Source organism: Oryctolagus cuniculus, chromosome 6 (genome assembly GCF_051225735.1).
Source record: "Oryctolagus cuniculus isolate XC-2025 breed Fujian yellow rabbit chromosome 6, ASM5122573v1, whole genome shotgun sequence".
NCBI classification, from domain to species: domain Eukaryota; kingdom Metazoa; phylum Chordata; class Mammalia; order Lagomorpha; family Leporidae; genus Oryctolagus; species Oryctolagus cuniculus.
In genome coordinates, this window is record NC_142872.1 from 167,374,683 (window position 1) to 167,513,042 (window position 138,360).

Consider the following 138,360-nt stretch of genomic DNA (forward strand, 5'->3'; position numbering starts at 1 on the left):
GAAGGGCAGGAGCCCGCCCTGCACCCAAGGCAAGGCTGCTCTCTCTGCCGTGGGGGTGAGAGAGCCGGTGTGTGCGTGTGTGTGTGTGTGTGCGCGCACGTGTGCGCTACCTCTCATCCTCCTCCGTCTGATTCCAGGGCCAGGCCAAGGGGTGCTGGGGCTGCCACTCCCGGGCAGGAGCAGAGCCCGCCCTGTCACCAGTCCAGGGCGGGGGCCAGCATCAGGGGACGCTGTGTTCTGTTCCTCCCCTTCCTGGCCTGCTCCCGGCTCCTCTTCCAGCCGAAACCTGGGGCCACCGCCTCCTCCCCGGCTGCACCTCACTTTCTGCCTCCCTGTCCCATGGGTGACTCAGGGAGGGAGAGTCCAGGCAGTGCGGCTGAAGCCCAGGGCGGGGCTCAGGCTCGGACCGGGCCCCAGGTGTAGCCCGTGGTTGACCTGTGCCCCTGCCGGGCCAAGCCCTGATCCAATCCGGGTCCCGTCGGTGGGAGCCTGCAGCTACATGGGTGGCGAGGGTGTGTGTGAGACACGGGGGAAGCCACCGGCAGGTGTGATCTGGGACCACGTGCCGTGTCTCCCGCCCCAGAAGTCAGAGCTCAGAAGCACAACCCCGCACGGCACTGGGCCCTCCTGGCCGGTCAGCCCTGCTCGGGGAGACGGCCGCCCCGGGGGCTCGCAGCTGCAGCTCCCAGGTCCCGGGGACAAGAGCTGTCTGCCTCCTCAGGGGTGCCGTGGGACCCCCACCTGGGGCAGAGCCCACTTCAGGTCCTGGCTGCCGCCTCCTTCCATCCACAAGCAGGAATTCCCTTCAGGGTGGGGACTCCCTGGACCCAGGGCGGTGGGCTGGGGGGCTTGGCTGGAAGTGCAGGCCCAGGAGGCCCAGAGCAGCTGCTGGAACCCCGACAGGCCAGAGGGGTGGGGTCCCAGAGCGAGGAGGGGGCCTCCCAAGCGATCCTTTGGACAGGCCGGGGCCAGCTCGTGCCCCACCTCCGTGCGTGTGACAGTGCCGCCGGCTACACGGATGCCGGTGGGCAGATGGCCCTCGTGCACCTGGCCTGGAGGACATGGGCAGCCCAAGGCCGCCGTGAAAGGCTGACCCTTTCTTGTCCTGGGCACCTGTGCGGGGGCCCCCGCCCGCTCCAGGCCTGGCTCAGGGCTGCCCCCGGGGCCGCGGGGAGCTCCACAGAGCAATCTCAGATCCTGGGTCACGTGGCCACCATCAGGAGGCTCCTGAAGGCAGCTTGCGCGCCCCCTCCCCTGGGCAGCCCCCTTGTCCAGCCCCGAGTGCCTGAGGGACAGAGGGCTGCCCGTGGGGGAGGAGAGGCCCCACCCGTCCTGGGAGGGCAGCGCAGAGCCGAGAAAGGAGGCGCAGGCGTGTGGGCGCTGCTTCTTTAAGGCACGCGAGGCTGGGCTGCACAGGGGCTGGGGGGGGGCGGGCAGCAGGGTCAGGAGGGCGGCTAGAGGTGGAGGCCCAGCAGTGGGGCGAGGGCCAGGGCCAAGGCCAGGTGGTGGGGGCCGCCCGCGGGCACTGCGCTGTCCACGTTGCACAGCTCGGTGTTGCAGCAGGACACCGGCCGGGTCTGGCCGATGCCGTCCACGTCCGAGGGTTCACACTTGCTGGCGCAGGACTTGGTCACCGTGGAGTCTCCGAGGAAGGGGTACACTGCAGGGCATGGGAAGGGGCAGCTTCAGAGCTGGCCCTCGGCCGCCTCCAAGTCCCAGCCCAGGACCCACTCTGGGGCCGCCACCCTGCTGGTCCCAGTCCCCCACCCCGTCCCGTCCACCTGCTGTGTGCCGGGGACACAGGTGGTATCCCGAACTGGGGTGTTGCCCAGGGTAGGCAGTGAGACCATAGCCTGCAGGGGAGCTGGTGTTTCCCAGATTCCCGACAGAGGGAGGAGGGAGGAGGGAGGAGGGTGGGGAAGGCCTGGCCCCCGATGCCCACTGACCGATCTCTCGGGAGTAGAGCGTGGTCTTGCACATGGTCTCATTGGCACTGCAGTTGGCGATGGTGACACAGCTGGACACACTCATGGGCTCGGGACAGGAGTAGCATTGCAGGGCCGCCCCTGGGAGACAAGCGCCGGGGGGTGGGTCAGACAGGCCACAACTCCAGGAGCCGCAGAGAGCTGGGGCCAGGCCGGGCTCGGAGGGGCCGAGTGCCAGAGGTGTAGAGTGTTCCTGGGGAGACAGGCTTGGGGGGCAAGGGGACCTCCGCCCCAGCATCTTCACAGTGGGTCCCCACAGACAGAGGCCTCAGCCGCCTGGGCTGGGGCAGTTGCCTTGGGACCTAAGGGATAGGGCGTGGAGGGGGAGGAGGGATGCGGGTGGCCACTCTGGAAGCCCAGAGGGTGTGTGTGGCCGTGTCATGTAGGAGAGAAATCAGCCCAGGCCCGTGACAGGGGCCCGAGGATAACCAAGCCCCAGCATTCCCTGCCTGCAGCCCGATGGCTTTGCAGCCGGCCCAGGAGAACCCTCCCTGCCCCGCACCAGGTTGGCCGGCCAGACCTCGGGAGGGGAGGCTCACCCGCCTCACACCCAACAAACCCTCTATCTGGGGGAGGGGGGATGGTGATCAGGAAAACCTGGACACCCCCTGCCCTACCCCGTCTGAATGTAGACAGCGAGCTCCGCTCCCGGCCCTGTGCCCAGCCGCCACCTGGCCCGGCAGGTGCCACGTTGCTCCGGCAGTCTGGGCGGCGGACCCAGCAGAAGGCGCCCATCATTCTGACGGACGCCCTGCTGCCCCGCCTACGGCTCCTCTCTGTGCCACGTCCAAGTCTTTTCTTACAGGAAGACAGAACTCCGATGCGGCTGCCCCCGCGAACAACTCCGACTGCCCAAGCAGCCCAGGCACACCTCCAGGCCTCGGCCTCTCCCTCACCAGTCTCTGCCCACACTAGCCGGCCTCAGTTTCTCTCTCTGGGAAATGGGCAGAGTCACCAGCTTGGGCCCTCTCGGTTTTGCTCCTTTCCTGGTTGAGCGTGGGGCCTGCAGGTCATGGCGCCCACTGTTCTCAGACCCCAAGTCCAGCAGTTACAGGGATGTGCTGGCCCCCCACTGCAGTGCCACCCCTGCCCCCAGGCCCCAGCCTCCCATGGCCCTGCCCACCTGCCACCCCCTCCTCACCCACACGAAACGGTGCCTGGAGCGCCCCTTCCCACCCCACCCTCGGTCTCCCTGTTCCTTCCTCCTGCACCTGGAGGGGACCCCTCCTCCTTCCAGGACCACTGATGCCCCCACCCACTGAGGGCACCACGGGCCAAGGTCACAGGGCGGGAGTGCTGCCCCTACCCGCCCACACGCCCCTCACCGAGCTCCCCATGGGTGGCCAGCGCCAGGGCCAGGAGTGCCAGCCGTGTCCCGAGCATGGTCCCAGCCAGCTGTCTCCACTCGCCTGCGGGCTGTCCAGTGGGACTGCGGATGCGGTGTGGTGTGGTGGTGCGGTGGTCCAACCGGTCCGCTTAGCAGATTAGCAGGGTCGGGTTTCACAGGGCGGAGGTGTGGAGACCCCGCCCCAGGCCCTGGGCCCCTCCCGCCTCCACGCGGAGGCCCTGTCCCTACAGGCACTCCTCATGCCCCTGCTGGCCTGTTCCACTGCCCCGGTGGTCTGGGCACCCCCAGCCCCCACAGGGTCCCCAGGTCCCTGCCCGACACTCACACCCCTGGGCAGGGGGCTCTTCCTCCCCATCCCGCACACCAGGGCAGCTGGCTCACCTGCAGGCCCCCGGGCAGCCCTCCTGGCCACTCCTGCCCCTCCCACGTCCCCCTGGCTCCGGCCCCACACCTGTGTACAAGGCAGACCCCGGCTCCAGGGGCCTGATCTTCCGGGATGACCTGGCTGGGGTGTCCCGGGGTTGCTCGGAGACAGACAGCAGCTGGCTCAACAGGTGATGCCCTGGCCGGCCACAGGGGGCTGGGGTTGCTGTGGGGACACTAATCCCAGCGTCCTGGCTGCCGGGACATCCGAGCACTGCCCTCAGGTCGGGAAGCGGCTCAGACAGGAGAGAACTCGGAGCCCAGTGGCTCAGGGGGCTCCAGCTGCAGCCCCCCTCCCGCACCCTGGGGTGCCCCCGGTCCACACCATCCTCTGAGTCCCACACCCCCCGGGAACCCCAGCCCACCACTCTGTCTTCTGCCCAAGGGCTGAAATTCTTTGTCTCTGGGGAGCCGAGCCCCAGCAGTGGGAGAAGCCCCTGGGTCCCTGTGTGCTGGGCGGGCCTGGCGGCCAGCCTGTGTCCCACAGCCTCCGGGGCCATGACTTCCCTGCCCCAGCTCCAGAGGCACACGGTGTGGGTAGAGGACCTGCGACTCTGAGAGCTGATTGGCTCGGGCGGGGTCAGCCAGGGAGGCCAGCGCCGCCGAACCTGTCGGAGCTTGCAGGCCCCACACAGCCAGGCTGCAATCGGCCATGGTGCCGGCTAACTGGATTAGACGCCCCGCCACACACGCCCTGGGCCCCTCCTCGGGTCTAACCCAGTTCCTCTGCCGCAGCCCTGCCCAGCTCAGCCCGGGGGCCCCGGCCGGGCGCTGCATCCCAACACACACCTGGCCCCCAGGCCCGGGAGCCCCTTCCTGTGGAGGAATGTGGCCCGGGAGGCCCCACCCTGCCCGCCTCGCTTCCTCCCGGCCCATGGCCAGGGTCAGGGTCAGGGTGTGGCCACATGTGGCCTCAGCAGTGAGCAGGGGGCGCCTCCAAGGACACCCGCGAGCTGTGCTGCTGACCCCAAGAATCCACCCCTGGGCACCCGCGCAATTAATGTGCAATTAATGTGGGGTTGGCATCCCACGTGGGCCCCGGTTCAAGTCCACTTCCGATCCAGCTCCCTGCCAATGTGCCTGGGAAGGCAGCAGAGGATGGCCCAAGTACTCAGGTCCCTGTGCCCATGTGGGAGACCTGGAAGAAGCTTCTGGCTCCTGGCTTCGGACTGGTCCAGCTCCAGCTGTTACAGACACTTGGGAAGTGAACCAGTGGGTGGTAGACTTCTCTCTCTGTCTCTCTCTCAACTCTGTCTTTCAAATAAATAAGTAAATCTTAAAAAAAAAAAAAACAACCTCACCCTTGAACGTGACCTAGGGATCAGACGCTGCCCTGGCCCTGCCCCCCACTGCTCCTGGCCCTGGCCGGGGCTCTCTGTCTCCAGGGGTCCTTGTTCACACCCCTCCCTACAGGTCGGGGTCAAGAAGCAGGGAGGGCAGGGCAGGGAGAGGCCACCCCGCGGCCTGTGGCAGTTTCTGCCGGAAGCTGGGGTCGGATGGGACGGGCCAGGCAGGCGGCAGGCTGCAGGCGTGGGCTACAGAGGGGCCACACACAGCGCTGACCTGGCACCCAGCCTGCTGCAGGTTTCTTGACTTTGAGCTTGGCCTGCGGTTGCCTGGCAAGTGCTGGGGCAGACTCCCCCTCCCCTGCCCAGCCCCCTGGTCTACAGCCTGTGGCTGCCCAGGCCCTTGGCGCTGTCTCTGGGGTCCCCGTCTGGAGTGGCTCCGCTGTGCCCCAACTCAGGCCCTGGCTGCACGCAGGGATCCGCCGGGCCGTGAGGCCCTCGTGGCCCAACCAGGGAGGACTCGGTCTCCAGACCCGCGGCCAGGGGAGGGGGTTGGGGGTCCCCGCCGCCTCCTCGGTCCCTGCTCGCTCCACCAGAGCCGGCCGCTACGTTTGAACAAATCATCCCCGCTCCGTGGCTTCAGTCAGCACTGGCCGTCAGCCCGGCTCCTTCTGGTCACCTGGGCTCTGCTGCACCCTCCTCGCAGGGTCTGCTGGGCGGGGATCAAGCCTTGGGCTGGGCTGGGCTCCAGTCTGGGCAGGAATCGGTGTTCATCTCCTGCAGGCGCTGACGGAACCAGGATCCTGGGGTGTGGGACTGACGGCCCTGGTCCCCTGCCCTGGTCCCAAGTGGTGCCGTCCTCCTGGCTTGGGTCCCTGCCACCCACGCGGGAGACCCCGGCGGAGCTCCAGGCTCCTGGCTTCAGCCTGGCCCAGCCCTGGCCATGTGGGGAGCAAACCAGCGATGGAAGACCTCTGTGTCTCTCCCCCCGCCCTGTCAGTCTGCTTTTCACATAAATAAAATAAATCTTCAAAAATATTTTTTAAAGCCATGAATGCATGATGGTTTCAAAAACGTTTATGAAAATTGTATCATTGGGGCCGGCGCCGTGGCTCACTTGGTTAATCCTCTGCCTGCGGTGCCGGCATCCCATATGGGTGCTGGTTCTAGTCCCGGTTGCTCCTCTTCCAGTCCAGCTCTCTGCTGTGGCTCGGGAGTGCAGTGGAGGAATGCCCAAGTGCTTGGGCCCTGCACCCCATGGGAGACCAGGAGAAGCACCTGGCTCCTGCCTTCGGATCAGCGTGGTGCCGGCTGTGGTGGCCATTTGGGGGGTGAACCAACGGAAGGAAGACCTTTCTCTCTGTCTCTCTCTCTCTCGCTAACTCTGTCAAATAAATAAATAAATAAAATTTAAAAAAAGAAAATTATATTATTAAAAAAACTGCATGGATTTTTCCACATTTCAAAGAAAGAGGGTTAGCTTTCACTTCTGTGTTCCCACCAGGTTCCCCCCTGGGGAGGTGCAGCCCCTGCCCAGTCCCCGGAGCCGGGCCTTGGGGACGGGTCTGTGGCTGGATGCCCTCCTCCCCCTCCCCGCCCCCTTGATGGATCCCACGGGAGAGGAGAGGCTTCCGGAACAGCCCTGCGCTCCCAGCGGGCCGAGGAGGTCAGGGCGCCGCGGCAGCTCTACGCAGTCAGTGGGCGCTGGCGCTGTGCGGCCTGGACCCTGCACCAGCCCTCTGAGCCTGCGTGGGCTGTGTTCAGCCTCAACAGGAAGAGCCCCGCCCAGGCCCTGGCCCCCCCTTTTGTTTTCATTATGCGGCTTAGACTTTCTGCTGAACCAACCTGAGTTGAGGTGGGAACAGAGAACAAACGAGGTACCAAGGCGATCCACCTGTGACCCTCGGCCCGGGAGCCAGTGCCCCAGGCTGGAGACCCTGCCTTGGGGAGGCCACTGGGCCGGCTCCTGCTGAGTCCCTGGGCCCCGGGCGGAAGGCCCCTGTCTCTGCACCTGTGTGCACCTGCGCCAGGCGTGGGCGGCGCTCGGTCACACTGCGAAGCCCCCTCGCTGAGCGCACTCCGCTCCCAGCCTCATTACCACCGCCCAGACGACAGGAGGATAAAACAGGCAAACGCCAGGGGGCGCGCAGGGGCCGGTGCCGCAGCCGCCGCCAGAGCCCCTGCATCCCGCGTCCGTGGTGGTCCAGTCCTGGCTCCTTTGCTTCCGATCCAGCTTCCTGCGAAGGCTCCGGGAAGCGCTGGAGGAGGGCCCGAGTATCTGGACCCCTGCCCCCACGCAGGAGACGCGGACGGAGGTCAGGGCTCCCCGTGTCTCCCTGGCCCAGCCCTGGCTGTTGGGGCTTTTGGCAAGTTCACCAGGATAGGAAAGAAAGCGCTCTCGCTCTCCCCCTCTCTCCCCCCTTCTCTCTCTCTCTGTCCCTTTTAAATAAAATAAATCAATAAGCATTTTCTTAAAAGCTCACAGGAAATGGAATTAATATATAAGGGGGTTTTTTTGGGTGCAAAAAAAGTTACATCCACGCACGTGCAGTCCACGGAAAACGTTTACGTGGGGAGCGCAGGCTTCTCTGGGGGCACCAGATTTATGACTCTTTTGGTCCCATTGTCCGTGGAGAATTTGGGGAGCCCCCGGAACCATCACTCAGCGCAGGCTCCCCGAAGGGCCTCCTCAGAAGCCACCAAATGACGCCCCAGGTCCCCAAACCCTGGCCTCAAAATCCAGGCCGTGGCCTCAGGGCCCCCACCTAGAGCCAGGCTCTCAGGTCCCTAGGCCTGGGGACGCCTCGGGCACCAGCAGTGGGCAGAGCTCGGGGCCTCTGGGCACAGCCCTGGCGTCTGCCCTCCCTCGCCCGGGCCCCAGCCTCTGTCGCTGAGTGTGGCCCAGCTCCTGTCCGGCTCAGCCAGCGGGCAGTCCTCGCCAGACAACTGCTGCCTCCCCGCGCCTGGACCCCTGCTGGGCGGGCCTGGGGGGTGCCTGGCTCGCCCCCACCCCCTGCGGCTTTCAGTCTGGTCGCCCGCCGTGGCCGCCACCACCCGGGTCTCAGCGTTTTCATCCCCCTGGGCGGGAGCTCGGCCCCCTGCTGCCTTCCGGGGAAACTGCCCGCGTCCCGCGGTCCCCGGCAGCCCCCGCCCCAGAGCCCAGGAGGCGCTTCCGCTGACGGGGCGCCCGGTGGCCGCCAAGCGGCTTCAGGAGAAAGCGCCTCCTCTCCCCGCATCCCGCGCGGAGGCCCAGCCCAGGACCAGGGCTTTGCACACCTGCGCCCGGCGGGAAGGAAGCGCGCAGCGCGGGCTGCAGCCACGGGGCCGGCTCCCGCGACAGCGCCTTAGAGACGCGCCTGCACGCCGGCGCCGGCTCCTGCTCGCGCTCCGGGCCGCGGAGCGCGCCGTGGACGCCCCCGCCCGCCGGGCCCCCGCAGCGCGCGCCTGGCTTGGCGCTGCTGCCCCTTGCGCTCCGGCTGTTACTGAGTCGGAGCACAGGGAGCCACGCGCGTTTTAGGGACGGGGCCGAGGTACTGGGTGCAGGGAGAGCTGTGAGCAGGAAGCAGCGTCTGGATTTTCCCTGTTGGGCCGCTGAGGCACGAACCCCTGAGCCCGGCGAAAGCGCAGGCTGCCGGGAGAGCGCACGCGGCACGGCCCCGCCCCCACCGGCACCTCTTCACCCCCCCACCCCATTCCCGCCGGGAACGAAGGCCGCTCCTCGCCGCTTCCAGCCCTAAAATCCTACAGCCGCGCGCCTGTCTGCGGCATGTCCGCGTCCCCAGCCCGCCAGAGCCCCGGCCCAGAGCCGGGGGTGCGCCTCCTTGGGGCGGCTCGGCCCCCGCCCCTGCCTGGGGCTCAGCCTCGCGCGGCCTGCAGCCCCCGCGCAGCCTGCCCGGTTCATCTGGGTCGTTTGGAGAGGGGCAGCCAGGGCTGCGTGTTTTCTCTGGGGGCCCCGCGTGGGCCTCTGAGGGCTTCCCACCGAGAAGCCAGCTGTGACCCAGTCGGAAGGGCGGCAGTGGGAGCCAACTCTTCTCCAATGATTTTTCCCCTGGGGCGGCCGGCCCTGGGGACGCTGGCGTCCCCCGCTGGCCTGCAGACCCGCCTGGCGCCTCCCTCTCTCCCTCCCTGGCCCTCTCGTGCGAGCCCGGGCTCCCGTGGGCGTGGCAGCACTACCCTGTACCTTTCCAGGGCTGCTCCCTGCTGGGACAGGCGTCCGCCCCCCGTGGGAACCAAGGCGAGGGCGAGGGAGGCCCAGGCGTCGGCCCTCCCCACCCCCTCCCAGCTCGCCCCCGCCCCCGCCCGGTGTGCTTCGGCTGCGGCCTTGGCTGGGCGCCGTCCCGGAGAGGCTGAGTCTCCTCGTGTCGCCGAAGCCAGGCGCGTGGCGTTGCGTGGGGTCTCTTGCACCTGCAGCCGCCGTAACAGACGGGCGCCAGGCTGAGAGTGGGCGGCTAAAGGCGCTCGTGGGGGAAACGCACTGCCTGGCGCCCTGGGGTCTGTGAGCTTAGCAGCCCGGGGCGGGGGAGGGGGGGGTGTCATCCACCCAGGCCGCAGCGCAGCTCCGCAGCAGCGGCAGAGCCCCGCCCCTTGGGGGGATGGGCAACGCCAGCCCTGCGCGCTCACGGCGGGAGGGGCCAGCTGGGATGAGACCCCCAGGCCAGGGAGGCCGGCCAAGCGGAGCTCCAGCCCAGCCACCCCCTGCCCCGCTCCCCCAAGCCCTCCATACCCCGCCAGCCCCTGGTTCTCCCCGCCCTCGCCAGCCTACACTGCATCTAGGTCTCGTTCTGCAAGGCCGCCTGAACCCTTGCTCTGGGTTGGGTCCTCCTTGCGGGGGCCTTGCCGCAGCTCCGCCTCACAGCTGGCCCCGGGGCAGTGTGTGTTTGGGGTTCCCACGCCCCTTGTACCCTGACACCTGCTGGAGGCAGAGGGGAGGTGGGGCAGCAGCTGGGAGTGAGGATGGGGGTCTCCCGCGCCCAGCATGGCGCCTCTCCCTGGACAGACAGCTCAGGGCCGGCCGGGGCACTCTTTATTACGGGCTGTCAGAACCGCAGGCGGTGGCACACAGGCTCCAGTGGGAGCGGATTCGGCCACGGCTTCACGCCGGACTCCGAGCAGGGCGAGGTGGAGGAGGCATGGGCCGCCCCGGGCCAGAAGGGTCTCCAGGCGCCAGGCCCCGGGCAGGGGTGTGCTCCTAGCGCTGGCATGGAGGCCGCGGTCAGTCCTGGTTGCAGAGGCTGGACTGGCAGCAGGCGATGGACACGTGGGGGCCCAAGCCCAGGCTCTGCACATCCGGGCAGCCGCTGTAGCACTTCTTGGTGACCAGCGGAAGGTCTTTGAAGCTGATGGGGGCTCCTGGGTGAGGAGCAGGGGAAAGAGACAAACCACCAGGCTCCCTGAGGCTCTGAGCCCTCACCCCACCCCCAGCCCTCCTGCTCCTCTGAGCTCCCCCCAGCCGCGGGATGTATTAGGCATGTGGGCCACTAGGGGGCAGGCGTGAGCTCCACCGGCTTTCCACTCCTCTCCCACCCACTGGGTGCTCTGCCCCCACCCGGAGCTCAGACTTCCCCACCTGGGAAAGAACGGCGTGGCCGCCCCGCCCCCACCCCACTCACGAGTGGCGATGGCGACGCAGTGGGTGGTACCCCGCGGGCATCCGGCCGCATGGGAGCACCCGCCAAAGCCCTTGCACTGGTGGCACCACATGCCCTGGGCTGCAGCTGTGGACAGACAGGCACAGTCAGGGCAGGTGGCCATGCTGTGCTGCCCCTGCCCACGGCCTCAGGGGCCAGGAGAGGGGGAGGGGAAGGCCACTGCACCAAGCCAGATCCCAGGGTCCGGCTCTGTCGTCCTGTGGCCAGTGGTGCCACCGTGGACCCTGGCAGGCTCGGGCGGCACCTGCTCCCACCCCTCCCTGGCTTTGCTGATGCTGCGCCTTCTGCCTCCAAGCACCACAAGCCCCAGCACAAGGCCACCTCCTCTGAGGAGGACTCCTGGGTTTCCAGCACTGATTGGTGGGATCTCCTTTGGCACCCACCCTGACCGCAGGGGGCCTGCCCGGGGTGCCCAGGCCTGGGGCCTGCTCTTCCCAGCAGGTGGGCTTCAGCAGAGGGAGGGCCCTGGGTCACGGATGAGGCTGGGGGCTCGCAGGCCAGGGTTCTTGTGAAACGTTGGTCCCTGGCTGAGCTGGGCAGAGACAGGGACTGACCAGTGGTGGCCCCTGAGCTAACACAGGCCTTAAACTTACAGTCCCCAAGGGGCCAGTGGGTCTCGCGCCTTCAAGATGAAGCCCACACCCTGATGGCCCTGGGCAGTGCTCAGGGTCAGCGGAGAGGCCTCTGCCAGGGCAGGGGTGCCCATGGAGTGTCCCTGGGACTGGGATGGGGACCTGGGTGGGGGGTTAGAAGATTCCTGAGGTGGGCCAGGGACACAGGCGCCACCTACTGGGGGGTGGTCACCGGTGTCACCCCCATCCCCCACCCTGATGGGAAACCAAAGCTTTGCCAGGTGGGCCCTGGGGTGGCTGAGGGCCAGCTGTGGCAGGGCAGCCCCTGGAGCCCTAGGCAGGCTCGGGACCTGGGGGCCCGAGGTTGGGGGTGGGCCAGAGGAGCGGCGCCTGCTGCAGGAATTGGGTGAAGTCGCCCAAAGCAGACCAGAGCAGAGCAGGGGTCCCTGGGCCGAGGCTAAGGCCAGAGGGGGGGCGGGAGGGAGGCGGGCGGCCCCGGGACGCAGCAGTGGGGCTGAGGCTGGCAGGCAGGGATGGCGGTCACGTCCAGTCACAGGGTCACTGTGGGGCTGGGCAGGCCTGGGTGGCCCACGGGGGGAGGCAGCCATGATTGGGCCACCAGCAGAGGGCGGCAGCAGGGGCCGAGGGGCTGCGCTGGAGGCCAGGACTGGAGGGGGCACAGAGGACGGGGGACCCGGGAGGGGGCGGCCGGCCCTGACTCACCCGGCTGCAGGCTCAGGATGATGGCCAGCAGGAGCCCAGAGAGAGGCTGCATGTTCTCGGGATGAGGACGGGCCCTGGCGCCCCGACCGCGCCTTATACCCGGGCCGCCTCCACCCACCCGCGGTCTGAGTCACCGCGGCCCGGCCGGGAGCTGGGCTGGGCCCTGGCAGTATCAGGTTGCCGGCTGGGTGCCCTGCAGCCGCCAGCCCCACGTGTGAAGCAGGGCAAAGGTCAGTTCAGGGGACAGAGGCCCCCCGGGACTGCCCTGCGCAGGTGGGGGCTCTATGCAGGTGCCCCCTTGGGGGGCAGGGAAGCCAGCCCACCCCTCTTCTCGAGAGAGACACACGAGGGTGGTAGAAGCCAGCAGGTGTTCCCTGCACCCCTCCATGGACGTCCTGACCCTCCCAGGACACAGGGCGGGTACCACACCAGGGCCTGCGGGCTCATCCTGGTGGTCGCCGAGTGGCCCTGGACCGTGGATTGCCAGGCAGTGGCAGGAGGGGGCAGCAGGAGGGCCCGAGCATCAAGATGGAGCCATGGAGGGGTCAGGGCCCCAAAGCAACACCCAGGGGAACAGGGGCCATTCTGCCCAGTGCCGTGCAGGTGGTGTGGGAGCCTGGGCGGCTGGGGCCCTGCCTGGAGCTCTCTCTCCACCTGTCATGGCACCCACCTTCCCACGCCACACCTGGGGCGCCGCCCTGAGGGTGCACGGGCATCCAGCCCCAGGTCGGGGTGCCGTGGAATGCCCGGAGGCCTCACAGGAGGCTCAAAGTGTTGGGAGGCGGGGCAGAGCTCTGTCCCTGCTGTTCAGGTCTCCTCCCCTCTCTGTGTGATGGGCAGTTCTCCTTGTGGGGCGGCCCACCATCACGTGTGTACCTGTCACTCTCTCACGGTGACACAAACCTTGGTCACATATGACGCCGCCCCTTCGACTTCTGTGCAAGGCGAGAACCTGGAGCAGACGCCGAGGTGCACGGGCCCCCAGCAGTCATGGGGGGGCAGCCCTGGGGGACCTGGCCCTGCTAGACTGCATCTCAATGGGGCTGTCCAGCCAGCAGTCCAGGGGGCTGTCTGTCGCCCACCCTTCTGTCCATGGGGCTGGAGGGAGACCCTGAGACGGAGCAGGCTGGGGTCAGAAGCCAGGGCCTGGCTGGAAGCAGAGTGGGGTCCTCCTCCCTCTGTCTGAGGTTTTCCCAGGGGCTGAACTGTCCCCTCCGTGGCACCAAGGGTGATGTTCACTGAGCTCCCAAATCCTGGGCTGCTCCAACGTTGGGTGGGACTGGGGGGGGGGTGGGAAGAGCTGAGCCCTGCACCACCTAGGTTGGACGGGAGCGCAGGACCCATGGAGCTGGGGGCGCCAGAGAGGAGAGGCAAGGGCTGAGCCCAGATGCTGGGGAGGCTTAGGAGGGCAGAGACGCCCACCCACCCCACGCAGCCTCCCAGCCATCCCCCACCACCCATAAGTCCATTTGTCTATACATCCATCCATGCATCCCTCCACCCACCCACTCACTGTTCTATCCATCCACCCACAATCTCCCCATCCATTCCCCCCATCCAACCATCCATCACCCATCCATCCATCCACCCACCCACCATCTCCCCATCCATTCCCCCATCCAACCATCCATCACCCATCCATCCATCCACCCACCCACAATCTCCCCATCCATTCCCCCCATCCAACCATCCATCACCCAACCATCCACCCACCCACCCACTCACTGTTCTATCCACCCACCCACAATCTCCCATCCATTCCCCCATCCAACCATCCATCACCCATCCATCTATCACCCATCCATCATCCACCCACTCACTGTTCTATCCACCCACAATCTCCCCATCCATCCCCCCCATCCAACCATCTATCACCCATCCATCATCCACCCACTCACTGTTCTATCCACCCACAATCTCTCCATCCATTCCCCCATCCAACCATCCATCACCCATCCATCCACCCACCCACCCACTCACTGTTCTATCCACCCACAATCTCCCCATCCATTCCCCCATCCAACCATCCATCCACCCACCCACCCACTCACTCACTGTTCTATCCACCCACCCACAATCTCCCCATCCATTCCCCCCCATCCAACCATACATCACCCATCCATCATCCATCCATCCCTCCACCCACCCACTCACTGTTCTATCCACCCACAATCTCCCCATCTATTTCCCCCATCCAACCATCCATTACCCATCCATCCATCCACCCACCCACAATCTCCCCATCCATTCCCCCCATCCAACCATCCATCACCCATCCATCCACCCACCCACCCACCCACTCACTTACTGTTCTATCCACCCACAATCTCCCCATCCATTCCCCCATCCAACCATCCATCACCCATCCATCTATCACCCATCCATCATCCACCCACTCACTGTTCTATCCACCCACAATCTCCCCATCCATTCCCCCCATCCAACCATCTATCACCCATCCATCCTCCCACCCACCCACTGTTCTATCCACCCACAATCTCTCCATCCATTGCCCCCATCCAACCATCCATCCATCCACCCACCCACTCACTGTTCTATCCACCCACAATCTCCCCATCCATTCCCCCATCCAACCATCTATCACCCATCCATCCATCCACCCACCCACTGTTCTATCCACCCACAATCTCTCCATCCATTGCCCCCATCCAACCATCCATCCATCCACCCACAATCTCTCCATCCATTCCCCCATCCAACCATCCATCACCCATCCACCCACCGACCCATCCATCCATCCATCCATCCACCCACTCACTGTTCTATCCACCCACAATCTCTCCATCCATTCCCCCCATCCAACCATCCATCACCCATCCATCCACCCACCCACTCACTGTTCTATCCGCCCACAATCTCCCATCCATCCCCCCATCCAACCATCCATCACCCATCCATCCTCCCAAGCCCGCCCCCCAGTGAGGCACACTGATTCCCAGTTCTTCAGTGAGATGGCCGAGGCTCGGGCTGTGGCCGACAGCCCAGGTGGCCCGGTGCTGCAGGACCACACAGAGAACATGCTTAGAAAGTCGTGCGTGTAAAACACAGGGGGCCTCTCGATTTCTTTGTACGTGTCTCAGTTTTAGAATGACCGATAAAACACACATTCCTCGCAACAAATCAGACGCCACAGGGCGGCAGGAAGGCGCAGGCAGTGCAGCCCCACCCCTCCCCCAGCTCCCCAGGGGGCGGGACCTGCACAGGCGTGGCTGCACCCCGCAGACCACCTGCACCCCTTGCTCTGGCGCGGCTCTGCGCTGCGGGTGCCGGCCTGGCAACTCTCCAGGTCAGTGCCGCTGCTCTCTCACTCGTGGGGGACGCAGGATGCTCCGTGGCCGAGGCACGGGGCTGCCCGGAGTGTGGTTCTGCAGAGCCGGCAGCAGGCAGCCCTGTGCCCCCGCAGCCTCGGGGCTCTGGTTTCCACTGGAGAGACCTTGCCATGATCTTCGCAGCTCCTTGCCCCGTGGCGCCCGGTGCCTCTGCCTTCTCTGCCGCTGCACGGCTGCACCCCCCACCCGACACCTGGCTGGCCGCCCGGCTTCACCCTCCCAGCGTCTCACACCTCTCCATCTCATCTCCGCCTTCGAAGCTGCCCTCGGCCCAAGCTCTTGTGACTACTTAACACGAAGTATGGCAGTGACGCCCACCTTGCTGGGCCGCGTCAGTGCCAGGACCCACCTGCAGGGAGGGGCGGAGCAGCCGAGCGCGCCGACGCCCCCGGGGCCCACATCCCTGCTGCGGTGTCCACGCCGCCCCCACTGTGCCAGTTCCTGTGGCTCATGCAGGGCCACAGGCTCCCTCTAGTGGCCGCCTGCGTGCACTGCGCTAGGAGGCTGGTGCGGCCTTGCGGTGGGGGTGCCCCAGGGTGCTGGGACGGGCCGTGCAATCTCATAGGGCTTGGACCGGTCAGGAGTGAGAAGCTGCCCCCAACGCCACAGCACCCCCCAGCTCCCCGGGGGTCCCTGCCCTGAGCCCTCCCTGGGTCCACGGGTTGACCAGGCTCTTCCCAAAACACCACGGAGCGGGCAGGTGGGCGAGCCGGCTCTGGTGCCCCTCCCAGCCTGGCAGGGCCATGTTTTGGATTCACTCCGCCGTCAGGGGGCCCCGTGCGCCTCCCTCCCGCGCTGGCCTCTGACCTGAGGTTCCTGCGGGAGCTCCAGTGACCAGGCCTTCCTTCCAGCCTCCCCCGTGGAGAGGCTCACAGGGGACTGCTCACACGGCCACTGGGGTCCCTGGGGTCCCGTGTGCAGCCCCTCCCCACCTACTCTGCCACGAAGCTGTCCTCATTCTGGGAAGTCCAGTGTCCCCTCTGGTCAGGCCCCTCAAGAGCCCCCCAAGAGGCCTAACACCTTTCCCCAGGAGCCCCCTGTCCCCCCAGACGGGACCAAGTTCTCACCGTGGTCTCCAGCGGGCCTGCCCTGCTCCCGACAGGACCCGGCCTCCAGGGCTGTGCTGCGGCCTGGGCTGGGCCAGCCTGGGGGGGGTCCTAGTGGACATTGCAGCTGGGGTGCTGGTCAGGCAAGGGGCCTTGGGGCACCGACATCTCAGCTCATCTGGCCTCAGGGGGCCACTGGCCACTGGGAGGGGGGCTGGGTGGGACTGGGGTGGGGTGGGGTGGGGTCTGCGGCTGGAGAGGCTGGAAGGACCCTGGGGTCGGCCTTGGGATCCCGCCTGCTTGCCCTGCGCCCGCCCTCCCAGGATTTACCGACGGCCGTGAGCCTGCCCGAGGTCTCCCAGGGTACCTCTGCCCCCGTCTGCCCCAGGTGCGCAGGCTGAGCCCAGGCCCAGGCCCAGGCCCAGGCCCAGGCCCACCTGCCCTGCCCCCACCTGTGCACCCAGAATAGTCCTGGCCCTGGGCGGCACTCAGGCGCTGCCAAATATAGAACAGCCGCCCCCCCCCCCCCCGCAGCCCAGGCTCAGGCAGGGGAAGCTCAAGGGGTTTGGCAGAGCTGGGGGGGGTAGGGGAGACAAGGACTCCCCCACCCCACCCCTGCCGGATCTGATGGTTTCTGGGGCCTCAGGGCAGCCACCCCTCCCCCACCAAGGACTGCTGGGACACTGGGCCTGGCTCTGCTCCCAGGACAGCTAAAGGTGACAACAGCCTGCCCTGGGCAGCCTGGGGCCCGGGCCCTCTCCCAGGACCACCCCCAGCGTGCTCCAGCCCCTGGACATGGGCAGTAGGGTGGGGCCTCCTTCCCAAGCTGCCCAGAGGTGGGGTTTGGCCACCCCTCCCATCAGCGTTCCTCAAGCCCCCTCCCCAAGCCCAGCCAAAGCCAGAACTCTCTGGGGGGCTCCGCTGGTCGGGTAGCCTGCGGCTGGACGGGGCAGTGCGGGGTCCTCCTGCAAAAGTTCTGGGTGCTGGGTGTGGCTGATGGATGGTGGAGAGGCCGGAGGCGGGCAGGCATCAGGGGCGGGGGTGGGCCTGGGTCTCAGAGCCCCGCCAGCCCGGCCCTAGAGCAGAGCCCAGAGGCTGGCCAGCAGCGCGGGGAGCAGGGCCAGGGCGCCGGGGCCCGCGAGGCCAGCGCGGTTGCAGAGGTCGTACTGGCAGCAGGAGGTGGTGGACGCGTGCTTGGAGTAGCCGTCGTACACGGTCTCGAAGCAGCTGGGCACGCAGGACTTGCTCACCTTCATCTTGGTGGGCGTGTAGTCTGGGGGCAGACGGGGCAGGGATCACCCGCCGGAGCTCCCAGAGAGGGTGCCGGTGGCCGCAGCCTGCCCCACCCCCACCCCCCTGCTCGGGACCACCAGGCTCCCAGACTCACAGGTGCGTGTGGTCATGCAGTAGGTAACCATGGCTGGGCAGCGCATGGGGTTGAAGCAGTTGTCTCCGTGGTAGGCACACACATGGCAGTCCAGGGCCTGGGCTGGGGCAGGCGTGGGGTCACCGAGCATCCAGCCAGACCCCCCCCCCACGCCGGAGGGCAGAGCAGCGGGGAGAAGGGGGCAGCTGGGGAGCCTGGCTCCCCCCCCCGCCCCCCTCCACCTTACCCAGAGGGAGGCCCAGCAGGGCCACTACCACCAGGGTGAGCAGGGGCGCCATGGCTGGGGGCAGACAGCAGCTGGTCCTCACGCCCACTAGGCTGCGGCTGGGGCGGGCACAGAGCCGGGAGAGGGCCCGGCTGCTCCCAGAGCTCCTGGCAGCCCTGGAAGAGGGGACAGAGACACACCCGTGGTCAGTGGTGGGTGCGGGGGACGGGGCAGGGGGTTTGGGTGGGCAGAGGGGCAGCCCAGCCCGTGGGTGGCAGGGAAGATTCCCTAGGGAGGGGATCCAGCAGGACGCACCAAGCAGAGGCCAGGCCACCGGGTTTGCCGCAGAGCCTGGAGTGAGGCCCAGGGGCTCTGCTACACGCCCAGCGGTGGGCAGCGCATAGGGGACGCTGTGGGCGCTGGGAACGCCGCTGAGATGTGGCCCTTACCCAGGGAGTGCAGGTACAGAGCCCTCCACCCCACCAAGAGCCCTGGCGCCGGCGGCAGGCCGGGCCGGTGCGCCACCGCTGCTGCGCCCCTTGGCGCCTGGGCAGCTCTGGCAGAGCCCTGCCTGGGGCGGGGGGCGGGGGGGGGGTCTCAGGCCCCCCGCTGTGGGCGCCCCTAGGATTCATCTGGGCTGAGGACTCTGGGGCGAGAGGAAGGGGAACTTCCCAGTGGTGATCTCCCAGGAGGATCGGCTCTGACCCCCAACACCCGCCTTCCACCGCACCCTCCCGGAGCCCCGCCCTGAAGACTGCGGACCCCGGCACCGAGCCGGTGACCTCGCCCGTGACCTTGGCCGCCTGAAGCCCCGCAGAGCCCGGAACTCACGCGCAGCCGCTCGCCGGTCCCTGCCTCGGGCGGAACGCGCGTCAGGCCCGGCTTCCCGCAGCGCCCACGCCGCAGTGCTGGTTCGGTGAGCTTTGGGGCCGCAACCAGGAGGCGCAGCGCGAGCTCCCCGCAGGCCCCGCCCCGTACATGCCCCTAGGCCGTCAGCCACCGCCCCAGGGAGCCTCAGGCCCCGCCCCAGACACGCCCACTCACCGCCCCCAGGCCCCAGGCGGCGCGGGAGCTCGCTGCAGGCCCCGCCCTGGCCCCGCCCCTTCTTCTCTCCCAGGCAGTCAGCGCGGGCCTGGTCGCCTCAGGCCCCGCCCCGGCCCCGCCCCCGGCCGGCGCGTCTCCCACGCGCGGAGGCCGCGGCCTCTGCCTCCGTGTCCGCACCGCCCACCCGCGCTCGGCGCCCACCGCACGCAGCCCCGCCCCGGCGGCGCGCGTGCGCAGAGGTCGGGGTCTGGACCGCGGGGTTCGGGCACCGCGGCCCACAGCGGCCTTGCGGGTCCCAGCTGGCTCGCGGCGCCTCCTCCGCCGTCCGCCGGGGTTACCGCTGTAGCTTTAAATGACTTTAAATGTTTCGTTTCAGGCAAAAGTTGTACTTTTTTTTAATTTTTTCCCTCGAGTGAGTAAGCGTTCCCTTCAGTTCCAAAGCTCGCGGTCATTCCGGCGCGGTGCGGGGCCCGGGACGCTGAGTCCCCGTCAGGGGGAGGGGTCCATCAGGGGGAGGAGGGCGTCAATCACGGGGCGGGGGTCCCTCAGGGGGAGGAGGGGGTCTGTCACGGGCGGGGGTCCGTCAGGGGGAGGAAGGGGTCCGGTCACGGGGAGGCGGGGGTGCATCACGGGCGAGGGTCGTCACGGGCAGGGGGGTCAGTCAGGGGGAGGACGGGGTCTGTCACGGGCGGGGGTCCGTCACGGGCAGGGGGGTCAGTCAGGGGGAGGAAGGGGTCTGTCACGGGCAGGGTGTGTGTGGCCAGCAGGGCGGCAGGCGCAGGCTGTGACACTAAAGCGTGCCCACGCAGGCGCGTGTCGCTTTCTTGCGGCGTTGCTGAGTGGCGGCGGGCGGTGCCCCCCACCCGGGCTCCCTTTTCCTGGCTGTGCCTTGGAGGGGCTGCGCAGAGACCGGGGAAGAACCATGGGATGGGGCAGGAGGCGGTTGTGCGACTGGGAGCAGGGGACAGGACAGGGGCTGGGCTCCAGCCCGCCCAAGGCCCCCTTGGAGGGCTGAATAGCCTAACTGTCCTGGAGCAAGGCTGCAGGCCAAAGGAAAACCCATCCAGTTAAATGCATCAACAGGCATGGGCGGGGGAGGGGGGGAGAGGGAGAGAAAGGAAGAGAGAGAGAGAGTGGGAGGGAGGGAGGGAGGGAGAGAAAGAAAGAGAGGGAAAGAGAGAGAGGGAGGGAGTGGGGGGAGAGAGGCAGTACTCACAGAGCCAGGCTAGAAGTGGCTGGGGGCAGACTGAGTCAGGGCTTATTAGCCGTGTGCTGTTCCACAGGTTCCGGAAGGCAGAGGAGAGCGTGGACAGCGAGGACAGCGAGGATGGACAGCGGGCAGGGGAGGGACTAACAGACACAAATCAGAGTCCCCGGGTGAGCAGCGGGGTTTGCCAGGCCAGACCCGGAGGAAAGACCAGTGAGCGGTGACACTGCTGGACGGGGCTGCCGGGGCCCTGTCCCCCACGACAGACGGGCCTGCTGAGGAGCAGGGAGGCAGCAGACAGGCAAAATTTACACGCAAAGTGGGGGGACTCGGGGAATGTGGGGGACTCGGGGGAGGCAGGGGGACTCCGGGTGAAGTGGGGGGACTCGGGGGAGGTGGGATACTGGGGGGGGACACAGGCAGGTGGGGGGACTCGGAGGGCAGGTGGGCAAGCTGGAGAGACAGCCTCTCTCCAAGGTTCAGGTCCACCCTTTGTGCCATCTGGGCTGGCCCACAGGGAGAGGTGTCTGGGGCGGAGCCTACTTACTTATTTAAAAGGGGTGGAGTTGGGGGTGTGGCCTGCTGCTGCAGTTTCCTGGCCCTCTGTTTGGAACTTTAGTGTCCTGGTGGCAGGTGCGTGATGGTGATGGGAACGGGTGTGTCCATCGTGGTTTTGCTGTGAGGACCTTGTGGTGAGCTAGAGTTCGTGCCGGGACACAGCCGGCAGCCTGCTGGAGGTTTCCGTGCTGCTCAGGGTGTTTTTTTGGGGGGGGCAGTGAGGAGGGGCTGCAGGGAGGTGCTGGTGACCCCAGCCTCCGTCAGACCCCAGGGCGCGGAGGACTGGACGGACGCCCGGAGAGCGGAGCTGGGCTAACTTCGAGGCCCTCGTTTCTGACAGTGGAGGCCTGGAGGGCGGGAGACGTTGCAGGGGAAGGACGTGCTGTCCAGAGAGACAGTGGCCGAGACATGTTACATTTTTTAAAAAAGATTTTCCTTGTTTATTTGAGAGGCAGAGTCTCAGAGAGAGAGAGAGAGAAAGAGAGAGGTCTTCCATCTGCTGGTTCACTCCCCAGATGGCCGCAACAGCCGGAGCTGAGCTGATCTGAAGCCAGGAGCTTCTTCCGGGTCTCCCATGTGGGTGCAGGGACCCAAGCACTTGGGCCATCCTCTACTGCTTTCCCAGGCCACAGCAGAGAGCTGGATTGGAAGAGGAGCAGCCGGGACTAGAACCAGCACCCATATGGGATGTCGGCACTGCAGGCAGTGGCTTTACCCGCTACGCCGCACTGGTGCAAACTGGAAGTTCCCGTGAGGTGTGGTGGGAGAGACTGGAGCGCAGCCCCCTCTGCTGCCGCGGGGGACACCGCTGGCTGTGACGCTGCCAGCCCGGCAGCACTGGTGGCGACACTGCCCTGGCGTGGTTTGATCAGGATGCCAATCGTGAGCCCCAGGTCTTACCTGCACTTCTGAGCGACTGGCTAGGAACGGGGTCCCCAGGCCCCCTGCTCAGGTGCAGTTAATTCGCTAGATCAAGTGCCGGCCTCAGGGACGCGCTGAGCGGGCGGCGGAAGGCTCAGGACTCTGTCCCCCTGCAGCTGCCGCCAGGGCCGCTGGCCGGGCCGAGCCGTGGAGGCCATCAGCACTGCCCGTGGGACAGCAGCGTCCTGTGGCCGGCCTCGGGACAGCTGGACGCAGCCACCGCGCTCCTCACTCGCCTTCCTCCTCAGCTCCTCCGCCCCGCAGAGCAGCGGTGAGGACCCCAGCGCCCGCCCCAGCTCTCGCCCCTGGGTTCCGGCCGGCCACCTGGGAGATCCGGATTCAGTGCTGCAGCCCCAGCCGGGCCCCAGTCTCGGTGGGCATCGCGGGAGCGCACCAGCGGCTCGGAGCGCTCCCTGTCTCTCTGCTTCTCAGATAAACACAAGTTTAGGAAGTCCTGCACAATCCCAGCCTCAGACAGGGCTCTGTTTCCCAAATTGCCAACTCTCAGGAAAGTTCTTGGACAGCGTCTGAACTAACACGGTCAGCAGGGGGCGTGGCGCTTCCCAGGAGGCTCAGGCACCGCCCCCAGGGACCTGGGCAGGTCCAGCTGTCAAACTCCGGGAATCCCCGCCTCCTGGGTGTCCACAGGAGTCCTCAGGGCATGTGACGACTCATCGTTGGTCACCAGCTCCATCTTCTGCCCAGAGTCTGGGGGGGCGCTGAGAGTCGGAACCCCCCAGCCCTGGTTACCAGCCCCTTCCGGAAGCCACCTCTGAGCCTAGACCACCCACCTGCCAGGCCCACGTGCTGAGGAGTTGCGTGGCAGGAAATGACAGAGGCCAGGTGTGTTTCACAACACCGCGCGTGGGCGCCGGGAGCCCAGTGAATCCCAAGCGCGGGAAGCAGGAAGCCCCCTGCAAAGCGGGGTAGAATCAACCCACGGGAGCGTGGGTGCTGGCGTTCTGCGTGTACCCGCAGAGGGCGATGGCGGCATACTTCTCTCCAGCAACAACGCACGCACACACAACCAAACCCACAGGGCCACAGCCACACTGTCAACGTAGTCACCTGTGAAAGAGGCAGGTGATGCCAGAAGATGATTGATTGGCGTAGAAGCAGTGGTTACATCCTGGAACGTCTGGCAAACATGCGAGTAACTTGTTAGACAATAGTAGACGACAGAGCCGGAGGGGGGCTGGAAGTAGCTTGTGATACATTTAGTGCGCTGCTTTTGAGACAATGCAGTTTCTTGCAGGTTGGCTGTAGAAAGTTAACAATGTGTGCTGAAACACCCAGTTAACGACCAGATGGAGAGAAAGAAGAATAGGAAAAACCGAAGCGCCAGCAAGGGTAGAAGGACGAAGTTCGTCCTGTTGAAGGACAGGCAGCAGAGGAAGGGGGGCCGGGGCCCCTGGAAAAGAGGCTGCAGGAGAACCCAGCCCGGCGGCCGTGGCGCCTGTGGCCAAACGCCTCCGCCCAATCCCAGAGACTGGTGGAGAGGTCAAGGACAGGAGGAACTGAGAAGCCCACTGGGAGGAACGCGAGTGGGGGAGGCTGGAGGTCAGGGCTGGGGAAAGACTCCGGCACTGGAGCGAGGCGGGACGCAGCCGGCTGGCCAGCGGGGATGTGGCCACCCCAGTGTCTGCACAGCCGAGCTCCAGGGTACACGGACGGCTGAGGGAACTGCCCAGGGCAGCCAGAGCCGCGAGCGCGCCCCTTTTGGGGGCTACTGGTGCCGGGCCCGGGGTGGAGGGGGGTTCCCGGCTCTGGCTCCCGATTCCAGGTTCCCGGGGGGCGGCGGCCACGGCTCAGGTTGTTGGTTCCCAGCTACCCGCGTGGGCCTGGTTGAGTTCCGGCTCCTGGTTTCGGTTCTCACTGTGGTGGTTCTCCATGGAAACAGCACTCTCTGTCATTTATATCCCCCCACCCTGCCGCCTCTAAAGCCAGTAAATAAAAGTTGTAAAGAATCCGTGAGCGTCAGAGCTGGGCAGTGCTGCTGAACACCCCCACTGATGTCTGTAGAACAGCACCGCCCAGGGAGGAGCACACGGGGCCGGCACCTTGGCACAGCCTGCATCCCGTATGGGCACCGGTTCGAGTCCTGGCTGCTCCACTCCCGATCCAGCTCTCTGCTGTGGCCTGGGAAAGCAGGAGAGGATGGCCCAGGTCCTTGAGCCCCCGCGCCTGCGTGGGAGACCCGGAAGAAGCTCCTGGCTCCTGGCTGGATTGGCGCAGCTCCGGCCATTGTGATTGTTCTCGAATAAAATAAATCTTAAAAAAAGAAGAAGAAAAGTCCCCAAACCCCGGCGTGAGCATCAGCCCTCAGAAGCGAGAACAGGTCGGAGGAGGTGACGGCGACTGGGAGCTCAGGGAGCCGACGGAGCAGCGCGGCCGCCGTGCTCTGGGACTGAGCCCGGCTCCTCAGGAGCAGCGGGGCGCCGGGACTGCCGCCGGTCGCGCAGAGCAGCGTGGTGGCCGCCGCGAGTCCCGTGGCTGCTTTCCCTCAGCTCGGCGTAGAAATAAGAAGCCGGCAACCTTTGATTCGACAGAAAAGAGACTCTGATGGGCAGGGGACAGGAAAGCGTGTGGTGGAGAGGAGAGCAGGGAGTGCCGAGAAGGACGCTGGCCTTGAGGCAGGACGTTGGGTCATTCTGGGGGGTGGGTGCCCGTGGGACAGGAGTGGGGCTCACATGCCTATGTTGATTGGCTCGGGGCTCATGGAGGTAGCGGGGGTCTCCTGGAGAGGGCTCAGCCCCCTCCTCTGCCAGCTCTGGGTGACAGATCTAAACCACAAGGTCACCCAGGCAGCCAGGTCTCCTGGAGCCGCTCCGACCCCCCACCCCACCCCGGGACGCGGCCCCTTCCCCTGCCGGCTCTGGGTGGGAGACTGCCCCCACCTGGAGGTGAGATCTAAAGCCGCAAGGTCGCCCAGGCAGCATGAGAAGCTGTTAGTGGGGGAGGCGCTTTCCCATCACAGCTGGCGGCCTGCTTGTGGAGACATTGCACCTGCGTCCGAGGGGCCCCCAGCCCCAGCCCCACTGGATGGCCTCAGCGGCCCCTCCCCAGCCACTAGCCCCTGTGGGGTGCTGCAGAGGAATGGGGGTCCTGGAGTGGCCATGCGGGGGCCCCTCATGCCGGCCGGGTGTGCCAGGCTGTGCAGAGCAGCCGAGCCCCCTCTCAGAACAGAGCCACCCTGGAAAGACCCTCTGTCTGCAGACGGAGACAGAAGAGTGTCCTGGCCTTGGGCTTTGGCAGGGGTGGGGGGAGGACACCTCCTTCAGGGGCACCAGGGAATGAGGGGCAGGGCTGGGTGGCCCTGTGACGTCAGGGTGCCCCACCCCCCCTTGCAGCCCAAGCCTGGGGCTGCTGCCTTGGGTGGGTCCTCCATGGGGTGGGGTCCCACGGGTCTAAAATGTTCAAGGGGCTGCCCGCTAGGATCATGGGGCGGCCGCCAGGGGCTGGGGACAGGGACACTCAGAGGCCGAGGGTGGGCCAGAGCTGGGCTGTGTGACAGTCACCGAACATCAGAACCAGGCCAGAGTCGCTTGTGTCAAAACTAGGGAAGCGACCTAAGTTGTCCCTAAGCAGTGGGTTCTCACGCTGTCTGACAGTGGCCATCAGGACATTGGCAGGCCGGTCCTGGCCCGGGGTGTGGCCATCACTAAAGCAGCAGGCCATGCCCTCACCTGGGGGTGTGGCCATCAGGAGAGTGGCAGGCCACGCCCTCTCCCAGGGGTGTGGCCATCAAGAGAGTGGCAGGCCATTCCCTCACCCAGGGGCGTGGCCGTCACTGGACTGGCAGGCCCTCCCTGGCCTGGGGGTGTGGCCATCAGGAGAGTGGCAGGCCACGCCCTCACCCAGGGGCGTGGCCGTCACTGGACGGGCAGGCCATGTCCCGCCAGGAGGCCACTGCACCCTGAGATTGAGAGCACCGCTGTGTGAACTGGACGCAGCCGTGGTCTGGCGGCCTCGTGCTGACGTCAGCCTGGTTGCTGGTCCCTGGGGCCCAGGGCTGCTGGTTCAGTGTCTGAGGTCATCCTTCTAATTGTTGCCCTTAAAGCTGAACCTGCCTCCTTGGATGCACCGGTTTCCTCCAGTCTACTCCAGTTTGCTCCGGCCGCGCGTTGCCACGGCAGCGCTCTGCTGTCCCCGACCATTCGGCGTTCTCACCGGGAGGACTGCTGCCCTCGGACCTTCCTGCTGCTTAGGTTGCTGCCTGGGGACTGGGACCGTCCCTGGCATGGCCGGGGCTCCCTGAGCCGAGCCGCTGGCTCCCTCCTGACCACTCCGTGCCTCACGTAGCCCTCGTCCGGTCTCGGCCTGGAGAAGCCCTGGGCCCATCACACAGGCTCTGTCGGCCTGGAGCCTGGTGGCCCAACCCAGCTTCCTGACGCGGGACGGGCACGCAGCGTCCTCCTTCTGCAGGCTGGGCGGGGCCGTCGCCCTCCTGTGGAAACGGGGAAGCGAGACCTCGCCAGCGGTGTTCATGGATCAGGGCAGGTGCAGGCCTAGGCGCCACCCGCAGGCCCCTCCCCCGGCTCCTCGCCCAAGTCGCCCCACCTCCCCTCCCCCTCTAAGCGTCCTCTGCTCCCTCCTGCACGCCTGCCCCTCCCTAACTTCCTCCCTGCCCTGGAGCTGCCTGAACTTTGTGGTTGTTATCTGCAAGCTGCTTGTATGAGCTGGTTACAGCCGGTTGCCAGTAACTTTCCACTCAGCATTTTGCACTGAAGATGGGCCAGCGGATGTTTCCTTACAGCCCCCCCCCCCCCCCAGGTGGCTGCTCCTCTCCCCCACCTGGATCCCTGCACCAGCCATGGGGTAGGCAGGGCCACTCCCATGCTCCCGGTCCGGGCACCCCGCTCTGCTCTTCCAACTCCCACTCCCAGGTCCAGGCTGGCTGCCCCAGCGGGGAAAGGTGGCCAGCGCTGGGCTGAGCGGCCTTAGCCAGGGAGTTGTCTCCCAGTGACTAGCTCTCGGCGGCCGCCAGGGGGCGCGCTGGCCCCAGACCCGGTTGTGGGAATGTTCCGGGCGCAGAGGACTCCGGACAGTGGACAGGGGCAGCCTCGTGGGGGCTGGAGGCGGGAGGCTGAGTGTCTGGCTCAGCATGGCCTGGTCAGGACGAGGATCCACCCGGCCAGACCTGGGGAGGCCAGGCTCACCCCGACCAAGTGCTAGCCCGGGGCAGGGCCTCCCCAAGTCTCCCTGCTCATCTACGGCTGTGTCGGCCCGGAGGCCGGACTCCGCAAGCTGAGCCTCCCGCCGGCGGCTGCTCCCTCCACTCCCGCTGGGGGCGCAGATGCTGCTGCCATCCCAGGGCCTCGCAGGCCAGACCCTCGCTGCTGAGCCCGTGAGGCCAGAACCGGTGCAGGCGGCAGACGGAGCGGGACCGGTGGCAAGACTGAGCTGTGCGGGGGCTGCTTGCCTGGGCCCGGGCTGGGCGCCTCCTCCGTCACCCGCCCTCCCAGCTCCCGCGGAGCCAGGGCCCAGAGGCTGGGCCTCCCAGCACCCTCAGTCATGCCCCGCCCCAGCGCCTCCCAGTGAGCTCCGGCCCCGTGGGTGGCCTCTGCTGGCTGCTGGGCTTGCTGTGGGCAGCTGCGGGGGCCCCTCTGCAGGCGATCGGACAAGGGTCTCGGGGCTGCGGCTGGAGGGGCTCCTCGCTGCCCAGTGCTCCCACGCCAGCCTCAGCCACGAGCACTGCCAGCTCCGCCCCGGCAGGGTCCTGGCTCCTCCGACAGCAGCCGCGCTCTGCCAGGACTGGCCCAGACGCTCAAGGCTTAGGGGGTCCTATAGGGCCGAGAACCCCCTCCTCCCCAGAACAGCACAGACACAACCACACCGGTTTAACATCATTTATTTCCGTGAAGTTTCAAGTAGAAAAAATAAAGAGAAACCTAACAGGATGACTGGGTCCCCCACTCTCCAGGCGGCTGGGGGTGGGGGTGGGGCGGGGGCTGCCTCCTCTTGTCCCGGGGCAGGGGCTGCTCTCCAGGTCCTGGTCCCAGAGTCCTGGGGTCTTCCAGGGGAGGGCGGCCAGCACCCACTCACGGCGAGGGAGGGGGCTGTGGACACCCGGGGAAAGGGGGGAGGGGGCTGGGTCACAGGTTGGGGGCCCAGAGCAGGGCGAGGAGGCCGAGGGCCAGCGCGGGGCCGAGGAGGGCGCTGCCGTGCCAGGCACGGCCGGGCGCGGCACTGTTCAGCCTCTCGTTGCACAGGTCGCCCTGGCAGCAGTAGGTGGCCGTGGTGCCGCTGCTGACCTGGCCCTGCATGGTGTGCGAGGCGGTGCAGGACTCCACGCAGTCCTTGGTCACCAGGTTCCCTGACAGCGGCTCCACTGCACAGAGCGGGGACGGTCAGGCACCGAGCTCACGGCCACGGCAGCCCCTCCCACCGCCGCCCGCCCGCCCGCCCGCCTCACCTCTGGTCATGGTTCTGCAGTAGCGGGCGCTGCTGGAGCAGGGCTGGGGCTGCTTGCAGTTGGTGGTGCTGGAACACACGTGGCAGCGCAGGGCCAGAGCTGGCGGGAAGGGTGGGGTCTCAGCTGGGGCTGTGCCCACCGCCCACGGAGCCCCTTCAGGACAGAACCCCCGGCCGCCCCGCCTGCGCCAGTCCCTCCTGTCCCGTGCTCAGCCCCGGGAGCCATCCTGGAGGCGGTGTCCTGAGCTGGGGTAACTGCTGGTGTGTTGGAGACCCTTCCCCGGGGAGCCTCGGGACGCCTCCTGTCCCCAGGCCGGCGGCCGTGTCCTCCGAGCCTCCGATTCCCTGGTCGCCCCTGAGACTCTCAGGCGGCCGCACCCAGGGAAGACGCGGGGCCACGGGGCCGCACTTGGAATTGTCTGGCAGAGTCCGGATTCTCGGAGTCTGAACGTCAGCAGCCAGGCTTCTGGTGCTTAGCAACTGCCGGCCGCCCCCAGCCTGCCTGGGCCCCGGGGGCCCCCGCGCTGCCAAAGCCGCCCACCCGGCCCGGGCCCAGCCCCTCACCTGGCGCCGTGGCCACGGCCAGGGCGACAAGGAGCAGCAGGACCGTCTTCATGCCGGGCGCTGTGTGGGAGCAGTGGGGCCCCTCCTCTCCGGAGACCTTATATAGCAGGGCCCTGCCGTGGGAGGGGCTGCTGGCGTCAGCCTGCACCCACGAGCCCAGCTCACACCTGGCCTGGCCACCCGGGGGCCTTCTGTCCCAGCGGCCTCCCAGGGGCCTGCCCTTCCGCCAGTTGTGGACAGAGGCCTGGCTGCCCGGGCCCTGCAGCTGTGTGCTGCTGTCTCCATCTTTCCCCAGGCTGTCCCTGGCCCCCCACCCCACCCCGGCTGCTGCCTTGTGCCGGAAGCTGCTGCTGGGGGTGGAGGTAGGACCCGCAAGGACCTGGCTCTGCCCCTGCCCTGTTGGGCCTGGCGGACAGCGAGCTCAGGATCAGATCAGAGAGAGACCGGGGGTCCCTGCCGCCCAACCACCTGCACCCAAGGGGATGAGGACGGGCAGGGTGGGGCCCATGGAGGACAGTGGCCTGTGCCGGCCCAACGCTCCAGGGAGCCCTGTGGACTCCAGGGCTGGTCAGACCCGGGCTCCAGACCCCCAGCCCTCCCTTGTACCCTGTCCTGGGCGAGCCAGCACCTGTGCCGGGCTCCCTTGCCAAGCGGGGTAAAGTTAACAGCCCCGGGCTCTCCCTGAAGCAGCTGCCAGGCCAGCGCTGGTGGTGCCTTCTGGGACCCGTGAGGGCTATGGGCAGAAGCCCCCGGGGCAGCTCAGCCTGAGAGCCAGAGGCACCCTCAGCTCCAGCCCCAGGCCTGCCTGGCACAGGGGAGGGTGATTCTGGGACCCCTGGGAAGCAGAGTGTGGGCGGGTGGCAGCGGGGTTTAGAGGGAGGTGGCAGCTGCGGGTGACTCACTGGGGCCAGGGCCATGGGAGCCGCTGGAAAAGCGGGTTTGGAATTCCTGCCGGGCCCAGTGGCGCCTGAGGGTCCGGGGTGCTGAGTAGACTGGGAGTGGAGGTCTGGGCGTGGGGCCTGGTGGGGGAGGGGCCCCGGCATCCCCCTGGCCGGGGAGGCTGCGCCAGGTGCGGAGCTGAGGGCAGCTGGGTTCCAGTGGGGTCCGGGGCGGCTGCCCACAAGGCCGTGCGCAGTCTGTCCCCGGCAGGTTCCCAGCCGGTGCGTGAACCACGGCTCCGCTGCAGGAGGAAGTGGGAGATTCGAGGGCAGGGATCGGCGGGGCTCCTGGGCAGTTCAGTCAGGGAGGGCTGGGGTTCGAGGCCGGCTCTGCCCGTCCGTGTGCGGCTCCTCGTCCGGCTTGGCCCTTTCTTTCTTGCTGTGCCGGGGGCCAAGTCCAGGGAGCAGTGGTGGAGGGAGCAGGCCAGCCTTTCCTGGGGTGCAGCCTGTTCTCGGGGTGCTGGGCTGACACCGGGGGTCCTGCGAGACAGAACAGTTCTTCGGCCTGGCTGGGGGTGGCTGCAGGCGCGGCTGCCCCTTTCCTGGGACCGGGGGCCCTGCGCTGTTGAGTCCTGTCTCCCTCCCTGGAGGACGACAGCTAAACTATGCGGTATCATCACAAGGGGTGCGGGTTAGGGGTCCGAGGAGGTGACTGGGGGCTGGGGCACCCCTGGGGCTTCAGGATGGGGCTGGGGACCTTAGAAGCCACAGGCAGGGCTCGGGGGCTGGGACGTCTAGCCCCGCCCCCCCGTCCCAGGTGGAGGTGGTCACCAAGGACATGGCTCACGCGTGTGCAATGAGGCCTCCGTGGAAACCTGTAAGGACAGCATTCCTGGAGGCCTGAGGGTGCTGCTGGGGGAGGGGTGGAGACTCCCTACTGCCCCTGCCACGTGCGTCCCTCGGGGCACACCTGCCACCTGCCTGCATAAACCTGAACAGAATCCTTCTCTGAGCTCCGGGAGCCGCCCTTCACGTCACGGGACTCCGGGAAGAGGGCGCGGGAACCGGGTTTCCAGCCCGTCAGGCTAAGTGCAGGCAGAGCGGCGGGGTGGTGACTGGCGGGGTGAGGACAGAGCCCTTGGCCCCTGGGCTCTGACACAACGCCGGGCAGATGGTGCCATGAGCGGCCGTAGTCAGGGGACGCCCAGCCGGCGCCTGCGGCCCAGAGTTGGTACCTGCTCCGTGTGTGGCGGGGGTGTCGGAACCGGGAACCTCACCGCTCCGCGCGCCCTTGTGAGGTGCAGGCCCCCGGGGGACCGGGCAAGTGTGCCCGGGGCCAGTCGCCCTCCTGTGACGGGGCGGAGAGAGCCTGCAGGGGTGGGCGGGGGGCCCTGGGAGCCCAGCACAATGACCTGGCGAGCCCGGGAAGGCAGGCTCTGGGCAGCGTGGGCCCTGGACTGGCAGAGCCCAGAGCGCCCGAGGGAGAGCCTCCGACCCTGGAGGAGGGCAAAGTGCACTTCCTGCTCCTGCCGTGTCCTGCCCCCACCCCGCCCCCATGCTGGGCCCCCACCCACTGAGGCCTGAGGCTGCGGCTGCCAACCGCTGAGCTCTGTGGGGGTGGGGCACGGACAGGGGCTACTCCACTTTCTCCCTCACTCCCCCGCCTTCTCCTCCCCAGCACCCATCATTCATCCGTCACCCACCCATCTGTCCATCACTCAGCCATCAGCCACCCACCTACCAGTCTATCCATCCATCCACCACCCACCCACCCGCCCGTCCATCCACTAGTCTACTGCGTGTCTGCCCCCGCATCCCACATCCGTCCGGCTGGCTTACTTGCAGGAGCACAGAGGAGAGAAGCCAACTCGCAGCCTCACGGAGCTCCCTCTCCACGGCACGGACAGGGCCGCCGAGACAGGTAGCTCAGGGCAGGGGATGGAGCGAGGGGGAGCTGGGCCAGTGGACGTGACCCGAGAAGGGGGCCAGGTGGTCAGAGGGGGAGACGTGGGTGAATTGGGCACTGCTGCACGGGTGATGCTCAGTGACTACAACAGGCCCTGTGGTGGGAGGGGCTGTTTTCCACCCGCTCCCCTGCCTGGGGGCGGCACCTTTGTCTTCTTGCTCCCCTGGGACCCTCCCCTTGCCCAGGGACCCCTTCCCTGGGGGTCATACAGAGCGGCTTCCTGGTGGAGGTCCCGGCAGGAGTGTGGGCCAGGTGACCACAGCCCTTGCCGGGCAGGTGCTGCCTGGTGGCCGGTGGTGCCCCTGACCCCTGACCCCCCAGGGCCCTGTGCCAGCTCTGTCGGCACTGGCGGACAGCTGCCTGGGTGACCCTCTCCCCTCTCTCATTTACACACACACCCTGCCCCTGACTGAGTTGAGCTGGGGGCTCCAGCCCCCCGGGATCTTCTAGCAGTCGGTGGCTGCTCTGGGACTTGGGACACCCAGTCTGTGGGAGTGGGAGGGGACTTTGGGGGGCATCACTCATCCTCAAGAGGAAAAGAGACATCTCATCACACTGGGCGCCCTGCTGGCCGTCAGAGCAGGTGCGCCAACCTCACGTGCACAGCCCGGCGGCCCCAGGGGACCCTGCCGTGGTGCTCAGTGCTGGGTAGACACTGCATTGCTTTCCTCCCTGTGCGTGGGGCTGGGCTTGAGCTGGGCGCGGCCAGGGAGCTGCTTACCGCAGTCCTGAGAGCTTAAGGGATCATGGGGTGTGCTGCCCAGCGTGATCTCCCTCACCCAAGAAGGTGGAGTGGATGGGTCCCTGGGGGTAGGAGATGCAGGCTGGGGGGACCATGGAGGCCCAGGAGCCTTGGTGCTGTGCCCAGGACAGAGGAGCAGCCTGACCGTGAACCCAGGTCAGGCGGGGCTGACCCCAGAGAGCCCCTCCTGCACCCCTGGCCATGACCCAGCGGCAGGCCGCCTGTTCTGCTGCACCTCACATCTCAGCCCCAGCTCTCCTGCCTGCTGGCTGCCTCCTCTGCCTCCCCAGGCCCATGCACGGCCCCACCCCCACCTCCACCCTCAGACACCTCCTGGGCCTAGAAGCAGGAGCAGGGGGACCCAGGGAGGCTGTGCTGCACCCTCCCAGGCCTTGGGTCCCCTTCAGCCTGTGCCCTGGCCCCCGACCCCCTGACTGCCTCTGTCACCACAGGGCTGCTCCACCCTGAACCCGGCCCACCTCAGGAGAGGAGGGGAGGGGAAGGGAGAGGTGGGGAAGGGATGGGAGAGGAGGGGAGGGGAGTGGGGGGAGGGAGGAGGGGATGGAAAAAGAGGGGGGCAGAGGAGAGGAGGGGAGGAGAGGGAAGAAGGGGAGGGAAGGAGAGGAGGGGAGGGGAGAGAAAGGGAGGGGAGGGAGGAGAGGAGGGGAGGGGAATGGGAGAGAGAGAAAAGGAGGGGAGAGGAGGGGAGGGGGAGAGGAAAGGAGGGGAGGGAAGAGAGGAGAGGAGGGGAGGGGAGGGAGGAGAGAAGGGGAGGGGGAGAGGAGAGGAGGGGGAGAGGGGAGGGGAGTGGGGGGAGAGAGGAAAGGAGGGGAGGGGAGGGGAGAGAGAGGAGGGAAGAAGAGGAGAGAGGAGGAGAGTGGAGGGGAGGGGAGAGAGAGGAGGGAAGAACAGGGGAGAGGAGAGGAGGGAAGAACAAGAGAGAGGAGAGGGGAAGGGGAGGGGAGAGGAGAGGAGTGGAGGGGAGGAGAGGAGGGAAGAACAGGGGAGAGGAGAGGAGAGGAGGCACTGCAGACACCGCCTGCTCCGTCACGGCCACGCTCCCCATCTGCGCAGCCCGCTCTGGGCTCCCGCTGGCCTCCCGCTGGCCTGCAAGCCCTTCCCTACCTGGGCATCTGCATGCACCTGTGCCCCCTGCCGGGGACCCTGCCACCTCCCGTCAGCCAGACCTCCCTCCCGCACTGCCCTGAGCCCTGGCCCGGGCTCCCCAGGGGCGTTGGCACCTTGAGGTGGCCATCTCTCCCGCAGGGGCCTGGTGTGCAGGGAGCACTCTCTGGGTGGGTGCTGGTTTAATGACTGTGGGACGGCCATGGGGGAGTGGGGACGGCAGGCCTGGCGGGGGCCCCTCTCGTGGGACCGGTCTCCTGGCTCCGCGCACAGAGGCTCCGAGGAGGAGTGACACACCACAGGGTGAGGCCCGGGCAGCTCTGCAGAGACAGGATTCTCGCCTTCTTGCCTCCCTCCCGAGCCCGCCCCCCCCGCCCCCTGCTGGCAGCCCCGGCGCTTGCTCAGCTCCCCTGCGCCCGCCTCCTCCGCTGTGGTTCTCCGAAGGCTCCAGGCAGCAGGCGCTCCTCTGGCCCAGGCCCTCTGCTCCCTTGCGTGGGGCACGCAGGGTCGGGGCCCTGTGAGGCTGTGGAGGAGGGGGGCACGCAGGGGAGGAGCCCGGGGCTGCTGGGCAGGACTGCGCCACTGCTGGAGGCTGCTGATCGGAACAGAAGGGCAGCGGCCATCCAGGGGGCTCCTGGTGGTGCCCGGGCTGCGCGCGCAGCTCGGCCAGGAGGCCGGGAAGCTGCTGCTGCTCCCTGGCCAGCTGGGGAAGACACGAGGGGTGAGGAACTGGCCCACAGGAGGGCTCCCAGCTTCAGAGGGGCGGGGCAGGGCAAGGCTCAAGGTCAGACCCGCGGACTGGGGCAGACAGGAGCCATGGAGGGCGCTGGACCGCAGGGCCCGGGTAGGGGCAGGGAGAAAATTTTGGAGTTGGGAGGCTCTGGCCTCGCCCCAGGAAGAAACCTGGGTGGACACTCGGTCCTGGGGGGCCCACAGCCCTGGTGCTGTCCAGAGGGCAGGAGGAGCCCCGCCCCCGACCAGACTTCAGGAGCCAAGGCTGGGGCCACGCGGGATGTGGGCATCTCAGGGACAGCATGGATGGGGACACCTTCCAGGGCCCCTGTGTGCATCCCCACCTGGAGCTGACGGGGAGGGGGCAGGGGAGGCGGGGGATGCCCAGGGAGCGAGGCAAGGGCGTGGCCCCCACCCCTGAGCTGGCACACGGAGAACCTCCCCCCCAGCCATCTGGGAGTGACATCTTGGAGAGTGAGACCCTCACAGACCATACAGTTTTATTCTCACGACAGAGGAAGCACTGGCTGACGGCGCGGCTGGGGGAGGGAGGATGGCGGTCACGCCCCAGGTGACCCAGCCCTTCAACTCCAAGGTGACCCAGCCCCCACCCCGGGAGCCGGGGGATCTTTAGGCAGGCTGCCTTTGTCCAGACGGGCGCCGGGGTTCTGGGCAGCAGACGGAGCCTCTGGGAAGTCCCGGGAGGCAGGCCTGTTAGGGGTCAGTGTAGTGCTGGCCGGTGGCACCCAGGAGAGAATGAGGGCATTAGCGAGAAGTGTGCCTGGGTGGGTGTGTGGGTGGGTGGGTACATCAGTGGATAGGTGGGCACGTGGGCGTGTGCATGGGTGGTGTGTGGGCGTGTGGATGGCTGGGTGGATGGCTGGGTGGGTGCGTGGGTGGATGGCTGGGTGGGTGGCTGGGTAGGTGCGTGGTTGGGTGGCTGGGTGGATGGCTGGGTAGGTGCGTGGTTGGGTGGCTGGGTGGATGGCTGGGTGGGTGGCTGGGTGGGTGGCTGGGTGGGTGCGTGGGTGGATGGCTGGGTGGGTGGCTGGGTGGGTGCGTGGGTGGATGGCTGGGTGGGTGCGTGGGTGGATGGCTGGGTGGGTGCGTGGGTGGATGGCTGGGTGGCTGGATGGATGCTGGGTGGGTGCTGGGTGGGTACGTGGGGTGACAGCAGGGTGCCTGGAGAATGCATAGAGAACTGAAGGGACCCCAAGCTCGCAGTCCTGTTCTCCCTGCTGCTGTGTTCACAGGAGGTGGTCCAAGGGGCCATGGAGGGGGGATCTGGCCGGGAAGGGCCTGAGGGGGCAGGAGCCCCCAGCCCCGCCTCCCACTTCCTCAAATGACGGCGGAGGATGCTGGAGGGCTGGAGAACTCTCTCTGTGCCTGGGTAGCCGGGCGCCCCCGGGAACCCACCAGGGTGCTGAGGGTCTCGCGGCGGGTGGGGCTGGGGGAGGTGTCCCTCCCTGGGCACGAGCCCTGGAGGGCTGTGGTCCTCATCTCTCTGCAGCACAGGGGAGGGGGAGGGGCAGCCAGGGCAGGGATGCGGGAGCCACCCAGGTGAGGAGAGGCCCAGGGCGGGGCCTCACCAGGCGGCCTGGAGCAGCAGCCACAGCAGGCCGGCGGAGGCGCTGGCCCACAGGGCCCCGGGGCCGGCGGCCAGGCCCGAGGCTGCGTTGCGGTTGCACTGGCTGCTCTGGCAGCAGGTGACGGAGAGGGCGCGGCCGTCGGGGGACACGGTGCTGTTGGGGCAGGTCGGGGCGCAGGACTTCATAACCAGCATGCCGCCCGGGTTGGCTGTGGAGAGAGGGGAGTGTCCACGGCTGCCCAGCGTAGGGCACGCGAGGCCCCGAGGCTCCCAGCACCCCCGGCCTTCGGGGGCCCTGCGGCCTGGGCACCGCCCACTTTGGTGCTGGGGTGGCTCGGGGTGTCCCTTGGGTGGAGTCCTCCCCGCCAGGCCAGGCGCTCCCGTGAGACTGACTCCATGGCTCGCCCCGCCCCGTCCCCGGCCCGAGATGTTGGGAATTCTCCTCCTCTGCTTGGAGCTTCAGCCACCAGGGAGGGGTGAGGCCTCGCCCCTCGCCCCTCGCCCCTCGCCCTTCGCCCCTCGCCCCTCGCCCTTCGCCCCTCGCCCCTCGCCCCTTCTGGGACGGGAAAGCTGAGCGTGGCAGAACCTGGCGCCTGCCTGCACAGTGCCTTTGGAAGCTCAGGTCTCATGGGGGAAGTGAAGGCAGGGCCTTGCCAGGGCCCTGGGGCCCTGGGTGGGGGCTGGGGGTGGCTGAGCCGGTTGGAGGAGTCTCAGGCTGCACCACCCACCGCCACCACCGTCTACACCCGCAAAGTGCCAGCTGCGGGGGGCCTGGGAGCCAGGGCCTTCGGTAAGGGGAGTGGGTTCCTTAACCCGCACTTGTTCAGGACTCAGAACATTCTGGAAGCTGTAACCCTGCACCAAAGGCTGGACACTGTGGGGTGAGGACGAGGGGCCTCGTCTCTTTGCGTCTCAGCTGGGAAACGCAGGGGCAACGGGAGCGGCTGCGCGGGGGCCAGTGAGTGAGCGAGCACTGCAGGGGCCCGGCCGCGCTGGCCCTGTGCCGCCCGGGCCAGCTGCGGGCGGAGTGAGCAGAGGGCTCAGCACCTGGTGCTGAGAGCTGGGGCCTGAGAAAGCAGGGGCGCAGAGCCACTCCTAGACGTGAGAGAGAGTGAGAGGCGGCAGGAAATCCTGCCAACAGGCCGCAGGCCAGGGCTGAATCAGCCGCCCAGGGACGCACCCCGCTACTGTGGATGCGCCCGCCTCAGCCCGCAGGCGGTGCCGGGACAGCGAGCCCTGGCGTCTCTCCCAGCCCCAAACCCTCCAGTGCGGTGGGTGTCTGGAAGGGTTCGCTGGCTGTTCTTGCGGACGAGGAGCTGTGTTTTGCGGAGGCAGTGCAGTGGAGGCAGTGTTTGCCCACCGGTTTCTGAGCCACTTCCAGGAGGCGTGGGATAGGCGTGGCCACCCGTGCAAGAGACCCTGGCTCAGGCCAGAGCTCAAGCCCCTGCCTCACTGCGTGCAGCTCCCAGCTGCGGTTTGCTGGCCGGGGCACTGGGACGGTAGGCTGCGGCCACTGCAGGGTCACCAGCAGGGACCGTGGGTACCACAGCCTTATCCCTCCCTTCCCCGCCCAGGACTGCTGTCGGGGCCAGGAGGCACCTGCCGTGGCTGGCCGTCCAGAAGGCCCCACCCGCCCGCTGCTCCCTCGAGAGACCCTGGGCTGAGCTGGGGGAGGGGAGCCAGCGCGGGAAGGCACAGGGTGAGGGGCAGATGCTGGAGCAGCCCCAGCCCTGCCGGGATTTGTGGGCGGGACCCCTGTGGTCGCACAGGGAGGCTGCCCCCGTGGCCCAGCCCGGAGCAGGAAGCCTAGAAGACGCAGCCCCGGAGGATGACCTCATTGGGCTCACAGGGCCGGAGCCCCCCAGTCACCATCCCAACATGGCGGAGCCCCTTCCTGCCCCCCACTGCCCATGCCTCCTTCCTTTGCTGGGGGCTGCTCTGCTCTGGGTCCCACCTTCCTGGCCGGGGCAGAGCATGAGGCCGGCCTGCCCAGATGGCCACACACAGGCCGCTCCCTCCTCCCTGCTCCTCTGAGCTGCAGGGCCAGGCTGGGGGTGGGGCGGGGTACTCACTGGCCCGCGTGATCAGGCAGTACTTGTCGGTCACGGCACACTCCACTAGAGACTCGCAGTTCTCGTGGCCACAGCACACGTGGCAGTGCAGGGCCCGGGCTGGGGGGAAGCACAGGCCCGTCAGTCCGGGCTGGGCCTGGGGCCAAGCGCCAGCTGCGGCTGCGTGGCCAGCCCGGTGCTGCCCTCCTGCGCCGCCCCCACCTCCGTCCTCCCTCCCGCCATCCTGTCCCGGGAGGGTGCTGAGGGGCTGGGGGCTCTGCCGTGGTGGGGACGCTCCCTGTGTGTGTGAGTGCCGGGCCGGGAGCACAGGCGGGCCGCAGGTGCACAGCGTGAAGCCTGCAGGCTGCCCCACCCCCGGGCCCGGCCGAGCCAGGCTCTGCCTCCCTGTCACCCCCTGCTGCTGGATAGGAGTACAGCCATGGCAGCAGGACTTGGCCTGGGCTGGGTGGGGAAGAGGACTTGGCCTGGGCTGGGGGCTTAAGGGCTGTTGGGGCAGAGGGCTCTGCCCTCTGTCACCTGAGGCCTGCTGCTGACCCCACCCCAGGTCCCATGGGGAGCTGAAGCGAGCGGCCCTGGTAGGGCTGGGGCAGGGGCTGAGACGGGGCGCGCTGGGCCAAGACTGGGGTGCTGCTGCCCAACGCCCAGCGGGGTGACCGCAGCGGCAGGGAGCAGATGTGACACGGCTGGGGGGGCCTGGGTGGGTTCCCCCGAGGAGGTGGCCCTGGAGCTGGCCTGGAGGGAGGCTTTCCCACTGGCTGTCTGGACTGACCCCCGAGCCCGGCCCACGCAAGGCCAGCTTGCCCAGGCAGGAGCGGCCAGGAGCTGAGAGGAGGCTGCTGGGTGGAGACATCGGGAACAGCAAGTGTGTGCAGGGGGCCGGGGGGCGCCCTGGGGGTACGGGGGTCCTGGAGGTTCCTGTGCGGTCTCTGTGGGGGTACTGTGGGGGGATTTCCTGTGGGGTTTCTTTGGGGGGATTTCCTGTGGGGTCTCTGTGGGGGTCCTGTGGGGGGATTTCCTGTGGTGTCTCTGTGGGATCTCTGTGGCTTCCTGTGGGGATTCCTGTGAGGGGGTCCTGTGGGGGTCCTGTAGGGATTCCTGTGAGGGGGTCTTGTGGGGGTCCTGTAGGTTCCTGTGGGGATTCCTGGAGGGGGTCTCTGTGGGGGGTCCTGTGGGGTCTCTGGGTTCCTGTGGGGTCCCTGTGGGGTGTCCTATGGGGTCTCTGTGGGGTGTCCTATGGGGTCTCTGTGGGGTTCCTATGGGATCTCTGTGAGGTCTCTGTGGGTTCCTGTGAGGGGGTCCTGTGGGGTCTCTGTGGGGGTCCTGTGAGGGGGTCCTGTAGTGAGTGTCCAGGACAAGGCGTCCTTGCTCTGAGCCCAGGGCTAGTGCCCCTCCCTAGAGTGAGGGGTGCTTGGAGCTGACAGGGGACAGAGGGTCCCCTCATACCTCCTAGCATGCGCTCCCCCCGCCTGAAGACCCCGCCTCCCAGAACCACCACAGTAAGTGGCCTGTGTGTCCCAGGGTGCCCCTGGGCCTTCTGGAATTCTCTGTCGGCCCTGGGATCCACACCTGCCCTCTCTGAACAGGGACCTCACGGAACCTGAGCTTCCCCACTGCCGTCCGCACGTCTGTGCCCCAGGCCCTGGTGAGAGCAGGTCCTGGGGCAGTGGCCAGCTCCCGGAGGTCGGGGCCCCCCGGGGACGTCCCCTTTTGGGCTCAGCCTCCCTCTCTGTGCCCGGCCCCTCTCCCTTCCTGCCCTTGCAGTCAGTCCCTTCCCAGACGAACTTGACCTCTGCCCCAGCCCCCGTCTCTCCAGCCTCCCCACTGGAGGCCCCTCCTTAAGCTACCCCCCCCCAGCCCACACTCTGGCTAATTGTGGCTAATTACGACCGAGATGATAATTATTCAGCCGGTAATCACAGCCCTGCCACCCCACCCCCGGCCCCATTTCCAGGCCCAAAGTCAGGTCATCAAGGTCAGGGCCTGTGTGGTCACCAGGAGCCTGGCCATGAGAATCCCCCATCCCAGGAACTCTGTGTGACCTGGGAAGAAGGGCCAACTGGTGTCCCTGGCTGCCGACCCTGGCTGGTGACCTTGGCTGGTGACCCTCTTGGCGACCACCCTGGTGACCCTGGCTGGTGACCCTCGCTGGAACCGTGGCCTGAGTTCAGGCTGCTTATGGGGGCTTCCTCCCCACGAAAGCCAGGAAGCTACCAGACCTCGGCCCCGAGGGAAGAAGCTTCCCCACAAGTCCCCCTGTGCAGCCACCCTCAGCCCCCCACCCAGGCCGATGCTTCTGCTGTCGCTGTCCACCCACAGCCAGCCTCATCTATGCCCGGGGCGCCCAGGCCGGAGCCCCGTCTGCCCCATCCCTCACGGAGGGGCCAGCAGCCTTACCCAGGGCAGTGCACAGGGCGGTCAGGAGCAGCAGCACCAGCAGGGGCCTCATCATGGGACGTCCACCGGCAACTGGAGCCACCGGCACCAGGCTGCTTTTATACGGCTGGCCCGGCTGGGGTCGGACCTGGTAATTTAGCTGGGGGGTGGGCCAGGGCTGGCAGGGCCGGCCTGACTCACTCCACCCAGGCTCCCTCTCTCCACCCCCAGGGCCCTGGGCTCTCAAGGAGGTCCCCTGTGACCGCCACCTGTCCCTCGTCCTGAGCCTCCCCCACCTGCTGCAGTTACCAAGGCGTCCAGCTAGACCGGGGCTGGGGAGGGTGGTCTGCGGCGGCTGCCCTTCCCGGGGCCTGAGGGGTCTGGCCGGGCACGTCCCCTTACCTGCACCCGCATGCAGGTAGGCCGGGGGCGCTGAGCCCATGACAGGGGGAGACATGGCAGTGCAGGACGAAAGCAGGCACTGGCCACCTGCAGCCCTGCTCAAGTGCTGATCTGACCCCGAGCCCCAGGCAGGGCCGAGTCTGGGGCTGGCGGTGCTCCTGGTGTAGGGTAGGGCTGGCCCAGCTCACCCGGCTAGGAGGGGGGGGCCGGGGCATGTCCCCAGGGACACAGGGCACCGAGTGTCTCTGGGACACGGGAGCACGCCACGCCACCTCCGCCACTGCTGCCCAGGTCCTTGGGGTCTTGCTGAGGTCTGGGGCTGAGGGGGGGGGGAGCTCGAGTCTCAGCTTCTGTCCTCCGTCCCCCACGCAGGGCTCCCACGCTCAGGGTAACGCGACCGCCCAGGCCCCGGCCCCTGCAGCTTCGCCCGCAGCCCTGCTGCTCTCCCTTGCAATGGCCCCAGCCCCCTCAGACGCTGTGTGGCCACGCACTCCCCCTCCAGGCTCTGGCCGGGGCCTGGCCTTGTGTCCACAGCATCGTCCACCTTTCCCCCGGCCCACAGTCCGCCTTGTCTACGGCTCCCTTACACCCTGTCCAGTCTGTGCCCTGGAAGGGCCAACTCAGGGTGTGGGTCTCTTTCCAGAACCTTCTGGGACCACCCACCCTCAGAGGATAGAAGATGCTGGGAGCCAGCCCTAGGTGGAGGGCGGCAAGGGGGGTTGCTGGGGCTGGGGGTGGGCGGCGGGGGGGGGGGGAGCGTGCTGGACTTGAATGCCCGCAGGCGTTGGTGGCTGGAGGCTGCCCCTGTGAACCTTGAGAACTCAAAGCTTCGGACTCCTGGGGTGTGGGCTCCCAGGTCCTCGGGCTGGTTTTAAGAGACCCCTGCCCCTTCCAGGAGCCCCCTGGAGGCTGCCTCCAAGGGCTGCAGCGCTGGAGCCCTGCTCAGTTCCCTGGAGAAAGCGCACCTCTGTGCACCTGTGCGGTGGGGCAGGTGCCGCCACGTGACTGAGTGCCCCAGCCACTCCGTGCCACCTCCGCCCCAGTGGTCTCCTGGCCGTGGGCATGTGGGAGGGAGCCCCAGTGGCAGCCAGCAGCCAGCACAGCCTGGAGCCATCCTGGGACAGGGCCTGGGTGTGGGGCACTTCCAGCCCTCATCCTATGCCCGAGGAAGTTGGAGGGGGCATTTGTGGCCTGGAAGGGTGTGGTGGAACCAAGACTGTATGGCGACCGGAGAGGGATCGGGGTGAGGCCCAGCGCGGCTTCCACTGCCTGGCGTACAGCTGTCCCGGAAGGGCTCTGCCTGGCTCCCTCAGGAGCAAGGGGCCCCTACAGGCTGCTCTGGCCATGGTGGGTGGCTTGTGACAAGCCCCTCGGCCCCCTGAACCCAGCCTGCTCCCCCTGCCCACATGCCAGCACCCAGGTAACCCGCAGGGCTCTTCCGGTGCAGGAGAGCACCCCCAGCACTCCGGCCAGAGAAGCGGCAGTGGCAGCGCCCAGGCCTGAGTCCCTTTGTCCTACAGACTGACTCAGGGCCAGGCTGGGCCCTTGCTGCTGGGGGCGCAGGCACGAGGGTGGGGCGGGTGGGACAGGGCGCCCACGCCGACAGTGATGGGAGGGCAGCGGGCGCTTCCGGGCAGTGCCCACTTCCTAGAGACGGCTGCACAGGTGGGCTGCGTTTCCCAGGAGTGAGGAGGGCAGGGAGCTGGCAGGGGAGGAGGCAGTGTAAACAAAGCCAAGGGCATGCCAGGGCCTGAAGAATCCAGGGCGTGGCCCGACTCTACCTGGTGCTACCTGGTGAGGCCACAGCTCTCCCAGCTCAGGCTGGGCGGGCCTCTTCCTCTAGGGGGGAGGGGTCTCATGGGTTGGGATGTGAGGGGTGGGGGAGGAATGCAGCCAGAGCAGGCTGGGGGAGGGGCTGTGACCACCGCTCATTAGGCTAATCAGGCATCGGCACTCACTTTTACAAGCTGAATGTCCCCCAATTACAGCCCAGACTGTCTCCCGGGGCCATCATTAGTGCTGGAAGTGGCCCCACTCCCAGAGAGGCAGAGGGACCAGGACACCCGGTCCCGGGCATGAGGGGACAGGGGTGAGGTCCTGCAGGGTCAGCCCAGAGGAGCGCAGGAGAGACCTCTGTGACCCGGGGTTCACCAGGCTCGCTGCTGCCCACCTGTGCTGGCGCTGGCGCTGCAGCTGCCCTGGCCCAGGCGCACGAGATGTGGGCAGGCACAGGGCAGGGCACGGAGCCTCAGGCGTCCCGGGGGCCCTGCTCTCTGTGCGCCCACCTGGTGCTCCACGTGCACATCCGCCGGGTCCTCCCGGGGCCCCTGGCCGCCCGCGTCCATTCCGCCGCAGGTGGACCCCTCCGGACTGGCTTCCCACTGAGTCTGAGTGTGGGTTCTGGGGAGCAGCCAGGGTCTGAGTTCTGGGTTCTCCATGGCTGGCAGGCTGTGCGCCGAGCCCCACAGAGGACCCCCAGGGCCGGGCCTGGGCAGGAGCAGCTCTCTGGAGGGGTCGGCAGCCACAGGCCCTGGCTCAGGCCTGCCCCCTCCCCAAGCCCTCCCCGCCCCCTCCCTGGTCTCAGCTGTCGGGATGCTGCCCCCGTCCAGCAGCTGAGGCACGACGCCTGGCCCCGGTCGGCCCTCCCCACCAAAGGACACAGGGAGCCTCACCTTCCCACCGCCTTTGCCACCATTTGAAAAAGGCACCGGCAAGAATCGCTCAGGACGGGTTGCCTGCGGGCTGCTGCCCGGACGCTCACAGGGCCCCGTCTCCCAGGACGGGCGCAGGCAGGCTGCTCTGACCCACGCTTCCATTCCCCACCTGCTAAGTTGCGGGAGTTCCCCTCTCCACGTCCATAAGGCCCCAGACCAGTGGCCGCTGCCTAGAAAGTGGCGAGGCCTGTGGACACCCTGCTTCTAAGGTGCTATAAACTGGGCGTGCTGCAGCCGGGACCAGCCGAAGCCCTCGCCGGCCCTCGCTTGGGTCGGGTACGTCCCTTAGCAAAGCGTTGTCGGGACCGTGCTTAACTATTTCCCGAGAGACCTTGTGAAGTAACTTAGCTTCTCCAGTGTTCAAAAAACAAAACAAAACAAAACAAAACAAAACAAAACAAAAAACAAACCAACCCAATTTAATGTTCAAAACTGCCTTTGAGTAACTGTGGGTTAAAATTCTGTAGTTTTTTTTTTTTTAAGATTTATTTATTTATTTGAAAGTCAGAGTTATACAGAGAAGGAGAGGCAGAGAAAGAGAAAGAGAGAGAGAGAGAGAGTCTTCCATTGCTGGTTCACTCCCCTGATGGCCGCAACTGCACCAATCCGAAGCCAGGAGCCAGGAGCCAGGAGCTTCTTCCAGGTCTCCCACGTGGGTGCAGGGGCCCAAGCACTTGGGCCATCTTCCACTGCTCTCCCAGGCCACAGCAGAGAGCTGGGTCGGAAGTGGAGCAGCCAGGACTGGAACCAGCGCCCACACAGGATGCCGGCGCTGCAGGCTGGGGCTTAGTGTACTACGCCACAGCGTCGGCCTCTTTTTCTGTTATTTGTAATTGGCCTAGGTAACAAACTCATGCATTTGGGGGAAGTTCTGGGTCTTCAAGGAGTTAATTTAGACCTGGTTCACAGCTTTGGTGAAAATGCTTGGGTTACCGTTTACTTTGGCCAAATGGTTTAAACCACTGACGATTAATTATATTAAAGCGAAAATGGAGTCTCCGGCCTCGAGGCTTCCAGTTGGATCCCCGGTGACACTGGTGACTGAAGGGCCGGGCAGATCTCCGCGGGGATGCCCCGACAAGGAGCCAGCAAGGCCAGCCCACCCCACCAGCACTTGTCTCTGACGCAAAAAGCCAGGGCATCGAACAAACAGCTGCCCCGGCAGAGGCCGGCTTCCCAACACGGCCAAAAATCTGCCCCTGGACATGAGATGGCCCCGGGGGAGAGGGAGGGCCCTGGCTCAGGCTGGCACCGCCCTGGAGTCCCGGCCCAGGCTCCCGGTGGCGTCACAGGTAGGACTGCAGATTCCATGCCCTACTATCAGCAGCCAGGCAGGTGTTAGCCCAGGTGTGCGAGAGGGGCTGGGGAGAAATGGGGGTCTGTGTGGTCAGGTGGTCCAAGTCCTGCCCTTGTCCATGACCTTGCCAAAGGGCTCCCCTTGTTTCTCTAGGGCCATGCGCCCACTGGGTGTGCCAACAACCGCATGGTCAGTGGCCCAAGCATGGCTCAGACCCGCATGGACAGCGTCCTGCTGAGCTCCAGGGATGCCCGCCCTGGGAGAGGGGGACCGCTCCCCTACCCGCGCCCCCTCTCGGCAGGAAGCAGCCAGGGATAAGGGGTGCCAGGACCTCTCTCTCCCTCCTGCCCAGGGAAGCCCTGCACCTGCACATTCCAAACTGCTGGGACCACTGGCGCATCATCATGACCTTCCCCAAGGAGTCTTTCTGCGCCCCCCACCCTCCTTCTCAGGGTGCTGTGGTGCTCTGCCCCGCCCCCAACACGCCGCTTACAAAGAGGCTCTGCCTGCTGCTCAGACAGGGGTAGCCTGGTTTCAGACCCCTGCCCTCTGCCTGGGCGTGCTCGTCCCCCAGTCTCTGCCTCCCCATTCTGTCCCCACTAAAGTAGCTGCCTCCCCTTCCTCTTAGAACCCTAAAATCCTAGAACCTAACAGAGACCCCCTGCAGCACAGATTAGGGTTTACCTAACCCCAAGCCCAGCTCCCTAACCCTGTGCTGCTGCTGGGGCACTGAGCTCTGCTCCTAACACCTGGCTCCACGAAGCGGGGTGGGGGCACCTCGAGACCACCGACTCCAAGACAGGAAAAGGACACCTGGACCTCCCTCTGTTTTTGTTTGTAAAGAAAACTTCTTGGCCGGCGCCACGGCTCACTAGGCTAATCCTCCGCCTTGCGGCGCCAGCACACCGGGTTCTAGTCCCAGTCAGGGTGCCGGATTCTGTCCCGGTTGCCCCTCTTCCAGGCCAGCTCTCTGCTGTGGCCAGGGAGTGCAGTGGAGGATGGCCCAAGTCCTTGGGCCCTGCACCCCATGGGAGACCCGGATAAGTACCTGGTTCCTGCCATCGGATCAGCGCGGTACGCCGGCCGCAGTGTGCCGGCTGCGGCGGCCATTGGAGGGTGAACCAACGGCAAAGGAAGACCTTTCTCTCTGTCTCTCTCTCACTGTCCACTCTGCCTGTCAAAAAAATTAAAAAAAAATTTAAAAAAAGAAAACTTCTTTATTGAGATTTCAGTAACATGGCGTAAAAGTCACCCACCTGAAGTGTACATGGGTGGTTTTCCTGTATCTGTAGAATTGTACAACCATCACCAGCCCAGTTGTGGAATAGGGGTTTATTGCCGTGGATTTGTTTCTGAGAGGAGGAGCGCGGCAAGAGGCACGGAGTCACCACACAGACCCTGGGAGCCGAGTGATAGCAGGCCAGAGGTGAGCAGCCGGCAGACTCGTCTATTTCAGTTGGTACAGCAGCTTATATAGCCGAGGCAGCCAGTCCGGTCTAGGGGCGGCCTATGCCCTAACCAATCACTGCCTGTTGCCAAGCAGTTTCTGAAACCATCCAATCACAGCCTGTTGCCAGGCAGACTCTGTTGCCTGGCAGTTTCTGAAACCATCCAATCACAGCCTGTTGCCAGGCAGGCTCCATTGCCAAGTGATTTCCAAAACCATTCCTGAGTAACTGAGGCTTGCTTGCCAGCGGCCATCTTGGCACAGCCTTCTAATTCCACCACAGGGTTTTTTTTTTTTTTTTTAATTAACTAATTTATTTGAAATGCAGTGTGTGTGTGTGTATGTGTGTGTGTGTGTGGGGGGGTGGGTGTGAGAAAGAGAGAGAGAAAGAGAGAGTGTGTGTGGGTGCGTGTGAGAGAGAGGGGGGGTGGGTGTGAGAAAGAGAGAGAGAGAGAGAGTGTGTGTGGGTGTGTGTGAGAGAGAGGGGGGTGAGTGTGAGAAAGAGAGAGAGAGAGAGAGAAAGAGAGAGTGTGTGTGGGTGTGAGAGAGAGAGAGAGGAGACACCCCCCCCACACACACACAGAGTGGGTGGGTATGAGAGAGAGAGAGAGGAGACACCCCCCCAGAGAGAGAGAGAGAGAGAGAGAGAGAGAGTGTGAGAGAGAGAGAGAGGAGACACCCCCCCCCCACACACACAGAGCGCGTGATCCCGTCTGCTGCCAGGGCAGAGCCAGGCAGAGCCCAGGAGCCAGCAGTTTCATCCGGATCTCCCACGTGGGTGCCAGGAGCCGAGCACTCAGCCACCTTCCGCATCTTCCCCAGGCACAGGAGCAGGGCACTGGACACTGGACGCTGGGTGCTGGACGCTGGACGGGAAGTGGGGCAAGCAGGACACAACCCAAGGCCATCCAGGATGCAGCTGTTGCAGGTGGTGGCTCAACCTGCTGTGGCTCGATGCTGCCCCCTAGTTGTGGAATAGCTTTACTGCTCCAGAGCAAAGAGGGGCACCACTGCCCTGCCCCCAGGGGCCCTGGCAGCCGCTCACCGGCTCCCCCTGTCTGTGGGGCTGCCTCTGCTGGATGTCTCACACACAGGGGCCACTCGGCGATTGCCCTTCTGGGTCAGGCTTCTTGACTTGGCACCGTGCTTTCAAGGTGCCCCCAAGCTGTGGTGCAAGCCCGTGCCTCCCTCCTTTCCAGGATGGACTAGGGTTCCAGCGGCTGGACCGACCATAGCTCGGGATGGTGGCCGTTTGGCTGGTAGAGCACCAGGAGGGGCCAGAAAACAAGAGAATGCTAAAAAACAGAACCCAAATGGCGGGGTGTGTCAGAGCAACACAGCAAACAACTCTTCCAGGGGCCACAGTGCAGAATATCCACGAGAGCGGATTCTAACCCCAGGCGTGAAATAACTGTAGGAGGACCACAATGACGTAAGCGAGAGGTGGAAGAAGGCAGCCGAGAAGCGGCAGATCCTCCGAGCACGGGAACCCCGGGGAACACAGCTGCGGCTCTGCCTGCAGGTCTCCACCCCCACACTGCGGCCGCACTTAGCGGTGTCACTCCCAGGAGGCCAGCGAGGACCGACGTGGACCAAGCTGGCCAACACCACATCAACCCAGGGCTCAAAGTCCGGCTCAGCGGTGCACAGCCCGCTCTGGTCGCCCTGGGGAACGTGGGCCATGAGGGAAACGTCAGACACAGCCACGTTCAGGCACCTTCCTCAGACCGTCTGGCCAGCACCCCCGAGGACCCCCCCCGGGCCATCAACCCCACGGAAAGTTGGAGACACTGTCACCAGCCGCGGGAGGCTGGGGAGATGCGATGACCGGGAGTCCTGTGAGGCCCTGGGGGAGTCTGAGTGCACTGTGCACCCTGGTTAAGGACAGCGTGCCCACGCCGGCTCCTTGATGGTAGCAGAGGGACTCAGGCAGCAGGAGCCCCCCTCCCAGGGGAGTCTGGGTGTCGTACGGGGTGGGAGGGGGCTGTGTGCACTCTCTCCGCAACCATTCTGGGAGTCTAAACCGCACAAAGTGAGTTTCTGTGAAAAGGCGCTGACGCCCACACGAGGGGGTGACACAGGGCGGGTTCCGTGTGGCAGTCACCTCGCAGTCACCACGCAGGCTGCTCTTGCTGGGAGGGGCTGCTGCCCTGGCCCCAGCAGGCCCTGCAGTGTCACGGCCTCTCGGGCAGTGGGAAGAAGACCCCGAGACAGTTTGTCTCCAGAGCCGGTACCCGGGGAAGAATGGAGGCCATGGTCTGTGTCCCCGGTTCGCCATCCCATAATGGATATCCAGACCTCCAGACATGGCCTGAACCTAGAACCTGCTCCCTGAAGCCTGCTCCGGACCACACCCTGAGCCCTGAGCCCAGTTGCAGGTGGGCCCTGGCCCCGTCGTAGGCTCAGGAAGACGTGGTCTTAGGATCGAGGACCAGTGTTTGGGGGAAGCCAAGCCAGGCTTCTCGGGGCCACAGAACGCCCCAGAAAGGGCTCAAACAGTGGTGGAGGGTTGGGGTGCTGTGACTGTGGGTCCCGGGCAGGCGGAAGGCGGGCATTCCCAGGTGCTGCCCTGGGCCAACAGTGCCACCCTCATGCCTTTCCTGCCACTCCAGGCCCTGCTGTGGCACCTCCGCTCCTGCCGCTATCTGTCTGCAGGGGACAGGGTGGGCCGTACGGCCTCCCCACACGGGGTGCTGCACGTGAGAGTCCACGGGCTGCCCCGTGCTCAGACACGGCCCGGCTGCCCTGGCCTGCATGCGGGCAGGGAGCAGAGGAGCCAGGTGACGTGTCCTGGGTGTCCTGGGCGGGCTGGCTGCACCAGTTCTGGTTGCTCTGGCCAACCGGGAGCCGGGCTGCAGGGTTGCCTGTGTCGTGAGCCCAGGGGGCAGCTGGTGTTTCCCGGGAGTGAGGAGGTGGCAAACTGTGCACAGGTGCCCAGCTCCCACTGTCCTGCAGCACACGCAGGGGGGAGCCCAGGCCACAGTCGTGGGAGGAGCCAGTGGGGTCCCAGGCTGGGCTGGGAAGTGTGAACAGATCTCCCAGTGAGTGCAGCGAAGCCGTTCTGGGAGACATCCCCCCACTGTTTCCCAACAGGTGCCATTTGGCACAGCCTCGACAAAGCCTGGCGCTGACACTGCATCCCACTGAATGCAGTGCCCCCCACGGGCCCCACCGCACCCTCCCCTCCCCTGGTCCGGCAGTCAGGCCCCCCCCCCGCAGCGCCCTCTGCTGGCAGAGTGGAAATGCGGTTTGTAGAGCAGCCTCTGCCGGCACAGCGCGTGGGGGTGTAGGTAGGGGTCTGGAACCAGCACCAGCGCCCCAAGTGGCTGGTCACAACAGTGCGCCCCTCGGGGCGCCTGCAAGTTGCGGCTGCGAGGCCAGCTGCCCCTTTGGGCCCAGCGCGTTGACGACGGGTGTGCTCCCCTCCTCCTTGGGTAGGGGTGGCCGCGAGGCCCGTGGGGACCTGGCCTATATCTCTGGGTCTCCGGAGACCCTGCTGACAAGGGCCTCTGCTCTCTCCCTCAGCCGCCACAGCTGCATGGCTGCCCACACCTCTCCCGCCCTGGGGTCCTGCACAGGTGCCCCCCACACGCTCTTGTCTGTCCTTCCAGCTCTGCAGCTGACCTGAGACCTCAAGGCCTCTCCGGGCCCTTCCCTGGAGCTGCTGGCTGCATCCGCTGTGTCTGGCCCTCGAGCCGGCCCTCCAGGCTCCGCCCTGCACACACTGCCACGAGCACACCCTCACACGGTCACACACCCGGAACGTGCTCACTTCACACAAGCAGGCAGCATTCAGGCATCGCACGCTCGCCTTCACAGACGCACACTCACGCCCCCACCCTCATTCTACAGAGTAGTCTGAGTGGAACTGGCATGGGAACATTAAGTGTGTGGTAGAATCCAGCTGCGAAGCCCCCAGGCCCTGGACTTTCCTTTGATGGGAGAAATTCAGTGAAAGTTCCCATCTTCTGCCTGATCATTTTATTAAAAGATTTGCTTCTTTATTTGAAGGCAGAGTTACAGACAGGGAGAAGCAGAGAGAGGCAGAGAGAGACGTCTTCCATCTGCTGGTTCACTCCTGAAATGGCCGCACCAGCCAGGGCTGGGCCAGGCTGAAGCCAGGAGCCTGGAGCTCCATCCGGGTCTCCCACGCGGGTGCAGGGGCCCAGGCCCTTGGTCATCTGCTGCTGCTTTCCCAGGTGCATTAGCAGGCAGCTGGATGTGAAGTGGAGCAGCCAGGACTCAAACCGTGAGATGCAGGCACTGCAGGCAGTGGCTGAACCAGCTGCACCGCAGCGCCGGCCCCCGTTCCGCACTGCTGATCTGTTCAGATTTTCTGTGGCCTCTCGATGCACTCTTGGTATACTGAAGGAGCCCAGACACGTACTCACTTCCTGTAGGCGTTCTGATCCGTATGGGCACGGTGCTCTCCACTTCCTCCGGATCACGTGCATTGCTGTGCTGTCGCCTGTAAAGTGTCCTGTTTCATCTCCAATTTTACGTCATAGGGTTTTCTTGATGGCCTAACTAAAGGTTTCTGATTTGTTTATCATTGGAGAGTTGACTCATTTTTCAATTCACCGATATTGTGTGGGTTTTAATTCAATTTTATTTCTCCTCTGATTCTCTCATTCTTTCCACTAGCAGAATGCGTGGCTTGCATTACTCTTCTGATCTGAGTCTTTGAGTTGCACTGTTAGGTCATTTATTTGAGATTTTTATAAATTATTTCTATAAACTTGTCTCTTTATACAAATGAATAAGACTCTAGCAAATTTAAATTTGGATATGGTTTTGACATGTATTTGATATGTCGTATGTTTTTATTGAGTTCAAAAAACCTGTTTAATTTCCTTTCTAATTTGGTCACCGACCCATTACTGGCTGAGAACGGCTGTTCAATTTCTGTGCATCTGGACATTCTTGTTGTCGACATCTGGTTTTCCTGTTGTGGTCTGAGAGACGTGAGTTGATTTTACCTTCTAGAATATGCTGAGACTTGATTGGGGCCTGGCCTGCGGCCCCCCCGGAGCGTGGCTGGTGTGCTGCGGACTGTGTCCTCTGTAGCCGTCGGGCTGAGTGACCTGTGAAGTTCCGTCAGCTCTGTCTGCTCGAGAGGAGACTTTTCCGTTCCCGTGAGCACTCGCTCACCTGTGTCTGAGTGATCTCGTGGCTGAGTGATACTTTAGCGGATCTGTTCCTTCTGCTGGGCCTGACACTTGCGTTCTGTGGCGGGGTGGTCCGGTGTGGGGTGCCCTCGCGTCGACGATCGGCGTCTGCTCTTCTTGGCTTGATCCTTGCGTCAGCATGCAGTCACCTTGTTTGTATATTTTTACAGGTTCTGGCCTGCTGTTTGCTTCTTGTGTGACGACAGCTCCTCCTGCTCACCTTTGGTTCGGATGGTCGTAGAACACCTTCTCCTAGGCCCTCACAGCCGGTCCCCGAGTGCGCGTGTCCTGCAGCGGGCTGCCCTGGGATCTTCTGTGGGGCACGTGGTGTCTGGTTTAGGGACTGGAGTGCTTTCTCCCTGAAGGTCATTTCTAGCAGATTCGAACATCTAACTGGGTTGTTTCCCCACAGAGCTGTGTGTTCTTTGACCCTTCCCGCCCCTCTGTGACCCATCTCTGGGGTGCTGGTGCTCAGGGCAACACAGGCCATCCTTCCCTCTCTCTCTCGTTTGCATGTTTGCTTCACCAGGGAGCTCTGTGTTCCCGATGGCAGCTGCTGCCCGGTTATTTCTGCACGGGGAACCCCCGTAGGCGGTGTAGTGGTGATGAATTCCCTCAGTCTTTAAAAAACATATCACCCCATTTTCTGCTGGTCTGTAAGTTTTCTGATGAGAAATCTGTTGTGAGTCTAATGAGAATTCCCTTACATTGTGACGACTCATTTTTCTATCTTTACAATTCTATGTTGCTCTTTGATTTTAGGCAGTTTGAATTGCATATGCCTTGGAAAAGGTCTTTTGTAGGGGGCAGGCATTGTGGCATAGCAGATAAAGTCGCTGCCAGCGATACCGACATGCCATATGGGCACCGGTTGAATCCCAGCTGTCCACTTCTGATCCAGCTCCCTACGAATGTACCAAGGAGGGCAGTGGAGGATGGCTAAAGACCCTGGGCCCGTGCCACATACGTGGGAGACCCTGAAGAAGCTCCTGGCTCCTGGCTTTGGACCAGCCCGGCTCTGGCTATGGAGGCCATTTGGGGAGTGAACCAGCAGATGGAAGATCTTTGTCTCTGTGTATCTCTGTCTCTGTCTCTATCTCTCCCTCTGTGAACTCTGCCTTTCAAATAATTAAATACTAAATCTTTTAAAAAACACTGTCAAAAACATTTTTAAAAAAGGTTTATTATGATTGAGGCTATTTGAAAACCCTATAGCTTTCTGTGTCTGAATGTCAATGAGTCTCCTTATTTTCTAAAGATTTATTTATTGAGGATCTGGTGCTGAGGCATATTGGGTAAAGCCACTGCCTGTAATGCCTTCATCCCATATGGGCACCGGTCCGAGTCCCGACTGCTCCACTTCCAATCCAGCTCCCTGCTAACGCACCTGGGAAAGCAGTAGAATACGGTTCAAGTCCTTGGGCCACAACACCCATGTAGGAGACCCAAAGGAGCTCCTGGCTTCAGATCAGCGCAGCTCCGGCCATTGCAGCCAATTGGGGAAGGAACTGTTAAGGTCGAGAACGCCCACCGCCCGAGGAACGTCTCCAAAAGACTTCTCTCATGCAAATTGCAAAGGGTTTTTTAAAAAAATTTCCAGCATGCTGGGGCTCTCTGATCAAACCAGAACAGAGCAGCCCCGAGGAACTACAGCATAGGGTTTATAAAGGCAAAAACCGCAAAATCCGGAGGGGGGAATGCACGGTCGCTATACACGGTTGCTAAGATCCAAAAGAGAGTACATAGTTACTGGGGTCAACATAACCTAAGACCTAGGTGAAATTAATATCCATCATAATCTTCACAATACCAGTTACAATCGTATAATTATCATTTATGATCTTGACATTAATCCAAATTATGTGTAAGACATAGACAAATCTCATCTTTATCATTAACCCAGGTGCAGCCTTTCTACTTTCAAGCTTGAGCAGTCATGCTAGGGGGTTTCTGTGCTCTGTCAAGGGTGAGGTTGTGCACTGCTATTGTCTGACTATTTGAGATCATAGTTTCAGACCAGAGTCTCACGGTGGGGGGGGGGGTTACTTTCCCAAAATGCAGTCTCAAGTGCTCCAAAATGGAGTCCCTACTGTCAAGGTGCTACTTCAGAACCAGTGGATGGAAGACCTCTCTCTCTCTCTCTCTCTCATTCTCTGCCTCTCTTGCTCTCTGTGTAACTCTGACTTTGAAATAAATAAATAAATAAACCGGTGCCCACATGGGATGCCAGCACCGCAGGCGGTGGCTTTCCCAGCTGTGCCACCGTGCCGACCCCTGTGTACCTTTTGAAGATGGGAAGTTGTCAGTGGTCCCCAGGGCCTTTGATCTACTCCTCTCCTTCAAGAACCCTGACCTGCAGCACTGCTCACCTATGACCCCCATAGGCCTCGGAGCATTTCTTCCCTCTTCAATCTCATCTTCCCCTTCCGTCTGACTAGCTGGTCTCAAGAGGAGTTCCTTCTCCTTTGATCTGGGCTGCGACTCAGCTCTCAAGGGTCTCTCTTATCTCCCCGACTTCTGTCTTCAGCTCGAGTATTTCCACTTGGCCTTGGCTGTTCTTTTTAAAAATGGCTTCTGTTTCCATTGGAGCTCTCATTCAGATCATGAATTGCTTGCATCCGATGGCCTCTCTTACTTTCTTGCATATCACCCTGAGGTCGTCAGTTGGAATTCCTTTTAAGGGATTTCCTCAACTGCCGGTGCAGGTCTGTTTCTGGAGGAACATGTTCCTCCGTAGATCTGCTTCCTGCCGTGTACGTGTATGACACCGACACACCCTGCGCTTTGTCGCGGTGCTGTGGGACTTGCCGTGTGACACCGACACACCCTGCGCTTTGCCGCGGTGCTGTGGGACTTGCCGTGTGACACCGACACACCCTTCGCTTTGCCGCGGTGCTGTGGGACTTGCCGTGTGACACCGACACACCCTGCGCTTTGCCGCGGCGCCTGTGGGACTTGCCGTGGTGGTGCTGGTGGTGGTGATTCTGCTTGACTCCCTGGGCGGTGTGCTGCCTGGTTCCGAGTGAGCCCAGCCGTCCAGCTTCCGTCTGGTCTCCTCAGGCGGGACCAGCGTCGATGTCCACAATGCCTCTGAGTCCTTCCTGCCCTAGGATGCAGGTGTCGACGGGGCAGTGTGACTTTGCAGTGAACAAGGGCTTCCAGGGGTGCACGATGGCAGGCCTCCAGGGCGTGAATGGGGATGGACTCGCTGCACTGTGACACAGGGACACGCGTCACGGAATGGCAGGGGTGAGAAGGCAAGCCGGCACTTCCGGCAGCTGCCGCCCAAGTTCCCACATGGCCCCACCCACTGAGCACTCAGGACGAAAGGGTAATGATGGTGGCCGCCGCGATGCCGATGACAGAGCAGCTGTGCTCAGGTCCTGGGTGGGCAGGACTGGCGTCCCTGGGGCTTATGGCCACTGCGATCTCAGAGCTGCAGCTCAGGATTACAGGCCGATTGGGTAGCAGGAGGCTGAGTCCGAGGGAGGGGCGACCATGTCCTGCCCCATCTCCGTCCTAAGCCCAGCTCCCTCAAGGGAAGGGACTCAGATGTCGCAGTGGGAGGTTTTCCAGTTCAGGAAGCAGATGATCTGGTACCAGCTCATCTCAGAAGCTCAAGACGGAGGCCAGTCAGCTCTCACATCTGGGGCCTCCCAGCTGGCCAGGTCAGTCTGTCCCCCCAGGCGAGCCTGCACTCACCCCACACACAGAGCCCTGGCCTGCTCGGGGCAGCAGTGACCCACAGCAGACGCCTGAGGCACAGCAGACGTCTGAACACCGTCCCCTCCGAGTGCCCAGGAAGATGCCGGCAAATCCCCCCCGCCCCCCGAGTATCCGCATCGACAGGCAGCCGAGGGCAAAGGCAGACGGGAAACCAAGCCCAGCCAGGGCCCCTGGACTGGTCCACCTCCTGTGGCCGTGCTGAGGCCAAGCGTGCAGACTCGGGATCCTCAGTGAAGGCCCCCAGGGACTCAGCTCGGCCCCGCAGCCACCCCGCATCAGAGGAGAGGAGGGGCTGGGAGAGGGGGCCTGTGAGGGCCACAGACGCCCTGGCACACACTTGTCTGCACCTCGTCTTCCAGATTGCGTGCCACAACATCAGACTTACTGAAAGTCAGGTTAACGTCTTTTCTTTTTTCAAAGATGTTTGAAAGTCAAAGCTACGGAGAAGCAGAGACAGAGAGGGATCTTGCACCCACTGGTTCACTCCCCAAATGGCCACAATGGCCGAGACTGGGCCAGGCTGAGGACAAGAGCCTGGAGCGTCTTCTGAGTTTCCCACAATGGTGGCAGGGGCCCAGGGACTTGGAACATCTTCCACTGCTTTCCCAGGCGCAGACGCAGGGAGGCGGATGGGCAGCGGAGCATCTGGGACTCGAACCAGTGCCCATAAGCGATGCTGGCACTGCAGGTGGCTGCATGACCTGCTGGGCCACAGGCCTGGAGGGACAATGTGAGTGACTGTGTGATCCCACACCCAGGCCCAAACACCACCTGGAGGGGTCCTGAGCTCTCCTGGTGCTGCTGAGTGTGGCAAAAAGCACCAGGAACCAGTGCTGAAGGGGACGTGCCCTCCACCAGGACTCACAGCTCCTGGCAGACGGACGCTGACCCAAACAAACGTGCCGGGCACAGCCAGAGGCCCAAGAGCCATTCGCCCACCTGGAGCAAAAGCAGAACCAAAATATCCACCGGGATGCTCTCTCCCTTCTCTGCGGCTGCCGGACTTTTCCTTCCGCTCCTGACGGCCTCCTGGGTCATGACGTCACCGTCCCAGCCAGGGGCTCAGGCGCTGATGGTCAACGGCTCTTCTTCCTCTGCGATCCTGGCTGGCTTGGGTCATGAGAGTTTCCCGCGTCCTGAAGGCTTCGTGCTTTTCTGTAGCCAGTACGGAGTCCTGATTGATCTGTGATATCTGCCTCTTTGTGATGCTTGAGTGATTACCTTAACTCTGATCAGATCTGGTCCACAGCTTTGGTTAAAATGCTCAGGTTAAATGCATTGCATTTTAAGGTTATAAAAAGACACCCAGTTTATGTTGTCTTCATGTCACTGTTTTCCATACAGAGTTGTTTTATAAAAATGGGGGTAAATTCTGCAAGCTTGTGTATTCTTACACCAAAGCGAGCAAATACAGATTGTTCAGAAAATGTTAATCCAAACAGCCTTCAGTTCAGTCGGTTATGTGTATCTGATGAGACGCTTTAAACTTGTTTTTTTTTTTTTTTAAATAATAAAGATATTCACGGGGCTGGCAGTGTGGCATACTGGGTAAAGCTGCCGCCTGCAATGCCGGATCCCATATGGGTGTTGGTTCCTGTCCTGGCTGCTCCTCTTCGAGTCCAGCTCTCTGCTGTGGCCTGGGAAAGCAGTGGAAGATGTCCCAAGTCCTTGGGCCCCTACACCCACATGGGAGACCAGGATGAAGCTGCTGGCTCCTGGCTTCAGATCGGCGCAGCTCTGTCCATTGTGGCCAACTGGAAACGAACCAGTGGATGGAAGACCTCTCTCTCTGTGTATTCTGCCTCTCCTCCTCTCTTTGTGTAACTCTAACTTTCAAATAAATAAGTAAATCTTAAAAAGGTAATTATAAGGGATGAAGGTATTTTCAAAGTTGTTAACAATAGCCTAGCACCTGTGTTTGCTGTTTTGGAGGTGTTATTATCCTTGTGAGTTATTTTAAAAACATGGAAATGTAATTTTGGCCCTAAAGTAATTCAGATAATGGCATGGTATTTATCAGTATCTCAGTCTCTTCAGTCATCCAGGCATCATTGCTAAGTAAAACTTGGGTAAAGGTACATAAAAACATGGATGTATGTACTTGTAGAATCTTAAATGCTGTCAAGAATTGCCTCTCCGCCTTTGGCTAAGATCAAGTGTGAAAACCGACAAGGGAGACTGGGTTTGTTACCATGTATTTTCAGAACTTGTCCAAGCTTGACGAGTCAAGATGGCCTGAAAGTACCTAAAGGCTTGAAAAGCTGCAAAATGTGTGAGCGAGTCATACACTGTTTGAGAGGAAAACATCTTGGAAGAAGTTTCTGTGTGATAAAATCGATTATGATTTTAAAAGAGTTTCCAGAATTTTCTACAGTTGAGTGTTCATCCCAAAGTTACACTGACCTAAGATTGAAGCCTGATCTGTTACAGCAATGAGGTTTTTGAAAAATGTATATAATATCTTAGTAACTATCTATAAATAGTCTTAAAATCGGATCTACAATTGGTAAGATCACTCTAAACAGATGCATATTAGTTCACAGTGTTTAGAAATTCCATTTTGCCCAGAGACTTTAAGTTCTCTTGGCACCTTTAACAGACTTTCTGAAAATCAAGGTTCTGAATTCTTTGGACTTTGGTATTTCCAGAGGGGCCCCTGGAACTGTCAGAGGATATATCTCTCGTCTTGTAGAGATAATAACCCATTAGGCTGTTTGGATTATATGAGCAGTGCAGCCACGATGTCAATGATGCCAAACTTCAGTTATGAGCATGTTTCTTTTTCCCAGCTGCCCCAGTCTCTGGCTCACAGGCCAGATTCTTCAAAGGGGGACTGACGCAGTCTCAGCTAACACTGAATAGCCAGGCGTTGCCAGCTCAAAATGTGGATCAAGTGGGGTCCAGACAAAACAGAGGAAGTGTTCCAAAAGAGACCTGGAGACGATGGGAGATGGTTACGTGCAGATCTAGAGACCTGGGTTCCAGGAGCCCAAGGAGCTCTAGTGTCCAGTGTGAAAACCTGGAAGCCCAAGAACTTACTACATAAATGCAAAAACTCACTTTTGAGTTACGTGGTAAGTTCTAGTATAAACTTATGGGTTACATGGTAACACTAGTTAAACCCGGCAACCCAGGCCCATAACCCACTGGCTACATGGTAAAAGTCTGGAAGCCTAAGGGTGGCAGAGACGTCTGCCACAACTTCTCCAAGTAGGCGACGCAGTAAGCACTTGTTAAATGCCAGTTAAATCTGAAAGCCCAGGAAGTCAGCCTAAGCAACCAGAAAGACCGTATTCGCCGCCTCATTTCTCTTTTCTGCTCCAGAAGGGAAGCTGACTGTTCTGCAAGACTCTCCACTGTGATGTACGCTTTGACCCCTAGATCCTATAAAAGGGATGGCTGACCTTTTTTGTAATAATTCCTGGCAAGTAGCATAGCCAGAAAGTGAGAGATTAAACTATGAAATAATGTGACAGCTAGCCTGATTTTTCTGTGTGCGTCGTAAGTGGACAGAACTCCCCTTTTAAAACAAACGGAGGGGTGGGGCCGGCACTGTGGCTCACTTGGTTAATCCTCCGGCTGCGGCACTGGCATCCCATATGGGCGCCGGGTTCTAGTCCCAGTTGCTTCTCTTCCAGTCCAGCTCTCTGCTGAGGCCCGGGAGGGCAGTGGAAGATGGCCCAAGTGCTTGGGCCCCTGCACCCGCATGAGAGACCAGGAGGAAACACCTGGCTCCTGGCTTCAGATCGGCGTAGCTCCAGCCGTAGTGGCTATTTGAGGGCTGAACCAACGGAAGGAAGACCTTTCTCTCTGTCTCTCTCTCTAACTCTGTCAAATAAAAAAAAAAAAAACGGAGGGGGAGATGGGAAGTTTCACTGATGACCTCAAAGTATATAGACAGGTCACCATATTCGATCCGGCATGAAAGGTCCTAGTTCTCCTCATGGGCACTGTCTTAACTCACAGGGAAATACTAAGTGTTGAGTTTGCCCGTGACCACAGCTTTCTAGCTCACCCTGACGATATTAAGGGAAATCTTCAACTATTCGGGATGGGACTGAGCACCCCCTTGAATGACATCATAGAGGCTCCCTCCATGGTCTACTTTATTATAGACTGGGAGAACGAGGAGCAAGCTAGGCAGAAGAAGCGACGTAAGGGTAGGCGCAGGCCCGTCAATGGCTGCTGTACACGGTGATCTGCCATCAAGGATCCCAGCAAGGCCAGTCCACCTCCAAATGGTACCTGTTTTTGATATGAGGAGCAGGGCATTGGGCAAGCAGGTGTCGTGACAGGAACAGGCTTCTGAAGAGTCCCGTCAGCTCTGCCGAGAGCCAGGCCACTGGAACCTGACCACCCTGGGGCTGAAGGGCTCCTGGGTCAGAACAGCAGACCCTGTTGGCCTCAAGCTAAGAAGCCCTTCAGCTTGCCCAGCTACTGAGGGGCTGGCCCACAGTCAGTGACACTGCAGGGAAAACCACAAGATTCCATCGAGACAGCTGCCAACTCTGTACCGGCCTCCTGCTCAGACCAGTGCTCCTAGTCCAGCCACGTAACGGGAGCCAATGGGTGCCTTCTGATGTCTCTTCCAGTACCCCGTGGGTAGGTCTGGGCCTCACACATACCTGGCCAGGTCTTAAAGCCCACCCTCCTGTCAGTTCTATTTGACTTTAAATGAGTTAAGGGGGGGGGCTTATCATAGCTAGTCTGCCAGCACATTACTATTTAGCCCTTTTCCTCACCCCCTGGGAGAGAGGAGCAGCCCGAGAGGAGACAGGCCGTCAGCAAGTTCCTCGTTCTGAACCCAGCCCCGGCGTTCCCTACCAGGTTACAGATTCCTAGATACAGGGAAATAGCGAAGTTCCCGAATCAGGCTATCCACAGGGAGCCAGAGCATAGCCCCTTCCTTTGGGAAACAAAACACAGCTTCCATCCACTGAAAAGCTGCCACGACCAGGCCCCCGGAACGGGACTGCTACACTCCGTCCTTCACAAAAAGCCAGGCCCTGGACCTGCTCACTGCTGCCCGGGAGCGTGTCTGCTCCAGAAATGTCTGTGGGTCAAAGTAGATGCGTACAAATCATGTTCCTACTTTCCTGGACAAGGCCAGACAACTCCAGGTCCAGGCTAAACAAGGCTGGAAAACCTGGCCTGGCCACTGCTCTTGGAATCCTGGCCAGTGAGCCGCCTCGGGGACGTGGCTTTTGCACTTGTCCTGCGTCTCTTTAGACGACTGTGTTGTAGCGCCCTTGGTTTGCCTCTAACAGAATACAACCCACCCAGCCTGCCCCGTCAGGCAGAACGATCAGTCCTCTGCACAGGGCTGGGCCATCTTTGCGAGGCCACCCTCAAACACCATGGGCAGAGAGCAAGAGAAGCACACCCATAATGAGCACCGTGCCCCTTTGTCAGTGCTGAAGAAACCACAGAAGATGGACCTCCATCCGTTGTGTCCCCGTAAGATTATGGGTACCTTCTCTTGAGCAGGGATCGTGAGGCAGGACGTTAGGAGTTAGCCCCATGTGTGCATGAGAGGGACCTCAGGAAAGCAGGGGAACCCAGCATCGCAGAAGCTCACCCTGGAGGCAGCCCAGGATCTTGCCCTTCAGTCCCGCCCAGACCCTGGTAACCTTCCAGGCGGTCTCAGCCCTCCTCCGGAGGAGAGCACTCGCTCCTCATGGGTTCCCTGGCCTGGTAACACTGAGCAGTAAAACCTCATTCAAAAAAAAGATTTATGTATTTATTGGAAAGGCAGAGGCAGGAGAAGGGTCTTCCGTCTGCTGGGTCACTCCCCAGATGGCTGCAACAGCCAGAGCTGGGCTGATCCAAAGCCAGGAGCCAGGAGCGTCTTCCCGGTCTCCCACGCATGTGCAGGGGCCCAAGCACTTGGGCCATCTTCCACTGCCTTCCCAGGCCACAGCAGAGCTGGATCGGAAGTGGAGCAGCTGGGACTCGAACTGGTGCCTATATGCGATGCCGGTCCTGCAGGCAGCGGCTTTCCCTGCTACACCGCAGTGCCGGCCCCTTGAGCAATACAACTTTCACATTCTTCCTCCAAGGCAGGTGCCCTGGGGAGCCTCACTGCCCGGCACCACGGGGGCTCCCCAGGCTGACAGCTCTGAGCAGTGAAACCCTGGGAGGAAACTTCCCTAATTCACACCAGCAAACCCTGTCCTGCGGGGGAGGAGACATGGCGGGCAGAGCTGGAAGGCTTCCCTTAGCCCGCCTGAATGCACACTGCGCACTCAGCTCTCTGCTGAGCCGCCCGCCCTGCCAGGTGCACTCTCTGCATTCAAGCATGTGCCCTCCCTGTCCCCAGTCTGAGTGACCGGCGCCTGCTCTCGGGTCCTGTCCACCCGGGGTGACGGCCGCCCGGCCCCATTAACCCTGCTGCCTTGCTCAGCACGGTTCCTGTCGCACGTCTGAATTCTTTCTTGGGTGAAGACGAGAACCTACCCCATCCATCTCCACTAACACTAAGGGCCCCACGGAAGGGCCACGCAGAGATTCAAGTGCGCCGCGGCAAGTGGCCTTGTCTTGGGGCCCCTTCTAGCCGGGCGTGGCCGGCTGCATCCGGTTCCTTCCGGAACCGCCAGTGGCAGGGCCACCGTTGCGTGTCACCTCTGCCAGGCCCTGGACAGATCGCAGGCACCAAGCCCCGCGGGAAGCAAAGCCGCGGAGCGTGGTCACTCCCACACCTGCGGGTCTGGGCACTGGCTGCAGCGGCCTGACCACACCGGGGACTCCTGCGGACACGGGAGGGGGGCGGGGGCGCGCGGCCAGGCTCCGGGTGGGGCGGCGGGAGTCCCCGGGAACTTCCGGGCCAAGCCCGAGTCCCCAGGCCAGGGCGGCTCAGGGCGCGGGGCCCAGAGCGAAGGCCGGAGCCCAGGCAGGGCCACCGCCCAGCGACCGCCCACAGGGCACGCAGCCGCCCGGCCTTCTCCGCGGCTGTGCGGCGGGAAGGGGCTGGACTGCCGGGCAGAGAGCGAATCAGCTTCCGTCTGCCCGCGCAGGGGCGGGGCAACACCTGAGTGACGTGGGTCCCCACCAGCCTGCGCCCTAGCCGGCCAGGGGCAGTCCCGTGGGCGGGGCTCCTGGGACACCCCGGAGAAGAGGCCGGCCCCGCCTGCCCTGAGGCTTCTAGAACCTTCCGGGCCTCCTGAGGCGTGAGTGGCCGAGGTGAGCGCGCTTTTCAGGCTGGTATTTTTGGCTCAGTGTCCCTGAAGGAACCTGGCGAAAGGCGTGTGGGGTCGGGGTCGGGGTCGGGCGCAGCGTCCCGCAAGTGAGAGGCGACGTGGCGGCCGTGGAAGAAGGTTCCAGAAAGGCGGGTGAGGCTGGCGTTTGAGGCCCAGTGGCTGCAGGCGCTGGGGCGGACACGCGGACAGCGGAGGTGGCTGCAGTGTCCCAGGGCCTGGTGGGTCTGTGCAGGGCCCGATTCGGGGGCGCCGGGGGCCAGTAGCTGTGGCTGACCTGGACCCCCGCCTCACATCCCGGAGCCAGCCTTCCGCGGGAGACCCTGCCCCCGGGGTCCCCGGAGCCCTCCCCCTCCCCCCCCGAGCCCCCCCGGGGTCCCCAGAGCCCTTCATCCTCCTCCACCTCCTCCCCTGAGCCCCTTCACTCGGGGTCCCCAGAGCCCTCCCCCTCCTCCCCTGAGCCCCCCCCAGGGTCCCCGGAGCCCTCCCCTTCCCCCCGTGAGCCCCCTTCCGCAGGGTCCCCAGAGCCCCCCCTCCCCCCGTGAGCCCCCACCCCGGGGTCCCCAGAGCCCTTCATCCTCCTCCCCAGAGCCCCTTCACCCGGGGTCCCCGGAGCCCTCCCCCTCCTCCGCCTCCTCCCCTGGGCCCCTTCACCCGGGGTCCCCAGAGCCCTTCATCCTCCTCCACCTCCTCCCCTTGGCTCGTTCACCCGGGGTCCCCGGAGCCCTCCCCCTCCTCCCCTGAGCCCTCCCCGGGGTCCCCGGAGCCCTCCCCCTCCACCCCCCCGAGCCCCCACCCCGGGGTCCCTGGAGCCCTCCCCCTCCTCCCCTGAGCCCTCCCCAGGGTCCCCGGAGCCCTTCCCTTCCCCCCGTGAGCCCCCCCGGGTCCCCAGAGCCCTCCCCTTCCCCCCGTGAGCCCCCTTCCGCGGGGTCCCCGGAGCCCTCCCCCTCCCCCCGTGAGCCCCCTTCACCCGGGGTCCCCAGAGCCCTCCCCCTCCTCCGCCTCCTCCCCTGGGCCCCTTCACCCGGGGTCCCCAGAGCCCTTCATCCTCCTCCCCTGAGCCCCTCCCGGGGTCCCCAGACGCCCCTCTCCTCCTCTGAGCCCCCTCCCCAGGGTCCCCAGAGTCCTTTCCCTACCCCCCTTCACCCGGGGTCCCCAGAGCCCTCCCACTCCTCCCCTGAGCCCCTCCCGCGGTATCCCCAGAGCCTTCCTCCTCCCCCACCCCGGAGCCCCTTCACCCGGGGTCCCCAGAGCCCTCCCCCTTCTCCCCTGAGCCCCCCCAGGGTCCCCAGAGCCTTCCTCCTCCCCCCTGAGCTCCCCCCGGGTAACCAGAGCCTTCCCCCTCCCCCGAGCCCCTTCACCCGGGGACCCCAGAGCCCTCCCCCTCTTCCCCTGAACCCCCTCCCCCGGGGTCCCCAGAGCCCTCCTCCCCTGAGCCCCGCCGGGGTCCCCGGACCCCCCCTCATCCACTGAGCCCCCCCCCGGGGTCCCCAGACACCACTCTCCTCCCCTGAGCCCCCTCCCCAGGGTCCCGGGAGCCCTCCCCCTCCCCCTCCCCCTCCCCCGTGAGCCCCCTTCCCCGGGGTCCCCAGAGCCCTCGCCCTCCTCCCCTGAGCCCCCTCCCTGGGGTCCCCAGAGCCCTCCCCTCCTCCCCTGGGCCCCTTCACCTGGAGTCCCCGGAGCCCTTCCCCTCCCCCCGTGAGCCCCCTGCCCCGGGGTCCCCGGAATCCTTCCCCCTCCTCCGCCTCCTCCCCTTGGCCCCTTCACCCGGGGTCCCTGGAGCCCTTCGCGCTCCCCCCAAGCACCCCCCGGGGTCCCCAGAGCCCTTCCTCCCCCTCCAAGAGCCCCCTCCCCAGGGTCCCCGGAGCCCTTCCCTTCCCCCCGTGAGCCCCCTTCCGCGGGGTTCCCAGAGCCCCCCCCCTCCCCCCGTGAGCCCCCTTCCCCGGGGTCCCCACAGCCCTCCCCCTCCTCCGCCTCCTCCCCTGGGCCCCTTCACCCGGGGTCCCTGGAGCCCTTCATCCTCCTCCACCTCCTCTCCTTGGCCCCTTCACCCGGGGTCCCCGGAGCCCTTCATCCTCCTCCATCTCCTCCCCTGAGCCCCTCCCAGGGTCCCCGGAGGTCTTCCCTCCCCTCGTGAGCCCCCTTCCCCGGGGTCCCGGAGCCCCCCACCCCTCGTCCTGCCCGCACCCTCTGTTCTCCCGTGGAATTACAGGGGCGGGGGTGCCGCTGGTGACAAAGTGACGTTTTCTCGGCGTCGGTCCCGAGTGACACCAGCGTCCGGAATGGGCCTTGAGGTCCAGGGCTCCCGGCCCCGGGGCGCAGCCGCAGTGCGTGGGCCCGCGGCTCTGCTGTCTCCGAACGCGCCCAGCTCGCTGTCTGGGGCCCTGTGGCCAGCAGAGGCCGCCTGAGGGCGGGCGCGCGGCCTGCCCGTGGCCCTGACGTCCGTGTCGCCGCCCGCGACCCAGCAGCGGCCGCTCCGTCCTCGCGCCTGAACCTGCGCTCAGGCCGTGTGCTGGCCGCGCGTCCCGGCGGGTGGCTCCCTCCAGGTCCTTCTTCCCCACCCCTGGCTGTTTTAAAGAGAGGGGGTTCAAGCCCAGCTCAGCCAGGGGGGTTTTGAAACCACTCGCTCCAGGAACCGGACATCTGCTGTGGAAGAGTGCAGCGTCCAGGGGAGGTCTGAGGGGTTACAATATAAGAGCCGTCCTGCTGTAGCAATGAGCAGAGACCCCTGTCTGCTGACAGCAGGGCAAGCGCCACGGTGTTGGACGGTCACTGCTGCCCAGGAGTCGACTTGGCTTGAGGCCTGTACAGACCTGAGGTCCCGTCTGGCTGTTCGCCTGCCTCGGGACAGGGCTGGTAGCCGCGGGGTGGGTGTGGACCTTGTGTTCTAGGCGCTTGCCTCTCCCCTAGAGAAGCCTTCTACGCACGGGCACATAGAAGATGCCCGAGAGAACAAGTTGGTTTGAAAAGTGAGACGGTAAACACAGGTGAGCGCGAGCTGCTCACGGAGATCCCTGTCAGGGTGCAGAGGGCCGGCAGGAGACCAGGGGTGCAGGAGGGGAAGCAGAGGGAGAGAGCACCCAGCACCTCCTCCAGTAGTGTTCTCTGGTGGACGAGAGCTCTCTCCTCAGCTGCTGGCCTCTTGTGTGAGGTTGGGGGTCACTCTGTGGGCACAAAGCTACCTGGGAGTTGTGTGATCCCTCTGTAAAAGTCCATGGAGATCTCAAAATGCCTGGCATCTCTCCCAACTCCCACCCAAGTGCCTTATGGTGGAGATGCATCCTGGGAAAGGGGGCATTATGATTGACAAGTAGGAGGGCACACTGGGCAGAGGGGAGTGGCTTGTGACTTTCAGCTCTGTGGTCCTCACCTGGCTCCCTGCCTATCCTGTCCCATATCAGTAGGAGAGAGAGACAGCAAGTTGTCCTACCCTGTGTCCACCCCGGCCATTCCTAAGCTGGCTAGGACAGGTGTTGGGGGATGGATCTTTCTTGGTGAATATTTGTGGTTAGAGGAACCAGCAGAGATAGGTTATCGAGGGTCATGTGCAAAAGATGAAGTCCCAGTCCAGTTACTGGGGAAGTGTCACTGGGGAAGCTGTGATGTTCTTGTCTTCACACAAGAAAGAATGCAGGTGTGAGACAGAGAGCAGGGTGATGAGGGTTTATTGGGGACAGATCATCCATCAGAACGGAAGGGATGGAGAGAGAGAGAGAGCGCTCGGTCACTGGGACTGGGGAGAGCGAGGGTACATGGTTGAGTGGAGAGAACACACCTGGGCAGGCCAGGCGGGGGCTCAGCAGAGAGCAGAGGGCTGAGCGCAAAGTCTGTTTGGACTCCCTAGGTTTTTAAGGGAGTCTGTTTACCCACCTCCAGGACAAAGGACAGAGAGTCCTGGCGGAAGGGTTTGTTGGGGGAAAATTAGCAAATTCCTCCCCAGCAAATTCCTCTGCCCAGGAATTGCTGGCCTGGGCAGAATAGGGGGGCTTCCCTTAGGGCCTCTGAGAAGGTTTTATTGCCCCCCTTGTTATCAGGTCAGGTAGCCCCTTTGGTCCTGAGGAGAGAATTCTCCTGGGAGCTGTCCTTGGGGGGAGGGCTGGGAGCACCTGGGAGGTCATCAGGGTCTGGGCAGGACTCTGAAGTGGGAGACGCTGGGCTTCTGGGGCTTCCCAGTAGGTGCTGGGCTTCAAGCCCTTCTCACACACACAGAGGCTAAAGTTCTGACTTCCTAACAACTTGAGCAGAAAAAAGTGTCCCTTTGCACTTCTTTGTTTTTCTTTCAGCTAGTCATAGCTGCCTGGAGAGGGTGGGGCACAGTTGCGAGAAGGGATGGAAATGTGGTGAGGGAGGGCAGCCACCCCCCCCACACACACACAACCCCCCACTCCCCCACCCCACAGGCAGAAGCTGGGGATGAGGGAGATAGCTGATGTCCTCATTACCCCTGGCTTCACACACCAGCACCACAGAGCATGGGTTGTGTCTAGTAAACAGCCATGGAGGATGGGCCCACACTGTAACTGCTCCCATTAACCCCGTGCATAGTGTAAGTGTTACCAGTGAATGGCAGGGTTCTTGTCTTCGTGCAAGAAAGAATTCAGGCATGAGACAGAGAGTAGTGGGAGGTAAAATAGCAAGGTTTATTAGGGCAGGGCCATCCGTAAGAACGGATGGGCACCTCTCCAGACAGGACCTGAGAGAGAGTGCTCAGTTGCTCGGACTGGGAAGGGGGAAGCCAGGTTACATGGTTGAGTGGAGAGAGTACACCTGGGCAGGCCAGGTGGGCGGCTCAGCAGAGAGGCAGAGAGGCAGAGGGCTGAGCGCGCAGTCCAGTTGAGGCCGGGGTTTTTAAGGAGATGGGTCTTTGTCTTTTCACATCTCCTCCTGAAACAAAGAATTTTATGGATGTAAATACTATGAATCTCCTATTTAAGTTTTCCCCTGAAGGTATCAGACAGGAGGAAGCCTAGCTGGCTCTGTCCTGGGTTCAGAGGAAGGGTGAGCAGGACCCCCTGGAGAATGGGGATCCGGAGCAGGGTGTTTGAGATGCAGATACTGGGCTGCATCTGGGAGACTGTGGAAGGTTGTCAGGCAGAAGGGGCGGGGACCCCCACCTGGCAGGTCATCAGGTAGAAGGGGCAGGGCAGGATGGGAACTGGGCTGTCCCTGAAACGTTATCGGGATGACTTTGAGATGCAGATGCATATGCTGGACATAGATGTCTTCTCTTTAGGCCTTTATGTCACACACACATAAGCTCATAGCTGACTTCCCACCTAACATAAGCAAGGGGTTGCAGAACAGGGAGGAAACAGAATATGAACTCACAGCCAGAACAGACTTACTCAAGAGGTGAGTGACCAGCTGCCAGCACGCGCACAGACTGAGCAGGTGGCAGAGGGCCCAGTCCTCCAGGGGGCTGGGCCTTATAAATCTTAGGGTGGGCTAAGGGTCAGGGGTTGGGGGCAGTAGGTGGAGGTGAGTTTTTCCATACAGGTTTTTCAAGATTTCCTGGGCTTTCAAACCTGGAAAAGAGTGCAGGCGGTGGTGTGGGGCACAGGACAGGGCTTGGGGCTGAGCTGGTCTCTTGGAAGAAGGCAGGGGTAAGGAAGGTGTAAAATGGAGTTTTACCTACTTTCAGGCAGTGAGCTAAAATGGATGAGGCTTGTTACAAGGAGTCAGACGGGTTAATAGGCAGTGGTCCTGGAGGAAATGCTTGCTTTCCCCAAAAGTTACTTTTAGCAGGTCAAAAATGCCTGCTCCATTTCTTAGGAATTTCTAGTTTTACCATGAGGATGAGCTTGTGGTTTACTGTAAAAACAAGTTACCTATCCTACCCCTCCACAAAGTGAGATTACAGATCAGGTCTTTTGATGGGTTTTGTTCTTGCCTTGTAACTAACTGAATGTCAAGCTGGTTGCCAAGTTTTTTTCTTCCCCAAAATTGTTCTTAAAAACCCCACTACCACTAGCCCCCTTTGAATTTTGCCTCTCTTGGAGCCCCCTTCCAGGCCCCTCTGGCTAGAGGTCTCTGACTCAAATAAATCCTATGTTTAAATGCATCCTGCTTTTCTCTTTGCCTTGTCTGTTAGGAAATTTCTTCTTCAGTGTTAGACAACGAACTGAGGTAATAATCTCTCCTCTGCCTTCATTTCACCTGTGACAGTTGTGTCCTTTTTTATTGCTAGCAGAGGTGAGTGTGTGGGGTTTTGTCTTCCAGCAAGAAAGGATTCAGGCATGAGATAGAGAACAGTGGTAAGCAAGGTAGCAAGGTTTAATGGGTTAGGGAATCTATCAGAATGGATGGGACAGAATCCGAGAGAGAGAGTGCCCAGTCAGTCACTCAGACCGGGGACAGCAAGGCCACATGGTTAAATGGAGAGAATATGCTGGGCAGGACAGGCAGGCAGCTCAGCAGACAGTTGAGTGCTGAGCCACAGTCTTTGTTCAGGTTGGGATTTTTAAGGGGATAGGCTCAGTTCTTCCCACCAAAAGGGTTTGCTGAGTACAGTTAAAATTCCTCCCCAGGTTTTACTACCCAGTGCTGTCAGCCTGGAGCCCACGTGGTGCTGGGCAGAGGAGCCTCCACTAGGATGCCTGCCTGGGAGGAAGGGTGTGATGGTTTTTATTGCTGCGTGTCGTCAGGCCAGGTGACCCATGTGGTGCTGAGAAGAGAGAATTTTCCTGGGGAGCTCTATTGGCGGAAGGGCTGAGACCACCTGGAAAGTTACCAGGGTCTGGGCAGGATTTTGCAGTGTGATTACTGGGCTCCTTCCAAGGTGGGCTTCTGTGGTGCTGTTTTCCTCAGGCCCCTCTCACACACACATAGGCTAATTTCTAGCTTCCTACATAACACTGCCACATAGGACATCAGAACTTTGCATCATTTTATAACCCTGTGAGCAGAGATGGATGGGGTAGGTTCTTGTCTTCATGCAAAAAAGATGTGAGATAGAGAAGTGCTAAGCAGGGTAGCAAGATTTATTGGGGTAGGGCATCTGACAATGGATGGAGCAGAATCTGAGAGGGAGTGTGTCTGGTTACTCAGATAGGGCTAGCAAGGTCACCTGGTTAAATGGAGAGAATATACTGGGCAGGCCAGGCAGGCAGCTCAGCAGAGAGCTAAGAGCTGAGAGTGCAGTCTGTATGCAGACTGGGGCTTATAAGGGAAAGGAGTCCAGCATCATTTCTCCTCTCCCCTCCCCAGAACAGAGGGTGTGCTGAGTGTGAATTAGGTGGAATTCCTCCCAAGGTTTCACTACTCATTGCTGTCAGACAGGAGAGCCCACCCGGCAGAGGAGCCGCCCCTAGGGTGCCTACCTTGGAGGAGGGATGAGATGGTTTTATTGCTCAGTGTTACCAGGGCAGATACTCATCTGGTGCTGAGGAGAGAGGACTCTCCTGGAGTGCTTTCCTTGGGGGGAGGGCTGAGACCATCTGCAAAGTTATCAGGGTCCAGGTATGAGTGAAATGTAAAATCACTGCTTCCAAGTGAGCTTCTGCAGATGCTTTGTCTTCCACAGGCCCCGCTCACACACATAGGCTAATTTCTGAATTCTGATCTAAGAACCCCACATGTATGTGACACGATTTAAATGAACTAAGTTACGAGTCCTCTCATTGGAGAGTTCCAGGGATCCAATTGGAAGGCTCAAGGTCAAAGAGTAAGTTTAGAGTTCTGTGTGTAGAAGAACTGTCAGAGGCATAAACCGTTTTGCTGTCAGAAAACTAGTTGAGATGAGTCCAGGCAGTGAAATTGTCAGCTTTGAAATGAACTATTTGTGTCCCATTCTACCAAGGTCTTGGAATAAACAATTTGTGTCCCTGTGGCCTAGCAGGTCCTAACAGCTGTTTCATTCTCATCTATGCATCTCCTTCCCAACTCTGTTCCTTCCCTTGTCCTAGGACCCTTGTTACCTAGACATTTACCCCAGAAATTGTCCTTGTGTTTTGTGATTTCATCTTTTGCTAGTCTGCTTTTTATTCTCTTTAAGTGGAGAGGAAGGGAGGAAGAAAGGGAAAGAAGAGAGAGGGAGAGGTGGGTATAATTGTTACCGGAGAAGCAAAGGGTCCTTGTCTTCGCCCAAGAGAGAGCTCAGGCATGAGACAGAGAGTAGTGGAAAGCAAAATAGCAAGGTTTATTAGGGTAGGGACATCCGTAAGAACGGGTGGGCACCTCTCCAGACAGGACCTGAGAGAGAGTGCGCAGTTCACATTTAGGCTGGGGTTTTTAAGGGGATGGGTCTTGCCTTCCTGCCTTTTCCCTCCCCCACTCCTTCTTCTCCTCTGGAACAAAGGACTTGTTGGGTGTAAATGCAAAATATTCCTTTCTGAGTTTTTCCACTGAAGTTATCAGACAGGGGAAGCCTGGCTGGCATTGCCCCGCCTTAGAGGAAGGATGTTTATCAGGCCAGGTAGAAGGGTCAGGACTCCCTGGAAGGTCATCAGGATCCGGGCGGGACTTTGAAGTGCAGATACTGGACTGCACCTGGAAGGTGATCAGGATGACTTTGAGATGTGGATGCTGGACCGCTGTAGATGTCAGTTCCTTAGGCCCTTGTCACACACACATAAGCTCATTTCTGACTTCCTACCTAACATAAGGGGGCAGGGGGAGGGCATTCAGTTTGCTTCCCAAAGACCCATGAAAGCTGAGACTGGGCCACACTGGAAGGAATTCAAGTGAGGTCTCCCAAATCGGTGGCAGGGACCCAACTCCTTGGGCCATCATCATTGCCTTTCAGGATGTATACTGGCAGGAAGAGGAGTCCGGAACCCACGCTGGGAAGCAAACCTGTGCTCTTGGATGTGGGACATGGGCATCTGAACTGGAGTCTTCGCTGCAGTTAAATTAGTCAGATTCTGCTTTTTTTCTAGAACATCCATTTGCTTCTTCTTTTTTTTTAAAAAAATTTATTTATTTGAAAGACAGAGTTACAGAGAGGTAGAGACAGAAAGAGGTCTTCCATCAACTGGTTCACTCCCCAGATGGCTGCAATGGCCAGAATTGTGCCGTTCCAAAGCCAGGAGACAAGTGCTTCCTCTAGGTCTCCCATGCAGGTCCAGGGGCCCAAGGACTTGGGCCATCTTCCACTGCTATCCCAGGCCACAGCAGAGAGCTGGATCAGAAAAGGAGCAGCCGGGACTAGAACCGGCACCTATATGGGATGCCAGCGCTTCAGGATAGGGCTTTAGCCCACTGCACCACGGCGCTGGCCCCCAAGTCATCACTTCTTGAAGTTCAATTTCACTTCTACAGATTTTGTTTTAGGTGCTCTATTAGTTCTCACAGATCAGGGAGAACATATGGTATTTATCCCTTATTTGGCTTATTTCACTAAATATGATGTTTTACAGATTCATCCATTTTGTTGCAAATGACTGAATCTCAATTTTTATTTATTTATTTTTTTTTACTGCTGTGTAGTAGCCCATAGTTTCTTTATCCAGTCTTCAATTGACAGCCATTTAGGTTGATTCCAAGTCCTAGCTACTGTGAATTGAACTGCAATAAACATGGAAGTGCAGATAACTCTTTTTGTTTACTGATTTCATTTCCCTTAGGTAAATTCTCAGGAGTGGGATGCTGGGGCATATGCTAGGTCTATATTTGGATTTTTGAGGTATCTCCATACTGTCTTCCATTGAGGCTTTACTGTTTTACATTCCCACCAACAGTGGATTAGGGTACATTTTCCCCCACATTCTTGCCAGCATTTGTTGTTCGTTGATTTCTGTATGAAAACCATTCTAACTGGGGTGAGCTGGTTTTTTGAAAATATAATCCAAATTGACACACCATTGGCCCAACTAACCAAAAAAAGGAGAGCGATGACTCAAATAATAAAATTAGAGAAAAAAGGAAATGTAACAACAGAAACCACAGAAATAAAAAGAATCATCAGAAATTACTACAAGAGCTCTATGCCAAAAAACTGGAAGACCCAGAAGAAATGGATAGATTACTGGACACAAAAAACCTACCTTATTGAGTCATGAAGACCTTAAACAGACACATAACCAAGACAGAAACTGAAATCAGTAATAAAGACCCTCCCAGCAAAGAAAAGCCTAGGACCAGATGGCTTGACTGCTGAATTCTATCAGACATTTAAAGAACTAACTCCAATTCTTCTCAAGCTATTCAAAACAATGGAAAAAGAAGAAATCCTCCCAAATTCTTCCGTGAAGCTAAAATCACCTTAATTCCTAAACCTGGAAAAGATGCAACAAAGAAAATACAGGCAATTTCCCTGAAGAACATAGATACAAAAATCCTCAACAAAATAATAGTCAATTGAATCTAGCAACACATCAGGAAGATCATCTACCCAGACCATATGGGGTTTATCCCTGGTGTGCGGGGATGGTTCAGCATTCGCAGATCAATCAATGAGCACATCACATTGACAAACTGTAGAACAAAAACAAAATTATTATCTCAATAGATGCAGAGAAAGCATTTAAAAAATACAACACCCTTTCATGATGAAAACTCTAAACAAATTGGGCATAGAAGAAACATTCCTCAACACAATCAAAGCAATTTGTGACAAACCGACAGCATCATATTGAATGGGGAAAAATTGGAAGCATTCCCACTGAGATCTGGTACCAGAGAGGGATGCCCACTCGCACCATTGCTACTTAATGTAGTCCTGGAAATTTTATCCAGAGACATTAGGCAAGAAAAAGAAATCAAAGGGATACAAATTGGGAAGGAGGAAATCAAACTATGCCTATTTGCAGATGACATGATTCTATATATAGGGGATCCAAAAAACTCCACTAAGAGACTATTGGAACTCATGGAAGAGTTTGGTAAAGTAGCAGGATATAAAATCAATACACAAAAATCAACAGCCTTTGTATACAGATAATGTAAAGGCAGTGGTTCAGGTTCTAAGATCAATCTCATTCACAATAGCTACCAAAAAAATAAAATACCTTGTAATAAATTTAACCAAGGATGTGAATATCCCTATGATGAGAGTTGAAAACATTAAAGAAAGAAATAGGAGATATTAAAAAATGGAAAAGTCTTCCATGTTCATGGATTGGAAGAATCAATATTTATCAAAATATCGATTCTTCCAAAAGCAATTTACAGATTCAGTGCAATACCAATCAAAATATCAAAGACATTCTTTTCAGATCTAGAAAAAATGATGCTGAAGTTCACATGGAGGCACAGGAGATCTCAAATAGCTAAAGCAATCTTGTACAACAAAAACAAAGCCGGAGGCATCATAATACCAGATTTCAAGACACACTGCAAGGCAGTTATAATTAAAACAACATGTTACCGGTACAAAAATAGATGGATAGACCAATGGAACAGAATAGAAACACCAGAAATTAATCCAAACATCTAAAACCAACTTATATTTGACCAAGGAGCTTAAACCAATCCCTGGAGCAAGAACAGTCTCTTCAACAAATGGTGCTAGAAAAACTGGATTTCCACATGCAGAAATATGAAGCAAGACCCCTATCTTACACCTTACACAAAAACCCACTGAACATGGATTAAAATCTAATCTGTGACACAACACCATAAAATTACTGGAGAAAATTGGGGAAGCCCTGCAAGACACTGGCACAGGCAACGAGTTCTTGGAAAAGACCCCAGAGGCATAGGCAGTCAAAGCCAAAATTAATAAATGGGATTAGATCAAATTGAGGAGTGTCTGTACTGTGAAAGAAACACTCAGGGAAGTGAAGAGGGAACTGACAGAATGGGAGAAATTATTTGCAAACTGTGCAGTTCGTAAAGGATTAATAAGCAGAATCTACAAAGAGATCAAAAACTCCACAACAACAAAACAATCCAGTTAAAAGATGGGCCAAGGACTTAAGCAGACATTTTTCAAAAGAGGATATCCAAATGGCCAACAGATACATGAAAAAATTTTCAAGATCACTAGCTGTCAGGGAAATGCGAATCAAACTGCTTGATTTTAAGAGAGCTTGTAAGAATGCTGGAAACTCAGAAGTGATGATTGTCACTTGTATGCTAATGAGATGTCTGCTGGTTGTGGCTCCTACATGGCTTAAAGATGTTGGCTGGACCAAGGAAGGCCATGGTGGAATTAGAGGGCTGGATCTTTCAGTTTCACCCACCCAGATTCCAGGGAGGAAGAGTGGCAGAGGTGGAATTCATCATGAGCACCCAGTGATTTAATCAACCTTACCTAAGTCGTGAAGGTTCCATACAAACCCATAACAGTGTGCCCTATATGGCTTCTCAGTTGCTTTAAACTCATGGAGATTTGAGAGTGTGGTGCCTGCAGAGGGCGTGGAGGCTGTTTGTTCCCCACCTCCTACTTTACTCTGTCTCCTCCATTTGCACCTTCTTGAGTTGTATCCTTTATAATAAGATGGCAATCAAAAACAAACTCTTTTTCCCCATTCTGGGACCATTCCAGCTAAACATGGAGAAGGGGGCAGTCATGAGAACCTCTGGTTTACACCTGTCAGAAGTATAGGAAGTGTGGACTTGAGAGTGGCATCTGAAGTGCTAGCAGTACTTGGGGCCAGGCCCTTAACCTGTGGTGTCTGGGCCCTGTCTGGGGAGAGTGAAAATGAGCTCACTGGGCACTGAGTTGGTGTCCAGAGTGTTGGGGAATTGGTTCCTGTGGAAAAAGCAACAATTTGGAGTCAGCAGTATGATGTCATGGAAACCATTCACATCACAGTCACCTGTGCTTGCCTCTCACACATTTGCAATTTAATATTGGTTTTCATCTTTTAAAAAGGCAATTTTGCTGTCTCTTCCTCTTTCTCTTTAATAGTCTCAAGATGATTTTCTAATGCACTCGTTTGCTAACAAGCACCTTTGAGTAAAGTGTGGCTTGCTTGAATCACTGTTCTGTGGAGTGGCAGTGGCCTCATCCTGACCCTTCCATGTCCTGGGTCCATAGGCCTTCCCTAGACAGCAGCTGTAAAGCCTGCAGCTGGACTGCTGCTGCTCTTGAGGTCCACCCTCTCCTGTCTCAGGGACACAGGGAAGCTCCGACCCCAGCACCAACCTGGTGCTTGCTCTCTTCACCTCCAGGTTCAAGTTCCTGCAGGAAACCATGTTGCCCCTGGCCTTACTTCTCACCATGATGTTCCCCCTGGTGGAGAGCAACGTCACTACCTCCAGGGAACTGTGGGTGGAAACTAACATCACTACCTCCAGGGAACCATGGGTGGATAGCAGCGTCACTACCTCCAGGGAACCATGGGTGGATAGCAGCGTCACTACCTCCAGGGAACCAGGGCTGGAGAGCAATGGCAGTAATGCCATTGAACCGCGTTGTAAGTGTCTTTCCATCTGTGGTGATGGGGATGAGAATTCCCTGGAATTGAACGGGATCTTTGGATAGGTGGCCTGGAATTTGAATTATCTAAGCCCACTGGGCTCTGCACTGTCCATGTGATGGGCTGTGGGGTGGGGTGGAAGTGCAAGGTCATTGTGGGACATTGTGCTTGGCTAGGAGAGGGTGGTCAGGAGAAAGAGGAGTTTCCCCAAGATGCAGCTGACCAGGACTTGAGGGGCAGTGTGGGAGTGGCACTTTCCCATGAGCGACAGGCAGCAGTGGCTTGTCTAGTGGCAGCCAGAGGACTCTGCACTGTGGCAGTTTCCTGCCTTCCTGGAGGTGTTCTCACTGGAAGGGTAAGGCACTGTCACACATGGCCGCCTAGGGCACTCCTCCAGAGCTGGCTCTGGGAGCAGGGGAGCTCCTGGGCCTGCCTGTCTTTGCTCAGGGAAGCTGGTGTGGGACAGAGTCAGACTGCCCGTGCGGGTCTTGCAGGCTGGGGAGGCCCTGGAGGAAGAGTCAGAACCTGTTGTGAGAGGAGGCAGAATGGGCTGGTAGTGGGTGGCAAAGGCACAAGGAGAAGTCTGATGTCTTCTTTCTTCTTATTCAGGGAGATTTAATATGCAATGCTTTAACTGTCTGGAAATAAACAACTTTAATTGTGTAGGACGAACAACCTGTCCCTTTCACATTAGGCGCTGCCTGACAGTGTCCATGCGTAAGTACCTCTTTATGTCCTCAAACTTTGTGGATGAGTTGTGTGGGCTCAACAGTTTAGGAGGTTGGGCCAGGCTGTTTGTGTGTCTGTGCCCTGTGCCCCTGCTGTCTTCCCATCCTGAGAGCGTGTTCCCAGGTAGCAGGATCAGCTTCCTGCTGGGGCAGTGGGCTCTGTCTTTAATTAAGGACAGGTACTGTGCCAGGTGGGTAGACCTGGCTGGCTACACAGCTGCCCCCTCTCCATGGGAAAGGAGCATTGCTGGGCCTCACAGCCTCTTTCCTTGTCTGTCTTGGTCATGTGTAGACAGCCAGTGCCACAGCTCACTGCCCATTCCATTTTGGGACACCTGGGGAGGGTCTCCCTGAGCAGTGGCAGGCGGGGATGCACCTGGACCCTCAGTGCCATGGTCACCACACCCAGGCAGCAAGGCTCAGGGTGGGGCAGAGAAAATCACTGTGCCAGCCCCTCTTCATTGTAGGAACTGCTGTTGGCTCGTGAGCACCTGCGGATCTGTGGCTAAGGCCAAGACCCAGAGTCTGGCTTTGCTGGTCTGTGTGCCCACCGTGGGCCCTGCTCAGGGTCTTTGAAGGGTTTGGTGTTGCCATTTTGGGATGACGGCTCATGAGTCAGGCTGGGACTGCTTTCTCTCAGGCTCTCTGTCCCTGACTGGCTCTTGGGTCTAGTAGACCAAGAGGAACTCAGTGAGGTTGCAAGGTGGCTGTGAGATGGGCCTCTGACTCAGGAAGGTCAAGGTGGCTTAATTTAGCGATGGGCTCCCAGGACCTTAGCCTGACCTCTCACGAGCATCCTTCCTGTCCACCCCATCACCTCCACCTCTGGTCCTTCCAGCTGCCAGCAGTTCCTAGGGCCCCAGCAGTTGCGAAGCCGCCAGCCTATAAGGGAGCAGTTGCAGCATCCACATGAGACGCTCTGTGTGGGCTCTTTGTTAGGACGGAGGGCAAGGCTCTGAGATTTCCCTGCAGGCTGGGACTTCCCAGCGTCCTCAGCTTCAGGTGGATCTGGCTCTGGACTCTCCCTCAGACCCTCAGCCTCCCACCCACCACTTCCCCTTCTCTGCTCCTCCCACACGTGGACGTGGTGAGGGTTGTATTTAACAGTTTCGTCTTCTGCATTGGTGAATTCTGACATGCACTGGGGCAAAGAACGTCTGGGCGTCCTCTGTGGAGGTTTGTCCGTGCCGGAGTGCCGGGACGTTTTCTGCTTCAGGAGCGTCGAGAGGCCCTGCAGAGCCTTGAGTGGGAAATCTGCAGGGCAAACTCTCTGAGCATCCGAGGCAGCGCTGTGCTCACAGCCAACAGCAGGGAGAATCTGTGGCAGGGAGACACACAGACCTGCAGGACACAGCAGAACGCAGTTCAGGGGCAGATGACGGACAGACACAGACTCGGCCTTGGAGGACGGACTGCCCTTGCTCTTCCGCAGCAGGAGGGGCGATGACCTCAGACCTTGCACAAAAGCACTCAGAATGCGTTGTGGGTGACATGCAGAAGTCATACTGAGCAGCTTTCTGACAGCCAGACGGAAGAGAAACGCGTATCCTTCTGGTGCTCAGCAAGCCGCGTGGAGCTGACCCTGAAGTGTGGTCCTCAAAAGGCACAAGTGGTGAAGCTGGACCTCAGCCAATTGGAAGTCTGTGTTTTCTTTTAATTTTTTGCCGTGAATGACCCTGTTACAAGGACACAGAGACAGGCCGCAGAGTCGGAGAGAGTAGCTGCACACCACGTATCCAGGAATGAATGGACGTCCTGTACCCACACAGCAGTCAGAATGCAGCATCAACGCAGCCAGTCTGACTAGGAGGCAGGGCAAGGACAGGAAGAGACGTGTCATTGACGTGAGGACACGAATGGCCGTGGGCACGGGAACAGATTTTCAGCATCGTTGGCTGTTAGGAGGGTGCACGTTAAGGCACATGGCTGCCTCTCGTCGGAGGGACCAAGATGAAATTCATGCCAGTGTGATACGAATGCTGGGGAGGGTGCCCGGAAACCAGACCGTGCGTCCCTGCTGGGGGAGTGGAACGTGATGGCGTCACTGCACGTGGCAGTGCGGCCTCTTCCCTTTCTACAGAAGCGTCCGCCACACGGCCCCAAGCCTGGCTGCATGGGTGTTTTCTCCAGAGGACTGAAAGCCCCAGGCTACACGGAAACAAGCCCATGCGTGTTCACTCAGCGTCATCTGGAGACAAGGACCTGCTGCACTTAGCAAGGAACGAAGGATGGACTTCACCCCAGCCTGACCGATGGCCAGGGCTGCTGCTGAGTGGAAAGGCTCCAAAGGTAGCATCGCTTACGGTTCTTCTAGTAACTCGATGCATATATAGTCGTGGACAGCAGCTTCGTTTTGTGGGCGATCCGGGACAAGGCAGTTGGGGGGGAAGAGATTAGTGTGTGCATGCAGGAACACATGAATCCAGTGGTCAGACTGTTGAGACGTCTGACTGTCGCCAGATCAGCCCTGTAATTGTTGCAGCTCCCGGACTTCTGCAAGGTATTACCAGAGTTTTACCTACAAAAAATCTAACCAGATGTGTGCAGGATTCCAGTCCTGAAACTGCAAAGCACCTGTTGAAGTAAAAGTAGTAAATGCATGGCAGCTTACCCCGTGGTTGTGAATCATGGCAGCTGTGCACCTGTGCCTTTCTTGCCTCTCTCTCTGGGATGCAGCGTGGAGCTGTGCAGGCTCACGGCTGCCGCATTTATCTTTGGGTGTCAGGTGAGACTTTGGACTTGGACTTTGAGCAATGCTGTGACATGAAGTGATTGCGACTTTGAGGATAGGATGAATGCATTTTGCACTGTAGGATGGACATGAAGTTTTGACGGCCAGGGACAGAATACTGTGATGTAAGTATTACTTTGGGTGTTGGATGTTCCCTGAACACACACCACATCTTGGTCCCTAAAGTCTGATGTTAACATATAACAGGTGGAACCTTAGTCCAAACATGATGCTTAGAGTCAGGCCCTTTGGAGGTGTCTGATTTGATTGTTGGCTAGGTTGGAGCCCGTGTCAGCTTCCTGGGGCTTTGTAAGACACCACATGGAGGTACACAGTTGCATGCCCTGTGCTCCTGCCTCATGATGTGCTGCAGCACCTCAGGATGCCGCCTCCTCCTGGAAGAGTCTCGCCAACTGCAGAAATCAGCATTAGGGGCAGGCGTTGTCTCGGCAGGTTAGGCTGCGGCCTGTGATGCCAGCATCCCTTATCATCCTGGGTTTGTTTCCTGGCTGCTCCACTTCTGATTCAGCTCCCTTCAGAAGCCTGGGTAAAGTAGTGGAGGATAGACCATGTGTTTGGGCCCTTCCATCCACATCGGTGACCTGATGTAGCTCCTGCTGCTGGCTTCGACGTGACCCAGAGCTGTCCTTTGTGGCCATCTGAGGAGTGAACCAGCAGAAGGGAGATCTCTCTTTCTCTCCCTCTCTGTAACTCTTTCAACTAAATTTTTTTTTAATTTTTAAAGTATTAGGTCCTGTTAATTTGGGCACTCCTGTTAAACATCCGCAGGGTCTCTGAGCGTTGAGTACAGCATGATTTCTGGCCTCCATTTACCTTCTAGAGTTCTGCAATCATCGTGACAGAAATGGACAGCACATTTCATTTGTGTAGCTGTGGGGGAGATGACCATACCCCATTGCAGGAGGGCCTGAGGCAGACGTAGAGGCAGTGTGGAGAGAGAAGCATCTCCAGAAGGTGGGGTTCTTGGAGTCTTCAGGACCTAGGAACGGGGACGTTCCCCCGTGGTCAGGATTCCAGGCAATCTTGTATGATTTGGCAGTGAAGAATGCATGCATGAGCTACTTGCGGTTGAATGGGAGGTGGGGTGGGAGTGTGTGCTGCGACCATTAAAGCAGTAAATGCAGATGTCAGTGATTTTCATTGTTATTTTTTGTAGGACTGAACTCTCGTGAAATGCTTATTTACAAGAACTGTACATTCAACTGCTCATTTGTATATGCTCTTCATGAGCCTCCTGAAGCACCAAAAATTAACTTTATCACGAATGCTTATTATTTTGTTCGCTGCTGCAATAGCCTCTACTGCAACGAAGGAGGCCCCACGAACCTGGAGCGGGACATAATGCCCGATACTGCCATTGAGGAGCCGCTCCTAGAGAGTGCAGTCCGACTGGGGGCCTCGCAGCTCTTCCTGAGCCTGGTCTCCATCGTAGTCAGCAATCTACTGACCCGAGAACCTCTCCTGGGATGGTCGACCCATCTTGCCTGTCCCTCATAGCGATTTTACTCTCCGTTTCCCTCTTATGAGCCAGAGACTGATCTGCTGGGCCCAGATGGCTCATGTCTGCTTTATTTCAAGAGAGAAATTAAAAGTAATTATTTACACAAATGGTCATGAACGTAGTTTGCTTGCACATGCTCAGGATCTGGCCCCAGCCCATGTCTGCTCTTGTCTCCTGTACTGTGCCACCTACCGAGGAACTGCCTTGGAGTTTGAGTGTTTAAAGTGCTTTTTCTCCTTCACACACGGTGGCCTAAAGATTCGCTGTGTGAAAACCTCTTGCTTTTCCGCTTACAGAGATTGTTGTAGTCCACAGGGAAAATGTCCAGGGGCAAGTCTGCCTGTTGGCTGGAAGAGCAGCCTCAGCCATGTGCAGACTGTAGGCTCGAGCCCGCCTGCAGTGCTGGCCATGGGTTCCAGTTGTTGGGTCAGGGAGAGACCCTGGTCCCCAGGGCCAGATGGAAGGGGCCGCAGCATGTTGCACCCTTGTAGGGGCCAGATGGCTGTGCCGGCACAGAGTTGTCTCCACATGGCCCCTGAGTTCACATGGGCCATAGACTTTCCCCAGACGTTAGCCTGTGAGACTGGTGAGGGTCTGTTTTGGAGGTCCACACTGTTCTGCAGATAGACAGTGGTGAGGATGCACAACACCATGAATGTACTGAAGTACACTGAAATGGCCCCTTGGGAGGTTGGAGGTGGCCCTGAAGCCATCTGCAACCTGACCTGAATGCAAGGAGAGTTGGGGCTGCTGCCCCTCTCATCGCATCTCTGGTCAGTACCAGGAGAATGAAGTGGAGGGAACAGAAAATTCCAGACCCCCTGGGCTCACCTCCTCCTCTTCCTTCCTTCGTAAGTCAGTTAACCTGTTTGTGAAAGTAACAGGGAAGAATTCACACATCTTAAGTTCACCATTGTAATCATATTAGAGTGTATTATTGAGGTGACATCCACAGGGATGCGTAACCATCACCACTGTCTAACTCCAGAACAGTGCAGATCCCAGAAGAACCCTGCAGCAAATACACAGTGACTGCCCGTTCACCCTCCCCAGGCCTTGGCAGCCCCTGTAGGTCTCCGTCTGTGAAGGTGGGGTTGTCTGTGGTGGATGCATCAGACAGGCTTCTCCAGAGAGTCCCAGTGTGTGTGCGAAACATCCAAGCTTAGAGTTGTGCACGGCAGAATGACTTTCTGGTCAATGTCGGCATAGACCACTGTGGTTGTCCAGATTATAAAGCCACCGAGGAGCTCTTCTGGCCCGGTGAGCCCGTAGCCGTAGTCGACTGTAGGGCCACGTGTTACACACGGGCTCAGGTGATGCTGGTGCAGAGAACTCTGCTGTGCATGGAACCTTTTGCAGTGCGCAGTGCTCAGGTTGATAATGGTCCTAAGCACTGTCACAGGTGGACAAGCTGGCTGGACTGTGCTTTCTGTCCTGTTTCAGCAAAGCTTCCTAGGAGATGAGCAGTGCTGGACTAGCTGCTGCTCCACCAGGCGGGCTTGGCTGTGTGCTGGCTGCTTCTCGAGCTGTGTCCGTGACTGGTCTGCCCTTGTGGGATTGTGTCGCTGTGTGTGACTGTGCATTTCCCACTGCAGTGAGACCACCCACTGACTCAGATACAATAAATGAAGTTAAAGATAATATAGAAGACCACAACAGAAGAATAATTCAAAGAGAACAAAGAACTACTGAGCTTAAGAAGAGGCTATACACAGATACAGAATTGGAGGACCAAAAGATGTAAAGTAATGGGAATAAATAAAGCACATGAGAAGGTTGGGACAGCATTAAACAGCATTAAACAGGAGCATTGATGAGAGGGATTTTAGATCTCCAGGGGGATAGACTGACAACAGAAACTCCCAAAACATAAAGGGTATGCATGCCCACACCTTGGCAGGCCTGAGTTCACCACCCAGAATCACTGGAATCAAAGGCAGATTAAAATCAAACTGTAAAAGGTGAAGACAGAGTATTCTCAAAGCAGCAGAAGAGAGAGCACTGGAATGTGCTCTGTTTTCACCTGACACTACCCTCCCAGCAGAAACCATCCAGACCAGGCGAGACAGGCAAGGAAGCTGACTGCTCACACCTCATTGAGGGGGAGAAAGCGGAGAGCATTTTCCCTCAGATTGGGAACACGACGGGAATGCCCACACTCCACACTTTTATTCAACAGAGTACTGGGAGCCCTGGGCAGGGCAGTTGGGCAGAAGAAAGAAACAGATGTCATCCACATTGGAAAAGAAACATTTGGATTGTCACTGTTTGCGGTGATCTTATATGTAAAAACCCCTAAGACACAGCAAAAACATTCAGTAAGGTACTTCAACAACACTGCGATATGTAAAATCAGTATGCAAAGTCAGAAGAGAATTATCTGAAAAAGAATTCAAGACAACGTGTGTGTGATCAGTGAGATGTGGTGGAAGCAATTATCTATAGCGTTTGGGCCCCTGCACCCATGTGGTAGACCCAGAGGATGCTGCTTTCTCCTGGCTTCGAATTGACACAGATTCAGCCATTGTAACCAGCTGAGGAATGAACAAGTGAATGGAAGACCTCTCTCACTCTGCCTCTTTCTCTATTTTGGACTTTAAGACAAATATATAAATCTTTTTAAAAAAAAAACAATATTTGGAATCTACAGGATACTATGAACCAACCCAACATACAGGTATTAGAAGTTCCTGAAGAAATTGAAAGAAAAGATTAGAAGGTCTTTTTAGTGAAATATTAACAGAAAATTTCCCTAATTTGGAAAAAAAATGGGACATCCAAATACAGGATGTACATAGAACTCCTTATAGACATGACCAGAAAATATCTTCACCACAACACATTATAATCAGACTCTCCACAGTAAAACATAAAGCCTCTAAAACGTGCATGAGAGAAATGCCAGATTACTCTCAAAGGGTCTCCAACTAGACTCACAGCAGACTTCTCATCAGAAATCCTATAGGCTAGGACAGATGGAGAGATAAAATCTAATTTTTTTTTAAGGTTTATTTTAGTTATTTGAAAGAGTTACAGAGAGAGGTAGATGCAGAGAGAGAGGTCTTCCATCCGCTGGTTCACTCCCCAGATGGCTGCAATGGCCAGAGCTGTGCTGATCTGAAGCCAGGAACCAGGAGGTTTTTCTGGGTCTCCCACGTGGGTGCAGGGGCCCAAGGACTTGGGCCATCCTCCACTGCTTTCCCAGGCTATAACAGAGAGCTGGATCGGAAGAGGAGCAGCCGGGACTAGAACCAGCACCCATATGGGATGCTGACACTTCAGGCCAGGGCTTTAACCCACTGCACCACAGCGCCAGCCCCACAATTCAAGTTTTAAGAGAAAAGAATTTTCAACTCGGAATACTGTACCCTGAAAAGCTCTCATTTGTGAATGAAAGGGATTTAAAAATCTTCCAATACAAACAGAAATTGAAAGAATTTGTCCAGCCATGCAGAAAATAAGTAAGGACATGCTGCACACAGAAACACAGAAACATGTTCATCACTGTGAAAGAAGGAAATGGAAGGAAATCTCCCAAAGTACAGATGAAATCCAAAGTAAGCAATATGAATATTTATGGAAAATGGCAAGACAAACTCATTACTTATCATTAGGCACCTTGAATATAAATGGCCTCAATTCTCCAGTTCAAAGGCTCAGACTGGCTGAATGTATTCAAAAGCAAAAGCCATCCTTTTGCTTCCTACAAGAAACACATCTCACTAACAAAGATGCATGCACACTGAAAGTGAAAGAATGAAAAAAGGTATTCCATGCCAACAGAAACCAAAAAAGAGCTGGTGTAGCCATCTTAATATCAGACAAATAGACGTCAACACAGAAAGTGTTAAAAGAGACAAGGGCACTATGTAATGATTAAAGGATCAATTTAAATGGAAGATGTATCTATTATAAATGTTTATGCACCTAATTACAAGGCACCTGGCTATTTAAAATAAATATTAAGGTATCTAAATGGAGACACAGACTCCCATGCTATAGTACTGGGGTATTTCAGTACCACACTTTGAGCAATGGACAGATCAACCAGACAGAAAATAAGCAAGGAAACAGCAGAGTTAATTGACACTATAGACAAAATGGACCTAACAGATATCTACAGAACTTTTCATCCTGAAGTTGCAGAGTACACCTTCTTCTCAGGAGTGCATGGAATTTTCTCTTGGATTGACCACATACTAGGCCATAAAACAAGTCAGAAAATAAAAAAAAAACATTGAAATCAGCATGCATCTTTTCAGACCACTATGGAATGAAGCTGGAAATCAGCAACTCAAGAATCTCTAGAATATATGCAAAAACATGGAGACTGAACAACACGCTCCTGAATGAACAGTGGGTCATAGAAGAAACCAAAAGAGAAATCAAAATGTTTCTGGAAACAAAAACGGCAAAACAACATATCAAAATTATGGGATACAGCAAAAGCAGTGTTAAGAGGAAAGTTTATAGCAATAGGTACCCACATCAAAAAATTGGAAAGGCACCAAATAAGCTATCATTGCATCTCAAAGATCTAGAAAAACAACAACAAACCAAACCCGAAACTAGTAGGATAAAAGAAATAATTAAAATTAGAGAAGTCAACAAAATTTGAACAAAAATACAAAAGATCATCAAAATGAAGACCTGTTTTTTGAAAAATATACAAAATGGACATAGCACAGGCCCAACTAACCAGAGGCGGGGGGAGAGAAAGAGAGGACCCAAATCAACAAAATCAGAGATGAAAAGGGAAATATAACAACAGGCACCACAGAAATATAAAGAATCATCAGAAATTACTACAAAGAGCTGTATGCCAACAAACTGGGAAACCTAGAAGAAATGGATAGATTCCTGGACACTTACAACCTACATACACTGAGCCATGAAGACATAGAAAACCTAAGCAGACACATAACCAAGACAGAAACTGAATCAGTAATACTAAATACACTCCCAACAAAGCAAAGCCTAGGACCAGATGGATTCACTGCTGATCTGCCAGATATTTAAAGAAGAACTAACTCCAATTCTACTCAAGTTGTTCAAAGCAATTGAAAGGGAGGGAATCCTCCCAAATTCTATGAAGCCAGCATCACCTTAATTCCTAAACCTGAAAAAGATGCAACAGAGAAAGAATTACAGACCAGTTTCCCTGATGAACATAGATGCAAAAATCCTCAACAGAATTCTAGTCAGTCGAATCCAAAAACACATCAGAAAGATCATTCACCCAGACCAAGTGGGATTTATCCCTGGTATGCAGGGATGTTTCCACATTTGAAAATCAATCAGTGTGATACATCACATTAACAAACTGCAGAATAAAAACAATATGTTTATCTCAATAGAAGCAGATAAAACATTTTTAAAATACAACACCCTTTTATGATGAATATTCTAAACAAATTGGGTGTAGGAGGAACATTCCTCAACACAAAGCAATTTATGACAAACCCATGGGCAGCATCCTATTGAATGGGTAAAAGTTGGAAGCATTCCCACTGAGATCTGGTACCAGACAGGGATGCCCACTCTCACCATTGCTATTCAATATAGTCCTGGAAGGATTAGCCAGAGCCATTAGGCAAGAAAAAGAAATCAATGGGATACAAATTGGGAAGGAGGAAGTCAAACTATCCCTATTTGCAAATGACATGATTCTATATATAGGAAATCCAAAAGACTCCACTAAGAGACTACTGGGACTCATATAAGAGTTGGTAAAGTAGCAGGATATAAAGTCAAAAATCAACAGCATTCGTATACACAATGTCAAGTCTGCAATTTAGCTTCTAAGAAGAATCCCATTCACAAACCTACCAAAAAAACCCCAAATATCTTGGAATGAATTTAATTAAGGTTGTCAAAACTCTGTATGATGTGAATTACAAAACTTTAAAGAAAGAAATAGAAGAAGATACAAAAAACAGAAAAATCTTTCATATTCATGGATTGGAAGAATCAATATCATCAAAATTTCCATCCTTCTGAAAGCAATTTATAGATCCAATGTTATAAAAATCAAATACACCAAAGACATTCTTCTCAGATCTATAAAAAATAATGCTGAAATTCATATGGAGGGGGCTGGTGCTGTGGCACAGGTTAATCCTCAGCCTGTGGTGCCAGCATCCCATACGGCCACTGGTTCTAGTCCTGTCTGCTCCTCTTCCCATCCAGCTCTCTGCTATGGCCTGGGAAAGCAGTGGAAGATGGCACAAGTCCTTGGGCCCCTGAACCTGCGTGGGAGACCTGTAGGATGCTCCTGGCTTTGGATTGGCACAGCTCTGGCCCTTGAGGCCATTTTGCAGGGTGAACCAGTGGATGGAAGAACTTTCTCTCTGTCTCTCCCCCTCACTGTCAGTAACACTACCTATCAAATAAATAAATAAATAAATAAATCTTCTTTAAAAAAGAAATTCATATGGAGGCACTGGAGACCTTGAATATCTAAAGCAATCTTATACAACAGAAACAAAGCTGGTGACATCAAAATACCACATTTCAAGGCACACTACAAGGCAGTGATAATCAAAACAGCCTGGTACTGGCATAAAAACTGACAGGTAGACCAATGGAACAGAATAGTGTCGCTCCCCCTCTTCGTGGAGGAACGACACAGGACCCTGCGCTGTTCTTTTGTCTGCTCGGCCCTCCCCGGGTTTGCTGCTGGTTCTTCCCGGGTTGGCTACTGTCCCTTCCGCCTCCGTGGAAGGGCGGTTCCCCCTGGCCACTTTCCCCACTTCCGCAGGGGAGCGGCACACCGCCGGCCGGCTCTCTCGAGGGCTGCACAGGTGTTCCTTCAGATAGATGTTCCCCTTAGATGTTCCTGGTGCATGTTGTCTCTCTCCTCCTTTATAGTCCTCTTTCACCAATCCCAACTCGGCTACCCACACGCCGAGTACGCTGCTCTCCTCCAATCAGGAGTAAGTCCTACAGTTTATTGGTTGAACTGGAGGCAGCTGTGTAGAAGCTGTTTCTCCCTTCTCAGCACCACATTGTGGGGGAGCAGATGCATAGAATAAGTCTTAATTCCAGTAACAGTATAGTCCGAGTTGCTCCCCACAAATAGAAACACCAGAAATCAATCTAAGCATCTACAACCAACTTATATTGATCAAGGAGCTAAAACCAATCCCTGGAACAAAGACAATCTCAACAAATGGTGCTGGGAAAACTGGATTTCCACATGTAGAATTATGAAGCAGGACCCCTACCTACACCTTACACAAAAATCCACTCAACATGGATTAAAGACCTAAATCTATGACCTGACTCCATCAAACTGTTAGAAAACACTGGGGAAACCCTGCAAGATATTGGCACAAGCAAAAAGTTCTTGGAAAAGACCCCAGATGCACAGTCAAGACCAAAATTTACAAATAGGATTACATCAAATTGAGAAGCTTCTTTACTGCAAAAGAAACAGGAAAGTGAAGAAGCAACCAACAGAATGGGAGAAATTACTTGCAAATTATGCACCTGATAAAGGATTAATAACTAGAAGAGAAGCAATGAGTTGAACAGCCTTGTCTTGACTGTCAAGGAACAGTTTTTTTCTTCTTCATGCTATTTGTTGAACTCTTTGCTTAACATAGTTAATCATATGTGAATGAAGTAAATTGGAAACATCTCAGTAAAAAATAAGAGTGAGAATAAGAGGGAGGAGGAAGTTTGTAACTGTAAAGCTGTATAGTTCTGCATAGATTGCTATGGACTTCCTTCTAAGGGTACAGTTTAAAAATTGCCATAGTACCCCAAATCACATTAAGCTGGTGTTAAAAATTCCATCTTCAGTGTTAAAGTGACCCTATTAAGTGTTAAAGTGGCCATATAGATAATATTAAGTGTTAAAGGGATCATATAAATAAAATCAAGTGTCTGGTAATAATAATAATATAATTAAAAGGAATAGATAGAATTAAAAGGAGAGAATGTTACAACATGGGAAGAAGTCCATACAGCAGACTCATAGAATGAAAATAGCTTTACGTAGCACTCTGACCTGAGAATCAGCCCTTAAGCCATTCTGGTCTGGCTGAGAAGCCCATGAGAGCATTTCAGGCATGGAAAGCCAAGATACTGTGGCAAAATGTTCTGAATGAAGGATCTTTGTGAGAGAGACCCCAGTGGAAAGAAGTGGCCATCAAAGATGGATGTACTTTTCTCTAAGTTGAGGAAAGAACTTCCAGTTTGGTTATGGCCTTGTCTATATACTGACAGAAATTGTGGATTCAAAGGCTTCCTTAGCCTATGCAGTTCATGTCAAGAGCCTCGGGTGGTCACTAATGTCATACATAAGAGTGTTAATTGTTAAATTAACAACAGGAGTCACTGTGCATTTACTTCCCATGCAGGACTTATGTGCTCAAGGAGTTCTGTTATGAGAGTTAACTGAAAAACTTGTTCTCAAAAGGTGTGTGTGTGTGTGTGTGTGTGTGTAAATTGTTAAAATCTTTACTTAGTATAGAGTTGGTCTTCTGTGTATAACGTTAATAGAAAATGGGAAAAAAGAGGCCGGCGCCGCGGCTCACTAGGCTAATCCTCCACCTTGCGGCACCAGCACACCAGGTTCTAGTCCTGGTCAGGGCACTGGATTCTGTCCCGGTTGCCCCTCTTCCAGGCCAGCTCTCTGCTGTGGCCAGGGAGTGCAGTGGAGGATGGCCCAAGTGCTTGGGCCTGCACCCCATGGGGGACCAGGATAAGTACCTGGCTGCTGCAATCAGATCAGTGCGGTGCGCCGGCCGCAGCACGCTGTCCATGGTGGCCATTGGAGGGTGAACCAACGGCAAAGGAAGACCTTTCTCTCTGTCTCTCTCTCTCTCACTGTCCACTCTGCCTGTCAAAAAAATGGGAAAAAAGAAGTTTGGGAGAATTCTCTCTCTTTAAATCATTATTAATAGCTTGAGAAGACTGGAAATAGTTCTTTATTGAATGTCTGGTAGATTTCAGCAGGGAAGCCATCTGGTACTGGGCGTTTCATTGTTGGGAGGGTCTTTTTTACTGATTCAATTTCCATCTTGGTAATTGGTCTGTTTAGGTTTTCTATGTTTCATGGCTCAATTTATGTAGGTTGTATGTGTCCAGTAATCCATTTCTTCTAAGTTTCCTAGTTTCTTGGCATATAGCTCTTTGTAGTAATTCCTAATGATTCTTTTTATTTCTTTTTTTAAACTTTTATTTAATGAATATGGATTTCCAAAGTACAGCTTATGGATTACATTGTCCCCCATGACTTCCCTCCCACCCGCAACCCTCCCCTTTCCTGCTCCCTCTCCCCTTCCATTCTTATCAAGATTCATTTTCAATTCTCTTAATATACAGAAGATCAGTTTAGCATACATTAAGTAAAGATTTCAACAGTTTGCACCCACATAGAAACACAAAGTGAAAAATACTGTTTGAGTACTCGTTATAGCATTAAATCTCAATACACAGCACATTAAGGACAGAGATCCTACATGAGGAGTAAGTACACAGTGACTCCTGCTGTTGACTTAACAAATTCACACTCTTGTTTACGGCATCAGTAATCTCCCTATGCTCCAGTCATGAGTTTCCAAGGCTATGGAAGCCTTTTGAGTTCTCCGATTCTTATCTTGTTTAGACAAGGTCATAGTCAAAGTGGAGGTTCTTTCCTCCCTTCAGAGAAAGGTACCTCCTTCTTTGAAGACTTGTTCTTTCCACTGGGATCTCACTCGCAGAGATCTTTCATTTAGGTTTTTCTTTTTATCTTTTTTTTTTTTCTTTTTTTTTTTTGCCAGAGTGTCTTGGCTTTCCATGCCTGAAATACTCTCATGGGCTTTTCAGCTGGATCCGAATGCCTTTAGGGCTGATTCTGAGGCCAGAGTGCTGTTTAGGACATCCGCCATTCTATGAGTCTGCTGTGTATCTCGCTTCCCACGTTGGATCGCTCTCCCCTTTATTTATTCTATCGGTTAGTATTAGCAGACACTACTCTTGTTTATGTGATCCATTTGACTCTTAGTCCTTTCATTATGATCAGTTGTGAACAGAAATTGATCACTGGGACTAGTGAGATGGCATTGGTACATGCCACCTTGATGGGATTGAATTGGAATCCCCTGGTATGTTTTTAACTCTACCATTTGGGGCAAGTCAGCCTGAGCATGTCCCAAATTGTACATCTCCTCCCTCTCTTATTCCCACTTTTAAATTTAACAGGGATCACATTTCAGTTAAATTTCAACACTTAAGAATAACTGTGTATTAATTACAGAATTAAACCAGTAGTATTAAGTAGAACAGACAAAAAAATACTAAGAGGGATAACGTATTAAGTTGTTCGTTAACAGTCAGGGCTATGCTGATCAAGTCACTGTTTCTCATAGTGTCCATTTCACTTCAACAGGTTTTCTTTTGGTGCTCAGTTAGTTGTCACTGATCAGTGAGAACATATGATATTTGTCCCTTTGGGACTGGCTTAATTCCCTCAGCATGATGTTTTCCAGATTCCTCCATTTTGTTGCAAATGACTGGATTTCATTGTTTCTTACTGCAGTATAGTATTCTAAAGAGTACATATCCCATAATTTCTTTATCCAGTCTACTGTTGATGGGCGTTTAGGTTGGTTCCAGGTCTTAGCTATTGTAAATTGAGCTGCAATAAACATTAGGCTGCAGACCGCTTTTTTGTTTGCTAATTTAATTTCCTTTGGGTAAATTCCAAGGAGTGGGATGGCTGGGTTGTATGGTAGGGTTATCTTCAGGTTTCTGAGGAATCTCCAGACTGACTTCCATAGTGGCTTGACCAGTTTGCATTCCCACCAACAGTGGGTTAGTGTCCCTTTTTCCCCACATCCTCGCCAGCATCTGTTGTTGGTAGATTTCTGAATGTGAGCCATTCTAACGGGGGTGAGGTGAAACCTCACTGTGGTTTTGATTTGCATTTCCCTGATTGCTAGTGATCCTGAACATTTTTTCATGTGCCTGTTGGCCATTTGGATTTCCTCTTTTGAAAAATGTCTACTGAGGTCCTTGGCCCATCTCTTTTTTTTCTTTTTTTTTACTTTTATTTAATGAATATAAATTTCCAAAGTACGATTTATGGATTACAATGGCTTCCCCCACATACCGTCCCTCCCACCCACTACCCTCCCCTTTCCCACTCCCTCTCCCCTTCCATTCACATCAAGATTCATTTTTGATTATCTTAATATACAGAAGATCAGCTTAGTATACATTAAGTAAGGATTTCAACAGTTTGCTCCCACACAGAAACATAAAGTGAAAAACAATAGATGATTTTTTTAAATGATGATGAAATCAGATCAGACCTATTGTCATGTTTAATCCCAATGAGAGTCAAGTTGGGAGTTGATAATTTCTTTTTTTTTTTTACAGAGGATCAGTTTAGTATACATTAAGTAAAGATTTCAACAGTTTGCACCCCCATATTTGCAAACTATGCAACAGATAAAAGGGTTAATAACCAGAATCTACAAAGAGATCAAGAAACTCCACAAAAACAAAACCAACAACCCAATTAAGAGATGGGCCAAGGACCTCAATAGACATTTTTCAAAAGAGGAAATCCAAATGGCCAACAGGCACATGAAAAAATGTTCAAGGTCATTAGCAATCAGGGAAATGCAAATCAAAACCACAATGAGGTTTCACCTCACCCCCGTTAGAATGGCTCACATTCAGAAATCTACCAACAACAGATGCTGGCGAGGATGTGGGGGAAAAGGGACACTAACCCACTGTTGGTGGGAATGCAAACTGGTCAAGCCACTATGGAAGTCAGTCTGGAGATTCCTCAGAAACCTGAAGATAACCCTACCATACGACCCAGCCATCCCACTCCTTGGAATTTACCCAAAGGAATTTAAATTGGCAAACAAAAAAGCGGTCTGCAGCCTAATGTTTATTGCAGCTCAATTCACAATAGCTAAGACCTGGAACCAACCTAAATGCCCATCAACAGTAGACTGGATAAAGAAATTATGGGATATGTACTCTTTAGAATACTATACCGCAGTAAGAAACAATGAAATCCAGTCATTTGCAACAAAATGGAGGAATCTGGGACACATCATGCTGAGTGAAATAAGCCAATCCCAAAGGGACAAATACCATATGTTCTCCCTGATCGGTGACAACTGACTGAACACCAAAAAGGAAACCTCCTGAAGTGAAATGGACACTATGGGAAATGGTGACTTGATCAGCATAGCCCTGACTGTTAATGAACAACTTAATACATTATCCCTCTTAGTAGCTTTTTTGTCTGTTCTACTTAATATGACTGGTTTAATTCTGTAATTAATACACAGTTATTCTTAAGTGTTGAAATTTAACTGAAATGTGATCCCTGTTAAACGTAAGAGTGGGAATAAGAGAGGGAAGAGATGTATAATTTGGGACATGCTCAAGCTGACTTGCCCCAAATGGTAGAGTTAAAAACATACCAGGGGATTCCAATTCAATCCCATCAGGGTGGCATGTACCAATGCCATCTCACTATTCCAAGTGATCAATTTCAGTTCACAATTGATCATAATGAAAGGACTAAGAGTCAAAGGGAGCACATAAACAAGTCTAGTACCTGCTAACACTAACCGATGGAATAAATAAAGGGGAGAGTGATCCAACATGGGAAGTGAGATACTCAGCAGACTCATAGAATGGCAGATGTCCTAAATAGCACTCTGGCCTCAGAATCAGCCCTAAAGGCATTCGGATCTGGCTGAAAAGCCCATGAGAGTATTTCAGGCTTGGAAAGCCAAGACACTCTGGCAAAAGATCTCTGCGAGTGAGATCCCAGTGGAAAGAACAGGTCTTCAAAGAGGGAGGTGCCTTTCTCTGAAGGGAGGAGAGAACCTCCACTTTGACTATGACCTTGTCTAAACAAGATAAGAATCGGAGAACTCAGAGGGCTTCCATAGCCTTGGAAACTCATGACTGGAGCATAGGGAGACTACTGATGCCATAGACAGGAGTGTCAATTGGTAAAGTCAACAACAGGAGTCACTGTGCACTTACTCCTCATGTAGGATCTCTGTCCTTAATGTGCTGTGTATTGAGATTTAATGCTATAATGAGTACTCAAACAATATATTTCACTTTGTGTTTCTTGGCCCATCTCTTAAGTGGGTTGTTTGTTTAGTTTTTGTGGAGTTTCTTGATCTCTTTGTAGATTCTGGTTATTAACCCTTTATCTGTTGCATAGTTTGCAAATATTTTTTCCCATTCTGTCGGTTGTCTCTTCACTCTCCTGACTGTTTCTTTTGCAGTACAGAAACTTCTCAATTTGATGCAATCCCAATAGTTGATTTTGGCTTTGACTGCCTGTGCCTCCCGGGTCTTTTCCAGAAACTCTTTGCCTGTGCCAATATCTTGAAGGGTTTCTCCAATGTTCTCTAATAACTTGATGGTGTCAGATTGTAGATTTAGGTCTTTAATCCATGTTGAGTGGATTTTTGTGTAAGGTGTAAGGGATGGGTCTTGCTTCATGATTCTGCACGTGGAAATCGTTTTCCCAGCACCATTTATTGAGTAGATGGTCCTTGCTCCAGGAATTGGTTTTAGATTCTTGATCAAATATAAGTTGGCTGTACATGTTTGGGTTGATTTCTGGTGTTTCTATTCTGTTCCATTGGTCTATCCATCTGTTTCTGTACCAGTACCATGCTGTTTTGATTACAACTGCCCTGTAGTATGTCCTGAAATCTGGTATTGTGATGCCTCCGGCTTTGTTTTTGTTGTACAAGATTGCTTTAGCTATTCGAGGTCTCCTGTGCCTCCATATGGATTTCAGCATCATTTTTTCCAGATCTGAGAAGAATGTCTTTGGTATCTTGATTGGGATTGCATTGAACCTATAAATTGCTTTTGGGAGAATGGACATTTTGATGATGTTGATTCTTCCAATCAATGAGCATGGAAGATTTTTCCATTTTTTGGTATCCTCTTCTATTTCTGTCTTTAAGATTTTGTAATTCTCATCGTAGAGATCTTTAACATCCTTAGTTAAGTTTATTCCAAGGTATTTGATTGTTTTTGTAGCTATTGTGAATGGAATTGATCTTAGCAGTTCTTTCTCAGCCGTGGCATTGCTTGTGTATACAAAGGCTGTTGATTTTTGCGCATTGATTTTATATCCTGCCACTTTGCCAAACTCCTCTATGAGTTCCAATATTCTCTTAGTGGAGTTCTTTGGATCCTCTAAGTAAAGAATCATATCATCTGCAAAGAGGGATAGTTTGACTTCTTCCTTCTCAATTTGTATTCCTTTAATTTCTTTTTCTTGTCTGATGGCTCTGGCTAAAACTTCCAGAACTATGTTAAATAGCAATGGTGAGAGTGGGCATCCCTGTCTGGTGCCAGATCTCAGTGGAAATGCTTCCAACTTTTCCCCATTCAATAGGATTCTGGCCGTGGGTTTTTCATAAATTGCTTTGATTCTATTGAGGAATGTTCCTTCTATACCCAATTTGCTTAGAATTTTCATCATGAAAGGGTGTTGAATTTTATCGAATGCTTTCTCTGCATCAATTGAGATAATCATATGGTTTTTCTTTTGCAGTCTGTTAATGTGGTGAATCACATTGATTGATTTGCGGATGTTGAACCATCCCTGCATACCAGGGATAAATCCCACTTGGTCTGGGTGGATGATTTTTCTGATGTGTTGTTGCATTCTATTGGCAAGAATTTTATTGAGGATTTTTGCGTCTATGTTCATCAGGGATATTGGTCTGTAATTCTCTTTCAGTGCTGCATCTTTCTCTGGCTTAGGGATTAAGGTGATGCTGGCTTCTTAGAAAGAATTTGGGAGGATTCCATCTTTTTTGATTGTTCTGAATAGTTTGAGAAGGAATGGAATTAGTTCTTCTTTAAATGTCTGGTAGAATTCAGTAGTGAATCCATCTGGTCCTGGGCTTTTCTTTGTTGGGAGGGCCTTTATTACTGTTTCAATTTCTGTTTCAGTTATGGGTCTATTTAGGTTTTCTATGTCTTCATGGTTCAATTTAGGTAGATTGCATGTGTCCAGGAATCTATCCATTTCTGATAGATTTTCCTGTTTGCTGGCATACAAGTCCTTATAGTAATTTCTGATGATTCTTTTTATTTCCATGGTGTCTGTTGTTATGTTTCCTTTTTCATCTCTGATTTTATTGATTTGGGTCTTTTCTCTTCTTTTTTTTAGTTAGTTGGGCCAATGGGGTGTCAATTTTGTTTATTTTTTCAAAAAACCAGCTCTTTGCTTGGCTGATTTTTTTTGTAATTTTTTTTTGATTCAATCCTGTTAATTTCTTCTCTGATTTTAATTATTTCTCTTCTCCTACTAGATTTGGGTCTGGTTTACTGCAGTTTTTCTAGGTCCTTGAGATGCACTGAAAGCTCATTTATTTGGCACCTTTCCAATTTCTTGATGTAGGCACCTATTGCTATAAACTTGCCTCTCAATACTGCTTTTGCTGTATCCCATAAGTTCTGATATGTTGTGTTGTTATCCTCATTTATTTCCAGAAAGTTTTTGATTTCTCTTTTAATTTCTTGAATGACCCATTGTTCATTCAGGAGCATGTTGTTCAGTCTCCATGTGTTTGCATACTTTCTAGGGTTTCCTGAGTTGCTAATTTCCAGCTTCATTCTGCTGTGGTCTGAGAAGCTGCATGGTATGATTCTAATTCTTTTAAATTTGCTGAGACTTGCTTTATGGCCTAGTATATGATCAGTCCTAGAGAAGGTTCCATGCACTGCTGAGAAGAATGTAAAGTCTTTAGATGTAGGGTTGAAAGTTCTGTAGATATCTGTTAGATCCATTTGGGCAATAGTGTCGATTAAATCTGCTGTTTCCTTGTTGATCTTCTGTCCGGATGATCTATCTATTTCTGAGAGTAGAGTATTGAAGTCCCCCAGTACTATTGTATTGGAATCTAAGTCTCCCTTTAAGTTCCTTAACATATCTTTTAAATAGACTGGTGCCCTTTAGGTCCATATACATTTATAATAGTTACATCTTCCTGTTGAATTGAACCCTTAATCATTATATAGTGCCCCTCTTTGTCTCTCTTAACAGTTTTTGTATTAAAGTTTATTTTGTCTGATATTAATATGGCTACACCTACTTTTTTTGGTTTCTGTTGGCATGGAATATCTTTTTCCAACCTTTCACTTTCAGTCTGCTTGCATCTTTGTTAGAGAGATGTCTTTCTTGTAGGCAACAAATAGTTGGGTTTTGTTCCTTGAGCCAATCAGCCAATCGGTGTCTTTTAACTGAAGAGTTAAGTCCATTAACGTTTAATGTGACTATTGATACATAGTGACTTTGTCCTGACATTTTCCCAGAGATATTTTCTAGTATATGCTTTGAGCTTCCCATGCTCTTTTACTGGTAGGTGTTCTTCCTTTTCCTTCTTTCATATTGATGGCCGTGTTTCTGTGTTTCTGAGTGTAGCACATTTTTAAGTATCTTTTGCAGGGCCGGACGAGTGGTGGTAAACTCTTTCAATTTCTGTTTGCTATGAAAAGTCTTTATTTCACCTTCATTCACAAATGAGAGCTTAGCAGGATATAATATTCTGGGCTGGCAATTTTTCTCTCTTAGCACCTGTGCTATGTCTCGCCATTCCCTCCTAGCCTGTAGTGTTTCTGATGAGAAGTCTGCTGTGAGTCTAATTGGAGATCCTCTGAGAGTAATCTGACGTTTCTCTCTTGCACATTTTAGGATCTTTTCTTTATGTTTCATTGTAGTGAGTTTAATTACAACGCGTTGTGGTGAGGATCTCTTTTGGTCATGTTTACTAGGGGTTCTATGAGCTTCCTGTACTAGGATGTCTCTGTCCTTCTCCAAACCTGGAAAGTTCTCTGCTAGTATCTCACTAAAAAGGCCTTCTAATCCTTTCTCTCTCCATGCCTTCAGGAACTCCTAGAACTCGAATGTTGGTTTTTTCAATAGTATCCTGTAGATTCCCAACAATATTTTTTAGATTTCTAATTTCCTCTTCTTTTCTTTGGTTTGACTGTATGTTTTCCTGTGCTCTGTCTTCTAAGTCCGATATTCTCTCTTCTGTTTCACTGACTCTGTTTTTTGGACTTTCTAATGTGTTTGTCATTTGATCTATTGAGCTCTTCATTTCATTTTGATTTCTCTTCACTATCACACTTTCCTGTTCTACCAGTTTCTGCATTTCATTTTGATTCTTCCTTAAAATTTCATTTTCACAAGAGAGATTTTCAATCCTGTCCAATAAGGATTTCTGTAGTTCAAGGATTTGCTTTTTAAAACTTCTAAATGTTCTTATCATAAATTTTTTGAAATCCGTATCTTGCATTTCTTCTATCTCATCATCTTCATAATCTTGGCTTGGGGTGTTTTGTTTATTTGGAGGCGTCATAGTGTCATCGTTGATCTTGTTCCCTCAATTTCTGTGTTTGTTGCTTGGCATTGTTAATTCTTCTTCCCTCACTGTGAGTTTTTTTTTTTATACTATGTCTGTGTTAAGTGGACTGTTTGCTGTTGGAGGAGCCTTGGAGGCTTGAGATGGGTGTGGCCTGAGAGCTCTGCTTGGTTCTTCCGGGTTACGGGTGTGCAAAGGTGACACCCTCAGGTTATGCATGGTAAATCTCTCTCTTTTTATTTATTTATTTATTCTATTTTTTTTATTCAAGAGGTAAGTAATACCGCACAGCTGAGCAGAATTGATGGTATTTAGCTTCCGATCTCTGGCTTCTACCCAAAGAGTCTGTGCGGGCTCAGTTTCTCCTGTGGACTGCCACTGGGTTGCCTAGGCTACTGAACTGTAGCGCCTCAGTTCCTTAGCTCTACCCTTTTGTTATGTATATCCAGAGTGTGGCCTGCTCTTTGTCTCTTGCTCGCCTTTGCAAGGTTGGCGGAGAGAGGAACTTGTCTGTATCAGTACCCCCCCACCTTTTTTTTTCCTTCTCTCCTGTAGTCAGTCTGGTGAACTTTCCCACTCCCCTCTAGATTCTGACCGCTGTTTCCCTGCCAATGTCTCGGGTTACTGAGCTCACCTCCCCTTCCAGTGCCGATATGTGGACTTGGAGCCCTGGGCGTCCCTGCTCTCCCTGCTGGTCGTCTGTGTCACATCCACTCCCCTTCCAGCACTGGCGCACAGACCCTGCAGCTCCTGCGGCTCGGCTTCCGCGCGGTGGGCGACCTTGTTCTCCCAGTAGGTCCTCCGAGTCACAGCCACTAGATCCGGAAGAGTTTCCTCTGCAATTTTTTCCTGATCCTTTTTCTGAGGCTACCATAACTCCCTTTTATTAAACTAAATTTTCCTGGACTATTGATGCATGTCCTCACTATTCCACCATCTTGGCTCCGCCCCCACTGATACACTCTTATTAGTAGCAGCAGGATTGCCAGGCCCTTAGAGACAGCAGCCTCAATGATTTTAATAGCCTAAGTCCAATGGAATCTCTGTGGAAAATCCACAGCAGGGACTGAATGGAACACTGCATCTGCCCCCCTCACCCCCACAAGTCTACCATGTATAGAGAGATGGTTATATGGAAATCGATTCTTTTTATTTCTATGGTGTCAGTTGTTACATTGCCTTTTTCATCTCTGTTTCCCTTTAGATCCATTAACTGGTCTTTTAAATAGCCAGGCATCTTGTAATTGGGTGCATAGACATTTGTCATACTCATATCTTCCTGTTTTATTGATCCCTTAAACATTACATACTCTTTTGACTCTTTTAACAGTTATTGTGTTAAAACTGTTTTGTCTGGCATTAGGGTGGCTACATCTGCACTTTTTTTCTGTTTTCATGGAATATCTTTTTCCATTCTTTCACTTTCAGTCTACACATATCTTTGTTGGTGAGATGTGTTTCTTCTAGGCAGCAAATGGATAGATCTTGTTTTTTTAACCCACTTGCTCAGTCTGTATCTTTTAACTGGAGAGTTGAGGCCATTTACATTCAAGCTAATTATTGATAAGTAACTACTTGACTCTGACATTTTTCCATGAATATTTCTATTGTTTCCTTTAGGTTTCTTTTTGCACTTTTACTGGGGAATTTTTCTGTCTTTGGATTCTTTCATGATGGTGTGTCTCTGTGTGTAGCACATCCTTTAGCAACTCTTGTAAGGCTGGCAGCATGGTTACAAATACTTTCAATTTTTGTTTTCTTAAAGATTTATTTATTTATTTAAAAGTCAAAGTTACACAGAGAGAGGAGAAGCAGAGGGAGAGAGAGAGGAAAGATCTTTGATCCAATGGTTCACTCTCCAATTGGCCACAATAGCCAGAGCTGTGCCGATCTGAAGCCAGGAGCCAGGGGCTTCTTCTGGGTCTCCTATGTGGATGAATGGCTGAAGGATTTGGGTCATCTTCTACTGCTTTCCAAGGCCACAGCAGAGAGCTTGATGGGAAGTGCAGCAGCCAGGTCTCAAACCAGTGCCCATATGGTATGCCAGCGCTTCAGGCCAGGGCATTAACTAGCTATGCCATTGCGCCAACCCCTTAATTTCTGTTTTTTTTTTTTTTATGAAAGGTCTTTAATTCACCTTCATTCATAAATGAGAGCTTTTCAGGGTACAGTATTCTGGGTTGGAAATTTTTTTCTCTTAAGATTTGGGCTATATCTTGCCTGTAGAGCTTCTGATGAGAAATCAGCTGTGAATCTAATGGGAGATCCTCTGAAAGTAATCTGGTGTTTCTCTCAAGCACATATTAGAATCTTTTCTTTGTGCTTTACTGTAGAAAGTTTGGCTACAATGTTTCAAAGTGAAGACCTTTTCCAGTTATATCTGTTAGGAGTTCTATATGCTTCCTGTACTTGGACCTTCCTTTCTTCTTCCAAATTAGGGAAGTTTTCTGTAATTATTTCATTAAGTGGGCCTTCTAGTCCCTTTTGTTTTTCCATTCCTTCAGGCACTCCAAAGCTTGTATGTTGGGTCATTTGATAGTATCCCATGTATCTCCAAAACTATTTTAAAGTATTCTAATTTCTTATTTTTGATCTGACTGTAAAATTTCCAGAGATTTGTCTTCAGGCTCAGATATTCTTTCTTTTACCTAACCAACTCTGTTGTTAAGGCTTTCCACTGCATTTTTTTTTGATTATGAATTTTTCATTTTGATTTCTTTTAAAATCTCTATTTCATGGGAAAAATTGTCATTCATACCATATATGATACCATATATGGTTTTATTTAGCTTGAGCATTTGCTTCCAATTTGATTTTGAGTAATTCTAGGATTGATTTTTTGAATTCCTTTTCCCACATTTCCTCAATCTCTTCATCTTCACATTCTCATATTGAAATGTGGTTGTACTTCTTTGTGGAGGTCATAGTGTCTTCCTTATTCTTGTTCTTGAAGTTTTTCATTTATTTTCAGGCATTTGTAGAATGTTTTTATTTCCCTCTGATGCCTTTTTATCTTTGAACTATGCCTCTGTGGTTTAGTGTAATGTCTACACTCTTGATGAATACAAAGATGTGTTTGGTGGATATGGCCAGGGAGTTTTGGTCAGTGCTCCAGGATGGGGCGAGTATCTGGGATAACACACAAGATGGGTGTTTCCTCTGGTTAACTGTATGGAAAGGAATGGTCACGTCTGTTTTTCAGACCACTCCTTCTCCTCCAAGCTGAGGAGTGCCCAGGTGTTAGCCCCCAGTGTGTTCCACACTCAGCCACACCACTGTATGAATGGCACATATGATCAGCAGAGTCCTTCCTGTGAGCATGGGTCCCACTGCTGTGAGCTGCTCTGTGCAGCCGAGCAGCTCTGAGAGTATGCAGTGGCACTCTGCCCCGACCCAGCTACACCCTACTTCTTCTCACACAGTCAGTGTTTTCTCAGTCTCAGCACCCAGGACTCAGGCTCAAGGAGTTCAAGTGGAGCCATTCCATCCCACTAGACTGTCCTGGCTTCTGGGGGACTGAGGCACTCCCAGGGCCATGTTTGTGTCATGTTCGTGTGTGTTCCAGCCTGCTGGATAGAGTCCTGTCCTCCCAACCAGATTCAACACCAGTGGGAATGTGGGTTTTCTCTCTGGTAAGGTCTCAAGGTCACAGGTGTGCACAACACCTGCCGGCCACAGCCCTGCTCACTTGACCATTGTACTGGGCACACAGGAGGGTCCCATAGGTGGTGCTTCCTTTCTGTAGGGATAGCTCCCCTGCCCCTACTATTGCTTGGTGGGTGCAGCTGGTGTGGTGGAGTCTGCCTCCATCAGTTGCTCCTGCACTACTGTGGGTGCCCCCACCAACTTGGTGGAGGGTGACCCCAACAATTGCTGGGTATATGCACACAATCTGGGGTGGCCACTATGTGCCTAGGTCCAAAAATGGCGCCAGCCCTCCCACTGCTGGCTGCAAGTCACTGTTAGAGCAGGGAGGAGGGGAGAGAGAGATGTGCTGCCTGTTTCCCTCTTTTCCCTCCCTCTGGTTGAGCAGTCACCCTACTTTCATGAGGGACCCAGGCTGCATTCAAAAAGGCCATTCACAAGCTTTCCCTCCTGCTGCATGGGCCCATGGAGTCCAAACTCACCTGGTTTGTGGGTGGGCAACCCTTTCCCGGGCCCAAGCTGCTGAGTCTTCTGTTTCCTCCCCGTATCCTGCAGTGCCTCTGCACCTCCCACACAGGACCGGTCATGTCTGCTGCTCTCACAGGACCCCCCACTGCAGTTTCCCTGCAGCTTTGCCCTGAAACTGCACTTTCTCCACTTTCTATGTTAATTCTCCCCACATATATCAGAATGCCCTGTCGCTTTTGTGCCATCTTGGAACCCCTGTATTATTTTCCATGTAAACTTGTGTCTGCTGCTTGTCAAATTTCTTCAGAAACACAACTCTTACCAAAATAATGCTGACCCAGTATTCTGAGGTGATTCTGAGAGAATGTCAAATAGAAGAAAAAAAATGGAACATAAGAATGAACTCCAGATACACCTGTCCTGAGAGTCACTCTTCCCAAACCTCACTACACAAAGGTGGCTAAAAGGATTCTGACACTAACTCCTAGACATCAATCACTTCCCTCTAATAAGGGACCAGATCTGACCATCAACCAAAAGAGGACCAACCTGGCACCCTGGGACGATGGCAAAATAACTACAGATTCCTTGATCTAGAAATCACAGGAATGGAACAGCAATGATTTGGGATAAAGCTCTGTACCAAATGAGGAATGTTAAACTTGTTATAATTCAAAAGGAATCTCCTGTCAAGCGGTGACCAAGTGAATGAATGAATGAAACCATAGGTTGTAAATGAGGGGCCTTATGTATGTTTGTACCAATGCAGTTTGCAGAGGTAGAGCAAGCAACAGCACCAGAACCTGATGTAACGGGGCTGGAATATCAGCTGGGAATTGAAAGCCAGTCTGACAAATATGCTAATGGCTATAATGGAAAAAATAGAAAACATGAAGAACAGGTGGATAATGTATCCAGAGAAATGCAAATTCGAGAATGGATAAAAATAAGAGCTAGAGATCAGAAACATTGCACAGAAAGGCTGAACACATCTGACGGAGTCATCAGCACACTGGACCATCTTTCCGGGAGGAATATGTGAGGTACAGTAAGAGGCTGCGTTGTAGTATCCTCTGTTTATCTATCATGTTTGCAATGATAAATGCCATGATAGCAAGGACAGCGAGGGTTAGGACCCTCTTACTGGTAAAGGTGCTTGCACTGCCCTTAGAGCTCCACAGTGGTGTTTGAAAGTACACTGTCTGGTTGTGAATGCACACCACAAACCCCAGGGGGATCAGCAGAAAGTATTTAATAAGTATAACACAGATGTTAAGAGGGGAGAGAAATGGGAGTATATGAAATATCGAAGTAAAATCCTGAGTGGCAGGGATGGCACTGTGGTCTAATGTGTAAAACCACTGTCTGCACTGCCAGTATCTCATATCGGTACCAGTTTGAGCTCTGGCTGCTCCACTTCTGACCCAGCTCTCTGCTATAGTCTAGAAAAGGAGCAGAGGATGGCCCACATCCTTGGATCCCTATACCCATGTGGGAGACCTGGAAGAAGCTCCTGGCTCCTGATTGGCCCAGCTCCAGCTGTTTCGGCCATTTGGGAAGTGAATCAGCAGATGAAAGACCTCTCTCTCTCTGTCTCTCACCTCTGCCTCTCTGTAACTCTGCCTTTCAAATAAATAAATAAATAAATATTTTTTACAAAAATATAAGAGGCAGAAAGATGCAAAATCAAAATAGAAACCAAAATGAGAATGAATTGAAAACTGTAATGAATGTGGTAGGTATTAATCCAAACCATTTCAATTGTCACTAAAATATGAATCTTATACATATACCAATTAAAATAAATTGTCAGAAAAGATCACAGAACAAGACACATTGTGTGTTTCTACAAGAAGTCTGCTGTGGAATAATAGGCTAAGCCTCTCCTTTTGGCATTATCATCCCATATGGGCACTGGTTCATGTCCTGGCTGCTCCTCTTCAAATCCAGCTCTCTGCTTAAGGCTTGGGAAATCAGTGGAAATGGCCAAGTGCTTAGGCCCCTGCAGCCATGTGGGACACAGAGAAGAAGCTCCTGGCTCCTGGCTCCTGGCTCCTGGCTTTCATTTCGGAACTGCTCAGCTCCAGCCATTGCAGCCATTTGGGGAAGGAACCGGTGGATGGAAGACTTTTCTCTTTTCTCCCTTTCTGTAACTCTACCTCTGAAATACACAAGTAAAATCTTTTTTAAAAAAGGAAATCTACTTGAATGTAAAGGCACACCTAAATTATAAGTAAGTGGGTGGGGACATATATGCAATAACAGCTCTCACTTTAGAAGACCTGAGGTAGCCACACTAATCTTACACAGGGCGGGACAGAGAAAGTAAGATTCTTAGGGACAAAGAGGCCACCACATAGAGACTAAGCAAAAAGACAGAGAAATCCTTAAATGCATGTAGCAACCACATAGCATCAACAGAGAAACCTGATAAAACTGCATATGAAATCAGGCCAATTCACCACCATTGTTGCAGGTATCAATGCAGCCTTATCAGAATGGACACATCCACAAGGTAGAAAATCAGAAACGGTATAGCTAAATTAAATAGTCCATGAATGAAGTTTATAAACTTGACATCTATGGAGTACTTCACTCAACGACAGCAGAATAGACATTCCTCACAAGAACCAAAGAACTCATCCTGGGCCACAGACCCACATCATGAAATTTAAAATAATAGAAATCACACCATGTATGCTCTGAGGACACAGTGGAATCCAACTAGAGACAAAGAACAGAAAGATGGCTAGGAAGTCCAAAACACTAGAAGATAAAGACAAAACTTGTAAATAACATGTAAGTCAGGAGGAATTGAAAAATATTTTGAACTCCTGTAAATTAAAATAGCCTATTAAAAGTTTTGGGATGGAGCACAAGCAGTGCTTTGAGGGAAATTTATGGCATATGATGCATGTGTTAGAACAGAAGGAAGGGCTAAAGTCAGTAACCTAACCTTGCACAGTAGGAGAAGAGGGGATCAAGGGCAAATCAAGCTCAAAGTAGAAGAAAATACATGATACAAACTTGAGCAGAAATCAATGAAACTGAACATAGGAAATCAGTTGGGGAAATTTAAAAAGAAAACCATTTCTTGAAAGGCTTAATAAATTGATAAGGCTCTAACCAACCTTTCTAGAAGCAAAGAAGAAAACACAAATTATTTATATCTGAAAGGAGCTGAGGATGCATTTTTAGATCTCAGAGACATTAAGATTAAGATAAAGGAGCACCAGGAACAACGCTATGGCTACAACTTTGATAGACTAGATGAAATTGTGCAACCAGCCAAAATTTACACATGAAGAAAGCCACAATCTGAATAGGCTGATATCTGTTAAAGAAATTGGATCAATAATTAATAACCTAAAACAAATGCAGCAGGCCAATATGAGACAACTGGTGAATTCTACCAAACAGCTAAGGAAGGAAGTATATGCTCTCCAAAATGTCTTCCAGAAGACAAAGTAGAGAAAGTACTTCCTAAACAATTCAATGAGGCCAGTGTACACCCTTACCAAAACCAAGAAAGAAGTTAGAAGAAAAGAAAACCAAAGTTCATTATCTTTCATGGACAAAGATGCAAAAATCCTAAACAAAATAATAAACTGAATGCAATGATAAGTCAACAGAATGATACATCATGACCCAGTGGGATTCATCAAAGCTGAGAAAAGTTCAATATTTGAAAACCCATTCCTGTAATGCATAAAAGGCATTATAGATACAAAGAGCTATTGATAAAATTCAACACTCATGGATGATAAAACTCAGAAAATAAAAATTCAGGAATAACCTCATTAACTTGATGAAGAACATCTGTAAAACCCTAGGGCTGACACTACACTTAATAGTGAGAAATGGATTTTTTCCAGTTCAGAACAGAAACACAGGGAGGCCCCATCCCACACTGTGTTCAGCATCTTTTTGAAAAAATCCTAGCTTACACAGGAAGAAAAGAAAATGAAATGAAAAGTGTATAGATTTTGAGATTATCATGGGTGACATTATTTTCTATGTAGAAAATCTGAATGAGTAAACAATAAAAACCTTTGAAGATATTAGTCAGTTGTGCTAAGGCTTCAAATTTCAAGATGAATATACAAAAAGCATCTGCTCTTCTACATATTAGCAATGAAAATGGAATTTGAAAAAAAAACACATTACCATAGCATCAGTGTCCACAGAAGTGAAATGCCTAGCATGATCCTAACAAGATATGAGCAACCAGCACTGTGAGCAGTCTCAGCGGGAGACTCCACAAGCTTAAGGGTTCCTGGTTACCTGGTGAGAGACATTTATGGGGAATCTGAACTCACAGTGAAGACTGCACAGATCCTTTGTGTGGTCCTTGGGACAGAGCAGATGAATATTATACCCACTGGGGCTAGTGCTCAGGCTCTGGACTCCACTGAGGAGAGCTCAGCTTGTCGCTCCCCCTCTTCGTGGAGGAACGACACAGGACCCTGCGCTGTTCTTTTGTCTGCTCGGCCCTTCCCGGGTTTGCTGCTGGTTCTTCCCGGGTTGGCTGCTGTCCCTCCACCTCCGTGGAGGGGCGGGCCCCCCTGCCACTTTCCCCACTTCTGCGGGGGAGCAGCACACTGCCAGCCGGCTCTCTCGGGGGCTGCTCAGATGTTCCTCAGGTGTTCCCCTTGGATGTTCCTGGTGCGTAGTGTCTCTCTCTTTATAGTCCTCTTCCACCAATCCCAACTCTGCTACCCACACGCTGAGTACGCTGCTCTCCTCCAATCAGGAGCAGGATCAGCTCCTGCAGGTTATTGGTCGAACTGGAGGCAGCTGCATAGAAGCTGTTTACTCCTCTCCCAGCGCCATATTGTGGGAGAGCAGATGCATAGAATAAGTCTTAATTTCAGTAACTTAGTCTAGTCTGAGTTGCTCTCCACACAGCTGAGCATAATATACCTCCCTTCTGATAGAGAGAGAGAGAGAGAGAGAGAGAGAGAGAGATTTACCATGTCAAACCTGGGTGTGTCACCTTAGGGACACCCTTAACCCTGGAGAACTGAATAAAGCTCTCTGGCCACACCCATTACAAGCCTCTAGAGATTCACTGAAAGCAGACCGTCCACTTTATCATAGTACAATGTACTTTATCATAGTACAATGTACTTTATCATAGTACAATGATAAAAGCTGCCACAGCAAAAGCAGGAGAAAAGAAGAAAGAGGAGGAGGAGGAGAAGAAGGAGGAAGGAGAAGAAGGAGGAGGAGTAGGAGGAAGAAGAAGGAGGAAGAGGAAGAAGAAGGAGGAGGAGGAGAAGGTGGAGGAAAAAGAAGAAAGAAGGGGGAGGAGGAGAAGAAAAAGAAAAAACTAACAGTTATCTCTACAAATGCCGAACAACAAATGCACCAATCCAAGAAACAAGAATAAGGAAGACAACATGTCACCCCAAAAAGAACACAACACTTCAGTACTAGATTGTGAAGATGATGAGATATAAGAAATGCAAGAAATGGAACTCAAAAAAGATTACATAGAAGTAATGAAAAGCAAACACACAAACTCTGAAATCCATACAGCACATGCAAGAAAATTACTCCCATGAAATTGAGATCATAAAGAGGAATCAAAAGGAAATAAAGAATTCAATAGAACAAATAAAAATGCAGTGGAGAGCCTTAAAAACAGAATCAGTAAAGCAGAAGAGAGAATATTGGACTTAGAAGACAAAGCACAGGAAAGTATATGGTCAAAACAAAGACAACAAGAAGAAACTAGAAAACTAAAAAACACTGTTGGGAATCTACAGGATACAATAAAAAAACACAAGTTACAGGAGATTCTGAAGGCATGAAGATAGAGAAAGGATTATAACACCTTTTTGGTGAAATAATAACATAAAAAACTTTCCACCTTCGGAGAAAGGGACATCCAAGTACAGGAAGCATACATAACTCCCAATAGACATAACCGGAAAAGATCTTGCCACGAGACATTGTAATCAAACTCACCATAGTGAAACATAAAGAGAAGATTCTAAAATGTGCATGAGAGAAACACCAGATTACTTTCAGAGGATCTCCAATTAGGCTCACAGTGGACTTCTTATCAGAAACCCTACAGGTTTGGAGAGAATGGTGAGATATATCTTGCTAAGTCTTAAGAGAAAAAAAACTATCATCCTAGAATATTATACCCTACAGAGCTCTCATTTGTGAATGAAGGTGAAATAAAAACCTTCCAAAAACTGTTAATAGAGACAAAGAAGGACGCGATATAATGATTAAGGGATCAGTTCAACAGGAAGATATAACTACTATAAACATATACCTGATTACAGGGCACCTGGCTATTTAAAAGAAATGTTGAGGGATTTAAAGGGAGACTTAGACTCCAATACAATAGTATTGGAGGAATTCAATAGTCCACTTTCAGCAATGGACATATCTAACAGACAGAAAATCAACAAGGAAACAGCAGATTTAATCGACACTATAGACCAAATGGACCTAATAGATATCTACAGAACTTTTCATCCTACAGTTTCAGAACACACATTCTTATCAACAGTGCATGGAACTTTCTCTAGGATTGACCACATAGTAGACCATAAAGCAAGTCTCAGCAAATGCAAAATAAATAAATAAAAATCACACCATGCATCTTCTCAGACCACAATGGAATGAAGCTGGAAATCAACAACCCAGGAATCCCTAGAGCATATGCAAACACATGGAGACTGAACAACACGCTCCTGAAAAAACAGTGGGTTGTAGAAAAAATCAAAAAGTAATCAAAAACTTTCTGGAAACAAATGAAGATGACAAGACAACATATCAAAATTATAGGATACAGCCAAAGCAGTGTTAAGAGGAAAGTATACACCAAGAGGTGCGCACATCAAGAAATTGGAAAGGCACCAAATAAATGAGCTATCAATGTATCTCAAGGATCTAGAAAAACAAAAGCAAACAAAACACAAAACTAGTAGGATTTACCATTCACCTTAAACAAAAATCCACTCAACATGGATTAAAGACCTAAATCTATGACCCAACACCATCAACTTATTAACATTGGAGAAACCCTGCAAGATATAGGTACCGGCAAAGACTTCTTGGAAAAGACCCCAGAAGCACAGGCAGTCAAAGCCAAAATTAACATTTGGGATTGCATCAAATTGAGAAGTTTCTGTACTGCAAAAGAAACAGTCAGGAAAGTGAAGAGACAACCGACAGAATGGGAAAAAATATTTGCAAACTATGCAACAGATAAAGGGTTAATAACCAGAATCTACAAAGAGATCAAGAAACTCCACAAAAACTAAACAAACAACCCAATTAAGAGATGGGCCAAGGACCTCAATAGACATTTTTCAAAAGAGGAAATCCAAATGGCCAACAGGCACATGAAAAAATGTTCAGGATCACTAGCAATCAGGGAAATGCAAATCAAAACCACAGTGAGGTTTCACCTCACCCCCGTTAGAATGGCTCACATACAGAAATCAACTAACAAAAGGTGCTGGTGAGGATGTGGGGAAAAAGGGACATTAACCACTGTTGGTGGGAATGCAAACTGGTCAAGCCACTATGGAAGTCAGTCTGGAGATTCCTCAGAAACCTGAAGATAACCCTACCATTCAACCAAGCCTCCCACTCCTTGGAATTTACCCAAAGGAATTTAAATTGGCAAACAAAAAAGCTGTCTGCACCTTAATGTTTATTGCAGTTCAATTCATAATAGCTAAGACCTGGAATCAACCCAAATGCCCATCAACGGTAGACTGGATAAAGAAATTATGGGATATGTACTCTTTAGAATACTATACTGCAGTAAGAAACAATGAAATCCAGTCATTTGCAACAAAATGGAGGAATCTGGAAAACATCATGCTGAGGGAATTAAGCCAGTCCCAAAGGGACAAATATCATATGTTCTCACTGATCGGTGACAACTAACCGAGCACCAAAAAGGAAACCTGTTGAAGTGAAATGGACACTATGAGAAACAGTGACTTGATCAGCCCTTGTCCTGACTGTTGAAGAACAACTTAATACTTTATCCCTTTTAGTATTTTTTATTCTACTTAATACTATTGGTTGAACTCTGTAATTAACACACAATTATTCTTAGGTGTTTAAATTTAACTGAAAAGTGATCTCTGCTAAATATAAGAGTGGGAATAAGAGAGGGAGGAGATGTACAATTTGGGACATGCTCAGGCTGACTTGCCCCAAATGGTGGAGTTAGAAACATACCAGGGGATTCCAATTCAATCCCATCAAGGTGGCATGTACCAATGGCACCTCACTAGTCCAAGTGATCAATTTCAGTTCACAATTGATCATAATGATAGGTCTAAGAGTCAAAAGGATCACACAAACAAGACTAGTGCCTGCTAATACTAACTGGTAGAATAAAAAAGGGAGAGAATGATCCAACATGGGAAGTAGGATACACAGCAGACTCAGAATGGCAGATGTCCTAAACAGCACTCTGGCCTCAGAATCAGCCCTTAAGGCATTCGGGTCTGGCTGAAGAGCCCATGAGAGTATTTTAGGCATGGAAAGCCTAAAAAAAGAAAAACCCTAAATGAAAGATCTCTGTGAGTGAGATCTCAGTGGAAAGAATGGGCCATCAAAGAAGGAGGTACCTTTCTCTGAAGGGAGGAGAGAACTTCCACTTTGACTATGACCGATCGAAGTCGGTGAACTCAAAAGGCTTCCATAGCCTTGGCAACTCATGACTAGAGCCTAGGGAGATTACTGACATCATAAACAAGAGTGTCAATTCGTTAAGTCAACAATAGGAGTCACTGTGCACTTACTCCTCATGTAGGATCTCTGTCCTTAATGTGTTTTTCAATGTGAATTAATGCTATCACTAGTACTAAAACAGTATTTTACACTTTATGTTCTGTGTGGGTGCAAAATGATGAAATCTTTACTTAATATATACTAAACAGATCTTCTGTATATAAAGATAATTGAAAATGAATCTTTGTGTGAATGGAATGGAGAGGGAGCAGCAGATGGGAGGGTTGCAGGTGGGAGGGAAGTTATGGGGGGGAAAAGCCATTATAATCCATAAACTGTACTTTGGAAATTTATATTTACTAAATAAAAGTTAAAAAAAACTAGTAGGATAAAAGAAATAATTAAAATTAGAGAAGAAATCATTGATTGAATCAAAAATACAAAAGATCAGCAAGACGAAGAGATGGTTTTTTGAAAAAATAAGTAAATTGACTCACCACTGACCCAACTAATCAATAAAAGGAGAGAGAAGAAGAGAATCAATAATATTAGAGATGAAAAAGGTAATGTAACACCAGGCACCACAGAAATAAAAAGAATCATCAGAAATTACTACAGAGTTGTATGCCAAAAAACTGGGAAACCTAGAAGAAATGAATAGATTCCTGGACACTTACAACCTACATACACTGAGCCATGAAGACATAGAAAACCTAAGCAGACACATAACCAAGACAGAAACTGAATCAGTAATACTAAATACACTCCCAACAAAGCAAAGCCTAGGACCAGATGGATTCACTGCTGATCTGTCAGATATTTAAAGAAGAAGAACTAACTCCAATTCTACTCAAGTTATTCAAAGCAATTGAAAGAGAGGGAATCCTCCCAAATTCTTTCTATGAAGCCAGAATCACCTTAATTCCTAAACCTGAAAAAGATGCAACAGAGAAAGAGAATTACAGACCAGTTTCCCTGATGAACATAGACGCAAAAACCCTCAACAAAATTCTAACCAATGCAACAACACATCAGAAATATCATCCACCCAGACCAAGTGGGATTTATCCCTGGTATGCAGGGATGGTTCAATTAATGTGATACATCACATTAACAAACTGCTGAACAAAAACCATATGATTATCTCAATAGAAGCAGAGAAAACATTTGATAAAATACAACTCCCTTTCATGATGAAAATGCTAAACAAATTGGGTATAGCAGGAACATTCCCCAACACAGTCAAGGCAATTTATGACAAACCGACAGCCAGCATCACATTGAATGGGGAAAAGTTGTAAGCATTCCCACTGAGATCTGGTACCAGACAGGGATGCCCACTCTCACCATTGCTATTCAATATAGTCCTGGAAGTTGTAGCCTGAGCCATTAGGCAAGAAATCAAAGGGATACAATGGGAAATGAGGAAGTAAAACTATCCCTATTTGCAGATGACATGATTCTATATATAGGGGATCCAAAGAACTCCACTAAGAGACTATTGGAACTCAGAATTTGGTAAAGTAGCAGGATATAAAGTCAATACACAAAAATCAACAGCCTTTGTATACACAGACAATGCCACAGCTAATAAAGAACTTCTAAGATCAATCCCATTCAAAATAGCTACAAAAAATCAAATATCTTAGAATAATTTAACCAAGAATATCAAAGATCTCAATGATGAAAATTACAATACATTGAAGAAAGAAATAGAAGAAGATACCAAAAAAAAAGGAAAAATCTTCCATGTTCATGGATTGGAAGAATCAAAATTTCCATTCTTCTGAAAGCAATTTATAGATCCAATGTGATACCAATCAAAATTCTTTTCAGATCTAGAAAAAAGATGCTGAAATTCATATGGAGGCACAGGAGACCTTGAATAGCTAAAGCAATCTTATATAACAAAAACAAGGAGGCATCACAATCCTAGATTTCAAGACATACTACAAGGCAGTTATAATCAAAACAGCATGGTACTGGTACAAAAACAGATGAATAGATCAATGGATCAGAATAGAAACACCAGAAATCAATCCAAACATCTACAACCAACATATATTTGATCAAGTAGCTAAAACCAATTCCTGGAGCAAGGTCAATCTCCTTAACAAATGCTGCTGGGAAAACTGTATTTCTACATGCAGAAAAATGAAGCAAGATCCCTACCTTACACAAAAATCCATTCAACAAGGATTAAAGATCTAAGTCTATGACCCAACTTCATCAAATTATTAAAAAACATTGAAGAAACTCTGCAAGATATTGGCACAGGCAAAGACTTATTGGAAATGACACCAGAGGCACAGGCAGTCAAAGCCAAAATTAACAACTGGGATTATATCAAATTGAGAACTTTCTGTATGGTAAAAGAAACAGAAAAGTGAAGAGGCAACCAACAGAATGGGAGAAATTATTTGCAAATTATGCAACCAAGAAAGGATTAATAACCAGAATCTACAAAGAGATAAATAAACTCCACAAAAAAAAAACAAAATAAACAACCCAGTTTAAAGATGGTCAGAGGACTCAAGCAGACATTTTTCAAAAGAGGAAATCCAAATGGCCAACAAACACATGAAAAGGTGTTTAGGATTACTGGTCATCAGGGAAATGCAAATCAAAACCACAGTGAGGTTTCACCTCACCCCAGTTAGAATGGCTTTCATGCATAAATCAACAAACAATAAATGCTGGCAAGGATGTGGGGGAAAAGGGACACTAACCCACTGTTGGTGGGAATGGAAACTGGCAAAGCCACTATGGAAGACAGTTTGGAGATACCTCAGAAATTTGAATATAGCCCTACCATATGATCCAGCCATCCCACTCCTGGGAATTTACCCAAGGGAAATTAAATTGGCAAATAAAAAAGCTATCTGCACTCCATGTTTATTACAGCTCGATCCACAATAGCTAAGACTTGAAATCAACCTAAATGCCATCAACATAAGACTGGATAAAGAAATTATGGGATATGCACTCTATGGAATACTACACAGTAAAAAAGAAAGAAATCCGGTCATTTGGAGGAATCTGGAAAACATCATACTGAGTGAAATAAGCCCGTCCCGAAGGCACAAATATCCTATGTTCTCCCTGATCTGTGGCAACTAACTGAGCACCTAAAAGGAAACCTGCAGAAGTGAAACTGACACTATGAGAAGCAATGACTTGATAGCCCTTGTCCTGACTGTTGAGGAACAGCTTACTATTTTATACATTTTAGTATTTTCCTTTTCTACTTATTACCATTGTTTGAACTCTTTACTTAACACAGAATTATCCTCAGGTGTCTAAATCCAACTGAAGATTTATCCCTGTAAAAAATAAGAGTGGGAATAAGAGAGGGAGGAGATGTACAGTTTGTCACAAATTCCCACGGACTTACCCCTAAGGGTAAAGCTAAAAACTTGCCATGAGACTCCAAATCCCATTTAAGTTGACAGATACTAATTCCATCATACTAGTTAAAGTGATCATTTTAAATGCATAACTGATCATAAAGATAGGAATAAGTGCCAAAAGGATCACATAAATAAGACCAAGTGTCTGCTAATAACAATAGACAGAATTAAAAAGGACAGAAGGATCCAATATGAGAAGCAAGGCAACACAGCAGACTCATAGAATGACAAATGCCCTAAAGAGCACTCTGGCCACAGAATCAGCCCTTGAGGCATTCGGATCTCGCTAAAAAGCCCTTGAGAGCATTTCAGGCATGGAAAGCCAAGACACTGTGGCAAAAAATTATCTACATGAAGGATCTCTGTGAGTGAGACCCCAGTGGAAAGAAGGGACCATCAAAGAAGGAGGTACCTTTCTCTGAAGGGAGGAGAGAATTTACACTTTGCTTATGGCCCTGTCTAAATAATGTCGGAGTCTGTGGATTCAAAAGGCTTCCATAGCTCTGGCAACTCATGTCAAGAGCCTCGGGTGATCATTGATCTTAAATAAGAGTGTCAATTGTTAAATCAACAAGAGTCACTGTGCAGTTGTTCCCCATGTAGGACCTCTGTCCTTAATGAGTTATACTATGAGAATTAATGGTTAAACTTCTCTTCAAACAGTAATTTATACTTTGTGTGTCTGTGTGGATGCAAACTGTTAAAATACTTACTTTTAGTACAGAGTTGATCTTCTGTATATAAAGATAATTAAAAATGAATATTAATGAAGAATGGGGTGGGAAACGGAGTAGGAGGAGGGATGGGAGTGGAGGAGGGAGGGCGGTTATCAGGATAAGAACTGCTATAATCCAAAAGCTATGCCTATGAAATTTATAGTTATTAAATAAAAGCTTTTGAAAATACGAAATATTAGCAACCTATATGAGAAAAAATTAAAATTCTTTATCTGAGAGAGTTACACAGAGAGAGGAGAGGCAGAGAGACAGAGGTCTTCCATCTGCTGGTTCACTCTCCAATTCACTGCAAAGCTGGAGCTGCGACAGTTCGAAGCCAGGAGCCAGAAGCTTCTTCCAGGTCTCCCACACGGGTGCAGGGGCCCAAGGACTTGGGCATTTTCCACTGCTTTCCCAGGCCATAGCAGAGATTGGATCAGAAGTGTAGCAGCCAGGATTCAAACTGGCATCCATATAGGATGCCCACACTGCAGGCAGCAACCTTACCAACTAGGCAACAGTGCTGGCCCTCCAAAAATTTTATGAAAGAATCAAAGATATAATTAAATGGCGAGACATTCCATGGTCATGGATGGGGACACATTATTGCCCATATGTCAGTTCTTCCTAACCTGATGTAGTTTTGAAGACATCTCATTCAATGCTGCATACAAAGAATAGAATCTCACTCTGTCCTAAAAGCAATGATACCTCCACCCATGAAGATCTAGAGGACACTTAAATTCAGGTGAGGAAGGGAAAGAAGCCAGTCTACAAAGTCTACAGACTGCATGATTTCAATTCTAGAACATTCTGGAGAAGGTGAAAGTGTGTGAGAACTGGCTCCAGGTCTGTGTGAGGAATTAATCAGGACCCAGGGGAGATTTTAGCAGTGGAATGGTTCTCTGTGGTCCTACAGTGATGGACACTGGCCATGCAGCATTTGTCAAACCACAGAAGGGATGACCCCAAGAGGAAACCCTAGGTAAACCAAGGACATTGGTGATGATTACATGTCAATCTAGACTCATGACTGTCACAGATGTGCCACTGTCATGCAGGGTGTTGATAGTGGAGGGTTGAGTGGGACATGTGTGGGGCAGGAATACAGGGAAATTCTCTACTCTTTGCTCAGTTTTCAGCAAGCCAAAAATGTAGAAATCGTCTAGAAGTCAGCTTGCCCAACATGGGGGCTCACAGTGCCAGGACTCCTGGCTCCAGAACCTGGACTGGACTTGCACTTGAACCCCTTACAGGCTTGTATGTTCCATTAGTTAATAGCCCCCTGGACACAGACATCTTGTATAATTCCTGCAATGACCTTCCCAAGTCCTCGCATGTACACTGGTCAAGGAGTGCGCTGAATACTTGCTGAATGAATGAATGGCTACTGAGCAGTGAGTTCTCCCTCATCCTGTCTCACTTTAGAAACTCCTGTGTCTGGGCCTGGTGTTTTGTTCTTGCTGGGGATAAAGAAGCAGGTCTTAGCCTTTGAGAAGCTTTGTGAGAGGTTTTAGGAGAGGAAGGCAAAGAGCAGAGTGCAGTGTAACAGACAGTGATTAGACCAATGCCCAACACCTTGAAGATCCAGTCCACAACCAAAGTCACTTCCAGAAGCAGGAAATGGAGGAGGAAGTCACAGCACAGGTTATAACAGTAGTGGAGAAGAGGTCAGTGGAATGCCATGAATATTAATCCTGTTTTCCCTGTATTAATAGTTAAACATTTCCTTCATTCACAATTGAAGGATTTGAGATTTTTAAAGGGAGAATGACAAGGACAGTGATCATTTCTTAGATTTATCTTCATCAAAGTCCGTGAACTATAAATAAAGTCTATCAAAAGCCTGCAAGGTCCCCTCTCATCTCATGATAAGATAAGGGCTTCATCCATCTTCATCCTCTCCCCCATGGGGAGGAACTAGGGGCCCCAACCTCTGCCCTGCAGGTGGTCAGCCCCCTCTCTGGACCCCATGGCTGACCTTTCCCCCCATCCCTACAGCATCTTTGCAGATATGGGGTAGGACGCCCAATCAATTCTGTCTCCAGCTGAGCTTGGGAACCCACAGCCCTGATGACTTCATGAGTTTTCTGCTTGGATTCAGGGACAGTGTCTCCCATGACGTGATCAGTCCCCAAGTGCAGGATCACAGGTGACATAAAAGGACTGGGGCGGAACCAGGCTCGGGGAGCCTCAGGATGACATTCAGGGCAAGGACAGCTGTGTGGACGGCAGGGCCTTGGCTGTCTCTGCGAGACACCAGGACGCTGAGCACCAGGGCGGCTCTGTCTCCCAAGGCTGCGCTGCCCTTTGAAGCCATCCCCCAGTGTCCCAGCTCCCAGTGGATGAGGATGCTGCAGATCTGGAGAGAGAAGGGGTATGAGAACATCCACCTGGAGATGCATCGCACCTTCCAGGAGCTGGGGCCCATTTTCAGGTAAAGGCCTTGCTGGCCTCTGGACAGACGCTCCCCGATCATGTGCCCCAGCCCTGGCCAGGCACACAGCACCACCATTGCCCAGGGCAGCCTGTGCTGTGCGTCCTTAGGAAGGCAGGGAGCAGCATGGGGGAGCTGGGCAGTGTCCTCACTGATGGGGACGGGGGCTCTTCAGGAGGACCAAGCACACTATGGTCACAGCTGAGCAGGCAGAAGTCAGAGGCACGAAGGGTGGAGAGGTTTCTGGTGCACAGCAGGAGGGATGTCCTGTGGAAGCCGTGGGTCTATGGGGAGGAAGAGGTCCCACAGGGGGTGACCTGGAGAGGGCCCGGCCAGCCTCTGTGCTTTGCCCTGCAGGCATGACCTGGGGGGACGACAATTCGTGTCTGTGATGCTGCCGGAGGACGTGGAGAGGCTGCAGCAGGTGGAGAGCCGGCACCCCCAGCGTGTGCACCCAGAGCCCTGGGCGGCCTACAGACAGCATCGTGGACAGAAATGTGGCGTGTTCTTGCTGTGAGGGCCGAGTCGGGATGAGGAGGGGGTGGGAACCAAGGCCAGGACTTGGGGAGAAGGCAGAGCAGAGCTGACAGCAAGTGCACCTGCCTTGTGGTCTGTGTGTGTGGGTGGAGCCAGGCAGATCATCACACACCCAGAGCCATCCCATGGGGGACCCTCTGTCCTGTGGCTGTGGGAGTGGGGTGTGCTGGGGAAATGGCCAGGGCCCCTGCAGGTGAGAGAGGGGAACGATGACCACGTGGCTCCTGGAGCATCCTCTCTGTGTAGCAGGCATTTTCTCTGGCAGGTGGACGGCTCTCCCTCCTATAGGTCAGGAGCACCTGAAGGAAGGGAGTCATTGCCCCGGCCAGGCCGTGCCAGGACCAGTGCCCCCCAGAACTGCAGCCCTGCCCCAAGGTGCCCTTGTCTCCTAGACTTAACACAGTCCTCACATCGGTGGGTACGGTCCTGGGCTGAGAGAGATGGGGATGCACAGGTTGATGGGTCTTCTGGCTCAGAACTCACACACTCGGGGGGGGGGGGTCGCACTGCTGCTGTTTCTCACTTTGCAAAGGGCGGCACACCTGCTCAGGTAGGGAGAGAGATGGGGGACAGATGTGCTGCTGAGGTTTGCATTAGGACAGGCGTAGTTGCTGGTAGAGGGACATCTGACTGTGGACAGCTGCCCACACCACATCAGGAAGAGACTTCTGACTGTGAGATTTAGGGCCATGCCCCTTCCTGTGCCCTTGACTGAGGACTTCAGCCAAGGAGCTAAGATAAAACCTACAGTGCCTTTTAGGCTAAGCACCTTCTGAAAGTGCATCCACCTGTTAAGTCACATACGTGAGAAACTGGAGTCAAACCCTGTTGTGAAACATATAAGCATTCACAATTGGCCATGAGTGTACCTACAGAGGTCTTCCTTCTCGTCACCTGAGATTCTTGTCCTGCACTCATGGCCTTAATTCCTATTCCAGGAGACGTCCCTTCCTGACCTGGCATAGGCAGCTGTCTACAGTCAGATGTCCCTGTGGGGAACCGCAGGCTGGCCACCTGTGGGAACTTCCTCACTTTGCTGTTTGCATGGCCTGTTGTAACAACTTGTGCAGAACAAGTTAAGGAAGTGCTGGCTGCTGAACAAAACAAGTCAAGGAAGTGCTAACCACAGGATGTCCTGAAGACACACAAACAACCCCGATGGAGCAAGATGAACTGTCGACCTGAGGCACTATGTGCCCCTCAACTTGATTGGACTGTGCCTGCATGGACTGCGTGTGAACTGACTTGCCATTGGCTGGGAGCGTCCTGCTAGGGGAACCTTGGGTATATAAGGGGGATAGTATTGTGCAGGGAGGGCTTGGCCTCTTTTCTTTGGCCTTGCATCTGGATGAAAAAAGTTCCACTAGAACCGAGGAAGCAGCGATTGTGTCTTTACTACGCTGGACGCTCGCGGGCGAGCGTCTGGCAGTCCCGGTCAGGTCAGCCTGCAGAAGTTCCAGAGTCACGCTCTGCAGAGCAGCCTAGTGGGCCTGCTCTCCCTCGGCATTCAATCCAGATTTCTCACTTTCTCCTGCCATTTGGAGCATAGCTCTGCTAGAAATAGAATTCTTGATGGGTGGTTTGTCTTGTTTTGTTTTAAGCACTTTGAGTGTATCAGCACACTTCATTCTGGCTCCAAGAAGTTCTCCAGGAGAAATGTTCTGATTAATATGTTAGAGATTTAGTGAAGAACTGATTCTTCGCTGACTGGTAGGCCGATCATGTACACACCTGCCTTAAGAAATGAAGACCCACAGTGAAGCCAACTGATAGGAGGCTGCTAGTAGTCTGACAACACTGGGTTCTAGTTATCTTTGATTTACAGGTAGAATAACATGTTAAAATAATAAAAGGCACAGTCCAGCCAGCTTGTCCACCTGTGACAGTGCTTAGGACCATTATCAACCTGAGCACTGCGCACTGCAAAAGGTTCCATGCACAGCAGAGTTCTCTGCACCAGCATCACCTGAGCCCGTGTGTAACACGTGGCCCTACAGTCGACTACGGCTACGGGCTCACCGGGCCAGAAGAGCTCCTCGGTGGCTTTATAATCTGGACAACCACAGTGGTCTATGCCGACATCAACCAGAAAGTCATTCTGCCGTGCACAACTCTAAGCTTGGATGTTTCGCACACACACTGGGACTCTCTGGAGAAGCCTGTCTGATGCATCCACCACAGACAACCCCACCTTCACAGACGGAGACCTACAGGGGCTGCCAAGGCCTGGGGAGGGTGAACGGGCAGTCACTGTGTATTTGCTGCAGGGTTCTTCTGGGATCTGCACTGTTCTGGAATTAGACAGTGGTGATGGTTACGCATCCCTGTGGATGTCACCTCAATAATACACTCTAATATGATTACAATGGTGAACTTAAGATGTGTGAATTCTTCCCTGTTACTTTCACAAACAGGTTAACTGACTTACGAAGGAAGGAAGAGGAGGAGGTGAGCCCAGGGGGTCTGGAATTTTCTGTTCCCTCCACTTCATTCTCCTGGTACTGACCAGAGATGCGATGAGAGGGGCAGCAGCCCCAACTCTCCTTGCATTCAGGTCAGGTTGCAGATGGCTTCAGGGCCACCTCCAACCTCCCAAGGGGCCATTTCAGTGTACTTCAGTACATTCATGGTGTTGTGCATCCTCACCACTGTCTATCTGCAGAACAGTGTGGACCTCCAAAACAGACCCTCACCAGTCTCACAGGCTAACGTCTGGGGAAAGTCTATGGCCCATGTGAACTCAGGGGCCATGTGGAGACAACTCTGTGCCGGCACAGCCATCTGGCCCCTACAAGGGTGCAACATGCTGCGGCCCCTTCCATCTGGCCCTGGGGACCAGGGGTCCCCTCTGTGCCAGGCCTCTCCCTGACCCAACAACTGGAACCCATGGCCAGCACTGCAGGCGGGCTCGAGCCTACAGTCTGCACATGGCTGAGGCTGCTCTTCCAGCCGACAGGCAGACTTGCCCCTGGACATTTTCCCTGTGGACTACAACAATCTCTGTAAGCGGAAAAGCAAGAGGTTTTCACACAGCGAATCTTTAGGCCACCGTGTGTGAAGGAGAAAAAGCACTTTAAACACTCAAACTCCAAGGCAGTTCCTCGGTAGGTGGCACAGTACAGGAGACAAGAGCAGACATGGGCTGGGGCCAGATCCTGAGCATGTGCAAGCAAACTACGTTCATGACCATTTGTGTAAATAATTACTTTTAATTTCTCTCTTGAAATAAAGCAGACATGAGCCATCTGGGCCCAGCAGATCAGTCTCTGGCTCATAAGAGGGAAACGGAGAGTAAAATCGCTATGAGGGACAGGCAAGAAGGGTCGACCATCCCAGGAGAGGTTCTCGGGTCAGTAGATTGCTGACTACGATGGAGACCAGGCTCAGGAAGAGCTGCGAGGCCCCCAGTCGGACTGCACTCTCTGGGAGCGGCTCCTCAATGGGGGTTTCAGGTTCCATGTCCCGCTCCAGGTTCGTGGGGCCTCCTTCATTGCAATTAATGCCAGAACAGCATCGAAGAAAATAGAAACTATTTGTTATAAGTTTAAATCTTGGTGCTTCAGGAGGCTGTAAAGCTGTGTATACAAACGAGCAATTGTACGTACAGTTCTTGTAAATGAGCATTTCACGAGGATTCAAACCTGCAAAAGGTAACAGTGAAAATCACTCGTCTCACATTGTCTGTGCTGTCACAGCACACAGACCCTCATTCAACCGCAGTAGCTCATGCATGCATTCTACATTGCGAAACCTTACAAGATTGTCTGGAATCCTGATGAGAGAATAAATGTCCCAGTTCCCAGAGGCTCTGACGACTCCAAGAATGCCTTCTTCTGGAGCTGCTTCCTGCCTACCCTGTCATCTCTGTAACTACCTCAGCCCCTCCTACAATGGTGTATGGTTGCTTCTTCTGGAACTGCACAAACCAAATGTGCTGTCAGTTTGTGTCAGGGTAATTGGAGAGCTCCAGAAAGTCAATGGAGATCAGAAATCATGCTTTCCTCCTGTCCCAGAGACCATGCTGACATTACATTAACAGGACCTAATGTTGGCTTTCTGCAGTTGGCAAGACTCCTATAGAATAAGGGCCTTCCCAGGCCCTTCTGCCTGGTGTTCCTACCTCCTGGGCCAATACACAAATTCTCCTAAGCCCTTGCTGCAACCCTCCTCCCCAGCATGTACTCAAGGGACCATTTCAATGAGGGTTCCTCAACAAACATGATTACCTTCTTCCTGGCTTGCCTAATGACCTCAGCCAACTAATGTTACCTGACAACAGCTCCAACTGAGACTTTCCTTGAGAAACAATACTTCTCTGTGTAGCCTACACAGTGTGGAATACAAATGCTTGATTCCAAAACCTACCCTAAGTGATGTACTCCAGTAGTTGTGGGCCTTGCCTCCTGGACAGCACTGAATGGAACTAAGCAGCAGTCCCCCACTTCCCTTCCTTTTTCATGGGATTTTTTGGCAGTTCCTTCAGCTCAGAGCACACGGCCCTGTGGTCTGCATGTGGAACCAGGCTCAGAGCATGTCAGCCATTGAGCTCCTAGTTCTGTCTCTCCACTCACACCATTCTCAACTACAAGGCCAAGGAAAAGAAGCATCTGCACCCAAATGAAGCCTTCTGAACTTTCATAGAACTGAGTGCCATGAAAACACTAGGCATGGGTTTCTAGATTTTGAAACTTTTCATTCCACTTTTCCACAAACCCTTTGGAGTGTCCTCCCATATTAGCCGCCTGGTTGTGAACTTTATACAGATAAAATCACACATGAGTTTTTGTGGATGGCTTCTTTTCTCTACTTTGTGTTTCTGAAATCCCTAAGGTCTCCTGTTGTGGGGAGCAACTCGGACTATACTGTTACTGGAATTAAGACTTATTCTATGCATCTGCTCTCCCACAATATGGCGCTGGGAGAGAAGAAAACAGCTTCTACACAGCTGCCTCCAGTTCAGCCAATAAGCTGTAGGACTTGCTCCTGATTGGAGGAGAGCAGCGTACTCAGCGTGTGGGCAGCCGAGTTAGGATTGGCGGAGGAGGACTATAAAGGAGGAGAGAGACGGCATGCACCAGGAACATCTAAGGGGAACATCTAAGGGGAACACCTGTGCAGCCCCCGAGAGAGCCGGCCGGCGGTGTGCCGCTCCCCTGCGGAAGTGGGGAATGTGGCCAGGGGGAACTGCCCTTCCACGGAGGTGGAAGGGACAGTGGCCAACCCGGGAAGAACCAGCAGCAAACCCGGGGAGGGCCGAGCAGACAAAAGAACAGCGCAGGGTCCTGTGTCGTTCCCCCACGAAGAGGGGGAGCGACGTAATGGTGCCGTGACTCGGATATGAAGCCTAGGCAGGGCTTGGTGTCGTTCCTCCACGAAGAGGGGGAGCGACATCCTGTTGTACATTGTTCATCCTCACAACTGTAAATGATTCCTTTGGTGAACATACCAAAACTGATTGCTGACTGGCATTTAGATTGTTTCTGGAATTTAGATTGCTGCAGGTTTCTGAGCCTGTCTACAGATTCCAGAGGATCATACACACTTCAGAACATTAACACCGGTTTAATGGGTTTGGGGTACACTGTCACCCCTTCCAGGGTTTTCAGTTTGTGGGTTTCAGTTGCATTTCCATTACAAAGAATTACCCTGAACATTAGGTCCTTCCCACGTCCCACCTCCCACATCAGATATCATTCACTGCAAATTCTCCTTTAACAATTTGTTCATATTTCTTTTTGATAAACTGAAAAAATTTATTTTCATTTTATATGAAAGACAGAGAGATGTGTACAGAGAGACAGATAGGTGGACAGAGTTAATCCATGCCCTATTTCACGCCCCAAAGACCCTGAACAGCCAGACCTGGGCCAGCAGCCAGATCAATGCCAGGAACCAGGAACTCAATTCAAGTCTTCATATGGGTGCCAGGGGCACCTTACTTGGGCCATCACTGGCTCCTTCCCAGGGTGCACATTAGCAGGAAGCTGGGCAAGAAGCAGTGCAGTCAGAATTCAAATCGAGTCTACTGATATGCAATGTGGTATCCCAGATGGCAACTTAACAGGTGCTCCAAACTCCTGCCTCATTTGTTCAGATGCATCTGCTTTCTTTCTGAAGGGTGTATAAGGAAAAGTTCACTAAATGTTTTAAATATGAATCCAGAAAATGTATATTTTAATGCATCCCCCTCATCTGCAGTTTGTACTATTTTATCAGTATCTTCTTAGAAGTTGTGAAACTGGATGTAATCCAATTAATCAATTTTTTTCTTAAGTGACTATCTCTATTTTGACAAGGTTTTTTTTTTAACTTTTATTTAATGAATATAAATTTCCAAAGTACAGCTTATGGATTACAATGGATTCTCCCCCCATAACGTCCCTCCCACCCGCAACCCTCCCCTCTCCCACTCCCTCTCCCCTGCCATTCACATCAAGATTCATTTTCGATTCTCTTTATATACAGAAGATCAGTTTAGCATACATTAAGTAAAGATTTCAACAGTTTGCTCCCACACAGAAACATAAAGTGAAAAATAATAGATGATTTTTTAAATGATGATGAAATCAGATCAGACCTATTGTCATGTTTAATCCCAGTGAGAGTCAAGTTGGGAATTGATAATTTCTTTTTTTTTTTTACAGAAGATCAGTTTAGTATACATTAAGTAAAGCTTTCAACAGTTTGCACCCACATAGAAACACAAGGTGAAATATACTGTTTGAGTACTCGTTATAGCATTAAGTCTCAATGTACAGCACATTAAGGACAGAGATCCTAATGAGGAGTAAGTGCACAGTGACTCCTGTTGTTGACTTTACCAATTGACACTCTTGTTTATGGCCTCAGTAATCTCCCCATGCTCCAGTCATGAGTTTCCAAGGCTATGGAAGCTCCTTGAGTTCTCCGACTCTTATCTTGTTTAGACAAGGTCATAGTCAAAGTGGAGGTTCTTTCCTCCCTTCAGAGAAAGGTACCTCCTTATTTGAAGACCTGTTCTTTCCACTGGGATCTCACTCGCAGAGATCTTTCATTTAGGTGTTTGTTTGTTTGTTTGTTTGCCGGAGTGTCTTGGCTTTCCATGCCTGAAATACTCTCATGGGCTTTTCAGCCAGATCCGAATGCCTTTAGGGCTGATTCTGAGGCCAGAGTGCTGTTTAGGACATCCGCCATTCTATGAGTCTGTTGAGTATCTCGCTTCCCATGTTGGATCGCTCTCCCCTTTATTTATTCTATCGGTTAGTATCAGCAGGTACTAGACTTGTTTATGTGCTCCCTTTGACTCTTAGTCCTTTCATTATGATCAATTGTGAACAGAAATTGATCACTGGGACTAGTGAGATGGCATTGGTACATGCCACCTTGATGGGATTGAATTGGAATCCCCTGGTATGTTTCTAACTCTACCATTTGGGGCAAGTCAGCCTGAGCATGTCCCAAATTGTACATCTCCTCCCTCTCTTATTCCCACTCTTAAATTTAACAGGGATCACATTTCAGTTAAATTTCAACACTTAAGAATAACTGTGTATTAATTACAGAATTAAACCAGTCATATTAAGTAGAGCAGACAAAAAAACTACTAAGAGGGATAATGTATTAAGTTGTTCATTAACAGTCAGGACTATGCTGATCAAGTCACCATTTCACATAGTGTCCATTTCACTTCAACAGGTTTCCTTTTTGGTGTTCAGTCAGTTGTCACCAATCAGGGAGAACATATGGTATTTGTCCCTTTGGGACTGGCTTATTTCACTCAGCATGATGTGTTCCAGATTCCTCCATTTTGTTGCAAATGACTGGATTTCGTTGTTTTTGACTGCGGTATAGTATTCTAAAGAGTACATATCCCATAATTTCTTTATCCAGTCTACCGTTGATGGGCATTTAGGTTGGTTCCAGGTCTTGGCTATTGTGAATTGTGCTGCAATAAACATTAGGGTGCAGACCGCTTTTTTGTTTGCCAATTTAAATTCCTTTGGGTAAATCCCAAGGAGTGGGATGTATTTTGACAAGGATTTTAACAGTCTTAATTATCCAGAAGGCACAGATATTCTTTGGTTTTTTTTTCCCTACACTGACATCTAAAAGCACCTGAAATATTTCCTTCTGTGGAGGGCAAATATTGGGTATAAACATCTGATATCTCCACGACAACTTAGTGCAAACAGCAGCTTTCCCCAGTGCCCTGTGGGGACAGTGTGGTCCAGTGGGTGAACAGGTGTGATCTTTTCTTGAATTTTCCTTCCTCTTGTAGTGTCCTGTTTTTTACTCTTGAAACCTACACCATGGTCTTCATTACTAAAATTATTTTAAGTATCCTTCAGAGTTCACAGCATTAAGTCCTCTAGCATTTTAGTTCCTCCCGAAGCTTGGCTGGTGCTTCCTAGCCCTTTGTATTTCCACAAAATTTGGAATCAGCTTGTCAACACCCATACATGTACATATGCCCCTCCCCCCAACACACAGGAGTCGTCTAAAAATCTGATTGGCATTTTACAATTCACAGATTAATTTGAGAAGAGAAGAGAAATGCCTTTACCATTTTTGGGGTATTGATCAGCTCTGCAAAGGCAGTTCCTGATGAAGAAAAGATGCTTATTCTGCCTCATGGTTTTAGAGATTCACAGCCCAAGATCAATTGGATCCACAATGTGCGTCTCTGGCAATGGCATGCTTGCTGGTAATGTCCTGAGGTGGTGTCGCACAGCATGTGGCAGGAGTATAGGGCATGGAACTGTCTACCTCATGTGGTGTCTTACAAAGCCCCAGGAAGCTGACACGGGCTCCAACCGAGCCAACAAATCAAATCCAGTCACTCCCAAAAGGCCTCTAAGCACTATGTTTGGATTAAGGTTCCATCTACTATATGTTAACATCAGACTTTAGAGGCCAAGCCTGTAGCACATGGGTTTTCAGGGTTTTCTGGTTTGATATCCAAACCAGAGCATTTTGCCATGGCCATCAAAGCTTCAAGTCCATCCCATGGTGCAAAATGCATTCATCCCATCCTCAAAGTCTCATTCATCTCCTGTCACAGCACTGCTCAAAAGTCCAAGTCCAAAGTCTCATCTGACACCCAAAGCTAAATGCCTCAGCCTTGAGCCTGTACAGCTCCAAGATGCATCCCAGATACAGAGGCAAAAAAGACAAACAGCTGCCATGATTCACCATGGGGTGAACCGTGGGGTAAGCTGCCATGCATTTACCCCTTTCATTTTAACTGATGTTTTAGTTTCAGGGCTGGAATCCTCCACAAATCTGGTTAGATTTCTTTCTAGATATTGATTTATGGTGCTTTAATGTTTTGGGCCAGCGCCGTGGCTCACTAGGCTAATCCTCCGCCTAGCAGCGCCGGCACACCGGGTTCTAGTCCCGGTTGGGGCGCCGGATTCTGTCCCGGTTGCCCCTCTTCCAGGCCAGCTCTCTGCTGTGGCCAGGGAGTGCAGTGGAGGATGGCCCAGGTGCTTGGGCCCTGTACCCCATGGGAGACCAGGAAAAGCACCTGGCTCCTGGCTCCTGCCATCGGATCAGCGCGGTGCGCCGGCCGCAGCGTGCCGGCCACGGCGGCCATTGGAGGGTGAACCAACGGCAAAGGAAGACCTTTCTCTCTGTCTCTCTCACTGTCCACTCTGCCTGTCAAAAAATTTTTAAAAAAAATTAAAAATGTTAATGTTTTATACATCTTTTAAATCTGTTTATTGCTGTATAGAAAGATTTTTTTAAATTGAGCTTTGAATCTTTTTCTGGTATCTAGAGCCCATGGTCAAGTTACTTTGTATTTGAAAATTTTTTCTCTTTCAAATCCTCACATATTTTAATTCTGCCTGTTGGCTGCCTGAACTGAAACTGCCAGTTCCCCTGGGGATCATGGTGGTGATGGTGGAGTCTTATCACATCCTTCACCTCAAGGACACAGACTCTGCAATACGCTAATTTAATCGCCATTTCCGTAAGATACAATTTTCTTTTTGCTCCCACTTTCCACAGGCTTTTTTTTTTTACTTTGGAATTTTATCAAAAAGGTTCTATATCAATGATCCTGTCTATATGATCTTTGTCCTATTTTGTAAATGTGGCAAATTAATTGAGTTCTGTGACTTGAATCCATAAGGTGGTGGTAATGATCGTGTAAAATGGGTTTTTGATTTTAGAGGAGTCTTATGTTTTTAGAAAAGGCACAACGATGGCATGAGGAGTTTCTACAGAGCTCAGAGCCAGGCCCCGTGGTCTTCCTTGCTTGGAGTAGCACACTTGTCACACTGGTGAGTACGGATCAATTCTCAAGTGACTCTACTCCACATGTGACTGAGAGTCCATCCTTTTCTCTGTTTTTATCCTGTCCCAAGATCCATTCCCGATTTCTGTCCCCGCCTCACCCCCACCCAGGGCTCCGCACAGCACTGGAGTACTCTCATGTGTATCCAGGACTTTACAAGTTACTCTTTTCTTCCTGTGTTTCCGGGTGTATTCACAAGAGCAGAGGGGCTACACATTGTGTTTTGTGCAATGCTTTTGCTGACTTTCAAAGTTAAGGTTAAGCTGTCACCATAAACTTGTTATGAAGTCGTTCTACCTTGTTGGTTACCTGCAAGGGAACATGAAACACTGCTGTTATTGCCCCCACAATTTTGGTGAGTTTGCCAGTGAAGCATTCTGAGCCAAGAAACATCATGGTGGAAAGATTTTCCATAAAGGCTCCATCTCACTCACAAGACAGGGTAGTGTTAAAATTCCATTGTGCATCAGATCTGGTGGTGTTTTTCCCGTTTTTGTTCATTTCATCAAGAATATCCAACTCACCTCAGGAGGGCTCCTCACAGCACCCTCTTAGTTTCGATATAGGTTCTGATGATGTACCGCCTTCACTTAGGACACCGGAAAATTGAATTTTACTTATGTTTATTTTCCAAGGTTATACCGATACCCATGAACCTTTCTGAAGAAGTAACTCTCGGCTTTGTTGAATTTATATATGCTTGCCCCCCATCTCATGGATTTCAGCAATCCTTTATATGTGCCTCACTCCTCTGGGTAGATTGCCCTTCTTTTCCTAGCTTCTTGATAGAAGTGCTGGGATCTCCTCCTATTGCTCTTTTCTGCTGCATCCTGTAATGTTGTGCATTTCGCTTGACACACTCCTTTAAGCTGCTCTCTACTTGGCTGCGTGCTGGCCTCCTAATCACTCAGATGTTTATGTTTCCTCTTCTCTGTGTGACTTCACATTTGTGTAAATGGCCATTCAGAAATTCTCTGCCTGATTTCCAAGCACTGGAAGCAATCTGCATTCCTGAGGTTTTCTACCTTAATTCCCTGCAATAAGAAGGGCTAGCTAAAACAGCTTCAGTCACATGATTTGCTAACATATGTATTATGGCACATCATGAGTTTTGTGAATGAGTCATGCATCCTTATAAGACTGTAAGAATGTACTTGGTGATTTCTGGCTTGGTGTTATGTTTGACTGGACTATTCCATTTGTTCATGGTGGGGTTCAAATGTCTACAATAGGGTCTGGCAACAGGAAGCTGTGAGACACACCTGGTCAGCCAACTGATTCTGTAAACAAACATTTAATGGAACATAGCAACAACCTGCTGCTTCTTACTAGGACTGCACCCACCGGTCATCAAAGCAGATGCAGGCAAGTTTACACAGCTCAAATGAACAACAAAGCCAAGAAAACCATTTTCTATCTGGTCCTTCATGGAAAATGCTGAGCCCCGGTCTATACCCAGCATGTTTTATCTCCTTCCTAGACTATCTAGAAGCCATGAAAAGAGCTGTGTTACAGACAAGATTGTAACTGTGGCTTTGCCTGCGTTGCCTTATGTTTCCTTTTCTGCATTTGTTTTCATTCTACATTGTTTGGTATATATCCATTAGATCAGGATATCTTACCGCTGGACATCCTGAAGGATATCATTCCTTCAGGTCCATACAGTATTGCCCTTCAAAGAGTAAAGCCCTTGCCTTAATACTGGTTTTGCCCGCATGTGTGGGTAAGTTTCCTTTGCACAGTGGTTAAATGTGACATTTTCATTATTTTGTTCCCAAACATAGTGTGTTCTTTGAAAAGCTCATATACTGTGAACACAGTGCATTAGTTTTGTTACTCTGAAAGTCCTACCCTGCTCATTATATCTGCTTTAATGTTAATACAGTCAATGATGCATTTCATCTTCATGTCTACTTGCTTAAGTGTTTTAAAAGAATTCTGTATTCATGGAGAGTTGTGTGTCCATTAATGAGTTATTTGTCTGGTAACACCTTGCTGAAGTCTGATAGAAATCACAATGAGGCTGTTAAGACTGGCGACAGTCAGACGTCTCAACAGTCTGACCACTGGATTCATGTGTTCCTGCATGCACACACTAATCTCTTCCCCCCCAACTGCCTTGTCCCGGATCGCCCACAAAACGAAGCTGCTGTCCACGACTATATATGCATCAAGTTACTAGAAGAACGTAAGCGATGCTACCTTTGGAGCCTTTCCACTCAGCAGCAGCCCTGGCCATCGGTCAGGCTGGGGTGAAGTCCATCCTTCGTTCCTTGCTAAGTGCAGCAGGTCCTTGTCTCCAGATGACGCTGAGTGAACACGCATGGGCTTGTTTCCGTGTAGCCTGGGGCTTTCAGTCCTCTGGAGAAAACACCCATGCAGCCAGGCTTGGGGCCGTGTGGCGGACGCTTCTGTAGAAAGGGAAGAGGCCGCACTGCCACGTGCAGTGACGCCATCACGTTCCACTCCCCCAGCAGGGACGCACGGTCTGGTTTCCGGGCACCCTCCCCAGCATTCGTATCACACTGGCATGAATTTCATCTTGGTCCCTCCGACGAGAGGCAGCCATGTGCCTTAACGTGCACCCTCCTAACAGCCAACGATGCTGAAAATCTGTTCCCGTGCCCACGGCCATTCGTGTCCTCACGTCAATGACACGTCTCTTCCTGTCCTTGCCCTGCCTCCTAGTCAGACTGGCTGCGTTGATGCTGCATTCTGACTGCTGTGTGGGTACAGGACGTTCATTCATTCCTGGATACGTGGTGTGCAGCTACTCTCTCCGACTCTGCGGCCTGTCTCTGTGTCCTTGTAACAGGGTCATTCACGGCAAAAAATTAAAAGAAAACACAGACTTCCAATTGGCTGAGGTCCAGCTTCACCACTTGTGCCTTTTGAGGACCACACTTCAGGGTCAGCTCCACGCGGCTTGCTGAGCACCAGAAGGATACGCGTTTCTCTTCCGTCTGGCTGTCAGAAAGCTGCTCAGTATGACTTCTGCATGTCACCCACAACGCATTCTGAGTGCTTTTGTGCAAGGTCTGAGGTCATCGCCCCTCCTGCTGCGGAAGAGCAAGGGCAGTCCGTCCTCCAAGGCCGAGTCTGTGTCTGTCCGTCATCTGCCCCTGAACTGCGTTCTGCTGTGTCCTGCAGGTCTGTGTGTCTCCCTGCCACAGATTCTCCCTGCTGTTGGCTGTGAGCACAGCGCTGCCTCGGATGCTCAGAGAGTTTGCCCTGCAGATTTCCCACTCAAGGCTCTGCAGGGCCTCTCGACGCTCCTGAAGCAGAAAACGTCCCGGCACTCCGGCACGGACAAACCTCCACAGAGGACGCCCAGACGTTCTTTGCCCCAGTGCATGTCAGAATTCACCAATGCAGAAGACGAAACTGTTAAATACAACCCTCACCACGTCCACGTGTGGGAGGAGCAGAGAAGGGGAAGTGGTGGGTGGGAGGCTGAGGGTCTGAGGGAGAGTCCAGAGCCAGATCCACCTGAAGCTGAGGACGCTGGGAAGTCCCAGCCTGCAGGGAAATCTCAGAGCCTTGCCCTCCGTCCTAACAAAGAGCCCACACAGAGCGTCTCATGTGGATGCTGCAACTGCTCCCTTATAGGCTGGCGGCTTCGCAACTGCTGGGGCCCTAGGAACTGCTGGCAGCTGGAAGGACCAGAGGTGGAGGTGATGGGGTGGACAGGAAGGATGCTCGTGAGAGGTCAGGCTAAGGTCCTGGGAGTCCATCTCTAAATTAAGCCACCTTGACCTTCCTGAGTCAGAGGCCCACCTCACAGCCACCTTGCAACCTCACTGAGTTCCTCCTCTTGGTCTGCTAGACCCCAGAGCCAGTCAGGGACAGAGAGCCTGAGAGAAAGCAGTCCCAGCCTGACTCATGAGCCGTCATCCCAAAATGGCAACACCAAACCCTTCAAAGACCCTGAGCAGGGCCCACGGTGGGCACACAGACCAGCAAAGCCAGACTCTGGGTCTTGGCCTTAGCCACAGATCCGCAGGTGCTCACGAGCCAACAGCAGTTCCTACAATGAAGAGGGGCTGGCACAGTGATTTTCTCTGCCCCACCCTGAGCCTTGCTGCCTGGGTGTGGTGACCATGGCACTGAGGGTCCAGGTGCATCCCCGCCTGCCACTGCTCAGGGAGACCCTCCCCAGGTGTCCCAAAATGGAATGGGCAGTGAGCTGTGGCACTGGCTGTCTACACATGACCAAGACAGACAAGGAAAGAGGCTGTGAGGCCCAGCAATGCTCCTTTCCCATGGAGAGGGGGCAGCTGTGTAGCCAGCCAGGTCTACCCACCTGGCACAGTACCTGTCCTTAATTAAAGACAGAGCCCACTGCCCCAGCAGGAAGCTGATCCTGCTACCTGGGAACACGCTCTCAGGATGGGAAGACAGCAGGGGCACAGGGCACAGACACACAAACAGCCTGGCCCAACCTCCTAAACTGCTGAGCCCACACAACTCATCCACAAAGTTTGAGGACATAAAGAGGTACTTACGCAAAGACACTGTCATGCAGCGCCTGATGTCATAGGGACAGGTTCTTAAGTTGGCACAATTGAAGTTATTTATGGACTCACAATCATAACACTTCATATAATAGGTCCCTGTGTAATGAGAAAGCAGACATCAGACTTCTCCTTGTGCCTTTGCCACCCACTACCAGCCCATTCTGCCTCCTCTCACAACAGGCTCTGACTCTTCCTCCAGGGCCTCCCCAGCCTGCAAGACCCGCACGGGCAGTCTGACTCTGTCCCACACCAGCTTCCCTGAGCAAAGACAGGCAGGCCCAGGAGCTCCCCTGCTCCCAGAGCCAGCCCTGGAGGAGTGCCCTAGGCAGCCATGTGTGACAGTGCCTTACCCTTCCAGTGAGAACACCTCCAGGAAGGCAGGAAACTGCCACAGTGCAGAGTCCTCTGGCTGTCACTGGACAAGCCACTGCTGCCTGTCGCTCATGGGAAAGTGCCACTCCCACACTGCCCCTCAAGTCCTGGTCTGCTGCATCTTGGGGAAAGCACCTCTCTCTCATGACCACCCTCTCCTAGCCAAGCACAATGTCCCACAATGACCTTGCACTCCCACCCCACCCCACCCCACAGCCCATCACATGGACAGCGCAGAGCCCAGTGGGCTTAGATAATTCAAATTCCAGGCCACCTATCCAAAGATCCGTTCAAGTCCCGGATATTCTCATCTCTCACAACATACTTACAACGCTGTTCACTGGAAACATTAACATTGCTCTCCACCCATGGTTCCCTGGAGGTAGTGACGCTGCTATCCACCCATGGTTCCCTGGAGGTAGTGATGTTAGTTTCCACCCACAGTTCCCTGGAGGTAGTGACGTTGCTCTCCACCAGGGGGAACATCATGGTGAGAAGTAAGGCCAGGGGCAACATGGTTTCCTGCAGGAACTTGAACCTGGAGGTGAAGAGAGCAAGCACCAGGTTGGTGCTGGGGTCGGAGCTTCCCTGTGTCCCTGAGACAGGAGAGGGTGGACCTCAAGAGCAGCAGCAGTCCAGCTGCAGGCTTTACAGCTGCTGTCTAGGGAAGGCCTATGGACCCAGGACATGGAAGGGTCAGGATGAGGCCACTGCCACTCCACAGAACAGTGATTCAAGCAAGCCACACTTTACTCAAAGGTGCTTGTTAGCAAACGAGTGCATTAGAAAATCATCTTGAGACTATTAAAGAGAAAGAGGAAGAGACAGCAAAATTACCTTTTTAAAAGATGAAAACCAATATTAAATTGCAAATGTGTGAGAGGCAAGCACAGGTGACTGTGATGTGAATGGTTTCCATGACATCATACTGCTGACTCCAAATTGTTGCTTTTTCCACAGGAACCAATTCCCCAACACTCTGGACACCAACTCAGTGCCCAGTGAGCTCATTTTCACTCTCCCCAGACAGGGCCCAGACACCACAGGTTAAGGGCCTGGCCCCAAGTACTGCTAGCACTTCAGATGCCACTCTCAAGTCCACACTTCCTATACTTCTGACAGGTGTAAACCAGAGGTTCTCATGACTGCCCCCTTCTCCATGTTTAGCTGGAATGGTCCCAGAATGGGGAAAAAGAGTTTGTTTTTGATTGCCATCTTATTATAAAGGATACAACTCAAGAAGGTGCAAATGGAGGAGACAGAGTAAAGTAGGAGGTGGGGAACAAACAGCCTCCACGCCCTCTGCAGGCACCACACTCTCAAATCTCCATGAGTTTAAAGCAACTGAGAAGCCATATAGGGCACACTGTTATGGGTTTGTATGGAACCTTCACGACTTAGGTAAGGTTGATTAAATCACTGGGTGCTCATGATGAATTCCACCTCTGCCACTCTTCCTCCCTGGAATCTGGGTGGGTGAAACTGAAAGATCCAGCCCTCTAATTCCACCATGGCCTTCCTTGGTCCAGCCAACATCTTTAAGCCATGTAGGAGCCACAACCAGCAGACATCTCATTAGCATACAAGTGACAATCATCACTTCTGAGTTTCCAGCATTCTTACAAGCTCTCTTAAAATCAAGCAGTTTGATTCGCATTTCCCTGACAGCTAGTGATCTTGAAAATTTTTTCATGTATCTGTTGGCCATTTGGATATCCTCTTTTGAAAAATGTCTGCTTAAGTCCTTGGCCCATCTTTTAACTGGATTGTTTTGTTGTTGTGGAGTTTTTGATCTCTTTGTAGATTCTGCTTATTAATCCTTTACGAACTGCACAGTTTGCAAATAATTTCTCCCATTCTGTCAGTTCCCTCTTCACTTCCCTGAGTGTTTCTTTCACAGTACAGACACTCCTCAATTTGATCTAATCCCATTTATTAATTTTGGCTTTGACTGCCTATGCCTCTGGGGTCTTTTCCAAGAACTCGTTGCCTGTGCCAGTGTCTTGCAGGGCTTCCCCAATTTTCTCCAGTAATTTTATGGTGTTGTGTCACAGATTAGATTTTAATCCATGTTCAGTGGGTTTTTGTGTAAGGTGTAAGATAGGGGTCTTGCTTCATATTTCTGCATGTGGAAATCCAGTTTTTCTAGCACCATTTGTTGAAGAGACTGTTCTTGCTCCAGGGATTGGTTTAAGCTCCTTGGTCAAATATAAGTTGGTTTTAGATGTTTGGATTAATTTCTGGTGTTTCTATTCTGTTCCATTGGTCTATCCATCTATTTTTGTACCGGTAACATGTTGTTTTAATTATAACTGCCTTGCAGTGTGTCTTGAAATCTGGTATTATGATGCCTCCGGCTTTGTTTTTGTTGTACAAGATTGCTTTAGCTATTTGAGATCTCCTGTGCCTCCATGTGAACTTCAGCATCATTTTTTCTAGATCTGAAAAGAATGTCTTTGATATTTTGATTGGTATTGCACTGAATCTGTAAATTGCTTTTGGAAGAATCGATATTTTGATAAATATTGATTCTTCCAATCCATGAACATGGAAGACTTTTCCATTTTTTAATATCTCCTATTTCTTTCTTTAATGTTTTCAACTCTCATCATAGGGATATTCACATCCTTGGTTAAATTTATTACAAGGTATTTTATTTTTTTGGTAGCTATTGTGAATGAGATTGATCTTAGAACCTGAACCACTGCCTTTACATTATCTGTATACAAAGGCTGTTGATTTTTGTGTATTGATTTTATATCCTGCTACTTTACCAAACTCTTCCATGAGTTCCAATAGTCTCTTAGTGGAGTTTTTTGGATCCCCTATATATAGAATCATGTCATCTGCAAATAGGCATAGTTTGATTTCCTCCTTCCCAATTTGTATCCCTTTGATTTCTTTTTCTTGCCTAATGTCTCTGGATAAAATTTCCAGGACTACATTAAGTAGCAATGGTGCGAGTGGGCATCCCTCTCTGGTACCAGATCTCAGTGGGAATGCTTCCAATTTTTCCCCATTCAATATGATGCTGTCGGTTTGTCACAAATTGCTTTGATTGTGTTGAGGAATGTTTCTTCTATGCCCAATTTGTTTAGAGTTTTCATCATGAAAGGGTGTTGTATTTTTTAAATGCTTTCTCTGCATCTATTGAGATAATAATTTTGTTTTTGTTCTACAGTTTGTCAATGTGATGTGCTCATTGATTGATCTGCGAATGCTGAACCATCCCCGCACACCAGGGATAAACCCCATATGGTCTGGGTAGATGATCTTCCTGATGTGTTGCTAGATTCAATTGACTATTATTTTGTTGAGGATTTTTGTATCTATGTTCTTCAGGGAAATTGCCTGTATTTTCTTTGTTGCATCTTTTCCAGGTTTAGGAATTAAGGTGATTTTAGCTTCACGGAAGAATTTGGGAGGATTTCTTCTTTTTCCATTGTTTTGAATAGCTTGAGAAGAATTGGAGTTAGTTCTTTAAATGTCTGATAGAATTCAGCAGTCAAGCCATCTGGTCCTAGGCTTTTCTTTGCTGGGAGGGTCTTTATTACTGATTTCAGTTTCTGTCTTGGTTATGTGTCTGTTTAAGGTCTTCATGACTCAATAAGGTAGGTTTTTTGTGTCCAGTAATCTATCCATTTCTTCTGGGTCTTCCAGTTTTTTGGCATAGAGCTCTTGTAGTAATTTCTGATGATTCTTTTTATTTCTGTGGTTTCTGTTGTTACATTTCCTTTTTTCTCTAATTTTATTATTTGAGTCATCGCTCTCCTTTTTTTGGTTAGTTGGGCCAATGGTGTGTCAATTTGGATTATATTTTCAAAAAACCAGCTCACCCCAGTTAGAATGGTTTTCATACAGAAATCAACGAACAACAAATGCTGGCAAGAATGTGGGGGAAAATGTACCCTAATCCACTGTTGGTGGGAATGTAAAACAGTAAAGCCTCAATGGAAGACAGTATGGAGATACCTCAAAAATCCAAATATAGACCTAGCATATGCCCCAGCATCCCACTCCTGAGAATTTACCTAAGGGAAATGAAATCAGTAAACAAAAAGAGTTATCTGCACTTCCATGTTTATTGCAGTTCAATTCACAGTAGCTAGGACTTGGAATCAACCTAAATGGCTGTCAATTGAAGACTGGATAAAGAAACTATGGGCTACTACACAGCAGTAAAAAAAAATAAATAAATAAAAATTGAGATTCAGTCATTTGCAACAAAATGGATGAATCTGTAAAACATCATATTTAGTGAAATAAGCCAAATAAGGGATAAATACCATATGTTCTCCCTGATCTGTGAGAACTAATAGAGCACCTAAAACAAAATCTGTAGAAGTGAAATTGAACTTCAAGAAGTGATGACTTGGGGGCCAGCGCCGTGGTGCAGTGGGCTAAAGCCCTATCCTGAAGCGCTGGCATCCCATATAGGTGCCGGTTCTAGTCCCGGCTGCTCCTTTTCTGATCCAGCTCTCTGCTGTGGCCTGGGATAGCAGTGGAAGATGGCCCAAGTCCTTGGGCCCCTGGACCTGCATGGGAGACCTAGAGGAAGCACTTGTCTCCTGGCTTTGGAACGGCACAATTCTGGCCATTGCAGCCATCTGGGGAGTGAACCAGTTGATGGAAGACCTCTTTCTGTCTCTACCTCTCTGTAACTCTGTCTTTCAAATAAATAAATTTTTTTAAAAAAAAAGAAGAAGCAAATGGATGTTCTAGAAAAAAAGCAGAATCTGACTAATTTAACTGCAGCGAAGACTCCAGTTCAGATGCCCATGTCCCACATCCAAGAGCACAGGTTTGCTTCCCAGCGTGGGTTCCGGACTCCTCTTCCTGCCAGTATACATCCTGAAAGGCAATGATGATGGCCCAAGGAGTTGGGTCCCTGCCACCGATTTGGGAGACCTCACTTGAATTCCTTCCAGTGTGGCCCAGTCTCAGCTTTCATGGGTCTTTGGGAAGCAAACTGAATGCCCTCCCCCTGCCCCCTTATGTTAGGTAGGAAGTCAGAAATGAGCTTATGTGTGTGTGACAAGGGCCTAAGGAACTGACATCTACAGCGGTCCAGCATCCACATCTCAAAGTCATCCTGATCACCTTCCAGGTGCAGTCCAGTATCTGCACTTCAAAGTCCCGCCCGGATCCTGATGACCTTCCAGGGAGTCCTGACCCTTCTACCTGGCCTGATAAACATCCTTCCTCTAAGGCAGGGCAATGCCAGCCAGGCTTCCCCTGTCTGATAACTTCAGTGGAAAAACTCAGAAAGGAATATTTTGCATTTACACCCAACAAGTCCTTTGTTCCAGAGGAGAAGAAGGAGTGGGGGAGGGAAAAGGCAGGAAGGCAAGACCCATCCCCTTAAAAACCCCAGCCTAAATGTGAACTGCGCACTCTCTCTCAGGTCCTGTCTGGAGAGGTGCCCACCCGTTCTTACGGATGTCCCTACCCTAATAAACCTTGCTATTTTGCTTTCCACTACTCTCTG

The 138,360-nt window shown here is 53.8% G+C and overlaps 7 protein-coding genes across 10 annotated transcripts in view; 1 reads left to right on the top strand and 6 right to left on the bottom strand.

The window, feature by feature from the left end:
- Positions 1 to 1,373: 1,373 nt before the first annotated feature.
- LOC127486782 (ly6/PLAUR domain-containing protein 2) lies at positions 1,374 to 3,468 on the bottom strand. Its single transcript, XM_051831000.2, has 3 exons — positions 3,311 to 3,468; positions 1,947 to 2,066; positions 1,374 to 1,660 (listed from the first exon to the last, which is right to left on the bottom strand). The coding sequence occupies exons 1-3, from the start codon at positions 3,366 to 3,368 to the stop codon at positions 1,455 to 1,457; spliced, it is 384 nt and encodes a 127-aa protein (XP_051686960.2). The 5' UTR covers positions 3,369 to 3,468; the 3' UTR covers positions 1,374 to 1,454.
- Positions 3,469 to 10,048: 6,580 nt separating this feature from the next.
- SLURP2 (secreted LY6/PLAUR domain containing 2) lies at positions 10,049 to 12,156 on the bottom strand. Its single transcript, XM_051831002.2, has 3 exons — positions 11,986 to 12,156; positions 10,652 to 10,756; positions 10,049 to 10,391 (listed from the first exon to the last, which is right to left on the bottom strand). Exons 1-3 carry the CDS (start codon positions 12,035 to 12,037, stop codon positions 10,255 to 10,257), a joined length of 294 nt encoding a protein of 97 aa, XP_051686962.1. The 5' UTR covers positions 12,038 to 12,156; the 3' UTR covers positions 10,049 to 10,254.
- A 2,910-nt stretch (positions 12,157 to 15,066) lies between these two features.
- LYNX1 (Ly6/neurotoxin 1) lies at positions 15,067 to 18,956 on the bottom strand. The gene is made up of 4 exons (XM_051831001.3): positions 18,805 to 18,956; positions 17,995 to 18,149; positions 17,769 to 17,870; positions 15,067 to 17,654 (listed from the first exon to the last, which is right to left on the bottom strand). The coding sequence occupies exons 2-4, from the start codon at positions 18,044 to 18,046 to the stop codon at positions 17,458 to 17,460; spliced, it is 351 nt and encodes a 116-aa protein (XP_051686961.1). The 5' UTR covers positions 18,047 to 18,149; positions 18,805 to 18,956; the 3' UTR covers positions 15,067 to 17,457.
- Positions 18,957 to 27,538: 8,582 nt separating this feature from the next.
- LY6D (lymphocyte antigen 6 family member D) lies at positions 27,539 to 28,756 on the bottom strand. Its single transcript, XM_051831003.3, has 3 exons — positions 28,682 to 28,756; positions 28,119 to 28,217; positions 27,539 to 28,034 (listed from the first exon to the last, which is right to left on the bottom strand). The coding sequence occupies exons 1-3, from the start codon at positions 28,731 to 28,733 to the stop codon at positions 27,799 to 27,801; spliced, it is 387 nt and encodes a 128-aa protein (XP_051686963.3). The 5' UTR covers positions 28,734 to 28,756; the 3' UTR covers positions 27,539 to 27,798.
- A 5,852-nt stretch (positions 28,757 to 34,608) lies between these two features.
- LOC127486786 (uncharacterized) lies at positions 34,609 to 40,626 on the bottom strand. Its single transcript, XM_051831004.3, has 3 exons — positions 40,179 to 40,626; positions 37,785 to 37,883; positions 34,609 to 35,921 (listed from the first exon to the last, which is right to left on the bottom strand). The coding sequence occupies exons 1-3, from the start codon at positions 40,612 to 40,614 to the stop codon at positions 35,710 to 35,712; spliced, it is 747 nt and encodes a 248-aa protein (XP_051686964.3). The 5' UTR covers positions 40,615 to 40,626; the 3' UTR covers positions 34,609 to 35,709.
- A 20,786-nt stretch (positions 40,627 to 61,412) lies between these two features.
- Positions 61,413 to 80,469, top strand: LOC103347038 (glycosyl-phosphatidylinositol-anchored molecule-like protein). 3 transcript variants are annotated; one of them, XM_051831018.3, is made up of 4 exons: positions 61,413 to 62,107; positions 75,161 to 75,405; positions 76,018 to 76,125; positions 80,045 to 80,469. In XM_051831018.3, exons 2-4 carry the CDS (start codon positions 75,183 to 75,185, stop codon positions 80,383 to 80,385), a joined length of 672 nt encoding a protein of 223 aa, XP_051686978.2. In that variant the 5' UTR covers positions 61,413 to 62,107; positions 75,161 to 75,182; the 3' UTR covers positions 80,386 to 80,469. The 3 variants fall into 3 exon arrangements, with proteins under 3 accessions (XP_051686978.2, XP_069932002.1, XP_089190778.1); XM_070075901.2 differs by having other exon boundaries at positions 61,413 to 62,090; XM_089334652.1 differs by lacking the exon at positions 61,413 to 62,107 and adding an exon at positions 62,119 to 62,239.
- Positions 80,470 to 120,893: 40,424 nt separating this feature from the next.
- Positions 120,894 to 138,360, bottom strand: part of LOC100358411 (glycosyl-phosphatidylinositol-anchored molecule-like protein) — a 26,252-nt gene continuing 8,785 nt past the window's right edge. For both annotated transcript variants that reach the window (XM_070075903.2, XM_070075902.2), the window contains exons 2-4: positions 133,202 to 133,410; positions 132,489 to 132,596; positions 120,894 to 121,345 (exon numbers count right to left, since the gene is read on the bottom strand). In XM_070075903.2, coding sequence (XP_069932004.1) covers positions 121,005 to 121,345; positions 132,489 to 132,596; positions 133,202 to 133,388 — 636 coding nt within the window. In that variant the 5' untranslated portion in view covers positions 133,389 to 133,410 and the 3' untranslated portion in view covers positions 120,894 to 121,004. The remainder of the gene's footprint in view (positions 121,346 to 132,488; positions 132,597 to 133,201; positions 133,411 to 138,360) is intronic.

Bases quoted from the DNA above. Each gene is read 5' to 3' on its own strand.
- LOC127486782 (XM_051831000.2), bottom strand. From the start codon at position 3,368: ATGCTCGGGACACGGCTGGCACTCCTGGCCCTGGCGCTGGCCACCCAT. The intron at 2,067-3,310 runs GTGAGGGGCGTG...CTTGTCTCCCAG, and splicing joins GGCCACCCATGGGGAGCTCG to GGGCGGCCCTGCAATGCTAC. The intron at 1,661-1,946 runs GTCAGTGGGCAT...CATGCCCTGCAG, and splicing joins GCTCTACTCCCGAGAGATCG to TGTACCCCTTCCTCGGAGAC.
- SLURP2 (XM_051831002.2), bottom strand. From the start codon at position 12,037: ATGCAGCCTCTCTCTGGGCTCCTGCTGGCCATCATCCTGAGCCTGCAG. The intron at 10,757-11,985 runs GTGAGTCAGGGC...GTCTGTCCACAG, and splicing joins CATCCTGAGCCTGCAGCCGG to CTGCAGCCCAGGGCATGTGG. The intron at 10,392-10,651 runs GTGAGTGGGGTG...CTCCTCACCCAG, and splicing joins CTGCGTCGCCATCGCCACTC to GAGCCCCCATCAGCTTCAAA.
- LYNX1 (XM_051831001.3), bottom strand. From the start codon at position 18,046: ATGGCGCCCCTGCTCACCCTGGTGGTAGTGGCCCTGCTGGGCCTCCCT. The intron at 17,871-17,994 runs GTAAGGTGGAGG...CGCCTGCCCCAG, and splicing joins CCTGCTGGGCCTCCCTCTGG to CCCAGGCCCTGGACTGCCAT. The intron at 17,655-17,768 runs GTGAGTCTGGGA...GTCTGCCCCCAG, and splicing joins CTGCATGACCACACGCACCT to ACTACACGCCCACCAAGATG.
- LY6D (XM_051831003.3), bottom strand. From the start codon at position 28,733: ATGAAGACGGTCCTGCTGCTCCTTGTCGCCCTGGCCGTGGCCACGGCG. The intron at 28,218-28,681 runs GTGAGGGGCTGG...CCTTCCCGCCAG, and splicing joins GGCCGTGGCCACGGCGCCAG to CTCTGGCCCTGCGCTGCCAC. The intron at 28,035-28,118 runs GTGAGGCGGGCG...CGCTCTGTGCAG, and splicing joins CTGCAGAACCATGACCAGAG to TGGAGCCGCTGTCAGGGAAC.
- LOC127486786 (XM_051831004.3), bottom strand. From the start codon at position 40,614: ATGTCTCCCCCTGTCATGGGCTCAGCGCCCCCGGCCTACCTGCATGCG. The intron at 37,884-40,178 runs GTAAGGCTGCTG...GCTTCCCCCCAG, and splicing joins CGCCCTGTGCACTGCCCTGG to CCCGGGCCCTGCACTGCCAC. The intron at 35,922-37,784 runs GTGAGTACCCCG...CTCTCTCCACAG, and splicing joins CTGCCTGATCACGCGGGCCA to CCAACCCGGGCGGCATGCTG.
- LOC103347038 (XM_051831018.3), top strand. From the start codon at position 75,183: ATGTTGCCCCTGGCCTTACTTCTCACCATGATGTTCCCCCTGGTGGAG. The intron at 75,406-76,017 runs GTAAGTGTCTTT...CTTCTTATTCAG, and splicing joins TAATGCCATTGAACCGCGTT to GGAGATTTAATATGCAATGC. The intron at 76,126-80,044 runs GTAAGTACCTCT...TATTTTTTGTAG, and splicing joins CTGCCTGACAGTGTCCATGC to GACTGAACTCTCGTGAAATG.